Here is a 144,179-nt window from a genome sequence, read left to right as displayed (position 1 = left end):
TGTTGACATATGACATATGACACATAGACCCAGAAATACCCTATGTCATATTTTTTAAAGTATCTGTATCAATGTTGATTGAAGACACTAACCAATTTCCCTCATCTATGAGGAGAAGTTTCATGGAAATCTTAGCTAATATCCATTTAAAATCATTTGGTGCTACCAAGCAGCCATTTGAGAACACCAGAGATTATCTGAGTGAAGGGTACAACCAGACTTTTTTCCTAATCTTCCTTTTCAAAATCAGGGGCTACAGGTTGATATTTTATAATGGCCTCTTTGACTCCCTCAAGATATTTATCCTTTAAAGGTTTAGTTAGGATCATAATTTTGGTTAAAGCAGTTTACTTGGTATAGTGATCTTCTACTAGAACATTTCCATTAGATTCCATATTATCTTTTTACATGGGTTCCAACCTGTATAATTGCCACCTGTTCCATATCCCACCTGGAATATGGGAGTGCATCTTGCAGTTCTTTAACTTGCTGTTTGTAATAGGTATTCCTGCAGAGATGAGAAACCCTCTTTGTTTCCAAAACATCTCAAAGTCATGTAATACTACAACAGCATGCCTGCTATTAGTACATATGTTTGCTCTCTGATCTTTGGGTCGTTGACAAGCTCTAGTGAGTGCAGTAAATTCTTTCAGTCTGGGCCAATTTTACCTCGGGTCAAGGACTGTATTCTTAGATGAGTGATTGTATATCCCACTTGATAACTTCAAATTTCAGTTTGAAGTATGATTCATCAGCAAATGATATTAGGTTAGCACTGGGGCACCTGGGTGGCTAAGTTAGTTAAAACATCAGCCCTCAGCTCAGGGCATGATCCCAGGGTCCTAGGATCAAGCCCAGCATTGGGCTCCCTGCTCAACAAGAAGTCTGCCTCTCCCCCTCTTTCTCTCCCTCTGCCTGCTCATGCATGCTCACTCCCTCTCTCTCAAATAAATAAATAAAATCTTAAAAAAAAAGATTAGGTTAATTTTTTTTCAGTAAGAGTCTCTAATAAACCTTAGTGAGATATAGCAAGTTCCCCCCAAGGCAAGATGATCATGAGGCTCCCCTTCTTCTGGTAGGTGCAGGACAGGATTCAGGGTGTTTATGGTGGTGTAGAATTGTGAGGAGTAATAGAGTCCAAATGTTCCCCTGAGTCGCCAGTGGAGGCCCACATCGTTCTTGGTGAAGTTATGCCATTGAGAAAGACAGGCACGAGAATTAGGAGGTAATGAGAGTCTGGGTAAGATGCAGGCATTTTTCCTGGCAGAGGAGAGGATTTAGACTTAGACAACCCCAGGAGATGTGGCAATGGTTGGAAGGAAGGTAATGCTTGTGTGCGTTGTGTCATGGGTTCCCAGACTAAGACTGGGCCTCTGAAAGCAGACCTGATCATCTGCACTCCCACCCCATTCCAGGCAGAAAACCAAATAATGCTCTCTCAGCATGAAAGCCAAACCGAACTAACATGTAAGGAAAACCTCCTCCAGTTTTATTGGAGCTTGTCCAAATGGATGCTAGTCCACTCAGAACCATGAAGTCTGTGAGGCAGATTCAAACGGGCTTATAGGGCCTATGTCCTACGCTATGATTCTCCTTTTCTAAGGCTTTGAGACAGCATAACACAAAACAACAATGCAAAGGATTGCAAAAAGGGATGATGAAAAGGAATGGCTTGTCTCTACCAATGATGCCCCCAAAATGGGAACCAGTAACAAAACCTAGGACCAAACTGAGAATAGTCAAGGAACTCAACACAGTAGAGCAGACTCTGCATTGACTGACCATGTCATGTCATGGACTCAACAAGCCTCCAGCAGCAAGACAGAAGGGACCACTGGGCACTGCACTTGGTTGAAGGCTGGGGTCTATGACAGCAGGTCATACAAATCAGGTGTCTGTTGCCTCTCCACAATAACTGTGGAGTAAAGACCACCCAAATGGGAAGCAGAGGCTATTTTGTCAGATCTTGCTATGTATACCAAGGGAGTCAGCCCCTATCACTTGCATTTGGCAGAAACTTGAAGGCAGAGGAATAGGAAAGTTTCATAGTAGGAAAAGGGGACAGCCTCAAGTATGCCATGGCTGGAGGCTGTTGGCATGAGGAAGCTGTAGGAAAACTAACTGGGAGCAGGGATGTATTTGGCTTTTTCTTGTTGGTCCTAAGCTAGGAACAGACAAAAACAAGGGAAGCTGTCAGTTATTAATCAAGTCCTGGCTGTTTTCCACCAACTGCTATGAGGGTTATTGTCTGGATTCCTGCATTATTTGCTAGAAAGAGAGGTCTGATTCCCCACAAGTCTGACCTGTAGTTAGTAGGTGGCTTCCTGGGATGTTTCCTATAGAAAATGGGTCAGTTTCCTGGGCCTTTGGATCATGGGTCAGAGTTCTATTTTTATATATGATTTGGCCCCTGTTCATTTGTATATTCAGTCTCTCGCAACATAGGGTAAGTACTATTATTTTCATTTTACAAATGAGGGGAATGTGACATAGAGACACAGTAAATAGTAGAGCAAGAATTCAAACTAAGGCAATCTTTCTAGGGTGTGCCCTCAGCCCTAAAGGTAGCTGTCTCCAATGTTGCTATCTTGGTGTTGGGTCCATTCCAGAAATTTCTTTTTGGTGAAAAAGTTCAAATCTTTGTTCTTCTACCCAGTTGTTTGGAGTCCTCCTACCTACTTGCTTTTGTAGCCCAACTAAAGATGATGTATAAAGTATTGTTACATTAATAACTTTTGAGATAATTTTTGGTTTTTAGTTTTTGTTTGCAATTTTCTTCCCTTTTAAGACTGGAGAAGAAGAATTTTTGCAGTCGGGTTCCCTGAAGCAGAGATGAGTATACAGTAAGCTTATCAGTGAAAGCTCTTGGACTCAACCCTGAGGAAGTGGGGGAGAAGGGAGCAGAACAGAGCAGAGAGAAGCTGAGCTATGATACAGTCTCAACCAAGGTCTCAGCCGCACCCATGGGACTCAGTGGCATTGGGATGACCCTTCAGAGTCTTCACTGTCTCCCGGCAACACTCCCAGCATCTAGGAGAATAAGTGTATCCCCCATAAAGGGGAATCACTGTGCAGCATGTTTAGGTACTGGAAATATCATTCTAAGAGAGAAAAGCTCTAAGAAATTACTCCTCAGAAACCAGTAACAATTTTTTTTTAAAAGGTGGAGGGTGGTTTCGAGGGCTAATTCCTGGAGGTGCTATATTTGGCTGCACTAAGATGGAAACAGTTGAGCCAATAAAGGACAAATCCTGAAGGCTGATTGACAACCTTCTGGGTAAGTGAACTAATAGAAATACATACCCAGAAATGTCAGGGATGGCGGGGGTGACAGAGGAGCTTCTTCTAAAGATGCTTTGGGTCCCCGCCTGATCCTCATTCACACCACACACTTTGGGATTTCCTTATGACACCCATATAAGTACATGAAATTTGATTCCTGAACTGCAGTAAGACCAGAGCATGGGTCAATCCGTAAATTCCTTTGGACTTATTCCTACTTGCTGCAGGTAGAAATCTTACAACCTCCGAGCCAGGGGCCTCTCCCTTGAACTCAAGGGTGATCTGGAAAGAGATTGAAAAGTTCCATGAGGAGGTGGGGATGGGACAACAAAATGGAAGAAGAGAGTAGGCAGATGTCAATAAGGAGGAGAAAGGGGAAAAGGAAAAAAGAAGAAGCAAAAATAAGACTAAGAAGGGGGAGGCCACTTACATAGTGTCCTACCCAACCACTGGAGACAGATTAGGAGACACTTCAAGATTCTTTCATCCTCATGATTCTAAGATTAAGTTGGCATTGCAAGTAATTTCCTGGTAGAGATCATATGTCCATCTCCCCACCAACCAAGGCTGGTCTTATGTTTGGAGAATAAAACATTATTCTACCCACCGCACGTCCTAAAGGAGAACACAGTAAAGCTTTAGAACATTTGCTTCCTGTCGGTTTTAACAAATACTCTACAGAAAGACACAAATCATGCAATGAAACAAACCCTCCCCAAGAATAAGGAAAATGGGTGAGAGACAAAGCCAGGATAATACCTGAGTCGTGAGCGCCGGAAGCCATCTTTTCAATTCGCACTGAATGCGGGACTACAAAAAGGAATCATCTGTTTCCCAAGTGATTTGCTCTTTTATAACAAAGTGCTCAACGCAAAACAAAAATGCTTAACAGTTCAGAAAATAGCTTGAAAGTTCATATATAGGAACATTTTCTCAAAATGTTTCGCCTACACAAGACTATACCATTTGTGGGAGAAAACATGGCTTTCCAAAATGTTGAAGAGCAGAATAAATGCATCTCTTAGATTTTCTAAATACCCTAATAGAAAATCCTTCTCTGTGTTGCACTGAATGATCCCGTCAGTATGTTAAGCACAACTTTATTCTGAAAGTGTGCTGCTTTGAGATTTGGATCTTTCTTCTTTTTCACAGGTCTCTGACCAAACCATTCAGAACTCCAGATCTCCTACTGTCTCAGACAGCTCAACTCTTCACAGGCTAAGGCAGGTTTTGGAAACTTGGTTTCTTGACTTACAATATAGCTAATTCCCAAATTAATTTTTTAAAAAGTCATTCTTACACAGATTTAGCTAAAACTCAAGTAGCCTGAACCATATTCACATTAGAAGATGTTAGAAAGTACAACCCTTGTGTTATGCAATAAGATTATTTTTTCCCCTTAGTTTTATTGTTTGGCATTCAGCCTATAAAAGCCTAGAAAATGATTCAAAGTTACTAAGAGGGGATGCCTGGGTGGCTCAGTCAGTTAAGCCTCTGCCTTCAGTTCAGGTGATGATCCCAGGGTCCTGCTCTGCTTCTCCCTCTCCTTCTGCCCCCTCCCCTCTCCCTCTGCCCCCCTTCCTCTACCCCTTCCCCCTTCCTTCCCTCCCACCCCACCCTCTGCTTGTGCTCTCTCTCTCTCAAATAAACAAATAAAAAATCTTTTTTTTTTAAAGTACTAAGACATGTCATAGGTATTTTGCAATCACTTAACTATTACTTATTTAGTCAAACTGTCCACTGAGGTCACTTCTGGAGAGGTTCTTTTCATTTTGTCTTTGGTTTTGTTTTTTATTTTGGTATTAGAAGATCCTCCTTCCTTTTTGGAAGCTATTAGAATTTTTTTGCATTAGACCGGAAATTTCTTCGAAGAAATTCATAAGGTTGAACCATGGAGCCAAGAATATGCTCTAAGTTTTTACTGGGGGTGGGGAAGTTGCTGGGAGGAAACATTTCATGATTCCATAATTCCCTTTCCTTCTAACCAAACTCTGTTTCTAATGCCATCACCGAGTCAGTCTCAACCAGGGATGTTATCATCATCTCTAAACACGGCATATCCCACTTCTTTTTACTTAGTGTTAGATGATAGTATTGTTGCTAGTACCTGAGACATAAAAAATAGGCTCACTTAGACTGTCATTCTCCAGCCACCATAACACACTATACTAAGCACAACCCCAGTTTCATCAACACTCTGGGACCTTTGGATTTCAGAGTCACGGTGTCTCCATTGTAGGGACTTCTCCACTTCAACAAGGTTCTGAAATTTTATATGACCTGTTTCTATAACTCGTTCCATTTTGTGCGGTATTATGTATCCCCTGGCAGACACCACTCGGCAGGAAGGGGCTCTCAGAAGAGAGCAAAGTACCATATCACAGGAAGGCAAAGCTCCACAGAAAATGCAGAAAAAAGCTGATGCGTTGCAGTCTGTCACAGGAAGGAAGGGTAAATAAAAAATCGTCCCTTCAGCTCTGCTCCTGTTTCCTAAATGCCAGTCTTACAGAGTGTGGATCTTGCTGGGATGGAGATGACGGTGCACGATTTCAGAGGCCCCGGGGCCAAGAATTTAATTTTCTTTTCCATCAAGTTTTGAAGTGGTATTTTTCTATTTTTCCCAGGAGCACAGAGAGACTAACATAGATGCGAAAGAGAGAATTGGTTGGTGCTAGTGTTAGCCAATTACCCCAGTTTTGCTCAAAATAGACTTTGGTGAAATTCTACATAGGGTTTATGTTGTGCCAAACCAATTACATAACTGAGGTGCTAAGAGAGTATATAGAGGAGTCAGCAAAAGTTTCTGTTTGAGTAGATCCGTGAAGGCTTCATGGTGGAAGTGACATTGGAACTAGGCCTTGAAGGGACGGCAGAGTTTCACTCTTTGGAGAGCGTTCTGAAGCAAAGCAGCATGAAAGCCCTGGAACCCGTGGCAAGGCTGGCTGAGTGCAGGTGAAATGACTCTTCTGAACTCCTGGAAGAAAACAAAATATCCTGCAGTCACTTTCAGCCATAAAATAGCGCAAATCAAAAATTAAGATAACAAGTCCCACATAACAGGGAAAGTTCCAGAACTTAATTTAGTGTTACACTAACTTTGCTGGCTTCCATTCAGAAGTGGGGAAGTCAGGGGCACCTGGGTGGCTCAGTGGGTTAAAGCCTCTGCCTTCGGCTCGGGTCATGATCCCAGGGTCCTGGGATCGAGCCCCGCATCGGGCTCTCTGCTCGGCGGGGAGCCTGCTTCCTCCTCTCTCTGCCTGCCTCTCTGCCTGCTTGTGATCTCTGTCAAATAAATGGATAAAATCTTAAAAAAAAAAAAAAAAAAAAAAAAGAAGTGGGGAAGTCAGTGTGTGGTTCTTCGCCCTCTGCTCTCTTCAAGCTTCCCTCCTTCCCCAGGGGGAGGCTATAGTTTCAGAACCTTCCTGGGTCAAAGCAGGTGGCAGCAAGGGAGGAAATAAGGGCTTCTTACTTGACTGGTTAGTATTCCCAGATGGATCTGGCTGGTAACATCACATGGATTGTAGTAATGCTTTCCATGAGCTCTTAGAAGTTCCCTGAAGTTTCCATGACCCAACAGACTGTTAACAACTCATGGGCATCCAGATGGGTACTACCCTCTCAGTGCTGAGTTTCCCTAACTCTGCCAGTCAGCCCTCTGGGACAGGCTCTCAAAAGACCCCACACCAGGTCTCCCCTCCACTTGGTCCACATGTGTCCTGATCACACATGTGACACCCTGACAGACTCTAGGATACCAGGCTGCTCCCAGCACACCAAGTGCCTCTCCTGGCTCTGCCACCAGACCAGCTATCAGTCTCTCTCTCGTGCTCTGGATTCCTATACAGCTGTCAGACCTCAATCCTCCATGTCTCCCAGCTGTGGAGAACACGTTTCAAAGCTGTCCAACTGGCCCCATAGATGCCCTTGCAAGTTAAGTTTAGAAAAGAACCCTCTCAGGGCACCTGGGTGGCTCAGTCAGTTAACCATTGGACTCTTGATTTTGGCTCCGGTCATGATCTCAGGGTCTTGGGATCAAGCCCCAAAACAGGTTCCATGCCAAGCCCGGAGTTTGCTTGTCTCAGTCCCTCTGCTCCTTCACCCTCAGGTCCTGTGCTCTCTCCCTCTCTCTCTCTCTCAAATAAATAAATAAAATCTTTTAAAAAGGAGAGGAGAGTAGAGGAGAGGAGGGGAGGGAAGGGGAAAAGGGAAGGGAAGGGAAGGGATACACCAAAAGGTGTATTTGTGCACAGGTATCAATCGATGGACAAATGAATAGAGAGAGAGAAGACAGATAAATAGGTAGATAGAATAAATGACATCTACTTAAATGGGATACAATAAATAAAATATATTTATATATATATAATAAAATGTATTTTAGTATTATATAAAATAAAATGTATTAAATTTAATTTCACTTGAATTTAACTGAAGGAAAATTGTGAACATTGACTCAGTGTTCTTTCTTCACAGGAGATATCATTTCTTAAAATATCCTTCTAAGGATAAGAAAAAACATTGAAGAAAAGTTTTCAGTCATTAGTTTTTTTTTCTTACATGCTTCAATTGTAGACATAATTAACTAATGAAAGAACATGTTCTCCCATATCCCTTCTCCCAACTCCTTGATTTTTCTTAGTTATATTATTTTATGCTGTTCAGATTTATATCATTTACTTTATATGCTGTAACCATGATTCTCAAAAGCTTTAGTATGAGATCTATGTTTAAATGGATTAATGTATTTCACATTTTATCAATGTCTCTATTCTTATATTTTTATTTTAATTCAGCTCTTATTTTTCTAGATCCATTGGCTAAGAAATTTAAATGAGTATTATAACTCTTATGTGCTTTATATTAGGCAACAGAGACCAGCAGTCTTTAGCTGAAGGACATCTTCACTAGCTATAATATTCTTGGGTCAAAATTTCTTTCCCCCAGAATTCTGTGGACATTTTCCACTGTCCTCTGACTTTGAACACTGGGGAGTTGGGGGAAGGGCAGGGGCCAGTCTGATTTCCCCCATGTAGCTGATTTGCTTCTTCTGTTAGGATGTCCAAAGGTACAAATAGAGTTGAAGAAAGAGAATATCACAGGAGCCCGAAAGGACCAGTGTACCCATACAACAGCATAACCAAGGCAAGGCTGTTAGTTCTAGGCACAACCAAATGCTCTCTGCTTGTGTTTTAATCACTCTCCCTAACGAGGAGCAAAGGTCTACAGAAATATTCTCTCCCCCAGAGAAAAGCAATATTTTTCAGATCCTTGTGCCTGGTGGGAACAGCCCAGATAAAAGTCTGTATCTTCCCCAAAAGTTCTAACATAAACAATATTGTGAATAGAATTTTAAAAGAAAATGAATAAACCAAGGTCTGTCAAGTATTTCTCCATCATAAAATACAATTAGAACAGTACAGTCTAAAATATTTGGAATAAGTATGAATAGAACCAAAGCAAAACTTTCTTTGGTCCAGGCTTGATTTGAAGAAAATTACACATATATAGCAAATGGAACCTAAAGTTTACCAAATACATTTAAGGGGGGAAAAATGAGATCTAGGCACCAGTAATGTTTAACAAGATTTATAAGTTTAAATATTGTGATGAATTTATTGTAATGAATTTCTTAGAGTACAAAAGTCAGTTAAAATTCAATAAAAGTTTATTCAATGCATACAGTGACAACTTATCTTAGAATAATTCCAAATTACAGTAGTTCCCCTCTTACCTGTGGTTTTGCTTTTAACTTAAAACTCTGGATACAACCAAAAAGCATTAGGAAACCCTAAAAAATGGAAAGAAAAAGTGGAATGCCCAGGGATCTCAAGACTTAAGAAAAGACATTGGTAAGCCCCCTGGATGCATTATCAAGGCTCTACAGAGCAATAGAATGGAGGGTATATATACAGATATACACAGAAAGAGATTTATTATGAAGGGCTGTCTCATGTGATTATGGAAGTTGAGAAGTCACACAATATGCCATCTGCAAGCCACTGGCCCAGAAAGTCCAGTGGTGTAGTTCCAATCCAAACCAAAAGGCCTGAGAACCAGGGACCCAACGGTGTAAGTCCTACTTTGCAGAGTCTGAACCTGAGAGTCTGAGCCGGAGAACTAGGAGCACAAAGGTGCAAGCGAAGAGAAGATGGATGTTCCAGGTCAAGCAGAGAGCAAATTTACTCTTCCTCCTTTTTGTTCTATTCAGGCCCTTGGTGGATTGGATGGTGGTCCACCCACAATAGAGAGAGCAATCTACTTTACTCAATCTACCTGTTCAAATGCTAATCTCTCCCAGAAAAATTTAATAGACACACTCAGAAAAATTTTTTACCAGCTACCTGGGCATCCCTTGATCCAGCCAAGTTAGCACATAAAACTGACCACCACATTGGGTTTCTTTGTTGGCACACTTAAATCCCTGACACAGTGCTGAAAAGTTTCCAACCTGAGATCACCAGCAGGAACAGGTGAAGAAAGCTCAAGAAAGATGCTCCTAGCCAAAGGACTGAGGGAAAGGTGAGCTAACAGTAGAAAATCTTTTTGGTAACACCTGCTGTATTCCAGCCAAACACCAAAAGGAAAAAAACCTACAGCCATCCCTATCTCCCTGTGGTCTCAAAGGGATGGGCAGGGATTCCATCTTCCCTCCCACCACTACTCCACCTCTCCGAGCAGGCATGAAGTGGTGTTGGTGTCAGTTGGGCCAAATAAGGAGGTGATCTTCCATCAACCCCTGGATGAAGCACATGATGCCCTGACTCTCCCCCCAGGAGAGTGCCAGCCAGGTCCAGGGCAGTTTTGCCTTCAACCCCACCTGACAGTAATAAGACTTGAATGATGCCATGCAAAGTTCCTGCCCTCCAACACCCAGTATCTTTAGGACCCAGTCAGATCCATGGCCTCCATCCTTGTCCAGCAAACTAGAGAAACTGAAATCATGTCAGGTGGGTTAGTCAACACCACTCACCTTCTTCCTCTCCCAGGTGGCAGGAGGGCCCAGTAGGGAGTTGAAGTAAAACTCCCACTTGGAAACGATAGGGCGGTATAAGTCAGTGTCCCCCTTTGACCAGGAAGGTATCAGTGAGGGCCAAGGAGAAATCTGAACTTCCACCCTACCTTTCTGGAAGGAAGCAATGTAAATCAGTGCTTCACTCTTTCTGGAGTGGTATCAGGGGGGCCCCAGGAAGAAAGCTTAACACAACTACCTGGGTCTTCCAGCTACACTTCAATAGGGCGACTGCCTGGTAAAAAGATTTTATTTATTTATTTATTTATTTATCTATCTATCTATTTATTTGAGAGAGAGACTAAGATAGTGAGAGAGAGCACAAGCGGGAAAGAGAGGGGGAAGTGGGCTCACCACTGAGCAGGAAGCCTGATGTGGGGCTTGGTCCCAGGACCCTGGGATCATGATCTGAGCCTAAGACAGACGCTTAACCAGCTGAGCCACTCAGGTGCCCCAGATGATGACTTTTTAGTATAACACCAAAATTGCCATCCATGAAAAAAATAACTGCTAAGTTGTACTTCATCGAAATTTAAAAATTCTGTTCTGCAAAAGACATAGTCAAGAGAATGAGAAGATAAGCCCCAAACTTTGAGAAGTATTTGCAAAAGACATCTGACAAAGGACTGTTTTCCAAAATACACACAAAACTCATAAAATTCCACAATGTGAAAATGAACAATCCAATTTTAAAAAGAAGCCAATGATCTGCATGGAAAACTCACCAAAGAAGATATGCAACATATTTCTCCACTTCATTGCACCCATCAAAATTATGTATCTATTTGTTTGTTAGGAACTGGATTTTGCATATCCCTAAACTCCCAGTACCTGGTCCAGTCCAACAGCATATCCAATAAATACCTATTGAATGAATAAATAATTAAACGAGTAGATGAACATAGCAGAAATAAAAATGGATAGTTTCCCTTGTAAACGGAGGAAAAGTTGAAGAGAGCAGAGGAGAGGGAGAAGGGAAAGGTAAATGGAAAAGAAAAGGAAATGTAAACAAAAAAGGAAGAAATGCACATAAAACCAAACTCAGAACTTTTTGTTTCAAGTTGGTTTGGCTCAGGGTTTAAGAAGTTCTTATGAAGGTACAATTCAATTAATTATTCAGGAAAGTAATCTGACTGGTTCAAGTTTGGCATTCATGGTTGATTCATTTTGTCTCAGGAGTTGGATTTATAGGAATTTGTAGAGTCATGTAAATGAACATACATCCATATTCACACACACCTAGTAAGCACTGATCACAGGAAAAATATATATATAAAGATGACTCAACTTCGGAGCACCTGGGTGGCTTAGTGGATTAAAGCCTCTGCCTTAGGCTCAGGTCATGATCTCATGGTCCTGGGATCGAGCCCCACATCGGGCTCTCTGCTCAGTGGGGAGCCTGCTTCCCCCTCTCTCTCCACCTGCCTCTCTGCCTACTTGGGATCTCTGTCTGTCAAATAAATAAATAAAATCTTTAAAAAAAAAGATGACTCAACTTCTAATTATCATCCCAGATATTTACCCAGCTTAAGAAAATGCCCATTAAACTAGTGGCTTCTTAATATATCTAGGGCATTTTATCACAAAAAGTCAAGGTTAGAGCCATCTGAATTAAATAAGTTCTCTCCCATTAGAGGAATTGAACTTTTGGAAGGAAGCTAATTGGTAGGTTCTACAATCACTCATCTCTAAAATTGCGAAGCACTTTTCTTTATTATGTTATATTGAAATGACATACTCTTGAGAAATTAGTTAACTTTTTAATATCATCAAAGCCAGGCAGCACATTATTTTATTTTTAAATCAATATCCTGGCTCACTTGACAGAACTCTAAACAGACTTATTGATGGATCAGCAGTCTGGGATCCTGGCATAGGAATTCTAGAGGAGACCTGCCACAGTACAGAGCAGGATTAATTAGGCAGGCTATGATAATCTGATCATGCCATTTTTGAAGAGCAGAGTTCATCTCATTAATTAGAAAATTACAGTGGGAACCCAGGCATTTCTGGGAATTGATGGTCATGAGGGAAAACTAAAAACTTCAGATTTTGTTTACCCTTATTATGCTTAGCCCTTAATCACGAACCAGCCATTAGCTGCTCATTTATCTCCTGGGTCTCCATTTTGTTGATCTTGCTCTAGTGTCGACCTCGCTTCCCCCATCCTTCTCCAATCCTGCCACCATCACTACTGCAGCCACCATAATCTTGCCATTTGAAATTAATCTGGAGGAAAGTAGGTGGGAGGAGGGTGACCAACAAACACCTGGGATGTAGCATATGGGAGGAGGACTTTGAAAAAAAATGCAAAAAGCCTTTCCATTCTCAGAAGACTATACACTAACATAGTTTAATCATATTTAATACTGTTGTTTGATAAAACAGATGCTAAAATCTGGTGAAGTCCATGTGAATGCCTCAGCACTCATGAAAAACAAAATTGGACCAATATACTTCAGCTCAATAGTGGGAACTATCCTTCCTGCAGGTAGAGCCAAGTCCTGCTAATAAGAGAAATATTCTTTCCTTTTCTTTTCTTTCTCTCTTTCTTTTTGTTTTTTCCCCCTCTCTTTCTCCTTTTTTTTTTTTTTTTTGGGTTGTCTTATCCTCATACTGTACATGGTATCATTACATCATTACATCCCCAGGACTAATTTATTCTATAATTGGAAGTTTATACTTTTGACCACCTTTACCCATTTCACCCATGTTCTTTTATTTATAAAGGATTAGACCGTGTTGTATATTTTAAAAATTGCCTTCTAAACAGTTATTAGTTGATTGCCTAGCAGTTCCGTTGGTAGGAAAATCAGACTAGAGCTGAACCATTGTTCACCTTCCCACCTTCCCTGGACTCCAGCCCATTCTCCTGCCTGAAAATATGTGCAGAGGCAAAGAACAACATATCTTCTTGTAAATTCATTAGGTAGTCTTCTTTCCCCTTTTCCTGGGACTGAAAGATTAAAACAGAGACTCATAGCATTTCTGGATCTCCAATTCTAACACTGGAAATTAAAGGAAAATTTGCCTATGAGATTAAGCTATGAGAAATCACCAGACTCATCGAAAAGAAGTAAACATGGGACACCTGGGTGGCTCAGTCAGTTGAGCTTCTGACTCTTGGTTTCGGCTCAGGTCATAATCTCTAGGTTGTGGGATCAAGCCCAGGGAATCTATTTGGGGGTTCGATCCTTCTGCCTCTCCCCCCAGTCACACACATACTTTCTCCTTCTGTCTCTCTCTCTCTAACATAAAGAAGTAAATCTTTAGAAAAGTAAAAATAAAAGAAATGGACTAGCATGAGGAATGGGAAGTACATGTCCCTTTATGATATGATTTTCTTGCAAGAAACATACAGTAACCCTTGAAATATCATATTGTATTATCAGTATAATTCAGAAGGATGTTGTATCTAAGAAATGGGGGAAATCCAAGGTCAGGGAAGAATGGAGAAGATTGAAAGTCTAATTTGATAAACTCAGAGGAATGTGGAGATGAAAGAAGGAAGAGAATGTGGGGGACAGTATCACAAGGGTTTAGCCTAGTCTAGAAGTCCCTCAAGTCTGGATCCAAATCCCGGCTCTCCCTCAATTGGCAACCTACAGAATTATGTAGCCTTTCTAAGACTTTTTCCCCCATCTATAAAGTAGAATCAATAATAATAGTATCTGAGTCATAGGGTTGTTGTATGATTTAAATGAAAAAAATGTATGTAATGGGGGCACCTAGGAGGCTCAGTTGGTTAAGTGTCCAACTCTTAATCTCAGCTCAGGGCTTAATCCTGGGGTTATGAGTTTAAGTCCCATGAGAAAGAAAGAAAGAGAGACAGAGAAAGAAAAAGAAAGAAAGAAAGAGAAATAAGTAAATAAATAAATAATTTGTATGTAAAGAATGTGACTCAGGGCTTGGCACTTAGAAAACACCTAATAATATTACTGTGGATGTTGTTGCTGGTGCTGATGAAAATGATGTTGCTAATGGCAATAAAAGATTCAGAAACACGAACACAATTGTGAGAATTGCGGAACGAGAGAATGAAGTAGACAGACAGCAGCAATATGTCAGAAAGGATGTTTTGGCCACAAGCAATAGAAAACCCCACAAAAGTAGTATAAACAATAAGGAAGTTCACTGATTCACAAAAAAAGATATCCCAAGGTAGGGCAGCAAGATCCAAACTCTCTCCCTCTCTGTATTCCACTGTCTCAGAGGTTGTCAGCTAATCCCCTCAAGTCAACCAGACGGCTTCAACAGCTCTAGGCCTCACATCCCCACATACCAACGTCTGCACCAAAAAAAGGTGGGATGGGGGCTCTCTCCTTGCAATCCACTTTTTGAAGCAAAGAAACCTTGTCCCAAAACACTCCTAACCCAACAGACTTCCCCCATTGTCTCACTGGTCAGAACTAAGTTCCATGCTCATCCCTAAACAAGGACGATGGGACACTATGATTTCCATTAGGCCGTCTATCTGTCCTAGCAGTTAACATAGCAGAGTTACAGGAAAGTAGACTTCTGGCAAGCCATGTTCTCTGACTTAAGTTTGTGTGTCCATCAGCAGTGTGTCCAGGTGCTCATGACACCTGGACCATCACATGACACAACCATCACTGCCACAGGTTGTTATGGGAACTTAACCTACCCAGAAGTCCCAAGCTTGTGCAACTTGTCAGCAATGCCAGCAGGGACCCAGATTCTTTCTTCTCTGCCATTCTTAGCATGTGGGAGTTCCTTGTTAGGCTTGTCTTTTGCTGTACCGCCAGACATCAAATCTGCATTTCAGAGAGGAAATTTCGTGAGAAGGAAGGGAAAGGGGCAAAGAAGCAAAAGGGATTCTCCTGGTGAAGTCTGCCTGCTCGTTCCAGAAGCGACTCTGTCTCCAGGAACTTGGGCCAACCTCTTACTATGCCGGAACTAGCTGTCAGGTAGACCAAAAATTGAGTCATTTTAGCTGGATACATTGCTGCCCTCAGCAAAACCCAAGTTCAGTTTCTAGAGAAAAATGGAAGAAAACAGATATTAGGATACTAGCAGCACCGGTTATACTCATAAAATGAGAAATAAAGAAGATAGACATTTAAAAACATCAAACACCCTGCAAATTTAAAATCAGTCTCCTTAGTAATCCTTGGATATAAGAGGAAATAAGAATTATAATGCCATCCATACCAATTATAATTATTACCATATAATAATCTATTAAACTTTATATAACTTAATAAAGTAATTATATAATAATATATGCAAAAAGTATACAAAATAACCCCAAAGTGCTAGAGTTAAGATTTGGGATTTTTTTTTTAAGATTTTATTTATTTATTTGACAGAGAGAGATATCACAAGGCAGAAAGGCAGGCAGAGAGAGAGAGGGGGAAGCAGGCTGTCTGCTAAACAGAGAGCCTAATGTGGGGCTTGATCCCAAGACCCTGAGATCATGACCTGAGCCAAAGGCAGATAGATGCTCAACTGACTGAGCCACCCAGGTGCCCTTGGGATTTAGTTTTTATTATTACTTTTTTAATAAAAATAAGGAAATTAATTGAGGAAACTATTAAAAAAAGACCACAAAAATAACCAAATAAAAGAAGGAAATAGAACGAGTTATGGTAAATCAGAAATCAGTTAATTACAAAATTAAAAAGAATTACAATTGATAAATAAATACCAAGTCCGTTTTTTGAAAAGGCCAATTTAAAAAAAAATAAGAGACACAAACCATAGGCAAATCTAACCAAGAAAAAAGGGAGAAAATGAAAATATAATGCATTAGAATTTAAATACAGTCACGGATAAAGAAGAAAATATTTTACTTGTAAGGCATGTATAATTTTTCAGTGATAAATGTGATGACTTTGATCAAACTAATAATTTCTATACAGATATAAATTACTCCGATTGACTAAGAAATAAGTTAAACTTTTTTTTAAACATAAAAATGGTAAAAAAAATATATAACTAAAGAAAAACTCAATTTTTTAATGAAGCTGGGACAACCATATACTGAAACCTATTGAAGGAAAGACGAAAGGAAGGAAGGAAAGAAGGAGATGAGAAAGGGAAGGGAAAAAGGAAAGAAATAATGAATCACACTACAAACATAACACAAAGTAAGATATGAGTATATTAAATCTGGCTGTAATTTAAATAACTCATCACTACCAGAAAAATAAGAATTCTGAAATACTAGAAAAACCTGTATATAATTAATCATGTTTACAAACCCAATATAAAATAGAAAATATATAAATCATTTGGACAGATGTCAATAAAAGTGTCCAATAAATAAAATATGGATCCTGGAAAAAAATTAAAAGCTTATAAATAGAAGGAAATTTCCTGGAAATAGTAAAAATTATCAGAAATCACTATTAAATATGATCAATGATAAAACAAAATTATTATCAGAAACAAGACAAGAATAATTGATTTTACCACAATTACTCAACATTGTTGTCAATGTTCTTTCAATGCATTTAAAAAAAACAGAAGAATTAAGAGATATTCACAACACACAAGAAGATAAATCATTTTTTTGGCACATGAAATGCTCATCTGAGCAATGCTATGCTAATCTGTGGAAAGTCATAAACACCCAATGAAAAATTTATAAAACTAACAGTGCTCATTAAAAAAATATTATTAGTCCTCCCATAACAACTGGGAAAAGTTTCTATTCAGGACACCGAGGTGGCTCAGTCAGTTGAGCATCTGCCTTTGGCTCAGGTTATGATCCTAGGATTAAGCCCTGTGATGGGCTCCCTGCTCAGCAGGGAGTCTGCTTCTCCCTTTCTCTCTGCCCCTCTCACCACTTGTGCTCTCTCTCTGTTTCTCAAATAAATAAAATCTTTTTTTTTTAAGATTTTATTTATTTATTTGACAGAGATCACAAGCAGGCAGAGAGAGAGAAGGGGAAGCAGGCTCCCTGCCGAGCAGAGAGCCCAATGTGGGGCTCAATCCCAGGACCCTGAGATCATGACCTGAGCTGAAGGTAGAGGCTTTAACCCACTGAGCCACCCAGGCACCCCAAATAAAATCTTTTTTTAAAAAAGTTTCTATTCATGATACACAAACGAGAACAACAAAAATTACCTAGGTATAAACTCAAGATACATGATATATATAGAACCCAAACAAAGAAAACTGCAAAGTTTTGCTGAGAGGCATAAAAGAAATTTAAGAAAACCAAGAAATAAGCTGTATTCCTTATATGGAAATTTTGATAATGTTGTAGTTCGCTCCAAAATTATGAAATTAATGCAATAATAATCAAAACCCAAAGTAATTTTTTGGAACTTAAAGTAATTCTAAACTCATTTAGATGAACAAACTTAGAGTAGCCAAGAAATTTTTGAAAATGGTAAAGAAGGATTCCATAGCAGATATTAATTTATTAGAGTCATAATATTTAATATAGCATAGCATTGGCACAGGAATTGATAGAACAATGGAACATAATAGACCAAAAGATATCTAATTTTATAAGAATTTAGTAGGTATTACCATGAAAGCATTAGTTGTTCAATAATTGGTCACGGGGCAACTGGCTAAACATTGGAAAACTCTCTAATCTCACTCTCGTTACTCCAAAAGAAATTCTAAATAGAAATAATTCTAAATGGAGCTTAATAAAATTTTATAATACATATGTCTTTATTTTGTTTGTAAAAAATATATCGTGGATACAATTAAAAGGTAAATGACTCCCCCTGAAAAAGGTAAAGGACAACCTGGGAAAAATTATTAAATAAGTACAACAGAGAAAAAGTTAAATACTTCACTGATTAAAATGTTTTTATAATTCTATAAGTTGCTTTTTTTTTTTTTTTTTTTTAAGAGAGAGAGCATGTGAATGGGACAGGGAGGGACAGAGGGAGAGGGAGAGAGAGAGATTCTTAGCAGGCTCCACACTCGGGGGAGCCCAACTCGGGGCTCGATCTCACAACCCTGAGATCAGGACGTGAGCCAAAACCAAGAGATCAGATGCTTAACTGACTGAGCCACCCAGTCACCCCTATAAGATTTTTTTAAGGCAAAATTTTTATTGGATAAATAAAAAGTACAAATTGCCAAAGAAAACCCATGAAGTAATGTTTGATCTTCATTAATAATAAAAGAAATTCAAAACATATACAGTGGTGAAACAACTTTTGTCCTATCAGTTTGGCAGAAATACCAAAAAAAAAAAAAAAGTCCTGGAGAGGGTGAGAGAATGAGCACTTTCTGAAAGACAATTTGGTAATATGTATCAAAGCCCTAAAATGGGGAGTTTTGACCCTACAAGTCTATGTCCAGGAATTTATACCAAAGGATTTTCATTTTTTAAAAGTATTTAAAAAGATGTCCATTGAAGGATTGTTTATAACAGCAAAACTAAAAATATTCTAAGTATGGAAAAATAGGGGATTAGTTACATAAAGCATGGTAAATCATACACTAGAACTCCGTTAGCCACTAAAAATGATGGGCGCATGACAAAATGTCAAAACCTATTTCAAAGTGAATAAGAAAGCAAACCTCTAATGGAAACTGTGGTTAATTCTGAGTGGCTGGACTGTAAGAATTCATTTTCCTCATCGTATTTCTATTGTTTTTGATTGAACATATGCTATATATGCAACTTCACTGCTAAGTTTAACATAAGGGAAGTTAGTGCCAAGTGCAAAAGGCCTTGCATTTCCAGCTAAGTTTCTTAGAGCCGGAAAAATCCAGACAGGACATCTTCAAACGTCAAGGAGCTTACTTCTGGCTGATTCTCTTCCATTCTCCTCTCCATTGCTCAGGTAGCTCAGCAGCTCCCAAATGAGGTCTAAAAAGGGAAGAAATCGGCCGAGGCTTGCATTCCCACCCTGGAAAACCTCTGGCCCCCACAGGATGAGTGTGTGAGTGGAAAACATCGCTCAGAGAAAGCCTGTGTATCAGTCTGTTTTCTCAGAATGAGGTTGAGCGATCCAGGAACTCAGCGTGTTTTCATTTGCTAAGGCTCCATGACCAAATACCACAGCCTGGCGGGCTTCGACAGCAGAAACGTATTTTCTCACCCTTCTGGAGGCTGGAAGTCTCAGACGGAGGTGTTGGTCAGCAGGGTTGTCTTGCTGACGTCCTTCTCCCCGTGTGCCCACATGGTCTTCCCTCTCTGGGTGTCTCTTTGCCCAAATATCTGCTTCCCATAAGGACACCAGTCATATTGGATCGGGCCCCCCATAATGTCGTCCTTTACCTGAATTAACTCTTGAAAGACCCTACTTTGAAGTACAGTCACAGTCTGAGTTGCTGGGGGAGGGGAGGGGTAGGACTCCGACATACAAGTGTGGGGGGAGCACAACTCAGCCCACAACAGAGGATCATCCTGAGATTTCGGTTATCTCAGCTGGGAATGGGTGGCCCGAAGGTGGGTCTCATCTAGGATGATAAGTAGTACAGTACCTACCCTAGGCTTCTGAGATGCTCTTTACAGAAGTGCTATCCTATCTTCAAGACACTTAGGATCTAGGTTTGGAGATGAGATATCATCATCACATTTGTTAAATAAGGACTAAGCTTTGCTCTCGTTCTATGAGGCCAGGGGTTGAATTCTCTACATTGGTGTGGTACGATAGATGAGAAGAAAGTTTAAAAAGCCCCTTTCTGGGCTGTGGAGAGCCAAAGAATCTTCTGCATCCAGGTCCATGGAAGATTTCCAGTTGGGAGCAGAGAAGTAAATCCTATTATGTCCTGCACATAGGAACTGATGAACAGGCTTAATTCAAATTCCTGCTGCTCTATAAATGAATGAACAGAATCCAGCTTCTCTGTAGCTCATAAAAACTGGCCCAGAGTAAACTCCTCTCTCTTTCCTTCCAAATCTTGACACATTAGCCACGCATCTGAAGCCAAAACCAAAACAAACGATCGGACTTTACCGGCGCACCATATAATCTGAAATTACCGAAATTGACCAGTAGGTGGTGCTCTTGCACCAACAAGGCAAAGAGTCCTTCCCTCCCTCCCAGTGTGAAAATGATGAGCCACAGGAGCCAAAGAAAGAAAGAAACTGATGATTCTGGGTGGATGCTTCAACGGTAAGAAATTCAAGTGAGTCAATGAAAGTAATAAACTGCCCCTATTAGAACTTAAAACAAAGAGGCTCTGGGGCCTTATCAAGTCCCATATCTTCTCTAAGGCTTACTTGCATGTTCAGCAATCCCCAGCTTAACTATCTCTATCCTTAATCAGCTACAAGGAGCCATTGAGAAAATTAGAAGTAATTTATATTCAGAAATGTTGAGACTGGGTCTTAACAGAAAACCAGTTCATGAACCAGAATATCTCATCAACTTCCAAATGTTTTATTATTCCAGTTACTTTCTTAAAGGCTTCTGGAATGCCCATCCCGTCGTATCCTTTGTTAAATGCAAAATAACAATTACTTTAGTACATCAGGAAATCTACCTGGTGCCTTTAAATATCAAAATTACCTAACCTCTCTCTCTGACCAAAATACTAGGCAACCTTCTGATTATAATATGCTTCCCTGTAGCCTTCCCCTAGGTAAAGGATGAGATAGCATTATTCCCACAGTGTACTAAGAACTGTGCTAAATCCTGTACTTGTAATTCTCCAACTAAGCCTGTTTCTTCTTCTATAAAATGGTGTTAATAAATGAGACTTATGGAGGATTGATTTGCTCAAGGTCATGGTGAAAGCTGTCAAATCCATGCTAATTCCAGAGTTCATTTCTCAGCAAGTCCTTCTGTGACCCATTTTGCAACACTCCCCCCCACCACCTTCTCTGCTTTGTCCTCCTAATGCTTATCACCATGTAACATTTCACTTGTTCTGTTTTGTCATTGTTGTATCCCTAGCACCTGGGACAGTGCCAGGCACACAGTAGGTACTCCATAGAATTTGTTGAATATTTACTTCCATCTCTGTCAACTTGGAAAAAGAGAGCCCAAATCTACCCTTGAAAGAAGGATCCACTTTAGGGTGGGGACACCCCAAATTTCTGAGTGAGAACAATAAGGGGCACACACTGGACCATGGTGACTTCACAAGTAGTGACCAAGTAATGTCTAAGGAGATAGGTCACCTCCTTTGGACACCCAACCACAGAGTCTGTCTTTTCCCTTAGAAATTTCTACAGCTACAACTAGGTGAATGTCAGTCATGTGTGCCAGCCATTGTTCAATGATATACATGCACTGAGTTTAATCTCAGCTACTTCTCTTAGCATTACAAAATGTCTAAATGAGCTCAAAGTATCTAAGCAATTTATCCAAAGTCACACAGCTAGTAAATGGCAGAGCTATGGACTTTATTGAACTACTAACATTCAGAGGAAGTTATAAAGGGAAACTGGGCTATTGGTGCTCATGGACACACCCCATTCTATCTGCCCTTGGCTCTTTTCTGCACCACAAAGAACTCCCGTGCATACATGTGAACACTCAGCCTGGACATCCAAGCCTTGTCCATAGTCCCTACAAATAGCCATTTTTTGCCCACTCTTCAGGCCAAGGAAGGAGCATACCAGAGAGTGAACCAAGGCCAGAGGCCCCTGCGGGCTCAGGAATGTTTAGGCCAGACACTCTGGGGTCCTATGTACTGGGAATGTAGTTTAGAAAAGGGGAGAAGTTGTGGGCTCCTCCAGATAAGCATGACCCCGACCCCAAGGATTCCTCACCCACACAGAAAGGCAAGGGATGTCTTTTCATAAGGCTCAGCTGCCAAGGAGTCTAGCAGGAGGCAGGTCATCAGAAAGCTGTCAAAACAACAGGATAAGCCCCCTACCCCTCAATCTCGCAGAGTTCTCCCACTTGGGGAATGAAAAGAATTTGGTCTACTTGCTTAGCTTCTCCTGAGTTCTTTGGGAGTCCAAAAGATCTGACACATCCCAGAAAACCCAGACCAACGTTCCCCCTGAGGTCCAGGCATCTCCCTGGGATCCTCCACACTCCTATCTTTGTCCTAGCTTTCCCTGATCCAGGTACCAGTCACCGGCCAGCGCTCTAAGACCTTGTTAGCTTGCTGGTACTAGCCAGCAAGAGTGGCAGATGGATATTACAACTGGGACAGGGTGGAAGCAAACACACTGGTCTGCTGTCATCCTGGGATGCCCTCCTACTCTAGTTTCATTTATTTTTTTTTTTCCTGCATACTGGTCATTAACAATGATTATTACACCAAAAAGACATTTTCATTACACTTATGTGTGTGTTGATGTTTTGATAAAAGTGTTATTATTCTCATTTCCCATGGAGGTTTGGCATTATCTTACAAAATCTGTAAAATAAAGAAAAATGTAGACCTTGAATTTAATTGTGAAAGAGGCCTCAGCTGAGAAGGTCACTTCCCCTACTGAGGTGCAGAACAGCATTCATGGCATATAGTCTCACCTTCCCCCTTAGTCCCTTTGGAACAAAGGAAGCACGGCACCTTCCATCTTTTATATCAGCCCCAGACTGTCCAAGCGCCTTCTAAGATAGCCTTCCCTACTTTCTGCAGCAACGGTGCAAGTAGGGGTCTCTTTACCAGTTTCATTCCCTGCCCTGCAACTCTACTGCTGAAACAGGAGAGCCCCCTGCGTGATGATGCTCCCACCAAAGGCAGAAGCGGGAGAGCTGGTGGAGAGAGCTTTCTGGAACTTAGCAAAGATTATTACATCCCAAAGCTGACTATTGATAAGAAATCTAACTAGAGACCATCTTTCTACATAATCCTAGGCTCCCCCAGAGACTTGCTGAAGAAAAACCTACAGTTGACCTCATTTTAAAATTTCAGACCCTCAAGCCCCCACCAGACTCATGTCTCATACTGAGTGGCAACATTGGAAACAGTCACGTGTGACCTTGACATTCAGAGCACAGGGCCTCAACTGTGGATCTGCAAACAAGAAACAAGGAAAACAAAAAGGGGAGTAGGAGGGGGTGAGCAAAGTTAGGGTCTCCCTTTCCCGTCCTCGCCAGGAGCAATTTCCTGCCTCTAAACAGTGTTAAGAGCTCACAGTGGCAGCAGCAGCATCCCTTTGTCTGCTCAGTTCCCAATCCGCTGTTCTGAAGACGGCATCGTCCAGGCACTGCTTTCCGCAAGAGGCCTGTTACTGCTCACGAGGTTTCCCAGGGGTGACCCCACTTGAGTCGATGCTGGACTGTTTCAGTAGAGTATCACCATTCTCGCATCCTCATCGAGAGTCTGTGAACAACCAGTTTCGCTGACAGGTACACAATCAATTTTGCTTTAAAGAGAAACTGAACATGAATGTGTATTTACAAGATTCCCCAGTTTTTTAACATCAGTGGCCATTCCCTTCGACATTTTGCTCCCATGTTATATGTAACGGCAGTCTCTAAAGACCTATATATTGTCGAGTAATTTGGTGAAGCTCTAACAGTTTTCTGTATGTATTTTTCTTTGCAGATGAGGAGGAAATTTTTTTTTTTTTTAACCAAAATGCAACTGAAACCATAAGGATGATACTCTGAAGAGTTTGTAGTCTCTGATGTGATCTTAGGGACAGGAGTTCAGTTTTAATTTTTAAAGCAATATAGATTTAATTTAAAACAGAGGTTTTAAAAAATGGAAACATCTGGCCCTTCCACTCCCCCGAAATAATAAATGTTAATCATTAGGAGTGTCTCAGCCCACAACTTCTTTACGCTCCTACGACCACATAATGGGCGGACAGGCTGGGGTATAAGCATAAACTTCTTTTTCTAACTGCCACCGAGTGTCAAATCTCCTTCCCTTGATGTAGCGGCTCGCTTTATACTTCAGCCAAATTCCAGGGTTTTGCATCCCTTTGGGGATGTTGGACTGGTCTCAGTTTGGTTTTCCATCTTCAGTCACACGTACGATTCACTGTTCTCCTTCCTTTCACCCCAACCCCAACTCATGCTAGACGGATGGCCGCAGCTGTCTCCCCTAAATCACCTCCCTCTTCTGCATACTTACCCTTTGGAGTTAGGGGAGGGAGGAAGTGGAGGAAAAACACAATCCCATAACTGACTAGCAGAATTGCTCATTCCTTTCCGGTTCCGATTGCTTCTCTAATTGACAGGCAGTTGCTCAGCGCGTTGGCGGATACCCAAATGCCAGCTCTCTCCTAGGGTGCATTTGTTGGTGGTTTGTTGCCCTCCACAAGCTGTGTTCCCTTGCAAACTAAGTTCTCCCTCTCACCCAATACTTGCCTTTCACAGAGGGGAGGATGGAGAAGTAGTACCAGTGCCAGTTTTCCTTGGTTACATAGTCATATCTTGTGATCTTTTTTCCCCCCACTTTTATATTCTGTCTACACAAAGGTAAGCAAATACACGTAGGCAAATACAGGATTCTAACTCTTCATGTTCTGCTGAAGGGTAACTGCCCAGGGTGTGGTACACAGCAAATGCTTAATAAATGATTAGCTTAATGATTCCTTTATGGTCTCTTTTTTTTCTTTCACATTGGTCATTTTTTTCAATATCTTAAAAGAGTATGTGATGTATCTTCTTCAAAATGTTTTGTTTGCTGCAAGAAAATACTTTTGTGAGACGCTTTTTCGTTAATTCTTCACAGCGTAAATCTTCCTCTCTCTTAAGCATGGGATCCATGTTGTGTTTCCTTCTTCTATTTGTTACTTCTTTATGAGGCCAGTCTATTGACTTGCAGCCTATGAATGCAAACGTTTACTGAATGAAGAAGTATTGAATAAATGAGTACACACTTCTCATTAATCCTTTTAAATCGAGTTAGAAAATGAAGCTGGATGTAAAGCAGAAGTTTCATAAATTTTCTGAAAAATAATGAAAGCTCTGGATTTAATGGATACTAATATTAATATGAATCTTAGTAGTAATAGCAAGCATAATGTTAGATCTTTTTTCTTTCTCTCACAAATGAAATTTGTTGGTGATAGAATTCTATGCAATAACATGTTTTTTAATCCTTATTAGATATTCCAATAATGTTTCAAACTTGGTAGGATTTCAGCTTTAAAAGAACAAGCATATGCTAATTTTTCAATGATACATATTTAAATGGAACCACAAGAATAATCTGTTATTCTAAAAGCTAAATTATCCTGAGCATTTCAGATGCTTACACTATCAAATATAGACCTCTTATTCCTTAACCCTAAAATATTACCACCAAAGGTTTAATTTACTTCATATTCTGCTTATTCATAATTTCTTTCAACGTTTAAACACATTTACCTAAGGATGTCTGTATGTTATCCCAAATGATTTTTGGGTTGCCTTACCCCCCAAAAACTATGTGGCACCTTTTCAGGTAGCTGAGATCCTGAAGTTTGCAGCTCCCCTCATGACTGTAGTGAACACTCTTCAGTATTTTTGTTGGTTTTGCATTTTTTTTTTTGCTTCCCATAAGACAGATTAATGTCTAGTTAGCTCTAAAATGACTTTACCGTCATGCCATTGGATCTTTCATGTTCTTAGTTACTTCTATAGCAACGTCTCTGAACATGAAGAATCCTACATTCTTTTCTTACTCTATCTGGTAGCACCACAGACTTGTGGGTTTTGTGTTTTGTTTTTGTTTTTAAATTCTAAATAACTATCAGGCCATTGTCTGACTCCATAGTCAGAATTCTAAATGACAACACAAGAGATCATCATCAATACTTTGTGGAGGAGATAGCATAAGACAAAGACCTTAAGAGAAACTCCTTATTTTTGAGAACGAACCTGAGGCAAACTTGAGGCCTGACACAGCTGAAGAATGATGATACACCTGGGAAATTAAAGCTCAGTTCATCAGTTCTTAGTACTTTGTGCTGTACCGAGTGATTTGGTACTAGACACCTGCACCTGGTGACAAGGCCGATCACAGCAGAGCCTCCCCAACGCCCTCTGGTGGTAGACAGTGATAAGGAGCACGTCCTGGCGGAAGGGAGTGCTAGGGAGTTCACCCTCCTAGTAGGGAGCGGTTGGGAGCTGGACGGGGTGGGGAGAGCTGAAGGATATGGAAGTTCCACAGGGAATGCCGGCGAAATGGGGAACCTGGAGATTTAGGAAGTCTGTCCCTCCACCAAGGAGCAAGCTGCTTTGTCACCTACTTTGGGGAACTAGCTCTATGAGCTTCCACATCCTTCGCCATTTAAAAAACATCATTATCTTTTGTGTCTGTTGTTGGGGGTGTCTATCAATGACATGACTGTACTGTGGTGACAAGTGCACAACATTGTAAGTTAAAAACGAACAAAAACCCCTTATTCAAACAGGTTTAACCTAAGTAAGGGGAATGTAATGCCCGGGTATATGAAATATTCAAAGATATATCTGACTTCAGGAAAGGCATGAACTAGTATTAGGACAATATCACCAATAACCTGATTTCCTGCGGTTTCTACTCTGCCTACCTCAGCACTGGGCTTCACTAAACGATGACTCCTCAGGGTCCTAAAATTGCTCCAACATTCCCAAGGTTCATGCTTCCTCATTAGTATCAGCAAGGGAAAAGAGAACATCTTTGTGCCAGCATTACCATAAAAAGTCCCAGGATTCACTGTCATTGGAGTGATTTAGCCAGATCCAAATACTGCGGCCAAAGACCAGCTTACATGAAGTCATTGGTGCCAATTCCATATCGAGATTGGAATTTTTCTCCTTGGAGCTAACTCAAACATAAATCAAGAGCCATGTATGCTCAAAGGCCAAAAATCCATACAAAATTATAACCAAGACAAAATATAATAACTCTCTCCCTCTGGCTATTTGGCATGAGATTATAACATATTTCATTTTAAGACTGTTCAAAGCAGAGCTTTAAAAGAGCAGAAAACTGGATGTGATTTAATGTGCAACAATAGGAAATCAGCTAAATAATTCATAGTACATCTATATAATAAAATACTATGTCAGCAGTTCTCAATCTACTATATCTCAAGTTTCATTTATATTCTTAAAAATTATTAAGGACCCAAAAGAGATTTTTGCATTAATGTGCGTTAAATCTATAGTATTTAACATTTTAGAAATAAAACTGAGAAATGTTTAAGAAATGTTTATTAATTTTAAAAAAAACCAGCAGTAAATCCAGTATATGATAACATAAATAAATTTTACAAAAATATCCCCCACAAAATAGAAGAATGGCATTGTCTGGCTTCACAGAAGTGGCTGGAGTCTCAGATCTGCTTCTACATTCAATCTGCTCCTATATTCAATATATGTTCTTTTGGTTGATGTATATGAAGAAAGTGTGACCTTAATTAAGAGTATTTTAATAGCTTTTCCAGATAATTGTAGACACTCTTCTTTGAAACTATACCACATCTGGACACCTGTAGTTTCTTAAAGATTGGTTGCAGTGTACAATCTGAAACCATATAATTAAATGTTTTTTTTTCTTTTTTTTCTTTTTTTTTAAAGATTTTATTTATTTATTTGACAGAGAGATCACAAGTAGGCAGAGAGGCAGGCAGAGAGAGGAGGAAGCAGGCTCCCTGACGAGCAGAGAGCCCGATGCGGGGCTCGATCCCAGGACCCTGAGATCACGACCTGAGCCGAAGGCAGAGGCTTTAACCCACTGAGCTACCCAGGCGCCCCTAAATAAATGTTTTCATACTCTGCTACATTAAAATCCATTGGGCCACTATGTAGTTTGGATGACTCTTTTACTCATGCATGATTTTGTAAGATCATGTATTAGTCACCTAGAAAATATTAGAGTTCACTGAGTTGTGTAGATCTTCTGAAAATTTTGTTAATCATATGAATAATATCTCATTAGAAAAGCCTTTATATTATTGGAAGCTTTCAAACTCCTGGCAGCAGACACAAGTTTTCCAAAACTATAAATTCTGCCAGAAATCTCAAATTTTATCATTGCCAACAAATAACCATCAGTTTTCCTTGAAGTGACAGGATGACTTCATTCAATTTTGAGAAAATATCCACCAAATGCCCAAGTCTCAATAACCAATCATAGTTTTCTATCAGTCATTCTTTTCAGTAAGAAATGGTATTCCATGGAAAAAGAACTAATTCAATTCACAATTCAAACAAGAGTTTTTCCTGGAGACAACCATCACACTTTGGTACAGAGCAGAAGTGTTTTATACATACTTGCCATTTCATCACATAAAAGATTGAAAAGATGTGTTTAAGGACTGAGAATTAATAAAATCAGTAATCTGGTGTCATTGTCTTGATTTGCACTTAAGTACCAGTGGTTTTACTCATGACTGCTTTGCACCCTCAATGGAAAAAACATAGGACAAAAGGCAAATCACATCTTGGTATTATGAAAATAGTTTTCCTTTGCAAATTCCCTGAAGGAGTCTCAAAAACTCCTAAAAGTCTGCAGACCACACTTTGAGAATCACTGTACTATAAAAAGCCACCAAAAAAGATTCTGTGGAAAACAATTTAATGACATGGAAAAAAAATATTCATAATATATTCAGTGAAATATAAATTTCAGTCTCTAATTCTACTTCTAGAAATAATCTAAAGTAGAAAAAAAGACAAAAATCACCAATAGGAAAATGATTATATAAAATATAATATATTCACCATATAGAATGGTAGGTAGCTGTAAAAAAGAATGAGACAGACCAATATATATACTGACAAGGGAAGTTCTTCATGACATATTAAGTGAAAAGAGTTTGTTGCAGAAAGTTGCATACAGCATGATCTAACTCACTTTAAAAAACAGGAATGTATGTGTAGATATATATGCAAAGGCATGTAAATGCGTAAGGAATGACTAGAGAACTGTAAGTCACATACTTAATAGGAGCTACTTTCTGGAAAGGGAATGGTAATGAGATGTAGGAAAATGGGAATACAGGGATCTTTTGTGTTTTAACTTAAATGTTTTACAAAGAAAACACATTCATTTATTATTCATGTATCAAACTAAGAAAAGCAGTGAATACAGAGGCTTAGCAGGATACACAGAAGGGGTTAACTGATTATCCGCTGGGTATAACCACCAGTGATTTTTATTTTCTTCTTTTCATCTCTCCAGATTTTCTAGTTCTCCTACAATATTTCTTCTTTATTAACAGTAATTTTTAGTTACAAAAACATCAGTTAAAGGCCGTAAGGTGAACTGGTTAAAGTGGTATTAACCATGGTTTACCAAACTCAGCGTCAGAGTATGGGTTTCGATAGCGAAGTCGCATGTGCTACATGAAGAGGTATTACAATCAAACTCCAACATCCTCAGAAACTGAAAGTGCTCAAGGTAATTAAGTAAATAAAAGTTAAAAATATATACATATATACACACACACACATATATATATAATGCATATATAACATATATATTTTGTAATATTCAGTATGAAGGAATTTAGTACTTGAAAGATAATAGAAATAGCATACAAAATACAAAGTGCATGGTTGCCTAGGGAAGTTGGTCTCCTTTGCTACATTATTTTTCTCTACATGCATGGAACCCAGAATGTTTCATTTTCACTGGTCTGTTCCACTAATACCATTTATCAATGTGTGTAAGAGTTTCTTGTAGATAGTAAGGACAATTTGTAAAAATAACTATGCTTCCTTTGTTCACAAGAAAGAAAGCTAGTAATATATGAAGATTTTCTATCACACACGTAATCATCCTACAACCACCAGTCTGTTATTTATATCAAATCGGCACTTAAACATACTGCTGAAATAAAGAGATTAGGAAACAGAGCAGTAACAGTTTCTTAGAGTAAGCTTAAAGGAGATTAATATATTTATTCTATTCTATGATTACTCACTCAGGCTCTCAGAAGACTCAACTTTAGTAAACTGCACAAGGCTGTTTTAAGATGTTAGCTGTTCAACAAATGGGTTAGTCTTACTTTTGAGATTAGAATAATTTGTAAACTGAAGTACTCCTCGCCACTATTTTCAGAAATGAAACACAGCTCCCCTCTTATAATACAGTAAGACACACACAATTCCTCTGGCAATTGTCAGTTTAACTAAAAAGACCTTTCTTTTTTGTTCTGGCCATTGATTTCTTGCTGGTGTCAGCTGAAGTCTCACTGCCTTTGGCAAACCACTCAGGTAATTTTCTCTTTGAGGTTACAGAGGCAGGCTATAGGAAAGAAACAGAAAAAGAAATATGTTAATGTTAAAAATGTGTGTCATTTGTAAAAAGTAACATAGGTTACTGTATATACACACACTACCTTCCCTTGTAGAATAAGACAAAATAGTGAGAGCCACAGAATTTATTTCTAGATCAAAAAGTAAATAAAAGAGAGACAAAAATCGCTATATCATTTCTTCAGGCAATTTCCTGCCATCTTGTTATCTGTTCTCGGGCACTCAAGTGTACATACACATTTGAGAAGGAAAGAACTAGATATTATTTCAGATTTCTGTCTCATGTGTATTTGGTTTGGGCTGAACAAAATGGTTAATTTAATGTTCTAAGGAAGGCATCTGCTCAGGCGCACACACATGCACATATAGACACCCACACATACACACAAACACAGACACACACAGAATCACATTAGGTGTTTGAAAAAGCATGTACTTCTGTGTCTCCAAAGGCTGACTGACTAGCAGAGTGATTCAAACACTATCAGTGCCTTGCAGAATGCCTTGCAGAGTTGCTGGGACATAACAGATACTCAAAAAACAGTCACTGAAATAAATGAAAAAAATTTTTGTTTCAAAGAGTCTTTTGAAATCTGCTAAAAACTGGAGATTCACTTCTAAATGTACACATACGTAATACTTTGCACAATTTTAGGAGACTTGGGCACCAAATGAAGCCTCAGGACCCTAAGTTAAAAGTTCCTGAAAAAAAAAAAAAATTTAGGAACCCAAAGGCAGCGGTTGTGTATTACGTGATCTGCACTTGAAAAAGATAAAACAATTTTGAGTTATGTTCCATAAGCATAAACTGGTAGTAATCATTGTTATCTCAGTTTGACAAGAGCCTCAAACCAACATGACAGACAAATCATTCCAATGTAAGCACACCTTGGAATCCAGCAGTTAATTTAGTTATTGGAACTATCTAAAGGACTTTATGATAAGGTGACCTCAAAGTTACAATGTGTCTGTTAGCTTAAGGTAAAAAAGCATAATTTATTCAATTTCCAGAATGAAAACTATATATATGGTTCATCAATTACCTGCTATGTTTTGTTACATTTTCTATGTTTAAAAATCGTTTCAAAAGATTTAAGAGTGGGGGAAAAAAGTAAAAGATCCTTCACAGAAAACTGTGAAAATATATATTTAGGAAAGGTTTAAAAAAAAACCAAAAACCCTATTAGCTGTTTTGGCTTAATTAAAGAAATCCAACGAAGAAGAAAGAGCTACTCACACTTTAGTAAAAGCTAAAGAGAAAAAACAGGCTAAGGATAGCAAATTTCCTCACAGGGAAGAGAAGTCCAGGAGAACAGATTAGATTTATATAGACTGTATGAGACGATATTTGACTCAGAAATAATAAATACTGGTGATATATAATGCCACAGACAAAAGGCATTTGGGCAGAGATAAAATTGGTCCAGAAATATTTGTTCTTCCCTTAAGATCTTTTTTTTTTTTTAAGATTTTATTTATTTATTTGACAGATGAAGATCACAAGTAGGCAGAGAAGCAGGTAGAGAGGAGGAAGCAGGCTCCCTGCTGAGCAGAGAGCCCGATGGATGTGGGGCTCAATCCCAGGACCCTGGGAACATGACCTGAGCCGAAGGCAGAGGTTTAACCCACTGAGCCACCCAGGCACCCCTTCCCTTAAGATCTTACTAACACAATGCCTCGCAGCCTACAGTTGCTTGCAATTATAGTTGGAACACCTGTGTGCATCTGGATGAAGGAAAGAAGTTAACATGATAACAAAACCAAAAAGCAAAACAGAGCATGACATCTGCACAGGAACAGAGCAGAGGAAAAAACGCTAAGTCTTGTAGCTGAATACCATGGAGTAAATAGGGACTGCCAACCAAGACAGAATTAGGTTTGAGCTCCAAATGAGTCACTTGCTAAATGTATGGCCTTATGAATGTTATTTCAGTCTCAGTTTCTTCACACAGAAAATGAGAATAACAGTACATAACATCACTGGATTACCCGGAGGGTCAAATGAGAATATATGCAAGCTATCAAAACACATCCTGATTTAGTCTTGGCATTCATTAGTTAGTAGCCAATATCACTGAAAATGTTCTATCTTCTGTAATATTTCTACAGAATATGACCTTCAGTATTTACCACACTATTATAATAATGACCTTGTTTCACTGAGAAAGAGGGAAAGTGCTTACTTACACTGACTATATCTTTTGAGTCTCAACAATAAATTTTTGGAGAGACTTTAATTATGAGAACTGAGTCACCTAACAGAAACGATGCCTTTCAGTGACTACTTCCTTCTTTAGTAGTCAACCAAAATTCCCAGAAATCATGGTAAGATTTTCAGGGTGTTTTTCTGATACTCCAAATTCTATTAACAAATATCATTAAATTGAAAATACAAAACATTAACTCGTTTGTTGAGTATATGTGAGCATATATATGTATACAAATAGAGAAATATATATGTTATATTCACATTTAATTTCATCTACACTAAGACAAATCTAAAAATAGCAATTATCAAGTTGGATGTAGTTATCATGAAAACTACTTTATTAATTTAATCTTAATTGAAAATTAAATGAGAATCCGTAAATAAATCTGTTTTTGAATCGCTGGTTGGCTGATTCCAAGAAGTTAGTCTTAGGGAATTTCTGTGACTTTCATCTTTTGGTGAAAAATCACAAGGATGTTTTCGATCAACCTTTAACATTATTATAGAACACAAAATAGTTACAGCATGCACTATTTTCTTAGAGAACAACACAAAACAAAAACTATGCCTAAAAAAGCAAAGCTTAAGAAAATTCTAATTGTTCTGAAGTACTGAATTTTAATAATAATAATATTATTCGTAAGGCATTTTTTTCTGAGTATCTCACAACAATTTATAACTAATATTGTACATTTTAATTTATAATGAAACTTAGTGGCAGGGCAGAAAATATCACATACATTCTCTCTTAGACAGTGAAGAAAAATAAGGAGGAAAAAGGTGATTCGGGGGAGAGGGGTTCTGGGAAGATGGTGGAAGCATAGTGTTTTAATCTCTCTGAAGCCCACCATTAAAACAGAATTGACAGGAAAACTCTGAACTCATAATCTACATTTACACTAAAACTAAGTTTAAAGGTATCCCAAGGAAATCCAAACTCGGAGCATGCGAGGATAAACCACCACCAGCCGTAAGACCTGCAGAGTACCACTTACCTACAAGAGAAAGCAGAGGCAAGCAGTGGGGTGCCCAAGAACAGAAGAACCACAAAGTAGCCTACAGATAGACCTCAGAAACCATGACAGATTAATGGGAAAACAGCAACTGAAAATGAGAGGGCTTCTGCCTAACCCAACAGCAAATGACTTATAAATGGTGTCTTCAATGGCTAACGCAACCGGTTCCTGCGAACGCTCCTGACCAGCTACCACAATGCCTTCTGGGAGAACTATGGGGGTGAAATCGAATCAGCAGTTCAAGTAAAACAGAGACAAAGGGAAGAGTGACAAAGGAGTATATCTCATAAACTAAGTTTCCATACTTTGAAAAATTACACAAAATACCAGAAGAGAGAACTCTCTGAACTTGGGAAAAACTACCTTGAAAAACTACTTGCTTTCTTTTGAAAGTGCAGGAAAACTAATTTCACGTGAAAATGAACAACAGGAAAGTATTAAGATCAAATGGGACACCAGAAGAGTTGCTAAGATATAGAATAAAACTGTAACCTCTTAAATGAGTTGAAAAGCATTAAGAAAATTATTCAAAACATGAAAGAACATCATAAATCAAAATCAGAAAAATTCAAAATGGAGGAGAAAAGTTTAGTTAAGAATTAGAAGAAGGAAAAATGTAAAGAAGTGAATACTAAACTAGGAGGAACATATAGCAAGAAACATAACAGAGTCTGTCCAGAGAAATAGGAGGTGAAAAAGATGAAGAAGAAAATTTTAAAATAAGGAGAAATGGAAAACTAGAAAGAATTCATGGAAAGTGACAAATATTGCAGCTAGGCAAAGAAGATCCAACATAGAAATAGTCAAAGACCCTGAAGAAGAAATATAAAGCAATGGGACAAATTCTAAAAAGTAAAATTTAACAAGACTTTCCAGAAATTAAAAAAAAAAAAAAAAGATGTACTCAAAGAATCCACTGCATATTTTGAATCAGAACTACCAATATCAAGACAGAATCTTTCTTCATTAAGCAAAGGCAAGATGGAGCTTCTATCTTAAGAGTAATCACAATAGGCGTAAAACTAACAATGCACCAACAAATACAAAGACTTTGTTTTGACATTATTCTTTATCAGAAGCCTCATATTCATCCGATGAAACAAATTAAGAGATATAATCCAGGTCAGCAGAGATGAATGTTAACAGGAAAGATCTGAAACCAGCCCTCCAACAAACTCTACAGTATTCGAAGCAGCCTTCTGTACTTGGGAGTCAGATGAAAGGAAAATACTTAGGCTGGCTCACTCATCTCTTAATCTACTTCCTATCCCCAATATCTTTGTTCCCCTAAATGGGGCGGGGGGGGGGGGTAAATCCAGTAGGCTCAGCATGACTTCTACCCATCCACCCACCACCACCAAAATCTCCCCACTCTGTTGTCAGCATCTGATATTATTTCAATAAGGGAAAAGCCAAATGCTAATATGTGACTAAAATAATAATTCATGTAAATGTGCATCAATAATCAGGAAAAAATAAAAAGTTTCACCTTTTCCTTTACTGATAGGTAGAAGCTGGGAAAAAACAAGGTTTTAGGCATCTGGTATAGATTTCAGAAATAAAAGGCTGGGAATAGAGGCCAAATTTCACTACTACCACCCAACATTATTTTCTTTAATATCCTTCCCACAGCTACTTCAATTGACTAAATAATGTAAAGAATTCCAATTAATCAAATTTCATTAGGTTATCTCTGACATGTCTGTATACAAGCCTAACTTAAGTACAGAATATAAAAAGACCAGCTCCTCTTATTTTTAAGCTATTGAGAAAATGGGTTTAACTCTTGGAAATCTATAAAGACTATCTTGAAACTGGAATGGAATACCTAACACACTATATGAGAAAACACCTACTATGCTCAATTTATGATCTAGAAACTAAAATAGTTTTTTAGTAAATTACTCGTTTTCACAACTTTTATCACAGAATCATAAAATTTTAGACCTGGAAGATAACAAAGGTTAAATTTTCAAATTTATACAATCATTTAATAGAATCATCATCAAAGAATAGTTATCTCATACAACATATAGAGCAATAATTTCCAAAGCATTTTAATAAAACTAAAATAATACTAAATTCATGGTCTTTCTCAGAAATATATATGGTATATGCGCAGGACCATGGGCAACAATTTTCCTTGTACCTAAGAGATTCAGTATGACAAGAACAGAGCAGGAGGAATGACAGAATGATAGACAAACTAGTTTTGGGGGTATTTATAATGGAATTTGTTTTCATTTTCATAAACTACATAAACTGCCATATGTTCAAAGCCAATACTATGTCTATGAAAGAAAAAAGATTTCCACTATATATATATATACACACACATATATATATATATATATATAATCGGTATGAGGTAGAAGTAAAATTTCAGCTGACATTCCACACAAAAAGCTAAATAGATGGGCTACATTTCCCTTTTTCTGTTGTTTAAAAAAATCACTTTTCTCAGATAAGATTTATGAAAAACAAAGGAAATAGAGCACAGATTTTAAAAAGTAACCTTATATCAGAATTTATAACAGTTTAAAAAATACAGCATTGTAGTGTTAGAATATGTAAATCGAACCAACCGACAATGTATGAAAATTCTACATATAATTAACACCTTGGTATTAGCGCCTACTTCTTCCCTGCTTCTCTTAGAACTTGAACAGCTCTCTTCAGAGTTGGGGAAATATCTCTTTCTGTTGGAAGTACATGAAAGCTGGTCTAACAGTCTGTTGTCACAGTCTTTTCCCAGGATCTCAAGTGCCATGTGGATAAGGTACGTGTCAATGTTTTCAGGAACCAGCTTTCTAATTAGTTTAACTTTATTTATATCTGTAAAGGATGAAAAAAAACAAGAGGTGAAAATAAATTACACAGAACATTTTAGAAACCTATGAGCTGGAAAGAGTGAAATACTTTGTAGAAAGGAAGGAGGAAGGTGTCCGAAGAAAATGTTTCTCTGGGCGCCTGGGTGGCTTAGTGGGTTAAAGTCTCTGCCTTCGGCTCAGGTCATGGTCTCAGGGCTCTGGGATCAGGCTCTCTGCTCAGCAGGGAGCCTGCTTCCCCCGCCACTCCACCTCTCTGCCTATCTCTCTGCCTACTTGTGATCTCTATCAAATAAATAAATAAAATCTTTAAAAAAAAATGTTTCTCTTTAGAATGCCTGTAGCCCTACAAACCAAAATGAAGTAAAGCATGTTCTCCCCTCACCTCTTACCACCTGCAGCCTTGCTTCTAAGACTTAAAGTCAGGTCAATGCCACTGACTCTGTATAAATGATGTTTCAAACTGCTTCTTGTGAGGTGCCCTGAGAACCAAAACCAACCTTCACAGAATTGTTTCTAAAGGAATTACACTTCAAATTCCAAATATCTATTACAATTATTTTTTTTAAGTTTTCATTTATTTACTTGACAGAGACAGAGAGATCACAAGCAGGCAGACAGGCAGGCAGACATAGAGAAGGAAGCAGGTTCCCCACTGAGCAGAGAGCCCGACGCCGATGTCCATGCCCATGCCCATGCCCATGCCGGGCTGGAGCCCAGGACCCTGAGATCATGACCTGAGCGGAAGGCAGAGGCTTAAACCATTGAGCCACCCAGGTGTCCCTACAATTATTTTTCTAATAGAACTTATTCTTAAAATAGAAGCTAATCGTACTTGTAAATAAGATGCTAATAAAAAAAAGATCCTTTCAATGGCTATTGTAGCATAACAAAACATATCAATTATTTAAAATGCTTATAACGAAATGAGTTTTCTGGGAAAAAAATCACTTATTTTCACAATCAAGGAATTTTTACTTTTTGTAACTCAATAGAACCAATTCAGACTGTGTGTCTTCACACCTTTTACAAATTATTTAGCAATCTCCTACAGACCACTACTTATGTTTCAAACACTTTCAACAACACATTCATCTGGAATGCCCTAGAGTATCATAAAACTAAGCAGCTCAGTTTCACCCATCTTCATGCAATTATAAAACTGGTATCAAACATTTCTGACACCCAATTCAATTAACAATCAGAATCCAAGTATTTTTAAATGTCACCCCGAAAGGGCAGTCTTTCAATTATTCCATTTTTCAAGATTTATATTCTCCTTTCTTCCAAAGATCTTATCTTGCTACTCTTGAACTTCAAAAAAAACCTACAGTTAAGTTTAAAAAACAAAAACAAAAAAATCAACAGGTGGTGTCTGAGTGGCTCAGGGTCCTGGGATCAAGCCCCACTCGGGCCTTCCTCATTAGGGAGCCTGCTTCTCTCTTTCCCTCTGGCTCTCCCCGCCTGTGCTCTCTCCAATGCACTATCAAATAAATAAAAAAATTTTTTTAAGATTTTATTTGTTTGTCAGAGAGAGAAGGAGCAGCGGGAGCGGCAGGCAGAGGGAGAAGCAGGCTGAGCAAGGAGCCTGATATGGGGACTTGATCCCAGGACCTTGGGGTCATGACCTGAGCAAAAAAGACACTTATCAGACTGAGCCAGCCACTCAGACATTCCTACAAATAAAATCTTAAAAAACAACAACAACAACAACAACAACAAAAACATGCCAGCAAGAGATGGTTACCCAGCTAATAGAAACTAGGACCATGGGGTATATATTTAGCCTGTACTCTGTTACTTTAAAGTGTTAAGATACAAAACTGATCCTAATCAAAATCTTGGAAAATAAGATTTTACCTCTAAATGTAATAAAATTAGCAATATGACTACTATGTCTATTGACCAACTAAAATTCTATTTGTCCTTCAGTCATTATGCCATCCAAATACCACAGAAATTTGGCCAATTTTACTACTTCATTAATTTCTTAATGACTGAGGCATCTTCTTTTGTATTGTCTATCCAAACTTACTTTGAGTTCCCTTTGTCTTCAATTTTTCTTTGAAAACAAAATGTCCCAAAGAACATTATATTACACATTTTTTTTCCATATCTCTAGATTCTTAGAAGTGGGATTGCTAGATCAAAGGTTAAACACATTTTATGTTTTCATGGGTATTGCCAAACTACCTCTGTAATTGTGCTTCTGCTACAATGAGCACTAACAACATGTAGCTGACAAGCTCCTGAAATGTGGCTAGGATGGTTAAGAAACTCAATTCATCAATCTGAAATTAAATTTAAAAGGTGATACTTGAAAAAAAAACTGATATTTGATTCAATTATTGGAAAATTTTTAAGAATGTTTGGAATACAGAGTATCTACTTTATTCAATTGTAAAGTTTATGAAAGCTAAATGCAAATCAAGTATTTTCAATTAAAATTTAGCATCAGAATCGAGATATGCTATAAATGTAAAATACATTCCTGATTTCAAAGGCTTAGTACAAAAAACACACAAATATCTCATAATAATTCTATATTATTATATGTTAAAATGATAACATTTTTAATATACTGGGTTAATTAAATTATATCATTAGAATTAATTACATCTGTTTATTTTTGGTTTTTTAATTCAATTTTTTTACCTTTTTTTTTTAGATTTTCAAATTTATTTTTATTTAGGGAGAGAGAGCAATCAGGCACTTGAGATTAACGGAGGCAGGGGGAGAGGGAGAGAGAGAATCTTAAGCAGACTCCATACTTAGCGTGGGGCTGACACAGGGCTCAATCCCAGGGCCCTGAGCTCATGACTTGAGCCAAAACCAAGAGATGGAGGCTTAAACGACAGCTACCCAGGTGCCCCTATTTTTTTTTCAACTTTTTCACAGTGGCTAGTAGAAAACTTAAAATTACAAACTGTGGATAACATATAGACTTGCTGAATCTCTGCTGTACCACTGAAACTAATGTAATGTTGTATGTCAACTATATTTCAATAAAAGAATTTGTTTTAATTTAAAAATAAAATAAAATCACATATATGGTTTGTATCACATTTCTTCTTGGATAATGCTGCTTTAGAAAAACTATACAAAAAAAAAATAGATAAACCATACAAATTTTCCTGTACTTTAGCCAATTAACACAACTACATTATATTAAATTCATTTTCTTCTATGGGTATTTAAACATTGGATAAATAAACTATGCACCCTTCATTTCATCACACTGTAAATGTACATTTTATAAGACAATTTTTTGGAAACATAGTTCAATAATCCTGAACTATCATAGCATCATGGGTTCAATGGATTATTTTGAAAGGAAAAATGAGATATTTTATTCCATCAAAACAATCTGTTTCTAAAATTAGAGTCTTTTTTTCATAAAACTACGATGTATCATTTACTTATGGTTTTAAACCACTGTTAATGATTTAACAAATACACAAAGTTATTGTACTATCATCTGAATATAATTTCTAGAAATAACCAGAAAATCCATATATTCATTTACACATTTCTGTAAATCCTCTACCTTTGTACCTTAAAGTCATCCTATAATACGCTTATGCAAAAAAGGGGCATCTAGCATTAAAGATACATCTGATTCTGTCCTAACTTTCCAGGCAAGTAAGTGCTGAAAATTTCTATTGGGAGAATAACGAACACCGGCTGCACTCCTTCAGTGCTTTCAAAGAGATCATATTACTCCTATTTTTGTGGCAGGTCCCTTAGAAGCCACCCTTAATTTTCCAGTTACATGCACATAAAGAATGGAAGAATGAAATTATTCAAAATATTACCTAGACACCTCATTAAATGCCTTGCTTAATTTATTATTAAGCATGGTTAGAATTTCAACTCCATAAAAGAAGCTTAAAATTACATAAGTGTGGATAAACTAAAAGATTAAAATGTTATAGAATTCCTTTAAATACTAAATTACAAGGACAAAACGTACTTAGCAAATAAGACAGCATGAAATAATACATATGATTTCTCAACTCAGAATTACTCTATTTTCAGGTATAAGATTATGCCATAACAAAACATAGAGAATTCTCAATTCAGAATTTTGAAATTAAGTGCCAATCAAACTTGTTCATTTAAACACCAAATTATGAGATATAGCTACAATTAAATTAAAAAAAAATAACATACCTGAATCATTAATGTAGTAAGTCCAGCTGCATTTCTTTTTTTTATTTTTTATTTTATTTTTAATTTTTTTTGAAGATTTTATTTATTTGATATAGAGAGAGAGATCACAAGTAGGCAGAGAGGCAGGCCGAGAGAGAGGGGGAAGAAGACCCCTGCTGAGCAGAGAGCCTGATACAGGGCCCGATCCCAGAACCCCAAGATCATGACCTGAGCCGAAGGCAGAGGCTTAACCCACTGAGCCACCCAGGAGGCCCCATCTGCACAATGTTTTCTCGAATAGGAGAACAAATAGCATTTTATCAAGGAAAAACAAGAATTCAAAAGTAAAATTTCACATCAATAAATGTTGTCTTACACACCATAAATGTATAATTAAAAGAAAATTGAGTTCCCATAATCTTAACTTTCTCAATTTTTGCTTTGGAAGTAAACTACAATAATATATTTTTTCATATTGTATTGTATAACCTACAAACAGTGTACTGACAGAAAGATGAATTAAGTATTTAATAAGTATATTTAAAAGTATTCTCCCTTCTTTAGAATTCAATTTAGTATTTATCCCTAAATGAAAATTTATTTGCTATATTCAGTATATAATAGTAAAGATAAATGTTTTAAATACTGTTTTAGTCACTAATGATTACAGATGCTTCTCTTCTCTCAGATATTTGTTGAATCAGGCTGTGCAATTTTATATGCAATTTTATATTCACATTTATATATTGTTTGACTTTAATTTTTTTTAAAAGATTTTATTTATCTGAGAGAGAGAGAGCAGAAGTAGAGGGAGAAGCAGACTCCCTGCTGAGCAGACAGCCCTATGTGGGACTTGATCCCAGGACTCTGGGATCATGACCTGAGCTGAAGGCAGATGCTTAACGACTGAGCCACCCAGGTACCCTGGCTTTAATATTTTTTTAATTTAAAAAGTTGTCTAATGTCAGAAATTAAAATCGCTAAAATCAAAATTTAGAGGAAACTAGATAGAGAATATTTAAAGGTACTATACATACAAATATGTTAAACTGACTATAATTAAGTATATCTATTTTACCTGTCAATTAGAAGTTTATAAACCCAAATCTTATATCAGGATTAGAAACTGCATATTTCGGGGTGTCTGATGAACTCTCGATTTCAGCTCAGGTCATGATCTCAGGGTTCTGGGATTGAGCCCCACCTTGGGTTCCCCATGAGCTCAGAGTCAAACTGGAATTGTCTCTCTCCCTCTGCTCCCCAACCCCTGCCCTGCTCACTCGTGCACTCTCACTCTCACTCTCTTTCACTCTCTAAATAAATAAAACCTTAAACCAAAAAAGAACTTGCATATTTCTTCCTTTAAATAGTTGGCAGTACACTTTAACATGGTATAGTAAAAAGAAAAACTTGCTCAGTCATTAATCTTCACGAGATATTAAAACAATCTGCAACTCTCTAGGCCTCAAAATACTCTCTCTAAAACAGGGCAGGATTCGTAAAGTGAAAATTTAATGATTTCCAATTTCCTTCCCAAATCTAAAATCCCAACTTTACAACTATATGATTTGGAAAGCAACTTAGCGATACCTGGATTCTTCACCATAGCCAAATAAAATAGATGTTGTCAGTAACTGGTAAATAACAGAATCTTAAATCTTCCTCTACCATTTTCTCCTGCCAATAATGAACTGAAATTAGAAGATCTATTTTATGTCACTCAATAATATTTGCCCAAGAATTCTTCAGTACTTGAAAAAAAAAGGTAATTATAACCAGCCTGAATTATTAAAAGTCTTAAGGTTCTATAAAGTTCAGTTTTAGGGCACCTGGGTGGCTCAGTTGGTTAAGCATCTGCCTTCAGCTCAGGTCATGATCCCAGAGTCTTGGGATAAAGTCACATCGGGCTCCCAGCTCCACAGAGAGTCTGCTTCTCCCTCAGACCTTCTCCTCTCTCATGCTCTCTCTTGCTGTCTCTCTCTCAAATAAGTGAACAAAATCTTTAAAAAAAAAATAAAGTTCAGTTTTAAAATCTCCCTTCTTGTACACTTTTTTATTAGCTCATTTTCTTAATTAGCTACTAAAAAGGATAGAGTATAAAAGCAATCATATTTAGAGGGTTTTTGTTTTTTGTTTTTTTTAAAAGATTTTATTTATTTATTTGATAGGCAGAGATCACAAGTAGTCAGAGAGGCAGGCAGGGAGAGAGGAGGAAGCAGGCTCCCCACTGAGCAGAGAGCCCGATGCGAGGCTCAATATCAGGACCCTGAGACCATGACCTGAGCTGAAGGCAGAGGCTTTAACCCACTGAGCCACCCAGGCGCCCCGAGGGTTTTTTTTTTTAAACGATTTTATTTATTTATTTGACAGACATCACAGGTAGGCAAAGAGGCAGGCAGAGAGAGGAGGAAGCAGGTTCCCCACTGAGCAGAGTCCGATGTGGGGCTCGATCCCAGGATCCTGGGATCATCACCTGAGCTGAAGGCGGAGGCTTTAACCCACTGAGCCACCCAGGCCCCCTAAAGGGTATTTTTTTTTTTTTTAAGATTTTATTTATTTATTTATTTGACAGACAGAGACCACAAGTAGGCAGAGAGGCAGACAGAGAGAGAGAGGAGGAAGCAGGCTCCTTGCTGTGCAGAGAACCCGATGCAGGGCTCGATCCGAGGACCCTGGGATCCTGACCCGAGCCGAAGGCAAAGGCTTTAACCCACTGAGCCACCCAGGCCCCCTAAAGGGTATTTTTAAGAAGCTGTAAGATCTTACCATCTACTTCTTCATTCATATCATTATAATCACCATCACTGCCACCATCACCATCTACGAAATACTTACAGGTGCCAGAGTGTTCTGTCAGTCAGTATCTAATTATTTCTCACAGTTCTGTAAGAAGAGGCAACATTATCTTGCCCTATTTTAGAGATAAGGAAACTGAGGCTTAGGGACACTGGGCCATTCACCCAAAGTCACATGGCTTTGAAGGGGTGCAGCCTATGTCGAAGTAAATCAGCTGTTACCAGAGCCTTTGCTTTTACTGACCAGGCAAACACATCCATCAGGATTTACGACAGACAGCCAATAATAGTCACAAGGGGAAAACGAAAAAAGAAAAAAAGCTGCACAAACTCAGAGAATACTGCCTACTATCCAACAGCTCATCAAAAGACATACATTTCTTTAAGTCCTGAGAGATTATACATACATACATACATAAAGAAAAAAAACACCAAAAGTATTAAAATCAAGATGATATCTGAGTTTTTGACCTTCTCTAAAATACTATTTTACTTTGCATTGGAGAAAGAGAGGTTTTATATGATCACAATTCTAACTCTATAGAACAATTACTGCTTTCCTTTCTCTGCCTTAATTTCTAGTTAGGTGGCTGCTGGAGTTAGAAAGACTGGAATGGGACCAAGATAGCTGCTTAGCTTTCTCGTAAGAGGACTCACAGCTAAGTTACCTTGGATGTTTTTTTTTTTGTTTTTTGTTTTTTTTTTTTAAAGATTTTGTTTATTTATTTGACAGAGAGAGATCACAAGTAGGCAGAGAGAGGCAGAGAGAGAGGAAGGGAAGCAGGCTCCCTGCCCAAGCAGAGAGCCCGATGCGGGGCTTGATCCCAGGATCCTGGGATCATGACCTGAGCCGAAGGCAGAGGCTTTAACCCACTGAGCCACCCAGGTGCCCCTACCTTGGATGTTTTATCACAGTCCAGGATATGGCCCTAAGGTTTTCAGATTTAGAAACCTAACTTTACTTTAATAGATCCACATCAACCATGTTACAGATTGTCAATTCACTGATTTACAATTATGGGTTTATAATTTCACATAGATAAGTACCCAGATTAGCATGACTAGTGCATACCTTCACTATAGATAGACCTACATGAAAAATCAAATTGTAACCAGAAAGTGAGGAAGTGATATAGAAGCATAATTAGTTGTTATTTTCCTCAAATAAGATCTTGGCTTAACTTATCAACAGGCCCTTAGTATACTTGAAGTCTCATTGGCCAGGATTAGAAATTGCATATTTCCTTCTTGTAAATACTTAGCAGTACAACTTTAATATGGTATAATACAAAGAAAAAATTTTAGGGGACCTGGCTGGCTGAGTTAGGAGAGCACGGGACTCTTGAGTTGTGAGTTTGAGCCTCATAGAGAGATTGGGCAGAGAGATTACTTTAAAATAGTAATGATAATAATAATAATAATAATAATAACAGGGCATCTGGATGGCTCAATCTTTAGGCATCTGCCTTCAGCTCAGGTTATGATCTCAGGGTCCTGGGATCGAGCCCCACATTGGGCTCTCTGCTCAGCAGGAAGCCTGCTTCTCCCTCTCCCACTCCCCCTGCTTGTGTTCCCTCTCTCACTGTGTCTCTGTCTGTCAAAAAAATAAATAAAAATCTTAGAAAAAGAAAGAAAGAAAGAAAGAAGAAAGAAAGAAATTTGAATAAATAAGTAAATAATGTTTTAAGGGAAAAAAAGGAAGAAAAATTTTAGTTCCCTGAGAATAATTTAGATGACCACTGCCCAGATTTGTCCCTGTCTTTCTCCTGTGCTTCCACAGTTGACCAATGCAACACATGAAGGTGTTCTTTCTTTACACTTCAGTCAAGTCTTTCTGGAGTTCAGAATTAATGCTGTCTTTTTTAATATGTTTTTTAAAGAGTTTATTTATTTAGAGAGACAGTACAAGCAGGGGGAGGGGCAAAAGCAAAGGGAGAGAGAATCTCAAGCGGACTCTGTGCTGAGCGCAGAGCCCAACTTGGGGCTCAGGTTCAGGACCCTGAGATCAAGTCCTGAGCCAAAATCAAGTCAGTCACCTAAGGGATGACCCAGATCCCTGGGGAGCACCCAGGTGCCCAATGCTGTCTTTAAGGTGACTTTAATATTTTTGTTCTGACCAATTTAATACAGTATTGATTGTACTTTCAGAGGGTGATCGTATTTCCCTTATTTCTAGATTTCTGGGGGAACCACCTAGTTGTTCCCAAGTGGGAAAGAATTTGAGTTAATAAAAATTTAAGTATTTGCATTGCAGGTCCTGAGATAAGGCTTTCTGTATGTCTACTGTTCTGTCCTAAGAGTCTGAAAATTTACTGAGTTAAAACACATCTAGTTTGTACATTTATGGGGAAAAAAATCCTCTGAGGTACCTCATCCTTCATTCTGTAAAAAAGAGATCATCTAAAACTTTCTGCAGGGCAGGCGAAGGTGCTCGGTCTCCACGAGCACAGCTGACACTCTGCAGCAAAGGGACAGCAGGAAGCCCTTCTACAAGGGGCTGAGAGACCGAGGACCATCCCTTCAACAGCACAGCGACTGAGACCTCTGATTGCACTGCTTAGAAAGACAACTTACGTGGGCCAATGACAAGGAATCTGTAAGATTCAGGGGAAAATGAGAAATCAGTAAGCTATGGGAAATGAATATGGAAAAAAATGTGTTTTTTCCAAGAGGTAAGGTAGAAGTTAGAAAAGGATGAAAGCCCACTATTTGGGGATGGGAGTGGAAGTCATAATTTAAAGCTGCAAAGGAATACAGGAATTTCTCAGACTCAGATTCTCCTCTGATAATGGGAAGAAAGACTGTTTTTCAAAAACAACAGCAAAAGCATTACAAAAGTAAAGTTTCCCTTGTAGCATAAGGGGTTAATGCTGGTAAAATGAAAAATACGAGTGGATTGCTTGTTTACTTCCTCTGGGTTCAATGACTCAAGTCATTAAGGCTGCAGACTAGGGTCAGAGCGATCACCTGAGTTGATGGGAGGGTTTCGGATAACATCAGCAATAATCTTCTGAACCTCTGGAGTCAGGCCTGCTCGTTCCATATCAAGTGGGCAGCCAGCTTTCACTGCTTGGGTTAAGTGCATCCCAACCGTTGTGACAGGCATAACCCTCTCCTTGGCTATACTTATCTAGAGAAACAGGAGCAAAACCACCAGCGAGGTCTTAAAAGTTTGCAATGTACCATATGTAAATAAAATGTCCAAAACCTTCAGGTAGTCAATGTTCACTGAGAAATCATGCACTGAACCTTCGCTTAAAATTTTCATTTTTACTATTTCTTTAAAACTACCCATGTTATAGATCTCCACATGTTCTACCTTTTATACTTACTACAGTGAATAAAACAAAATCCTCCAGCATTAGCTAAGAACTCAATCCTCATCCCTCTGTAATTATTCACTTCAAAAACCTATTAGTGGCAGAGACTAATCATTCTGTGTAAATCTAATAACTGTCACAGCCTTTTGAAAATATCGTAAATTGTAATCCAATATTCTGTATAATTGAACTAACACATGGTACTTAAGTTATGTGAATGTCCAAGAAGACAAATCCTAAAATGCTTAGTGATAGGGTAAGGCTCCAGATGCATTCTATAAAAGGTTCTTGAGAAAACTTTAATAGGGTGTTTTATATTGGCTCTATTCATAAAATAATAACCACAATTTATCAAGAGCTGTCGTTTTTTGCCTAGCATTAAACTTAACATGAATTGTTTTAAATTTAGGATAGTGTTACATATTTTATGTAGCTTTTTAAACAAATGTAGCTCCAAATCCATTTAAGATGTACATTTGATAAAACATTCTTTTAAACACTCAAAGTTTACGCAGCTCTAGATTATTTCATGATACCTTCTTTTTTTTTTTTTTTTTTTTTTTTTTTAATTTTATTTATTTGTCAGAGAGAGAGTGGGAGAGAGAGTGAGCGAGCAGAGGCAGAGGGAGAAGCAGGCTCCCTGCCACGCAAGGAGCCCGATGTGGGACTCGATCCCAGGACACTGGGATCATGACCTGAGCCGAAGGCAGCTGCTTAACCAACTGAGCCACCCAGGCGTCCCATGATACCTTCTTTTAATGCATCTTGGAAGTCTGAATTTGGACTGTATTTATCTGAAGGCTGTACTTTCACAGAACGGAGCATTTAAAGCAGTTATTTTCAGCCTTCAAAGGTAGGTTTTAAGTTACCTTCATTAAATGTCTACCTTTTTCTACTACACAGTCTGCACCATGTGTGCATAATATCAGGGTTATTTGATACCAGGCATCAAATTACCTAGAACTAATTGTATTATTGCTCCTGATTAATTAGTCCTTAGGCATGTTTAATTTTGTGGTTAACTGGCACAGACCCTCTCAGACCCCTGGGAGGAACAGATAATTATACCATGATATTACACAATAATACACAAAAAAATAGCAAAAGATATCAATGAAAATATACCACTCCATATTTTTAATCATGAATATATAATGCAACACATGAAACCATGTATCAGGGCTGAGTATTAGAATGTACTAATTCAGAAAATTTGGAGGCTACACCAAATTTTCTTAGTACTGTATTCAGTTATACTTATATATATGGTCAAATTATGTATTTATAAGCATATTTCACACATACATGTAAGTTACTATTTAAATAAGAAACTGAACTTAAAATTTCTATTTATCATGCAATTCACTTCAAAAATAATACAATGGAATTGTTCGGTTTCTTCTGTAATGGCTTTTGTACTTTTAATTTCAGGAATCTGACTGTTTAATTAGAACATCTATTAAGTGATGAAGACAAGCTATAAACTGTTTTTCTTATTTATACTGGATTTTAACCAGAATAAGAAGTATAATATAGCCTAGTGAATACAGACACAGAGAACAGGAAAAGAAGGCACTGGACCATATAGCCTTTTCCAAATCAATTTAATGACAGAGAGGATAGGAATTCAAATTAGTTAAACCTAGCTGGAAGCCTAATTCTGTCCCTATTCCACTAAGTTATACTCTTCATTTTGTATATTTAAAAAAACCTCAACAGCCTTAAGGACTGAGGCCAGAACAGTGAAGAAATATTAAGTGCGGCCATTTTTCACAGTAATTAAGATTTTTTTCAAAGACCAATCAGGCATGGTTTAAAATAGAGAATAATAGTAGAGGATCTAGAGTGAAAAGCAAGCTGTTTTTTAAAAACGTATTTCCAGCTTCTTGTACATCCTACCAGAGACAGTTTATGCATTTTTGTATACATACACAAAAATATGTTAATATATAAGCATGCATATATACACACACTTACATTTATGCTTTTCACACAGCTCTCCATCTTCCTTTTCCTTAATGTATCTTGGAGATTATTTCTTATCAGTACATATGCTAAGAGTTTTTAAACTATTAATCCCAGTTAAAAAAAAAAAGTCTTAAAATACAACTGCTCTAATATCCCTAAGCTGTAAATATGTTCAGCAGAACCTCTGATACAACCTCTACAAAGTAACCAGGTCAGAGTACGCTTACTCTTTTTAATTAATTGACAAAGGTAGGTTTGGCAGAAAAAGAAAACGACATTCTAGTCTAAGATTAAATATAAAATGAAACAATATAAAATACTGCAAGATTAGAAGAAATTTATCCCAAGTCACAATTTTACTATTTGAAAAGCTGATAAAAATACATGTTTAGATAAATTTAAAAACCTGTTAACTTGAAAGTAAAACACTAACCAAAGACATCTTCTTTTCTTGGAATAAGTAGTATGTGACGGCCATAGGCTGTGAAAGGGAGCATGCTTCATTTTTTGCCACCACACTGTTCCTTTGTTCTTCCTGAGGTTTTGTCCTTGAAAAGAGGTCTGTCTACAAAATTTTAAATGTAACACAAATGATCAATAATAATATCAATATAATGATAAAGTATCAGTATGATCATTAGGCATGAGGGAAAAAAACACACAAAACTTCAAAGGAACAGTCAAAAATTCCCTTTTTATGAAGAGCTGAAAAAGGTTTTGTTTTTGTTTTCTTTTTGTTTTTGTTTTTTTACATATTGATCTAAAAAGGTAAAATAAGGATGGAGGGAATAAGTTTTTAAATAAGATATCTATAATAGCAAACATGGTTATAAAGCTAGAAATTTCTAGTCTCCCCTTTAGCCAACAAAGAGGGAATAAAAAATGAACTATAATGTTGACCACTCTGACTCTAAATTAGTCCCTTACTCTCTGGAAGTGAATACTGGATGAATGAATAAACCAAATTAATATTCAAATTTGATACCATAGTCACAAATTCTGCTAACATTTTGTAAGTAAATACATTACCACTATACACATATAGTTTAAGAAGATACATATAAACTGTGGCTCTAAACTTGAAGCATTATGTAAATTCTTAAATACGTTCCTTAGGAGACGTTTAAAAGAGAAAAAGCAGACAAAGGATTGAAAGATGAGATTAATACAGCAATAGTGGAATTTTTTAAGAGCCTGAAAAAAAGGTAAAGACCAGGTGAGAGTTATGATAGAATTATATGATGTATGATTCACACGGATTAAGAATAGTTTTCCCCAGGACCCCTGGGTGGCTCAGTTGGTTAAGCAGCTGCCTTCAGCTCAGGTCATGATCCCAGCGTCCTAGGATCGAGTCCCACATCGGGATCCTTGCTCGGCAGGGAGCCTGCTTCTCCCTCTGCCTCTGCCTACCACTCTGCCTGCCTGTGCTCGCTCGCCCTCTCTCTAACAAATAAACAAATTTAAAAAAAAAGAATAGTTTTCCCCATGCCAACTTTACTTTTCAAAACATTAAGTACCAATTTAAAAGAATTAAATCCAACAGAACTTGGCATATTGTAACCCACAGCAGTCCATTTCTACCCTAAATAAATAAGTGAGTCTGCAGATTAGTTCAGATACCTGGGACAACGCTGTTTGGGGAACAGAGAAGCTAGACAATACCACAAGTTGTTTCTAGGCACCTCTAGATTTTCAAGGAAGAATATTTTTTATTAAATGAGGTGTTTCTATCTGAGACCTTAACACTGTCAAATCTGGCCTTAAATTGCTAGGCATGCTTAATATCAGACTCCATTAGCCCAATTCCTCAGTCTGTCAGTATAGGCTGTAGCTGGAGGCAACAATGGGATATCCCGATACCAAGGTCTTAGAAATGTGACCACTGTGAATTATACTGGCAAATCCATGAAGATTTTATTACTTATAGGACAAAATCATGATGTCATCTGTAAATGTGAGACTAAAGGGTTTAGGAACATTCAAAACACTAAGCAAAGTACTATGAGGGCAGTAATCTCAAGAAGGAAGGGCTATTCTAATTAAGCAAAAGTCTAATCAAATCATGCTCTATGTAGATAAAAGACTATATGAACAGAGAGTGATCAATGGAAACGTAAGTAGGAAATCAGTGGAAACATAAACAGGAAAGGCAGAAGGACCAAAGCAGGCAATACCTACCCAAGCACTGTTCAGATGACAAGACATCTTGGCTAACTAGATTTAAATGTAACAGTTTCCCTGGCAAGTAATGTAGGACAATGCCTAAACTGCCTTGATGTGACAGACTACTCTGACACTATCAGAATTCCCCTTGTGATATTTCAGGCTTTCTAAGCGACTGTCAGGTAAGCTGGCTTCCCATATACCTTCTTATTCAATACGAGAGGAGAATACACGGGTTGGGTCAGGTGAAACTTCGCAGTTACATTTTCACGATAAATTAATGAATTTGCATTCCAATGTAACCACTTACATTCACATATGCACACATGTATACATAAAAACAAGCTCACAGAGAAGGATAATGCAAATCTACTCCCCCAAACACAACTATTCTGTGATGAGACATATCAGATGTTTAAAGGGGGATCCAAATGTGCGTGTCCAAAGCTTACAGGAGATTCTTAGAAGCGAAAACAACCTCTTAATACTGCCTTCCGTATTTTTAATGCTTCCAACCTTTTATACCCACCCCTTATCTTTTGTCTTTCTTTTTTTCTTAAGTTTTATTTATTTATTTGAGAGACAGTGTGTGTGTGAGCAGAGGAAGGGGCAAAAGGAGAGAGAGAGAGAGAGAGAGAGAGAGAGAGACAAGCAGACACCCTGCTGAGTGCAGAACCCAGGACTCCAAGATCATGACCAGAGCCAAAATCTTAAGAGTCAGATGCTTAAATGATTGATCCACCCAGGCATCCCTATCTTTTGTCTTTCTAATTAATCCATTGTTTCCTTAATATGGGGAAGGAAAGTATCCTTTCCATTGTGTAGTCAGGAAATGGAAACCTAAAGATGTTAAAGAACACATACAGAGTCAGGCTCCCTGCTCAATGGGGAGTCTGCTTGTCCTTCTCCCTCTGTCCCTCCCCTCCTCATTCTCTCTAATAAATAAACTCTTTAAAAAGAAAAGAGGGGGATGGTGCCTGGGTGGCTCAGTAAGTTAAGCATCTACCTTTAGCTCAGTTCAAGATCTCAGCATCCTGGGATGGAGCCCCGTACCACTCCCCCAGCCCCCGGCTGAGCAGGAAGTCTGCTTCTCCTTCTCCCTCTGTTCCTCCCCCAGCTTCTGTCAAATAAATCTTTTAAAAAAGAACACAATCAGCTTCAACAGGTAGACTATGGGAGAATTAAATTCCTAATTCCCTCATTCTGAGTCTAGTAGATTTTCTACCACCTCACAATGCCTTACCTTCTATGTTGGAGTACACAAAGTTAATAGAGTCTGCATGTGGTGTTTAAAGAAAGAAACCCAAAGGATCCTTGTGGAAATGGCCATTTATGGTGGAGCAAAGAGTAATAAAAGAATAGGAAGAAAATGCTATTAAGACTGAAGAGAAGAACATGGATTCTACTTAATATCAAAGGACAGCATGACTGGAAGGAGAGGGTAATTAGGGAATAAAATAAATAAAACAGAAAAGAAAGTGGCTGGGCTCCACACCAAGTGATAGCAAAGATAACTTTGCAGCTTTAATTTCTATCTCCATCTGAAAGTAAAATAATTTATCAACCTAAAACACAGTACTTTTTCAAATTTTAAAGCAAAATCACTCAACAGAACAGAGCGACATGAGCAGCCTGGACAACTACTTAAGCATCATCTTAAAAATTAGGTAACATGTTTTTGTAGGTGATTTACTACAGGAGTAATCTGAATCGATTTTCTAAGTGTCCAATGTGGAAATGAAAACACAGCTGACCCTTGAACAAGATAGTGTGAAGTGGCCAGGTCCACTTAGATGCAGATTCTTTTTTAAATAAATACAGTACAGTGCTAAAACATATTTTCTCTTCCCTATGATTTTGTCTTGTTTCAAGTTTTTATTTAAATTACAGTTACTTAACATATAGTGTAATATTGGTTTCAGGAGTAGAATTTAGTGATTCATCACTTACATACAACACCCAGTGCTCATCACAAAAGTGCCCTCCTTAATACCCGTCACCCATTTAACCCATCCCCTGCCCACCTTCCCTTCATCAACCCCTTATGATTTTTTTTTTTTTTAAGATTTACTTATTTATTTGAAAGAAAGAAAGAGAGTATGCACGAGCAGGGGAGAGAGGCAGAGTGAGAGGGAGAGAGAGATTCTCAAGCTGATTCCTGGCTGAGCGTAAAGTCCAACGCAGGGCTTGATCTCATGACCCTGAGATGATGACTGGAGCGGACACTTAACCAACTGACCCGCCCAGGCATTCCTCCCTTATGATTTTCTTAATAACTTTTTTTTTCTCTACCTTACTTTATTATAAGAAAATAGTATTTGGGGCACCTGTGTGGCTCAGTCTTTTAAGCATCTGCCTTCGGCTCAGGTGATGATCTCAGGGTCCTGGGATTGAGCCCAGAGTCGGGCTGTCAGCTAAGTAGAAAGTCGGCTTCTCCTCTCTCTGCCCTTCCCCCCATCCCTGCTTGTGCTCTCTGGCTCTCTCTCTCTCTCACATAAATAAATAAAATCTTAAAAAACAACAACAAAAAAAGAATACAGTAAATAAGACATATAACATACAAAATATGTGTTAATCAACTGTATGTGTTCTCAGTAAGGCTTCTAGTCAATAGTAAACCATTAATGGTTATGTTTTGGGGGAGTCAAAAATTATACATGGATTTTTGATGGTGTGGGGGTCGGCACCCCTAACCTCCCACATTGTTCAAGGGTCAACTGTAAAGGGAGAAAATGTTGCTTTTGAAAGGTGTTTTTTAAGTCATCAAAAAATGTTTATTCTCTCACAGTTCCTGCAAATCACAGTATTTTACCTGAATGCTATTTATTTGACAGAAATCTTTGATGACTTCCAACAGAGGGGTCAACGTATTAGCTTTGCCTTCAGACACACCATCGATCCTTTTCACATTATCAAATGTAGTAGGTCTGTCATTTAAAAAAATTAAAAAGTCAAGAAACCACTAAAACATTATCACTCCAGCAACAGAGCTGATGTTTAGCTTCATACTAATACTCAATAAACATATATTTTTCCATTAACCAAAAACAATGTGTAATACAAGTAATGATGTTTCTCTTCACTTTCCACCATTTAAAGATTTATTATTCTAGCAATTTATGAATGAAAACACCACCACCATTATCACCACGAAAACACAGTACTAATTGATAAAAAGGCCATTAGCATGAAGAAACAGGCTAATGCTCTACTCTATTACTGATCTTATCACTATTGCTATTTTTACAGATATTTAAAAAACTATGAGGCTCTGAGGATAACCAAGAGGCTAAGAAATACAAAAGAAAATCTCATTCATTATATACAAAGTATTTACCCATAATAATCAACTTGCTAACTACTTTAGGCTTTTAACTCAGTATTTCTTATTGTGTCCAAAATCCAAGACTGTATGATGTCTACTTTCTAAAAATCTGCCAATCTAATTATTACTCATTTTCCTTTAAATTATATTCACTAAATATTAAAATATGGTTTTTGAATATTTACTTTTAATAAAATAATTATTTTAAAATATAAGCACTATATTATTAAAATTTCTACACTAAAGTAACATCTTTTGGATGAAACTTAATGACAAAAACAGTTTTTAAAAAGAAAGTATAAAAGATGAATACAATTAGAACGCCTGGGTGACTCAGTTGGTTAAGCATCTGCCTTCGGCCCAGGTCATGATCCTAGGATCCAGGGATGGAGTCCCATATCAGGCTCCTTGCTCAGCAGGGAGCCTGCTTCTCCCTCTGTCTGCTGCTCCCCCTGCTTGTGCTTGTGTGCTCTCTCTCTCTGACAAATAAATAAATAAAATCTTTAAAAAAAAAAAAAGGGTAAATATAATTATCAGACAACTGCTTTTTTTCTTTTAAAGATAGAAATTTTTTTTTTTTTTAAAGATTTTATTTATTTATTTGACAGACAGAGATCACAAGTAGACAGAGAGGCAGGCGGAGAGAGAGGGAAGCAGGCTCCCTGCCGAGCAGAGAGCCCGATGCGGGACTCGATCCCAGGACCCTGAGATCATGACCTGAGCCGAAGGCAGCGGCTTAACCCACTGAGCCACCCAGGCGCCCTAGAAATTTTTTTGAAAGATTTTATTTATTTGTTTATTTGTCAGAGAGAAAGAGAGGGAGAGAGCACAAGCAGGGGGAGCAGCAGGCAGAAGCTTAACCCACTGAGCCACTCAGGTGTCCTTCAAAAACTGTTCTTTGGAAATAATTTCTTCTAAATACTTATTGACCACCTCATCTTTATTAGGCATTGTGCCAGGTGCTTTGGAAGACACAAAATAATGAGGAAAACAGTGTCTTTATTCAGAGTTTAAAATCTGGAAGATACAAGCACATATACCAATAATAACAAAAAATAAAGCATTATGTGAGATGTGTCACAGAAGCATCTTCTAAATTTACATTTTAAAGTCCTTTATGAATTCAGGGGAAAGGAATTACTTTGTTGCTAAGAGCATGAAAGACTTCATGGAGAAAATCTTGAAAGATTTCCTAGCAGGAGTTTTGGGGAATCAAGAAAATGACAAGGCAGAAGCAACACTATAAACAAATACATGGAATTTGAAAGGGGATCTTCAACATGTGGTCGGATAAACCACTCAAAATTCTGTGACATGGATGTAAAAGCATGTTTAAGTCCATAAATGGAGGGCCCTGAATTATAAGCTAAAGAAGTTAAGACAGTTAGGAACGAGTTAGGCAGAAGTAGGACATGAGAAAGAAAGACTGATTTGGTCTCATGTATCAGATGAAACAGAGACGGAGAGACGAAGGAAAGATTTACTAGTTAAGAGGCTTCCGCAACAGCCCAGGGGCAATGGTCTGAACTAACAGGGTGTCACAAAGAAGAGAGAGGACAGCATACACAGACACACGAGGAAAGCTTTAATGAAAAAGTCTCACAACTATTTAAGTAGGACTAAGACGGGGATCCATGTTAGAGGAGTGAAAATAACACCAGGCATTTTAAACATGTGTCATTGAGAACATAAAGGTATGAACTGAGAAAAAAAAGAGAGAGAAGAGCTTTGGTAGTTGCACAAAATGCATGCATGGAGGGTTTGTGGATAATGAGTTAGATTTCACATACACTGAATGTGATGGCTGAAAACAGTCGGTTTTCATTCATGTAGAAACTTAAGACTACAGCTCAGTGGAGAGATGGTGGGCAGCATAGGAGACTGGGGAGTCACCTCACAGACAAGACAGCTGGACCCCAAGTCGTACTGTCACTAAACAATCTACATTACAAATCTATTATGTTAGAAGAAAATAAGTTAGAACACATGCCGACAGACAGCTCACCTCATTTTGGCCATATCCAGTAGTATCTTATTTGTTGCCAGAATGGCTGGAGGGACATCCATTTTACTGGCTTGTTTCTGTCTGGCTTCAACCAATTTGCGATACAACACAGTCTGAATGAAGAACAAAGAAACAACTGAACATTTGTTGTTGTTTTTTAATGTACTTAGAAAAATCCAGTCCTTTATTTTTAGAGCTTCAGTTATTACATTTTCCCTCAGGATGAAGAATTAACTATATCTCAGACTCATAGCTAAAGAACAACTTTTAAAATGCTGGCAACAAAATTTCAAGCATGCATATAATCCTTTCAGGCACTGCCTTTTCACAAAAGCCATACCTCAGTCTCCTGCTCTTGAGCTGAAATAACAGGTTCTGAGGACTTGTGAGGTTTTCCTGGTGAATGCACCATGATGCTAAAATATGTAAAAGAAAATAAATAGTAAAGGCTTTTCTTTCTCCATGTTCACTTTTTATTTCACCCCCAAAATGAGAATATTGTTGCAAGTCAACAGTAACATTTATTTTTCATAATACCAGTAAAATAATTGTGATGTATATGGCAGCCTAGATTTTAAGCAATTTCAATCAAATGCATTCATTATAATGGTAAAGTTAAAACTGTAATTTGAATTCATCAAAATGTAGTATACTTAAAAACAGCCTTTGCCCCATCCTCATCCTCAACCAAATTCTTTAAAATAGTCCGTCCTTATCTATACTGAATATAGCTTTTTTTGTCCAAGAGAGATACAATCTATGATTCTTTACCATGACATCACTAATTTTTGGTTGGTTAAGGAACATTAGCATGGGATTAATCAAACTGTTCACAATTTTCTTCAAAATCAAACAAAAATAAGCCAAAGGGGATTTCTCTTTTGACTCCACAAAAGAAAGATAAAAAGCATGCAATTAGCAAACAACATGGAAGGAGCGAGGCAGCAAACTAGACAGAAAACCAATTTCTACAAAGAACATTTCCCATTGATAAATTAATTCTAAAGACAAAAAGATATAAAAATGAAATTGGATGGAATAGCCTATATAAAAGATGTCAAATTTAAATAAAGCCCTTTTTTGGTAAGGAAAGGGGGAACATGTTTGATATTTAACAAATGTTTATAGTAAGATTTTCACAATTATCAAATCCTATCACTAAAATAAGCAGATTTAAACTAGAGGAAAAAAAAACACCAGTTCAAAGAATTAGTAATATCAGGTTACTCAAGATAATTATAAATTTGTTTTAAATAATAAAATTATATTACCCTTTATATTAGTATTTATAAAAGTCTTTATACTAACATGCTGCTTGCAAAACGGTATTTTAAATTATTTCACAAGTAAATTTTATTATCATATATACTGGCAAAATATGGGCAATATAGCCCTGAAGCAGAAATATACATGGAAAACAATAATAAATGTTTTGTCTATGAATGCTAATACAAGTGCACCGAAGAAAAGCCCAAAATAACTATAATGAATATCATGAAAAAGTGGAGATGGGGGCACCTGGGTGACACAGTCGGTTAAGTGTCCGACTCTTGGTTTTGGCTCAGGTCGTGATCTCAGGGTGGTGGGATCGAGCCCTACATGGGGCTCTGCCCTGAGCACAGAAATCTGCTAGTTTCTCTCTCCCTCTCCTCTGCCCCTCCCTGCCTCATGCTCTCTCTGTAATCAATCAATCAATCTATCTTTGGGTGGGGAATAAAAAGTGGAGATGTTCTACCCATGAAACAAGAAAAGACTACCATGTTAAAGAAGAAACAGAACAAGAAATAGTTCTTAGAAATTAAGATTTTAATAACTAAAATTAGAATCTTACTAGATGGAAGGGAATATAAAGTCAAGGAATCCAAGAGAGTAAACAAACAAAAAGAAATTGAAAACAAGGGGGAAAAAATGAGTAATAAAAACACTAAAAACCAAGCCAAGAAAACAAAAAAGACAATACTAACAACAGGGAAAATTAAAGTAGTCATGCCATAGCCACAGAGACTGGCTTAGTAGTATACAATATTTGTGTAAGTATCATAACGTAAAAACAAATTGTTAATATGGCCAAAACTTGAAATATAATTCTGTTTTGGTCAAGGGAGGAACTTAAGGAAGGGAAATGAGGGAAGGGCATATGGAAGATAAGCCACAATCTACCATTATAGGTCAATAAAAAAACTTCTAAAACTGATAGGTCCAAAAATAGTAATCTAAGCATGTCACTTAGAAATATGGAGGCAGGGGAACCTGGGTGGCTCAGTTTGTTAGGCATCTGACTCTTGATTTTGGCTCAGGTCATGATCTGAGGGTCATGAGGTCGAGCACCAGGACAGGCTCCATGCTCAGCAGGAAGTCTGCTTGAGATTCTCTCTCCCTCTCCCCTTACCCCTCCCCCACCTTTAAAAAATGGAGGCAAATATCTGCAAGCCCAGCTGAAAGATTAGAGGATAACTACTTACAGAACAGAGCAAAGTGGATTTGGGAAGGATGTGAACTGGCTTGCTTTGTTATATGCCATTAAGTACCAATTGACTTTTAAAACCATGTACATGAATTATTTTAATGAAAATTCAAATGAACTTTAAAATAATAGTGATTGATATGTAAGCATCTTTCTCGCTCCTATACACTAAGCCCATATATTAAAATTAATTTCTGGGCCACTCCACAGGTATGTCAAACCCAGTATGTCTATCACTAAACTCCTCATCCCCTAAATACCCAACCTCTCAAAACCTATGTTCCTCTTATGTTACCAGCGAAGGGAATGACAACACTCTCACCTGCAATCAGACACAAACCTAAGTGTCATGTTCAAGTTCTCCACTTTCCTTAGCCCACCTCTGTTTTCAGTCACTGAGTCCTAACAATTCTAACTCCTAAATATCTTACAGTCCTTTCTCTTTCCATGCCCACTGCCACTTCCGTTGTCTAAGTTCCCACCCTCTCTTGCAATAGCCTCCTTATTGTGTCTCTACACTCTGATCCTCCTGCCTTCCATTCCCTCCACAGTCAGAGTCATGGATCAAGGGTCGGCACACTAGGGTGCACGGAACAAACCCATCTGTTCTGATAAGGCTTGTAAGCTAAGAATGGTTTCTTACATTTTTAAACAGTCAAAAAAAAAATCAAAAGAACATTTTGTGACATGTGGAAATTATATGAAATTCAAATTTCACGGTCCATAAATAAAGTTTTATTGGAATACAAGCCACACTTTCTTTACATATCAACTATGGCTGCTTTAGGCTACAAGAGTAAAGTTAGACAGAGACCACACAGCCCTCAGAGCCTAAATTGTTTACTATCTGATCCTTGATGGAAATGTCTACCTCTGTTCTCAATCATAAATTTGATGTCACTGTCCTACTGAAAAATCAATCCTTCCTTAGCTCCTAACAACTTCTCTGCCTTTATGATCAAGTTGAGGGCTGGACAGGAACTGGATATTTTGGGCCCTATTGAATTCTTCAGTCTTAAATTTTCACCACCCCTCTGCTTCCCTCTACTAGGTAACTGCTAGGACCGTTGAGTTCCTTGATCATATCACACCCTCTCTTGCTTTCAGGTTTTAAAAAGTGGGCCATTCCCCTGCTCAGAGAACTTACCCTCATGTCACTTAACTTCTACCTAAAGTCTCAAGTGTCATTTCCAAGTGTGTTTCCAAAGTATTACAACTCTGGATTGTAATTTCATGTTCCCCTACCTGTATATTCCACTAGAGTATAAACCCTGGGAAGGCCAGTGACTATGTTTCTATTTTCCCCACCAAATCCCAATGCAGAGAGTAACACCCGGCACAAAGATGTTTAGCAAAAATGAAATAAATGTTTAAATGAAGAAATATTTCAGCATACTGAATGGATATCTTGTTTTATATACTCCTTAACCCTTTTGTTTACACACTGTAATTAATTAGCCCGTATCTAAACAAAAAGAAATTGTTTTGAGTGAGAGACTGGTATTATGGTAAATGTTTCTGTCAGATCCAAAGTAGTATTATCTAAGTGAGAAATCCACTAGAAAGTAACAGCATCAGAGCACGTTAACTTCCATTCACCTGATATGTATATAAACAAAGTCCATTCAATAATCTGTATATAAGTCCTGACAAGGTTTTCAAACTCTCCATCTTTAGACCTTCTCTAATTCTGTACATTCTCCACACTTTCATTAAGTTAGCAAGTCAAATATTAAGCTCCAAAGTATAATACATCCATTCACTATTTCTACCAACTCTAATATCTACCATTTTATGTTCCCATAACATATATTTTATATGGCCTTGGAATATATATTTTATACATATGTAGTGAGTGTTTAGATGCTCGAGGTTGACAAATACAGATTTGAAAGTCAGATCTGCCATACATGACTGAACAAAGTTAACTTCTTAACCCTTGGTATCTTCAAACTTTAAAATGGGAATAAATAATAGTAGCCAACTTACAGATTGTTGTAACAATTAAATGAGATGTTACAAATAAAATACTTAGCATGTAGCGTATGGCTTGGCAAATAATACCCAAGAAGTATTAGATATTAAATTAATATTAATACTATCATTTTATAGGTCTTATCTAAAAATTATAATTTATATATTATATATAATAATTTTATCTACATAATAATTATAATAGGCTTATGCTTTAACTTTAACTTCCTTTTACCAATGAAACAGTCCAACATCTGACAGACCTTTCTCTTTAGGAAAGAAAGAAAAAAGGTGTCGATACAGTTAACATAGAAAATAAACATTTTGAACTCTGTACCTTTTTTTAGGAATGTTTCTCCCAGAAGAAATTTTATCAGGTGCTTTATAAGAATACATCTTCTCCAAGTTAGGCTGCTTTTAAACATATAAAGATCCATTACAAAAAATCAGAAGTTTCAAAACTTTCAAATACAAAAAAAATAAATAAATAAGATACAAAAATCTCACAATGACAACTTTTCCTCTGATTAACCAAGTCATCAAGTAAAAGTCATCACCTGAAAATAGCTCTTGGATTATCAATTTCTAGGATCCTAAAGGCAGTTGGAAATGTAATGTCCTATTTCTCCCAAATTTATAGAGAATACATAATCAGAATAATCATTTGAGGCACAGCAGAGGCCCAACTTATAAAATGATTCAGTTAAATTCTGCATACTTTAATAAAACAGAAAAACTCTAACAAAAAATTAACTCAGCACATTTTCCTATTACTCCAGTGTTCCAATTAGTTTAAGTCTGCCTGTGGTTCTTTAACCTGTAACTGTTATCTAGGATCCAAAAACAAAGCAAGAAAGTATGTGTGCATGTGTGTGTGAGTATGCATATAGCTTTCATGAGAACACTTAGGAATCATGCTTATTTTTTCTCTTAGTTTTAAGTATCGTACTTTGTAAAACAAGCAAACAAACCAACAAACAAAAAACAAAAAAACTCCAGGCCAAATGAGTTATAAAACAGGTTTTAAAAAAAATTAAAATAAGTCACTTTCTCAAGTATTTTTAACTATTCTATTAGCCCTTCTGTTCACATCACTACTCTTTCCAAAGTTTATGTTTTATTACATATGGCATTTTGAAGTAAATCAGTAGGAATCACCTCTAACAAACCAACCTTCTTATCTGTGGTTGACTCAGCTGGTACTTGATTATAGGAACCCTGTTCAACGCCGGGTGGTACAGTTTTAGAACTGAAAAAATAATAAAATCAAATTAGCTCAAATGCTGAAATATGATTATTCAATTACCTAATATAATGCATCCAGTCTCAGAAAGACAGATGAAAGTCTACTGTTTTGGAACTGAAATTTTTTTATTTTTATTTATTTTTTAATTTTTTTAAAAGATTTTATTATTTGTCAGCGAGAGAGAGAGAGAGAGTCAGAGAGGGCACAAGCAAGGGGAGTGGCAGGCAGAGGGAGAAGCTGAGCAGAAGCTGAGCCCAATGTGGGACCCAATTCCAGGACCCTGGGATCATGACCTGAGCCAAAGGCAGAGGCTTAAATAACTGAGCCACCCAGGAGTCCCCAAACTGAGATTTCTTTAAATTAATTTTTTTTTAGGACAAGCTCCAAAAGTGCTTTTTAAGCCCTTTAAAATTTAAGTTTAAGCTCTTTAGAGTTTTTTGACTTTAAAAGAAAAATTGATAATATAATGCACACTATAGGGATTACCATCAACAATATTATATTATAAACTTCAAAGTTGTGAAGAGAGTTGTTCTCAACACAGAAATGATAATTATGTCACATGATAGAGGTATTAGCTAACCCACTGTAGTAATCATATTACAATATAAAAATCTATCACACTAACACGTTGTATACTTCAAACTTACAAAATGTTATATGTCAATCATATCTCAATTTTTTTTTCTTTTTTTTTTTTAATTTTTTATTTTAATAAACATATAATGTATTTTTATCCCCAGGGGTACAGGTCTGTGAATCATCTGGTTTACACATTTCACAGCACTCCTCATAGCCCATACCCTCCCCAATGTCCATTTCCCCACCACCCTCTCCCGTCCCCCTTCCCCCCCGCAACCCTCAGTCTGTTTCTTGAGATTGAGTCTTTTATGGTTTGTCTCCCTCCCAATCCCATCTTTTCATTTTTTCTTTTCCTACCTCCCCCCAAACCCCCCCACCTTGCATCTCCCCTTCCTCATATCAAAGAGATCATATGATAGTTATATTTCTCCGATTGACTTATTTCGCTAAGCATGATACCCTCTAGTTCCATCCACGTCATCGCAAATGGCAAGATTTCATGTCTTTTGATGGCTGCATAGTATTCCATTGTGTATATATACCACATCTTCTTTATCCATTCATCTGTTGATGGACATCTAGGCGCTTTCCACAGTTTGGCTATTGTGGACATTGCTGCTATAAACATTCGGGTGCACGTGCCCCTTCGGAGCACCACGTTTGTATCTTTAGGATATATACCCAGGAGTGCAATTGCTGGGTCGTAGGGTAGCTCTATTTTCAGTTTTTTGAGGAACCTCCACACTGTTTTCCAGAGTGGTTGCACCAGCTTGCATTCCCACCAACAGTGTAGGAGGGTTCCCCTCTCTCCGCATCCTCGCCAGCATCTGTCATTTCTTGACTTGTTAATTTTAGCCATTCTGACTGGTGTGAGGTGGTATCTCATTGTGGTTTTGATTTGTATTTCCCTGATGCCGAGTGATGTGGAGCATTTTTTCATGTGTCTGTTGGCCATCTGGATGTCTTCCTTGCAGAAATGTCTGTTCATGTCCTCTGCCCATTTCTTGACTGGATTATTTGTTCTTTGGGTATTGAGTTTGATAAGCTCTTTATAGATTTTGGATACGAGCCCTTTATCTGATATGTCGTTTGCAAATATCTTCTCCCATTCTGTCAGTTGTCTTTTGGTTTTGTTTACTGTTTCCTTTGCTGTGCAAAAGCTTTTGATCTTGATGAAATCCCAATAGTTCATTTTTGCCCTTGCTTCTGTTGCCTTTGGCGATGTTCCTAGGAAGAAGTTGCTGCGGTTGAGGTCAAAGAGGTTGCTGCCTGCATTGTCCTCAAGGATTTTGATAGATTCCTTTCGCACATTGAGGTCCTTCATCCACTTTGAGTCTATTTTCGTGTGTGGTGTAAGGAAATAGTCCAATTTCATTTTTCTGCATGTGGCTGTCCAATTTTCCCAGCACCATTTGTTGAAGAGGCTGTCTTTTTTCCATTGGATATTCTTTCCTGCTTTGTCGAAGATTAGTTGACCATAGAGTTGAGGGTCTATTTCTGGGCTCTCTATTCTGTTCCATTGATCTATATGTCTGTTTTTGTGCCAGTACCATACTGTCTTGATGATGACAGCTTTGTAATAGAGCTTGAAGTCTGGAATTGTGATGCCACCGACTTTGGCTTTCTTTTTCAATATTCCTTTGGCTATTCGAGGTCTTTTCTGGTTCCATATAAATTTTAGGATTATTTGTTCTATTTCTTTAAAAAAAATGGATGGGATTTTGATAGGGATTGCATTAAATGTGTAGATTGCTTTAGGTAGAATAGACATTTTCACAATATTTGTTCTTCCAATCCATGAGCATGGAATATTTTTCCATTTCTTTGTGTCTTCCTCAATTTCTTTCATGAGTACTTTATAGTTTTCTGAGTATAGATTCTTTGCCTCTTTGGTTAGATTTATTCCTAGGTATCTTATGGTTTTTGGTACGATTGTAAATGGGACTGACTCCTCAATTTCTCTTTCTTCTGTCTTGTTGTTAGTGTAAAGAAATGCGACTGATTTCTGTGCATTGACTTCATATCTCAATTTTTTAAAAAAGGAAAAACCCATAAATGATCAACAACATGTAAAGATACAAAAAAGAAGGCAACAAGTATATTCCCTTCCCACCTCCTAACATAAGAAGAAAATCTGAGGGGCGCCTGGGTGGCTCAGTGGGTTAAGCCTCTGTCTTCAGAGGCTTAGATCATGATCTCAGGGTCCTGGGATTAAGCCCCACATCAGGCTCCCTCAGGGAGCCTGCTTCACCCTCTCTCTCTGCCTGCCTTTCTGCCTACTTGTGATCTCTCTCTCTCTGCCAAAAAAATAAATAAAATCTTAAAAAAAAAAAAGAAGACAATTTGATATATGGATGCTTCAACATTGATCTCAGTGCTGCTTCTTTGATCAATGGAAAAGTAGCTTTCTAAATACTATAATACTCAACTACTTCTTATCAATCAAGAAAATGTTCTATGATTTATCTTTCACCCACTAACTCCCAATTTCAAACTAGCTAAAAGACGTATGCAAAGCAATCTTTACTCACTTTATCTTTGTGGTGCCTGTTAATTGGTATAATTTGACATTTCAACAACAAAAATACAGAAGTTAAAAAAAAAAGAAAAATGAACCTTGGTAGAAGAAACACTCTTGGACACAATTCTTCACTAGCTTGGAGGATAAGTTTCTTAGGAGACTCTGTACCAGTTTCATGAAGCCAACATCTGCCCTATTGAACACAAGAAGAATCTTTTAATACATAGTGAGAAAAATTAAATCAAACAGGTAGTCTTCTACATTGCTTACCTTTTCTGTAAGAGTGCAAATCCTTACAAATCTGCGTTTCCCAGGAACTTCTACCAAGAATCCCTCAGCCATGAGCTGGTGGGACAAAGCCTTCCACCAACTCTCTGTCTGATTCTTGCCACTGCCAAATAAATTGTGTCTGCGATACTGATCGGGAAGACGCTGGGAACTCTGAAATTAGGAATAAAATCAGTATCTAAAAATGCTTTTTTTACTTAAACAGGATAAGTAAAATGGAATTGCCTATTCATTTTTTGGATTTAACACTAAATTTCAGCTTTAAATACCTACAAAATTTGATGCCCATCCTGCTTGTTCTGAGCACTTAAGTCATAAATAAATATATAATCAAAATAGTGTTCCTTTCCTGTGTGAAATAATGGCAGGTAATTTGATACACATGTTTTCCAATGCACAGGGTTGGATATGTTTGGCATATTTAACCTAGGCCTTTTATCAACACACATTATTGTCTGAAAACAGTAATCATAAGCTGTAGCTCAAGACGAGAAGCAGGGGTGTTAAAAGGCAGTGTGACCCCACAGCTAGTCATCAGTGAGTGCACTGCAACGATTCAGTCCCCACAGCGTGGCTGCATTCACCATACTTTTGTTCACAAGGTACTACAAAGTTTACTTAATCATTTCTGATTTAGCTACTTTACGGAGAAACCCCAGGGAAAACAAGTGCATGCTACACAGGAACTGTTTTTGAGATTCTTTTTTTTTCCTAAGTGAAGGGAGGATTCCAATAGGAGACTCTGCACAGGCCATCACATTCTGGCAATGTTGGGGAAGATAGTCTGTCATGTACAGAGTCTCCTATATAACTCTCTTGTCCTCTAACGGAGGGGACTCCCCCCACCTTCACTCTCTGTAAAGTACTTTTCCATTCACTGTGCCTTCTTACTACCTCCTCTACTTACCCTACACATTCAAGAACTGCCTTTACCTGTCTATAGTATTTTATGAACATAATACTTTATGGAAAGTTGCTCCTGTCTAATGTACTTGTGGTGAATACGTCAGATGGTCATTCAAGGATCATTCTAACCTTCAGCCACTGTACCCTCTTTCACTGCAGAATCTGCGAAGTTATAAATACTGTTTCTCAAAATCCCTTTCCGCCAGAGTTCTGGCTATGATTTAAGAGGCATTTTTGCATGACATCTCTAAGCAGGAGAAGAGGTAGGGCGTCTCTGTAGCTATTCCTGCAGGGACGCGTGATTGTGGAGGTGTTCGCTTTTTATGAGAAAGTGTTAGCCAAGAACCCAGCATACAACTACTAGCATCCTAAGTCTCAAGAGGCATCTGCTTTTTGGATACAGATTATAGCAAGTACAGGTGGTCACCAGAACAAGGAGAACCTCCCTGGCTGTTACAGCTCCCTGTTCGGTGCACTGTGGGGTCTGGTGCTGTAGCGGCAGCTTCCCAGACTGACAGCTTCTTGTCACAGAACGGGCAGCAGGTCTCATAATCGATTATTTTACAGTACGATCTGTAAGTTTTTTAATGCCCAGTAATACATAGCTTTCTGTTTAAATTATTTAGAGTGGTTATGAGCAAGTATAAATTCTGTATTTTAGGTTATATTTAGATTTCAAAAAGAGTCATCCCTTGACTATGTCAAGAGGTTATTCTAAAAATTTCAATATTAAATGCAATCTAAAATTTTTGAAACAGGCACAGCCCGTCATTCAACATTTTTACATTTTACCTATATTCCATGAAGGCTTAATAATCAATGCATATAAAAATCCAGGGGTCAAAGTCAAAACAATTCATAGACAGCAGACATAACTCAAGTACTAGAAGGTTCTTTATTATGAATGTATTGGTTTTATTCAACTGATGAAAATTGTTACAGCTACCAGGTTATCATTTTGGAACATTAAAACATGTGAATAAAAGTGAAAGTACCTTGGGAGGCCTGGGTGGCTCAGTCAGTTAAATGTCTGTCTTTGGCTCAGATCATGATCCCAGAGTCCTGGGACTAAGACCCGCATCGGGTTCCCTGCTCAGCTGGGACCCTGCTTCTCCCTCTCCCACTCCCCCTACTTGTGCTTGCCCTCGCTGTCTCTCTCTCTCTCTGTCAACAAATGAAGGAAACCTAGGCTGACGTTAGATTAAAGTGGAACAAATGGGAATTTGTTCCACTTTAATCTAACGTCAGCCTAGGTTTCCTTCATTTGTTGACAGAGAGAGAGATAGACACTTCAGTGCCTAGAAACTGAGCTTAACACCCATAGGCTTCTGATAGGTTAAAGAGTCTATAACATGCCTTCTACTTACCTTAAAAATAGAAATAGAATTCTTTTTATTACAATAGATAAGTAACGAGCTTTAGTATCATGGTGATTATATTTACCAAAATTTTATCAGATCAAGATTTAGAGAAATAGAAATACCCAGGTACAACATGGTACCTTTTTCCCTACCTAAGCTAAATGACTTGAAAAGAATGCTTAAAATCAAACTTCAGAGAATTTCAGAGCTAGAAGAACACTGGAGTTCTTTGATCCACATGGTTATTTTTTACTCATATTGCTAACAAATAATTAGAGGCTCAAAGAGTTAAGTGGTAGCCTAAGGTCCTAGAACTAGGAGTAGATCACGGGACTCCAGAGTACTAGTTTTAAACTTTCATTACTATATCATGCGAATACACACACAAATATACATATGCAATACAAACATATACAACAGAGATACCACATATCCACATACACACACACACACACACACACACACACACACACATACGCACACACACATACACATTGTTTGTAGTTAGTACAGCAAGACTACCTGGATTCAAGTCCCAGGAATGGTACTTTCTACCTTTTTGACCAGGCAAGTTACTTAACTTACCTGGGCTTCTAGTTCCTCAGCTGCTACCCAAGTATTAACAACACCTTCTATCTCTTGGACATATTGAAAAGACTGAGTAACCAAGACAGAGCCTGACTCAGTAACATTAACTTTCTTCTTATTAGTTAAGAGTTGATCCTTTAACTCAACCTAAATTCCCTAATCTAAAAGAAAAACCATTATAGGGGCACCTACGTGGCTCAGTCGGCTAAGTATTGACTCCTGATTTCTGCTCAGGTCATGATCTCAGGGTCATGAGACTGAGCCTTGGAGCTGCGTGTGGAGCCTGCTTAAGAATCTCTCCTTCTCCCTCTGCCCTTCCCTCCCACATAAGCACATGCATGCGTGCACTCTCTCTCTCTAATAAATAAGTAAATCTCTCTAAAAAAAAAAAAAAAAGAAAAGAAAAAAGAAAAATCACTACCTAGTATCTAGTCAGATTGCCTTGTAACACTGGTAATGGGACTCTACATCTACTAGGGGCTTATCCTTGTAGCAGGAGATTCTACTGCTTGCAAACTAGTAACACCAAAGGTATTAAATTGCCTAACTAGTACTTACTAGCAATCTCAACACTAAAATTATTCTTCTAGCCTTTCCTTTCATTAGGAAAAAAAAAAAAACAAAAAAAACGACAAAACCTGAAGGGAATGAACACATTCACCAGTATGAAGCAATAAGACTTTTTCCTAATCAGCAGGGAGTAATTGTCCTTCCCCTCATGATCAATAATTGCAAATACTGTTACTGTGTGAATAAATTCACAGTCTTGTTTCCATGGCAATCACCAGGCCCAGAAAGCTGCTATAGAGAACACAGGGATTTGGGCATTGATTTTAAGGAAGGCACATTTTACAGATACATCCCGTACCAACTGCATTCATTCTAGTATCTCCAGATCATTCAATCTAAAAATAAAAATGTAAAACTGCATGTGAACAGCATAATGAACAGAAAAGGCACTAGAACAGTAGTCAGGAAAGCTGCTTGCTCATCCTGATTCTGGCACAAAATAATGTGACTCAGGCAGGTCCTCTAACTTTCAGGGATTCAGTATCAACCACTGTCAAATAAGGCAAGAGGAATAAATAGTTTTTTTGCTCTAGGAGTCTACACTTCTATGGGACACACTCAAAAAGGGAAATTATCTCATTCTTTTCTTTTAAAAATCAGGTTGGGAAAATAAGGAGCACCAAACTGGTATCAAGGAATATGGAAACCCACTATGGATAGGTGTTTGAATAAAAAGAGCAGACTGGCTAGAATCCATGACCCAAAGTATCACTTTCTGATAAAAGCAAAGTCTTTGAACCTTTATCTGATAGAGGAAAAAAACAAAACAAAACACATAAATCTGCCACTTGTCCGAAGTAACTTCTTTAAAGATCACAATCGTTTTGTAAGGTAATTCTTTCTGCTGGAAATGCCACACTCCCCTCCATCTTTCTTTCCTCATCTCATGTCTGAATGCCAAAATCTACTATTATCTCCCACAAAAAGAAAGCCCCAGCAATACTGACAGCATCACAAAGACTTCTCTAACTTGCCCGCTATGAACAAGCGCTCTCTCCAGAACCCATGTCTATTCCTGTGTCTTTTATCTCTTTCAATGCTACACTGTACTATTTCTTCCCAAGTAACACCTTTCATACTAGAGGATGAATTTTGGTTTTTGGATTCCCTACAAAACACAGTGCCTTACACACACACACACACACACACACACACACACAAAAGATGTTTAATAATGAGTGGGAAAAAATAGGTATGAGCTCTCTCAAGTTTTAAATCTCTAAGTTCTTAAAGCGTGAAACAAGCCCACAGTTTCTGTCTACATTTTAACTTCTTTTGCCTCTTTCCCAACTCCTACAAGCCAAGGAAGCTTGGAGCTGCCACTTCAGGGCTTAACAAAGTCACTTCCAGGGCTTTTATTCTAAATGCAAAACAAAATCAAAAGATTAAAAAAAATTATCTCTAGGAATATATTTCAATCAGACAAAATAGCTTATCCAGAAAATTAAATTGATAACCCTCTCCTGTTCAATACTTTGAAAATTATAAAGGATGTTTAAAACCACCAGTAGTTTTCTCGTGGCTGCCTGTAGTCAAAGCATCTTTTATCAAAAGTATTACCTAATTCTGGAGCCATGACAAGGCTCAGCACTTTGATAATATGATCAGGAATGAGGTTTCACTTAATGTCCTGGTTAAGTACTGGTTAAGTAAATTAAGTACTGTGTTTCTGTTTTTGAATCTATACGGTTATTATTATATAGATTCGAAAACAGAAACTTATTCATACAGGGTGTTTAAAAATATTTATGTGGTGAGCTATTTAGACAGCTAAAACAAAGTTTCTTAGGCAACATTTCTAGTATTTAATTTCTAATTAAACTTGTACTATTTAAAAACAAAGTTTTAAACTCCATTTACAAATACCTGGATGGGCTGTATAACTGTTTATACTATTTAGAAAACTCTTGTGTAAGAAAGGAGAATCACATGCTGCTTAAATTATATTTCTTATATATATGTACAAATATTATCTCTTTAAAGCTCTAAAGGTTTTCAGTTTAATATATTTATCATCTTACAGATCAAAATTATCTACAAAGCTATAAATTTTACCTAAATTAGTTAAGGTGGACGATTTACTAAATTCCTAAAGGAATCATAATTATAATTTTTAAAACAATATCCCAATAGATACCAAGATCACTGAAAGGAAGGGGAAAAAAAATTACCTTATTTTCCTCGTAGTTAATGTCTACAAATTTTTGTTAAGTGGTACTTTTTTGAAAAGTTTTATACCTTTATCTAGCAAGGGTAGTATAAAATTTCACAAAGAATAAACTTCTTAATTTGAAGACTCCCAGAAGAGACTGTCAGTATAAGCAGTCTGACTTGGTTTTCAAATAATAGGTGAAATCCGATCCCTCTTGTGGCCAGTTCAAGTTTGTGTAGGAGCCCACTTACACTTATTTGTTGATACTGGATACTGCTGGCTTAAACCAAATTAAAACAAGGATAATTTTTATAAATTACACATTCAACTGGGATACACAGGTTTTGAAGATGGCAGAGACAGAAGAAACTTTCATAGATCCCAATTAAGCTTAATCTATCTCTTGTAACTTAAATTCGTTAATAAAAAAGATAACAGCAAAAAAAAAAAAAATAGTAGCACTCATAGCAGCTAAAACCAAGTTCCTTAACTTGGAAAACTACTTTAATAATAAACAGTGATAACACTTATTAAATTTCTAATCAAACTGGTGATTTAAAAACAAAATTATAGCGGGGCTGGGGAAAAAATAACAAAAAATAAAAACATAATATTTTAAACTCCACGCAGAATCTAAAACCATCACTATCTGAAAGTTAACATGTTTTCAATATTTCGTTAAAAATATTTCACAAATAATTTAACATGTCCCTTTCTAAACAAGATAAAAACTCAGAAAATAAACATTTACATGAAGCATTCAAGTATTTAACAAATAAATGCTTAAATTATTTTTTAAAATTTTACATGCAAACTGAGAATATTAATCTCTACTTTTAAGTATATTTTTAATAAATATACATATTTGTGAAGGATTCTACCTCCCACTTTGGTTTATTCAACTAATAGCAATGCATGACACTTGGCTTTGCTTTACAGACTTCTAAACCAGGAATAAAATCATATGATCAAAAGGACTACTGACTGTTAAGGGTCATGACTTACTCATAGTGTACTTGCAAATGTTAGCATAATTCTGGCATGGCATGCTAATCACTAAAACAAAAAAAAGTAGCTGAATTGACTATCGCCATTTATTCAATGGTAAAGCCAAAAATGAAACAAACAAAAAAAAACCTTGGAATTTTAAATACCTGAGATGAGAAACAGAAAAGATGTAAAAAGAAAAAGTATACTGCCAAATATTGTTATTGAACTTAGACATTTACAAATAATCACTGAAATTAAAGTTTTGCTCAAAGAATTTACTACTTTTCAGGGCACCAAAAGAGACACTTTTGTTCTACCTGTCTCCTGATACAATGAAAGCTAACTTTTCTTGATTATCCTAAGAAAGACCAGTTTAGGGATTTATCCAACTGTAATCTAATAAGCTAATACAATGCTTTTAGAATGAGCTGCAGAGCTGAAGATCAACTTGAAATATGAAAACAGCAGTACATGTGGTAACATGCAGGTTTTGTCAAAAGTAACGAATGCAGTGCTTGACTGGAGCTTCATATGGCTGACTTCCAATAACTCATCTAAAGCCAAAGCTGCCATCCCATGACAAACTTCTGAAGAAAAGTGTAACAGGAGTGCAAGAAGAACTATGAAGGTGATTCACAGGTATACTTACAGATCCTTGGAGAAATAAAATTGGAAGTCCAATTCCAAACTTTTCTCCTAAGATTTCCACAGCAGATAATAGCTGGAATGCTTGTGGACCAAAGTCCTTTGATGTCTCATCTGAGTCATCAATGGCACAGCAAAGATCCAATCTAAGTAACAGTATAATAGAAAGCTTAGCTAAGGCATGTACCTTTAGAAAGAAAAAGATTCCGTGTAACAATTAGCTAAGTAAAAAAAAAAAAAATCTCAAATATGCCAACTGATTCATAAGCTAACAAAGTTCATTACAGCCAAGACCATGTGAAGTATGTAAACCATGAAATATAAACCATTATTATAGCTTTGTATGTTATGCTGATGGTTCTCAACCTTAGTACCTTGGAACCCAAATTTCACAGGAGGTACCTTAGACCATAAACAGAAGATTAGCGAGGTTCAAGCAAGCAGAATTCAGAAGTATAGCTTGAAAAGTTCCACTCGAATGATTATATAAATACTGGGCTTTTGGGTTAGGTTGTAATGGGAGAAAAACGGTTTTGCAAAAAAAAAAAAAGTTGTTAACTTAAAAACCAAATCTCCTATGCAATAAATTATTAGCTTAAACTCCGATGTCTGTAAAATATGACACAAAGATAAAGTGCACCTCATTTAAGTCCACTTGGAAGTTACATTCCTAAGCCATCCTTCAGGTAGATTTAGAATTATCATTAATACAAATGAGAATTTTTTTTTAAAGATTTTATTTATTCATTTGACAGAGATCACAAGTAGGCAGAGAGGCAGGTCGGGGTGGGGGGGAGCAGGCTCCCTGGTGAGCAGGGAGCCTGATGCGGGGCTCCATCCCAGGACCCTGAGATCATGACCTGAGCTGAAGGCAGAGGCTTGACCCACCAAGCCACTCAGGAGCCCCAAGAATTCTTTAAAGCTGGTTGAGAACAAAAGGACTCCTTAGAGAAAATCAACTAATACAGCTCAACTACCTAATTCAATAGCTTTCTTTAGAACAAATAGCTTTGAAACAGCAGTAGGAATACAGTCAATATTCCAGCTATAATAGGTTTTGGGGGAAAGACTACATTTAGGTTTATTCTCCTATTCTAACTTCTTTAGTAGGATACTTAGCTCATTATTTTTCTTTTCTAGTATGAATATTTAAAGCTATCAGATTCTCACAAAGTACCAAATCTGCTATATCTTCCCAGTTTTAATGTATAATATTGTAATCATTACTAAGGTTCTAAAAATGTTTTCATTTCCAGTCTGATTCTTTCTTTGATTTATGAGTAAGTTAAAAGTGTTATTTATTTTTAATGTCCAAGTGAATGAGAATTTTGTTTATCCTCTTATTTTCTTTTAATCCAATTGCATTCTGATTAGATAAAGTGGTGTGTTTAATACCAATACATTGAAAACTTTTGAGACAACACTACAATCTAGTGTAAGGGACAGAAAGCTTTTTATAAAGGGCCAGATAGTAAACAGTTTAGGTTTTGTGGGCCATACTGTCTTTGTGTCACAGCTACTGGGCATTCAAGTCTGCAAAAACAGCCACAGACAACATATAAACAAAAGGGTATGTTGTATTCCAAGAAAACTTCATCCATAAAAACAGGCAGCAAAGTGGGTTTGGTCTACAAGCCATAGTTTCCCAGCCCCCTGCTCTAACACGGAGTCAAATTTTTATCAATGTTCCATGTATGTCTGAGAAGTGCAGTCTCTAATTCAGGGCTCCCCAGCTAGTGTGCTGTAAATGGATTATAGGGATGCTGTAGAGTTAATCACAGTTCTGGACAGAATCTGGACCGTAGTAGTAAATAGCCTAGTGTGCTATAATGGTATTATCATTAGTTTTGTGGATCATGAAGTGAAAATGTTTGCAATACATTGTTCTAAATGCTTAGTATAGAGCTCTAAATAGCAAGTGTGTGATAAATCAAACTTGTTACTATGTTGACCAAATTTTCTATAGCTTACTCATTTCTGGGTTGTTTAACCTACCAATAACCAAAAATTATATCAAACTCTTCTACTTTAATGGTGGATTTGTTGATTTCTTCCGGCTGTCGGTTTGTGCTTTATGTATTTGTAGGGTTTTGGGGTTTGGTGCATAGAACAACTCTGTCCTTTTGCAGAAGAAACTTTTTGTCACCACAGAGATCATCTTCATCCCTAATAATTACTTTTTTGTCTAACAGTTACACAGCTACCATGCCTAGGTATCTATGGTTAACTCAACTAGTTATACAATTTGTTTTTATTTTTTCAACTAATATACAGTTAAATTGACTGTGCATCTGTGCATATGTAAAGTTCTACGAATTTAAATACATCTATTGATACATATGCATAGATTCATCCAACAACCATAATCAGCTACTATCACAATGAGGACACACAACAAATACCAGAGTAAACACTCCCTTGTGCTAGCCCTTTGTAATCATACCCTCCACCTCCCTCTGACCTCTTGCAACCACTGATCTTTTCTCCATCCCAACAATATAGTCTTACTTTTGCGAAACTACCATATAAATGGGACCATACTGTAAAACTGTATTATTTCTTCCTTTAAAAGTTTGGTAAAATTTGCCATTCAAAGCATTTGGGCTAGGGAATTTTATTCCAGAGGTTTTTAACAGCTCTAATTTCTTTAACAGTCGTACAACTATCCAGGTTATCTATTTCGTTGTAGGTGAATTTTGTCAGTTTGAAGTTATCAAGGAATTGGGTCTGTTTCCTCTAAATTACTGAATGTACATGCACTGAGTTATTCACGGTGTTTCTTTATGATTCTTTTAATGTCAGTTGGGGCTGTAGTGAAATTCCTTTCATTCCTCGTATTGGTAATCTCTGTATTCCCTTTTTTTTCTTGTGAGAAGTTTCTATCCATTTTATTGACCTTTCAAAAAATTTATCCATTTTATTGACCTTTTGAATTCTTTGGTTATTCTCTTTTGTTTTTGTTTTCTATTTCATTTCACTTATGCTCTTATCTTTATTTCCTTCCTTCTGCTTCCTTTTAGTTTATTTTGCTCTTATTTGCTTCCTCAGGTGGAAGCCTAATTACAGCTTTGAAACTTTTCTTTCATTCTAAGTACTTAATGCTCTAAATTTCCCTCAGTATTGCTTTAGCTGCATCCCATACATTTTATATGTTCATTTCATTCAGTTCAAAATATCTTCCAGTTGACCTTGAGTCCTCCTCTTTGGCTCATGGGTTACTTAGTACTGTGTTATTTAATCTTGGAGTGTTTGGAGGCTTTCCAGGTATCTTTCTGTTATTGGTTTCTAGTTTAATTCCTTTAAGGTCAGAAAACACATTCCATACGAGACGAATTCTTTTAAATGTATTAAGGTTTGTTTTATGACCCAAAATATAATCCACATTTGTGAACATTCCATCAGTACCTGGGAAGAATGTTTACTCCACCGTTGTTGGGTGGAGTTTCTATGAAAGTTAATTAGATCCAGTTTGTTGGCAGTCCTGTTCATTTCTATCTTCTTACTGATTTCTGTCTATTAGTTCCATTAATTACTGAGATGTTGAAATCACTAACTATAATTATGGATTTCTGTATTTCTCCTTTCAATTCTGTCAGTTCTTTTGTTAAGTATATACACATTTAGGATTACGTGCTCTTGAATATGATGGTTAACTAGATGTGTCAACTTGGCTAAGCTATGGTGCTAAGTTGTTTGGTCAAACACTAATCTAGATGATGTTATAAATATTTTGTAGATAGGATTACCACTTCCAATCAGTTGACTTTAAGAAAAGGAGACTACCTGATAATGTTAAGTCTCATCCAATCAAATGAAGCCTTAAAGAGCAAAGACTGAGGTTTGCTGCACAACAAGGAACTGTGACTCAAAAATATTAACACAGAAATTCTGCCTGACTTTCCATCCTGCCAGCTTATCCTACAAATTTCAGCCTTGCCAACCCCCACAACTGCCATCAGCCAATTCCTCAAAATCAATCTCTGTGTGTATGTATGTGTGTGTGTATCTCTGGAGAACTATGATTCATTGGTAAACTGACCCTTTTACCATCATGTAATGTCTTTCCTTATCCCTGGTAATATTCTTTCTCCAAAGTCTCCACTGTCTGATATTAAAATAACAACCCAGCTTTCTTTTGACTAGTGTTTTCATGGTATATAGTTGTTATCCTTTTATTTTTAATCTATCTATATAATTACACTTGCGGATTTCTTATGGACAGCAAATAGTTGGGTCATTTTTTTCCCCCAAGTTTACTTATTTATTTTTAAATAATCTCTACACCCAATCTGGGCTCAAACTCATGACGCCAAGACCAAGAGTTGCATGTTCCTCTGACTGAGCCAGCCAGTCTCAGTCATATTTTTAAACCAATTCTAACAATGTCTGCCTTTAAATGGTGATTTTGGACCATTTACACTTAATATAATTATTGATATATTTAGATTTAGGTCCACCATTTATCTATTTGTTGATCTATTTTGTTTGCCTATTATCTATTTGTTTATCTATTTGTAAAGCAAAATAATATTGCTGGCTTTGTCTTACATTTAAATAAATTATTTTGTTTTTTAAAACTGTAATACATATCATTCAACAAAAACTCAATTAAAAATTATTTGAGGGGCCCCTGGGTGGCTCAGTCAGTGGAGCATCTGACCCTTGATCTCAGGGTCTTGATCTCAGGGTCATGAGTTTAAGCCACCTGTTGGGCATGAAGCCTACTTAAAAATATATATATTTGAAAATGAAGAGAAACAAAGACTTTTAGAATCTCCATCTAGAAGAAAAAAATCTTTACCTGGACCTGCAATTATCACAGCATTTTTCAGTTCCCATAATACCCACGGAGGCCTTTCGTAGTTGTTTGTCTTCAAAATGAGACAAGATGAGTCTACCCAAGAGAAAATTTAAAATTAAATAAAAGAACAAAACCATATATGTTAAAATCATTGCTTAAAATAATGAGGTGAAATCATCACTAATTGATTCACCTGGGATCTCATTATCTGGCTTCAGTTTACTGAGGCACAAAGAAAGTTACCTTAAAAATTCAGCACATATGTAATACCAAAAAAATACTGTTTCTAAATATTTCTAATTATTTTGCAAAACTTTTTCTTAAAAGAGCATCATTTTTTTTATAGAGCACCATTCTTAAATCTGTTATTAATTAATATAAAACAAATAATACCTACTTTCGCCTACACCTTCTGGAATGAAGATATTTTTCCATCTTTGCCATCATCTTTAATTTGTATAATCGAAACTTTTCATTGGGAATCTGACTAAGGCGATGCCTGTCAATTACAAATATCACAGGAATATATAAAATTGCATTAGTGATTTTGTTATTTTTACATTTATTACTGTCTACTTTTCACAACCTATACCACCTACACCTCTATCAAGATAAAAAAAATTTCTATCATCCCAGAAAGTTATATGTCCCTTTCTAGTTAAGTCAATGCCCCTATGAGGCAAGCATTTTTCTAACTTCTATGAAAATTACTTTTGAAAGAATTCTATATCTATATTCAAGCATCAATTTTTTAGCTGCCTTTGAAAAAATTATTATAAACCCTAAAGTTTTTCATTTTGATTTATATGCTACATGCTTTTTGGCAATATTCCCACTATATATGAATTTTTACATTTTCCCAGTAAAAGGTTATTGTTTATTTTATTTTATCTGAGAAACTAAAACATACTGAAAGAGGTTCAAATCCAAATATGAGCCTTAATCCCTATTTGCTCTTCAGAGGGTTTCTCATCCCCCCTAAAACTATCCCTTTTACTATAGTCTATTTTGGGACACCAATAAAACATCAGAATTAAATTCTTACTTGAACAATTATAACTAATTTTTTCTATAGTACTAAATTTATTTTAAAGTTGTTAGCACTAGACATGTTTGTCTTTAAAAAGTTAATTCTAGTTTACTGTGAAGAAATTCCATGAATATCAGATATCAGAAGATGATGCATGTCTTTCCAAGAATTCTTTCAAGAATAAATAGAAGTCTGGGTTGAGTAGATTTCAGATATTTCAAAAGAAAACAATGTTTGCATGTAAGCTCTAATTGATAATGCTGATCCTCATCAAAATGGACCTCACTAATATTATGACTATTCAAACTTCTGACTGATAAAAATACCTCCGTACAATTCTCAAAGATGACACCAACAGGGAATCCACTTAAATGACTTCTGGAAAGTCTGAACATACAAATGATCGCTTATTCAAAAACATTCTTATGATTTGACACCACCAACCACCATGCCTTTCTGTATAATTTACCCCAAAATCTCTTCCAACTATTGACTCTAGTTCCCCATAATCTCATTCTTCCTAGCCCATGCCCTAAAAATTATAGTTGACCATTAAACAACACAAGTTTAAACTGCATCGGTCCACTTACATGTGAATTTTTTAATAAATACAGTATAGTACTGTAAATGCATTTTCTCTTATGATTTTTTGAAATAGCATTTTCTTTTCTCTAGTTTATTTATGGTAAGAATACAGTATATAATAGATACAGCATATGAAATAAGTGCTAATCTACTGTTTATGTTATCCATAAGGCTTCAAGTCAACAGTAGGGTATGGTAGTTAAGTTTTGGAAGAGTCAAAAGTTATATGTAGATTTTTGACTACCTGGGGGAGTCAGCACTCCTAACCCTCATGTTGTTCAAGGACCAACTATAGTTCTTTTTTTGTTTTATTTATTTGTTTAGCTCACCTCTTTCTCCTCAGGAAGGACAAAGAAAACAAACACCTACATTCTAAGTACTATAGCCTCCCTTGTATTTGGTTCAGATGACCTACATTTAACTTCTCATTATCAGTGTCAGTAACAAATCTGAAAAAATAAAATTACAAGTCTCTAAAAAATAAAATTACAAGTCTCTAGAAATTTATAAATCTAGTAAATATTTATTTTACTTTTGGGACTATTAAAGTAAAATATTACACAGAATAAAAATAAGTTGAAAAGGAAAAAAAATTCTAAAAGCAACCCATAAATACAAATCAGATGGAACCAAATGGAAGAATTATTAAATTGAAATTAACCTGCAAATTATTCCCTTTTTAAAAAGTTTACAATAACATTGGGTTTGACTGTTTAATAGCAAATGCAGATATTGAGATGTTGCCAATGGTACTGCTTCTGCAATAAGAAATAAAAAATTACATATTTACTCTGATGACTGGACAAGTCTCTTTTCTCAATCATAGCATTCTAGTATAAGATACACTCTAAAAGTTTTATGAATTACAGTAATCTTTCAACTGAGAACAAGTAACTCCATTTATTCTCAAACTTTGTTTCTTCCAATAGAAGAGATCTGTCCCAAGGATGACACAGATCTGTCCTAAATCCTCACTGAATTCTCTTTTATCATGATTAACCCTGTAGGTTTAGTATTTCCCTTAGGATGGATGCAAAAAACAACCTGTCTTTACTAAAATTCAAGTGTGGGTTTTCTGGAACCATTATTTGATTACTAACCACTATTACTTCCTGTGAAATCTTAAAGAGATAACCATTTAAAGTATCTTTTGAAACCAAGATGCCTTCAACAGACGGATGGATAATGAAGATGTGATCCATATATACGATGGAGTATTATGGCTCCATCAGAAAGGATGAATACCCAACTTTTGTATCAACATGGGTGAGACTGGAAGAGATTATGCTGACTGAAATAAGTCAAGCAGAGAAAGTCAATTACCGTATGGGTTCGCTTATTTGTGGAGCATAAGGAATAACATGAAGGACATGGGAGATGGAGAGGAGAAGTGAGTTGGGGGAAATTGGAGCGGGAGACAAACCATGAGAGACTGTGGACTCTGAGGAACTAACTGAAGGTTTTGGAAGGGAGGGGAGTGGGAAGTTGGGTGAGCCTGGTGGTGGGTATTGTGGAGGGCACGTATTGCATGGAGCACTGGGTGTGGTGCATAAATAATGAATTCTGGAACACTGAAAATAAATTTAAAAAATAAATTTAAAAAAATAATAAAAAAAATAAAGTATCTTTTGAGACCCAAATGAATAGCAACTATATCTACTGACGAACCTGCATAGTCATAGTATAAAACTCCGGCTGTTAAGTGTTCAGCACCTCTAGTACAATATATAAATTAGGAATTATAAAATTATAAAATTATAAAAAAGGAATCAACATATGTTTGATACAACCCCAAATTTAATAGTATCAGATAGACCTGTTCTCTATCCCAGTTATTTTAGTGTATAAAAAGCTTTTACATAGGTGACTGTCAAAAGAAAAACAGTAATTGTTCTGTTTAAGGGGATGGTTTTATCAACTCTGTGTTAAGAAACAAAAGCTATCACTGTTCTTTAAAGAGCTTAAAACTTACACCAAACATTTTTATCTCATTAATCCCTGTTCTTCTTTCATAACTCACCCCATCACTTCTTGAAGGAAGACTTAACCTGAACTTTTTAACTTGGTAAATACGCAATCTAGTATATTCTTACTTACAATTCAACTGTCCTTCAAAGTACTTAACACAGCTGTAATTTTTACACAGATTTGCATAATCCCTTTTAAAAACTCTTTTGGTTATTGAAATTGTCAAACACAATGAATCCTATGTATCTAGAGTTGTGGGTACATACTCTGTATGTATGTACATACAGAATCACAGAATCTGGATTAAGATCTGCCATTTCCATTGTACTCTCTGAGAGCTCTCTGAGAGGAGGCAACATATCTGTTTTTATTTATCACTGTATCCCCAGCATAGATCATCATGCTTAAAACATAGCAGGCACTCAGAACAAAACATTGCTGAATGATGAATAAAAATAAAAACTGTATTGGATAGGTACTCTCATCATTTTAATAATATGAGCTAATATGTCCACGCAAGAGCTCAATTTATTCAGCAACATGGATGTGCACTTTGAAAATACCTCATCTTAACAGCTGCATCAATTACCATATATAGGGGTTTTTTTCCTGAGATTTTATCTTCCTATGGATGAGGGCATCAGTTGCTAAACCCTGCCCCTGAAATTTTTGCAAAATGAAGTTTTCCATTCCAATATAAATCTCATAGAACTCAAGTACCAATAAAAGACTTGCTTCATGTTTAAGTAGAATGATCTTCCTACATTTAAACACTGAACACTTCATGTTTTTCATGGTAGTCAATCAGTACAGTGAATGGCTAGCTATACTGCAACACGAGTATTCACACACAATCAAGGAGAGCTGGCATGCTTTCACAGAACTAACAAAAGAAACAAATGGTAAAGAGAGTCAAATAGAAAAATTCACTTGGAATAAGCACCATTGTAGCGCAGGAAAAAAGAACCAATAACAAAATAAATGCTATCTGAAGAAAACTATGGCTGCAGACATACCAAAACTCGAGAAGACCTGGGGAGAAAAAGAGTTTGTCCATGCACAATATTAGGAAAGCACCCATAGGATCCATGTTCCATTCCCAGTATAGTCCTGATTGAGTTAATTCTTCACACTAGATGAGGTATAGCTGAAATCAGGTCATCTCTGGGTGGCAACACTTAACCACAAAGGTTCTTACATGTCCTCCATTTTGTTGGTTTTAAATGCACTTATACACATTACTTGGAATTTTGGATGCAGCTTCAAAATACTTTCAAAACTTATACGGAAAGAAAGAAATCTGCAAAAGTAAAAGCAATAAATGTTTTTACCTGTTTAAGTTAATGTCTGCTGGAGCCCACAATACGTGACAAGAACTCTGAAGTCCATCGCGGCCAGCTCTCCCAATCTCCTGGTAATACGATTCCATTTCTTTAGGAGCACCGTAATGAATGACTTTGCGAATGTCGGCTTTATTAATGCCCATTCCAAAAGCTATGGTAGCTATGACACACTGAGAATAAATAACAACATAGTTTGACAAATATGCAGCAGAACCAAAAACTGACATCTTTACCTTTTGGCAAGAGTAATAATTAGCTCATTAACTTAAAGTCCCTGGCATGAAACTGAATTTAATATAATTTTAACCAACACTTACAGATCAAAAGATTATCTGCCCAATTTATGAATTAGAGATTGGTAACCCTAAAATAGGATTTCTATTTCCTCCCTATAAAAAGTAGCAACTAAAGTGGTCTCCCTGAACACCTCTGAGTGAGTATAAGACACAAAATAGATTCTTAAAATACTTACTATATTAAAAGGGACTTCATGTTATTATGAAGTTTCAAGAGTCCTTACCTGATTACCAAGTATCTAAATATTTTCTAGCATTATTCCAAGATGGAAGGAAACTTCTCATTAAAGATGGTAAAGTGGAACATGAATTTATCTCTGCAACTTTAAAAGATACCTAACATATATGAGCATACTGAAATGATATTTACATCATTGGGAGAAATTTTAGGGAAGAATGAGTGATAAGAACATAAAAAAAACTAAAAAATTTTTTAAAGTATTAACAGTAAAAGAAGATGTGCAATAAAAGTAACTATAATGTACTGCATGGGTTAGAGATAAAAAGCATCACAGAGAAATATATATATTGATTTAACCAAATTATGTTAATGTTGGGAGGAATGGGGGTTAGAAATACATGAACAGTGTAAGCAGAAGGGCAGGAAGGGGTATGAAAGGGAGCTAAACTCTCACTCCTCATAGTGGGAAGTCAATAGACAATGCCTACATCTAATAAATAAAAACTAATAATAAATTTTAAAAATCTAATAAATAAAAACTAAGTAGTAACAGTAAAAGCAAATCACTGCACAATCTAGTGGTAAACACCAAAAGAATAAACTAAGAGAGATGAAAATAGGAGACAGAAGCGGGGAAGGAAGGAGGGGCTGATGTTCTCATTGTAAGCACTGCAGAAGTAGCTAGTATTTTAAACTGTGCGTGTATAACCAATAAAAGTTAAAGTGCTATTACAAAAATCAATTAAGATGGACCAAGAATAGAAGAAAGATAGAAAGAAGGTGGCAGAGAGGAAGAAAGAAAAAGAAAATGCTAAACAGATAAAAGGAAGTATAAGAAAAATGAAAGAAAAAAAACATCGAAATAGAAATTTATTAAGAAAAAGCTTTAAGGGGTGCCTGGCTGGCTCAGTCGGTAGAGCACTGACTCTTGATCTTGGGGTTGTGAGTTCAAGCCTGAAATTGGATGTAGAGATTACTTAAAAATAAAATCTTAAAAGAAAAAGCTTTGAGTGAATAAATCTGGGCCATTTTGCTATATTTGAAAGTGAATAAGCAACATAATAATTTTAAGGTCTTTAAAAATGCATTTGATTCAATTTTCTTCCAGCTTAGTTGACATGTAACACTGTGTAAGTTTAAAATGCATAATCTGATAATTTGATATACGTATACACTGTGAAATGATTACCACGATAAAGTTACTTATCACATCCATTACCTCCCATAGTTACCATTTGCAAGTGTGTATGTATGTGTGTGTGTATGGTGAGAACTTTGAAGATCTAATTTTCACCATATGATCCTGGTTGTTTTTTGTTTTTTTTTAAGATTTTATTTTTAAGTAATCTCTACACCTGACATGGGGCTTGGAATCTAAAACTCCGAAATCAAGAGTCGCATGCTCTACTGACTGAGCCAGCCAGGCACCTTTGTGACACTGTTTTCACCCTCTTCTACAGACACGATATTCAAAATACCATTATAAACTCTCCAGTGAAAATAAAGTATTTTATCAAGTAATTTATTCAAAGACTCATCTCAGAAAGTAAAGAATTTGAGACCTTAAGAAAGCAAATAAAATAAAAAAGAACACATAACAAAATCAGGACTGAAAGAAAGAATGAATGGTCACAGTCTAAAAATGCAAATCTACATCTGAATATGGTTAGATTTGGTTAAGAATAGTAAGAAAAAATTTTTTTTTCTAAAATTATAAGATAGAAAATAGTAAGATTCTAAGCATCAGTCAATTCAAGACATGAAGAGCTAGGGAGGTGAGCTGGGAAGTGAGTTCTACTTTCAGGCCCACACCAAAGTATAAATCAACTTCAGAAAGACAGGAGAGTGAACATCTAGAATTCTGTGCATGTATGCATTCAGTAGGCACTCAGTAAATACTCAATAGCAAGTAATCAATTCCATGAGCACCAGACTACTCTATATAGATGAGGAAATGTATTTTTATCATCTTGAGGAGGTGTCTGAGAACTCTTGATGCAAATGTGAAGCTTACAAATTATTATAATAGCAGAGAAGGAGTACATTGAGGCCAGTGGTCAGATACAACAGGACCCCTAATGTCGCTAAGGTGACAGCATCAATACTAATTTATTAATTTTCCTAATGTGCATAAAACTTTTTGGCATCCTGCCACAGAAAGGGAAAATACAGTGGCACATACATATAACACCTTTCTAGATATTAGGTAAAATTGGTGATCACTGTGAGGTTTTTAAAGCCGTATTTCAAAGCATCAATGTTTCACTGAAGCTGAACGTGGGTAGCAAACCAGATGCATCCAACGAAGTCTCCCCTCACCATATAACAGGGAAAGTTTATAATCTCTCATATCTGTAAGAGATGCTTCAACCTAAATGAGTAATTAATAATAAATCAAGATGAAAGAAATCACTGATCAGTTAATGGCTCAAACATCAATTGTTAAGATTCAGTAAGGAACAGCCAATAAATTTTATCTGATAATTTTCAAACTCCTAGGAGAACAGAATAAAACTATAAACATTTTAGAATTTAGGTAACTCTATTCTAAGCAGTTGTGATAACTGTTCCTATCTTTAGAAAGAAGAGAAAGAAAAAGAATGCTTTTAGGTTAGTATGCATTATAGCATGACAGTGCATAGTGAACTTTATAGTGTATATGAACCATACTTGAGGTAAGTTGTTTGAACAAAGTTGGTTTGAGGATCATTACCAACTACAGAACTGGACAGAAAGGAAATGGAAGACCTTCTGAGTAGAAAATGCAAAGCAGAAGTTAAGATCATGTCTTAACTTCAGAGGAGGCCTAGTCCACAGGCTAGCATTAACAGACTTTGGATAGGATACTGACAGCATGAAGCTGTAAACCTTCCAACATGGTCTGAATTTAAGTCCTCCTAAATATTCTGCATGACACCCACTAAACCAGGATTCCAATCACTTCAGATTGGAATTATTACATTATTTCAATCATTACAGGAATCTCAGCTGGAACACTTCACAGTAACTTCATTGATACCCTTTCTTCCTTCAGTCTTTCCTCTTCGAATCAACCCTGCTTAGGGCTGCTAATCTAATGTTTCTATGATACTATGATCTTGCTCAAAAACACACATTAGTCTGTCATAATGGTTTTCAAACGCTATTCTGTGGAGCTCCGAGAATTATAGAACACCCCCAGGGGCTGTCTTGGGAGAATGGAAGTCTCTTGGATCTCTTTCTCCCTCACATCAACTTCGACAAGAATTAATCCACTTCAATTTGTTTTACCTATTAGATAAAAATGAATTAAAAAATTAAATGAAAATTTAAATTAAAAATTCTAAGGCTAAAGTGGTCTAGAAAAACTACAGGTACATTACATCAATCCCAGCCTGCCTCTTTGCAAGTTTTAAGGCCCTTCTCCATAACCTGGCCAAACCAACCCATTCAACTTTTTTCCTGTGAGTCTCTAACAGTTCTTCCCTGCCTTTTCAACCTATACTTTGTACCAATCCTACTCCACACTCTCTTTCTCTCCAACCATTCCAAACTATTCCCAGTTTCCTAAACCCAGTATGCACTCTCCTACCACAGTGTCTTTGCAAACGCTAGTCCCTTTCCTGGGAATTCCATAACCAAGCCCTTTGCCCTCATCACACACTGGCCTCACATACCTGACAAATGTCCACTTACTTGTTCAGATTCTGTGCTCAATCTGCTTCTTCCTGGTTGGATCATCACAACAGAAGCTATCTTAACAGCGAGCATTCCTTCCTCTATGTTCCTAAGCACAATGTGCAGCCTGCTCTTTGTACTCACCTGCAATAGTTTGTTCACCTGTCACCCATATTATACATTAATTCCCTTTGAGAGAAACTTTATACTCAACACAAACAAGATAGAAGATAAAGATATGGGAAATAAATATTAGAGAAACATAGGTTTCCATGGGGAATAGAGAGTAATGATGATGGATCTTCACACCTGAATTTCATCTCTCATGAAACTATGATGAACCTCTCTCCTTGATTTAACACTCAGGCCTGCATGGTATGTTCCACAGGCTAGGTTCAGTTTCTTAAGTTCAGCTGTAACTTGTTCTGTCATTTTTCTGGAAGGACAATAGATGATAGTGGGACCCTCAAATTCCCAGGTGGTACTAAAATCAAATAAACAAACAAACACACACAAACGAAAGAACAAAAACATATAAATATATAAATATATATACATAAATAAATAATCTCAGTTTGAGATTATCTTATTTAATTTCCCCTTTCTTTTTAAAACTTTAAATTTCATTTGTTAAATTTTAATTAATTTTCTTTTTAGTAAAACACTATAAAAAGAAAGCATATAGAAAACAATGATACATTTAATTACATAAAAATGTGGAAAGTCAAATGTGGAAATGAATTATATTAAATCCCAAACACCTTCGACTCATCTTTTGTTCAAATTAAACTTAAAACCAGAGACAAGTTTATTTAAGCAAAAGCCTTGATAAAAACTTAACAAGCTACTAGAAATGCAATTTCCATACTTTTAGAATGCAAAGCACTAGATGAAGGATTAGTCTTCATTTACATAAGAAAGGTAAGTGAATATTTACAGAGGAGAACAGTCTTACTCTTTCTCATGATCAAAAAATTGAGTTTCTATGTATGTTTACTAGAAAAACAGTAACTTTTTTGTAATATTAAAGATCATTTTTATAGTTCAAAGAAGTATTTACTAGTAATCTTAGGACTACTACAGAAAACATCTGTTCGAAAGTCTATTTTAGAATCCTGTGCTTATGTATTAAAAATGCAAAGGATGGTTTCCAAAGAACATTTATTTAATGCCTCAATATATTCATTTACATGAATATATTCATTTATGCCAACTTAATCAATATTAAAAATGTATTATTTTAGATTTGAGAAAAATTTTAATTTTTAATGCATATATTCTGAAACAATTTCAACTTTAGGAATTTATTTTACAAATATCTGTTAAAAGACACATATACACAAATATTCACAACAGAACTATATTAGTGAAAAGTAAATGTTCATCATTATGTACACTCATACTATGAAATATTAAGCAAACAATAAAAAATTACTGTATCTAAAAACCTTTAAGAAGGACTATGGTCAAAGTCATTGAAAACTTAAATAGAGGGAGAAAAAATAGGCAATAATTTGACTCCACAAGTTTTATGAATAATCTACTCAAAGCCATTTTTTACAGTGACCAAATGGGCTTCCATAACAAAATGTCCCAGCAGATAAAGAAAAGAGAAAAAATACAAAGTTTTTTTAATACACAAAACTATCATTTTTTTTAAGATTTATGTATTTGAGTGAGAGAAAAAGAGAGCACGAGTGGTGGGAGGGACAGAGGGAGAGAATCCCAAGCGGACTCCCTGCTGAGCCCGGAGGCTGACAGAGGGCTAGACACCACAACCTATGAGATCATGACCACAGCCAAAACCAAGAGTCAGAGCTTAAACTGACGGAGCCCCCCAGGCGCCCCTCACAAAACTATCATCATTTTAAAAACATTTCTCAAAGAAGAAAAATTTTTCGCCAAAATGTGTACATTGTAAAATCCTACATATTAGGGCCCTAATTTTTAAAAATCACATTATGCAGAAAGATAGCAAAAATGCTTTTTCTTAATAATGATAAAAGTTTCCATTTATTGAAGATATAAAAATCCTAAAAGTGTCTGTACCAATTAACAGAGCTTTAACACATGAAACAAAAATTGATAGAACTAAAGGGAAAAACAGAAACACATCTATCTCTCATAACTGGAGATTTTAACCTGTATTTTAGCAAAGACATTTCAAATCAAAGGAAAATATTGCCTAAAATATGGAAATACTCCGTAACTACTCCTGCATAAAGTTAACAACAAAAACTGGAAGTGCATATCTGCACAGTACAGTTAGAGAAAAGAAGGGTATAAAGCTCAATGCCCAAACAGTGATCATTTATGAACAGTGATAAATGAAGAACAGAACCAGAAGATCTAAGTATTCTTACCTGACCTGTATCTGTAGTGTTCAAATTGATACTAAGACTGCGTATCAAGTTTTACATTCAAAAAAAGTAGAAAATACAAACATTTGAACTTAGTAGAAAAATCAGAGGAATAAAATTTTATCTCTATTACAAAAGGATTCATTACTTCGCCAAGTGGTTTACTAAACATTGTTATTTCCTCACAACAATTTCCTGCAAGGAAAGAAATCTATCTTCATCTAACCACCAAATTAGACGGATGAGAGAGGCTTATCTATTCAATTTCAATGTATCCTGACTATAGAAAACAAATAAGGTCAGAATTTAACAAACAAGTTAGCCCAATGAATAGGGAAAAAATGGCAAAATTAAATAAAGAGAAGAAATAGAAATAAAAGGCAACACTCTGAAGTCTTAATTACCCTTCATCTAATTATTGCTTGTTAAGAGGAAAATTCCTATTTGCCTAAAGTCTACAGGAAGCATTCTGACTCCCAGTGGTTGGTGCTACCATAACTCTTAGAGGACTGAAAATGGGTGCAAAATCTTTCTTACTTTGCTCTCAGAAAAACCACTGTCACAAATATAAAAATCTCAGATGGTCTTGGATGTTAGGCTAAGGAGTCTTGTTGTTAGTCCAAAGGAAAAAGGGAGGCACCAGTGAGGAATGCCAAGACTCAGGGATGTGCTTTCAGATGATGAATCTGACAACTGTGTCTAGAATGCAAGGAACACTGAGGAGGAGGGAGGTCTATTAAGGGAGATGATAACAATCTAGGCTAAGAAACCCCCACTAGTATAATTAACATGAAAGATGGTGAGAAGAAAACATAAAAGGACAATATAGTCAGAAAGATAAAATGTCACAATGTCACACACACAAAAAGGTAAACAGTTTCAAAAAGGAGAAGGTTATTAGGGGAAGGCCACAGAGATTGAAAATAATATGGACGGAAAAGGATCAAAGATTAGGATAAAGGGAAGTGAAGTACAATGAGTACTCACTTCAGAGAGATCACCAGAACTGTGCAAATACTCAATATAGCCATTACCTTCTTGTTTTATTTTTTATTTTTTTTAAGATTTTGTTTTTAAGTAGTCTTTACACCCGATGAGGGACTCAAACTCACAATCCCAAGATCAAGAGTCACATGCTCTATCGTCAGAGTCAGCCAGGCACCCCCATTACTTTCTTGTTTTAATCTGAATATAGTACAACTATGCCAATAGAAAATCCTACACTTAAATTCATCCTAAAGAACCCAAGGAGTCCTTCAGGAAAATACTATTGATGTTATTTAAACTATTTGCCCAGACTTGTTTTGTGTTTGTGCTGGTAGGTTAAACGTTATTCATATATATTCATTTTTTTAAAAGACTTTATTTATTTATTTATTTGAGAAAGAGAAATGAGAGAGAGAGAGCACAAGAGTGGGGAGGGTCAGCGGGAGAAGCACTCTCCCCACTGAGAAGGGAGACTGATGTGGGACTCGATCCTGGGACTCCAGGACCATGCCCTGAGTCGAAGGCAGTCACTTAAACCAACTGAGCCACCCAAGCACCCTATTTTCATGTACTCTGATTTAAAAACACATTTCATAACATGACAGTTATAAGCTTTTCACCAAGAAGACAGATCAGGGAAATAAAACAAAGGAAAGCTTCTTAGTATACATATAAAATGCCTCCAAACAAAAGAAACAGGAAAAAGTACCAGTGACCGCTTCTTCTTCAGTAAAATGAAAATAGTATGTAGCGTACTAAGCAGTTATAAGAATTACCAGATCATTTATATAAAGCACCTAGGATAGTCCCTGGAACATAACAAGGGCTCAAAAATGTTTATTATTAAGATGACTTTTAAAATTCCCTAATACTCAATTAGTCATATAATTAGTGAGCTAAAGAGAATTCAGTTATAAGACTCAGTTGTTTCTACTGTTTACTTGCCAACTGTTTTTTTTTTTTTTAAAGATTTTATCTATGTATTTGACAGAGATCACAAGTAGGCAGAGAGGCAGGCAGAGAGAAAGAGGAAGCAGGCTCCCCGCTGAGCAGAGAGCCCGACTAGGGGATCAATCCCAGAACCCTGGGACCATGACCTGAGCCAAAGGCAGAGGCTTTAACCCACTGAGCCACCCAGGCGCCCCATACTTGTCAATTATTAAGAGTGTAGGGGTGCCTGGCTGGCTCAGTAGGTAGGGTATGCGACTCTTGATCTCAGGATTGTGAGTTCAAGCCCCATGTTGGGCGTAAAGCTTACTTTAAAAAAAAAAAAAAAAAAAAGGTGTACACCCTGTTTAAGCAACGATATGAAGTACCAAAATACCAGAATTATTTTCTGCCTTCAAAATTAAGCTATTTTCTCAGTTGTTGTCTTGATTATATAACATCACACTTGACTTGAACCAAAGCTAAGCAGAATGTGAAATATGTTAAATATGCATTAGAAAGAAATAATCAATAAATAAACAAATACAAACATAAAGCAAACAAAGAAAAAATAAGGAAATAGTTAACCAAAATTTATCAACATGACATCCTCACTTTGTCTTTCGGATAAGAAATTGGACAAGATCCTGAAGGATGTTTCCTGTTTTTCGCCCAACTTCTAAATACAAGTTTGGTCGATCAAAACCAGTACAGGTAATCTGAGGATTCTTCAGGTTTAAGCAGCGCACAATGTCTTCCCGGATTGAAGAACTTGCAGTGGCAGTAACTGCAACAATCGGAACCTGAATGAAATGAAACTGATTTTTTAAAAAGTAGAGCGCTCATTAATTTCCGACATTCCTACTGCCTTCTTACAAACAGACTGGATGACAATTATAAAAGGAATAATGTTTAAAATGCAACTTTAAAATTACTCTTTTTCAAAGAAGAAAAAGAAAACTTCCTACTTACTTGTTTCTCACCTTTGGAATACTTTTTTTTTATTTGAGAAAGAGAGAAAGCGAACACGCCAGAAGGGGCTGGGCAGAGGGACACTGGGAGAGAGAACCTCAAGCAGGCTCCTTGCCCAGCGCAAATGCAAGGCAGGGTTTGATCTAGGGACCCTAAGATCATGACCTGGGCCAAAATCAGGAGTCAGATGCTTAACCAGTTGAGCCACCCATGCACCCTGGAATACATTTACTTTTTAAAAACCAGAAAGAGTTTAAATAAAACACTAAATACATAAGATTTCTAAATACAATCTATCTACTTATTAGCGATCTAACTCTCCACTATTTTTTATTTTTAACATTTATCACATTAGTAATAGTGCTAATATAAATGAGGGATATGGTATATCTTATTTTTTTATTTTTTTATACCTTATTTTTTATTAATCTATAATTCACAAATTATAAACCCTTTCATTCACTGAAAATCAAACAATACAAAGCAGTTAAGTCTTTTTTGTCTTCTGTATTAAAGATCCTGGTTTATGGTTTCTCAGATGTAGAAGCAAAGCTCTTAATAACCTGATAACCTCTGTCCAGTTTACTAAGTTAATCATGGCATACTATACATAACACAAAACATCCATTATTAACTGATTCCTTGAGCAACCAAGTCATGTTCTATTTTCAGTCTAGCAAAGACTTCTTAACTGGATTAGCAGACAAATCAGGAGACACGGCAGTTACTAGGAAAAACAGGAATATGTAATCATTCAGAAATTCTAAACTAGGATAATGACATACCTCCCATGAAACTTGATTCATTATTTTTGCTCCTATTATCATGGGGAGTTATAATAAATTATGTTATTATCTTATATTCAGAAAAAAAGGGACTAAGTCTTCAAGTTGTTCCTAAATCATTAGCTATTCTATGTCCAAGAATACACTTTCTTAAAATACTTTTTGTGGTCTATTACAAGGAAAGTAAATGACATCCTCATAAAATAGCTCTTCAGATGCCCTGTATCTACCTCATAAATCAGTTTAAGCAATTATCTTCCATGGAAGTGAAAATTTAGGTGCAACTACACAAAAAGCAATTATAGAATTTGGAAAACAAAATACAATTTGCTAACACTATAAACTAGTTTTACAATCAATATGGCTTTACTGAATTAAAAATTATCTCAAAGCTCATGTGAAAAAGTTAGGTTTGCAGTAGGTTTTTTTAAATGAGAAAAAAAAAGGTATCAGAACCAATGTGACCAGGTAATTGGCATTTTTGCATTCTCTATCCTTTTATATTCTGTGCAATTACTTAAATTGTTAAATATTATTTAAATACTTTATTTTTTTTTAAAGATTTTTTATTTATTTACTTGACAGAGAGCGAGACAGCGAGAGAGGGAACATAAGCAGGGGGAGTGGGAGAGGGAGAAGCAGGCTTCCCACCAAGCAGGGAGCCCTATGTGGGGCTAGAACCCAGGACCTTGGGATCATGACCTGAGTTGAAGGCAGATGCTTAACAACTGAGCCACCGAGGCGCCCCTACTTTTTTTTTAAAGATTTTGTTTATTTATATAACAGAGAGAGTGACACAGTGAGAGAGGGAATACAAGCAGGGGGAGTGGGAGAGGGAAAGAAGCAGGCTCCCCGCCAAGCAGAGAGCCCGATGCAGGGCTCAATCCCAAGCCGAAGGCAGACATCCAAGCCTGAGCCAGCCAGGCGCCCCAATTTAAATAAATTTATTTAAAAATTTTAATTTCATTATTTAAAAATGAAACTCCCAAATTAACTTCATTGATTTCTAGCTTTCAATCAGACTGTTCTCTGAATTTAGAGAATGCCTACCTAACAACTTATAAATAGACCAATTAATAGAGAAGTTAGTTTATCTAAACAAGCTTATACATATATATATACATACACACACATACACACACATGTATATATATACATACGTACACACGGAAAGTTTAAACATTAGAAGCTCATAGGACATGCACATACTCACCCTTGCAAAAACAAAGCATTTTTTTTTTAACAACTCTAAGTGCTTTACTCAAACAATTTATAAATGTAGTAACAACATCCTCGTTTAACTGCATATGCAGAGAAAGACCAAGGTTTTCAGGATACAAAAAGCAAGAGGGTTTGGTTTGTTTTTCTAAGCAGTATAATGTATGAGTGGATATGCAATGTACTTACAAAAATAAAATAAACATGAAACAGGATACCTCTTAAAGAAATTAATTTTAAAAATCAGGCAATGCTGTAAAGTGTGTAAACCTGGCGATTCACAGACCTGTACCCCTGGGGCTAATAATACATTATATGTTAATAAAAAGTAAAAAAATTTTTAAAAATCAGGCAAAATAGCAGCATGGTAGTGAAAAGTCTGGCTTAAAGTCAGATGCCTGAGTTCAAAACCCACCTTTGTCACTAAGTAGATGTGAGACTTTGAGCTGGTGATTTCACTCTCTAAGCTTTGGTTTCCTCATATATAAAGTGATAACGATTACAGCAATCTCATAAAGTCATTGTGAAGACCAAATGATGACACAATGTGTAACATGCTGAGCATGATGCATGGTACACCGTAAGCACTCGAAAAGTTTCAACTATTGGGGTGCCTGGGGGGCTCGATCAGTTAAGCATGGGACTCTTGTTTTTGGCTCAGGTCATGATCTCAGCATTGTGAGATGAAGCCCCCCACCGGATGGACTACTTCAGATTCTCTCTCCCTCTCCCCTGCCCCTCCCCGCCTGTACACTCTCTCTTTCTCAAATAAATATATAAAATCTTTAAATTAAAAAAGCATTAACTATTATTGATGTTGTTATCACAACAACTGAGAAGAATTCTATACAAGAATTCCAGAGGCATGGGCATGACTCCCAGATTTGCCACTGACTTTGGCAAGGGCTTCTTTTAGCCTCAGTTTTCTTCGCTAAAATATGAGATGTAGAGGGTTATGTGATGTTAGACTCTAACTTAAAAATTCCCACCTTGCCATTAGAAACTCCCTAAGCCAATGACCTGTAAGCGATGAAAAATCAACATAAATGCAATCTTTCACCCTCAACATTCTAGAAGGTTGCAGTTAAGAATGCTGCTTCCAGGGCGCCTAGGTGGCTCAGTGGGTTGGGGCCTCTGCCTTCAGCTCGGGTCATGGTCCCAGGGTCCTGGGATCGAGCCCCGCATCGGGCTCTCTGCTCAGCGGGGAGCCTGCTTCCTCCTCTCTCTCTCTCTGCCTGCCTCTCTGCCTACTTGTGATCTCTATCTGTCAAATACTTAAATAAAATCTTGAAAAAAAAAAAAAAAGAATGCTGCTTCCACAACTAGAAAACAGAATAAAGGGGCGCCTGGGTGGCTCAGTGGGTTAAAGCCTCTGCCTTCGGCTCAGGTTATGATCCCAGGGTCCTGGGATCAAGCCCCGCATCGGGCTCTCTGCTCAGTGGGGAGCCTGCTTCCTCCTCTCTCTCTGCCTACTGCTCTGCCTACTTGTGATCTCTGTCTGTCAAATAAATAAATAAAATCTTTAAAAAAAGAAAACAGAATAAAGTAAGGGCTTATATTAAACTTAAAGGAATGATGGTTATTTATATTCACTTCAGAAATGAAGAGAATCTTTTATAAGTTTGTGGTGCCTTATGACGTTTAAAACTTATAAACTAGAGTGAAGCCTGGATATAACGTACAGGCTGGCTAGGAGAAAGATGATCACACATCCTGGTTTCCAGGGACACTCCTGGTTTATCCTGTCCTCACAGCATAAATACTGACACCTCGCAATCTCTAACTTTCAAGAGCAAACTGATTTGGACAATAAACTTAGAGCATCACTTAGTTACATCAAGTTCTTAATTCATGAAACTCTTACTCTTTAAGTTGGAAAATTCAGTTTCTTTGGAAATAAGTACCAAGTTTTGTTAAAAGAAGCAAAAACTATAAATTAACCTTGTGACTATAAATTTAGGAATGGTTTAATCACAGGCTTCAATGGTGCAGCATCTACACATGCAGAGAACTGTAACTGTTCCATCTGTTTCTAAATTTGGGTCATGTTGCTAATTCTAACTTCATACTACATAATATCATGCTTCATTCATTCGTTCACTCATTTCAAGAAGTTATCATTCACATTATTCAAGTAGTGTCTACATATGCTATCTTTGGGAAAGGACTGGGGAGGGAGGAATGGAAAGAATCAACATGTCTCCTGGATATCACAGTACGTTTTACTATAATTTTACAGAATCCTAAGACTGATACAGAGCTTTCTGCATCGCTGCTCTTTCTGAAACTCACTTTGTCTGATTCTCTCCAAATGTGAATCTTTATGCCAAGTGGTTTAGTGATTGCTTTGTTATTTTTAAACTTAACTGAAATCATATGGTATGAAGCTGCAACAGTTGTCCCAGTGTAATCGCAACTGGAAAGAGGAGAAAAGCACTGAGAACAGTGAGGAAAATAAGAGTCCTACAACCACCAGGTGGCATTTCTCACCACTTAGCTAATCAACAGGACTCATGAAAACACTAGGGGAAAAGGTTTTCTCAGTCATTGCTTGACAAACACCCTGGGCTATACTGAGTCATTGCAAGAAATGAAAATGATCCAGTAGAGTCCAAAGCCAGACATAATAAAAGATTTAATTCACCCCTGAAAAGTGTTTAAGAGCTGCATAAAATATTTAAAACTCCTCTAACACAATCCTCTTAGAATCAAAGGCCTCAGAAAGGATTACAGAAAGCAATCTTCCTATTTTCCAAAAGCTTACTTTAAAACCATTCTAAATTAATGGAAAGCAGTCCTTGAGGCACACTGAGCCTCCTAACTTTCACCATACAAATATCTCGTTTCTCTATTACGTGTACTATTAACACGGTTAACCCTTCTTTATTATTTGTACTGTTTCACACACCATTTACTGTGTTCCACACACCATTTATTGTTTGATACTTTTGCTTCTACCTTTACAGGTATGAATCTAAATTCCTTTACTGCACCATGAGCTACTTCAGGGCAGAAACTATGTTTTATACTTATTTCTCATCACTTGCTTGAGATACCAACACAGTGTCCCAGTGCGAAGCTATGGCCCAACTCTACCACTCCCCGCTGGGAAAGTGACGTCTCTGATTCTCTGCTTTCTCGTCGGAATTCATTTATTCATTTACCCAAGTACTTACGGAGCACCCATTATGTGCCGGGTCCTGTTCTAGATTATATGAACAAAACCATCAAAAGCCTGTCCCCCATAGAGAATATCCTAGTAGGGACCCACAGACAAAAGACAAAATTTGATATGGTAAGTTAAAACAGTGATAAGTGCTATTAAAAAAAAAGCAAAGGAATATGAGGAATGTCGAATGTTGGAGGGGGAAATTAATATGAAATTTTTAATATGGTGGCCCAGGAGGCATAAATGAAAAAGTAATACTTTAGTAAAAACTTGAGAGAAGTAAGGGATCATCCCATGTAAAAAGTATTCAGGGAAGGGCACCTGGGTGGCTCAGTTAGGTAAGCAGCCAACTTCTTGCTTCAGGCTCAGGTCATGATCTCATGGGTCCTGAGACTGAGCCCCATGTCACTGGGCTCCACACTCAGCAGGGAATATGCTTGAAGATTTTCTCCCTCTGCCTTTCCCTCAGATTTGCACACAGGCACATGCACATGCGCCCTCTCTCTCTCTCACTTTCCAATAAATAAATCTTTTTAAAAAATAAGTATTCAGGATGCCTGTCAGTTAAGACTTTGCCTTCGGCTCAGGTCATGATCCCACAGTCCTGGGATCGAGTCCCACATCAGGCTCCCTGCTCAACAGACAGCATGCTTCTCCCTTTGCCTGCTGTTCCCTCTGCTTGTGCTCTCTCACATACACTCTCTCTTTCTCTGAAAAATAAATAAAAACTTTTTTTTAAATTTAAAAAAATAAAAGTAAGTATTCAGAGAGATGGAAGAGTGGGAACAAAGCCCTACCATAGGAGCATGCTCCATGTCAGAAGAATATCAAGGAGAACAGTGTGGCTAGAACCCAGTGAATGAGGAGACAAGCAGTAGAGAATGGAGTCAAAGACAAAACTGAAGACCAGATCACATAAGACCTTTGTCATGACTGTTGTCATTATTTAGAGTGAAATGGTCACTGCTAGAGGATTTTCAGCAGAAGACATGACCTATCTGGCTTATTATTCCAAAGGATCACTCTGAATGCTGTACTGAGACTGAAGGAGGGCAAGAGTGAGAACAGGGAGACCAATGAGGAGGCTGCTTCAATAACGTACCCCCAAGGGCATGATGGCTTGTACCAGGGCAGTGACAGGGATCGAGAGAGAAAGTATTAGATTCGGTATATATTCTGAAGACCTCAAAAGAGTTCCTCACTGTTTAAATGTAGGATGGAGTGTGAGAAAAAGAGAAGAATTGAACATATTTGGCCTGAGCACCAGAAGGATGATCTGTTATTAAATGACATGGGGGAAACTGAGGAAAGAGCAGGTTTGGGATGGAGAAAAAATCAGAAAGCCACAGGGCTAGGTTAAGTTTGAATTGCCTAGTAAGCATTTAAGTAGAAAGATGCCGAGTAGTCAGTTACATTTATGTGTGTGTGTGTGTGTGTGTGTGTGTGTGTGTGTGTGTGTGTGTGTATTCTATAAAATAGTGATAATACCAAATGCTAGCAAGGAGGCAGAGAAACTGGATCACTCATACATTGCTGATATCAACTGAGGGTGGGGATATAAATTTGGGAGTTGTCAACAACATCTGTCAACAGATGGTATTCAAACCAAATGTTAGACAAAATGACCAGGGGCTTAAGTGCAGATAGGAAAGAGAACAGGTCAAAAGACTACAGTTTCAGACATCCTAATGTTAAAAGTACGGAGATGAGATGAAACAAGCAGAGGAATCTCAGAATGAAGTTGACAGGAAGGAAGGAGGAGAACCAAGATAATGTGCTATCCTAGTGAAGGTAACAGAGATATTAATCTTGCTGGCTTGTTGTGAGGCTTAAACAAGATGAAAGCATTGAACAGGGTCAGTCCCATAACTGGTGTTCAATTCAGTCTAGTTTGATTCAGTATATACTTGTTAATTGGTACATTCAAGTTTTTTGTGTTGGTTTGTTTTATTTAGTTTAATTTAGTCTGCTCTAACCACATCTTTATGAGAAGAGCTACAAAAAAAAAAAAACTCTCAGTTTTGCTACCTATAAGCATAATTAATATGCAATGGAAATGAACTAGATAATTCACCCAAAGAATAACAAACAATCTCTAATGCTTTTTCTTAGTTTACTCGTACAACTGTTAAATCTTGAGCTCAGAGGAAATGATAGCTTCACTACTAACAGGAAAACCTAAACATAAATCAACCTTGTTTATTCATTCAAAATTAATACAGTACACTAGAGAACTGAGAAACAGATTCACCCACAAAAACCCAAGTGATTTTTAACAAAGTGTCAAAAGCAATTCAACAGAATTGCTAGGAGTAATTGGACATCTATAGGCAAAAAAAAAAAAAAAAAAAAAAAAAAAAACCCTCAATATAAACCTCACACCTTAAACAAAATTTAATTCAAAATGAATCCTGGACTTAAGTGTAAAACATAAAACTATTAACATTTTGGGAAAAATCGTAAAAGAAAATCTTCAGGACCTAGAGTTAGGTGAAGAGCACAACAAAAGTTAAAAGTGATATACTGGACTTCATAAAATTAAAAATGTCTGCCATGCGAAAGACACTGTAAAGACAATGAAAAGGCAGCTACAAATTGAAAGAAAAATATATAAACCACATATCTGACTAAAGATTCATAGTTACAATAAAACACTTTCAATAGTTTTAAAAAAATTCTGATTAGATCAGGCATTTCACATAAGAGGTAATTACTACATGAAAGATGTCATCATTAGCCATTAGAGAAATGCAAAGTAAAAACAACAAGATGGGGCACCTGAGTAGCTCAGTTTGCTAAACCTCTGTTTTCATCTCAGGGTCCTGGGATCCAGCCAGATGTTGGGCTCCCTGCTCAGTGGGGAGCCTGCATCTCCCTCTCATCCCCACTTGTGCTCTCTCTCACTATCTGTCTCTGTCTCTCTCAAATAAGTAAATAAAATCTTAAAAACAAAAACAAAAACAGGATATAGGCACTTGGGTGGTTCAGTCAGTGGAGCATCCAACTCTTGGTTTCGGCTCAGGTGTCGGGCTCCTCACTCAACAGAGTCTGCTTGAGATTCTTTCCCCCACCCCCTTCCCCTCTCCTCTTCCCTTTGCTCATGCTCTCTCTTGAATAAATAAATAAAATCTTAAACACACACACACACACACACACACACACACACACACAACAGGATAACACTCCACACTTAATCAAAATGGCTAACATAAAAAATACTGGTAACATCAAATGTTGGCAAGGATGAAGAGAAACGGAGTCATTCAGACATTGCTGGCAGGAATGTAAAATGGTATAGCCACTCTAGAAAACAGTTTGGCAGTTCCTTAAAAAATTAAACATGCACTAACTATAGCACCAGCAAATGTATTCCTGGGCATCTAAACTAGAGAAATTAAAACTTACGGTCACGTTGACTCATCAACTGAAGGACCTTTGGGCTGTACACAAATATCACAGCAGTACTGTTCATAATAGCCCCAAAGTAGAAACAACACAAAAGTTCCTCAACAGGTAAATGGTTAAACAAACTGTGGTATAATACAATACTATGCAGCAATACAAAGCAACAAACTTGACTCACGCTCCAACTTGGATGGATCTCAAGGGAATTATGCTGAGTGAAAAAAAAGCCAATTCCAAAAAGTGACACACTGTATGATTCCATTTATACAATATTCTCAAAATAAAATTATAAAGATAGAGATCAGTGGTCACCAAAAGTTAGGGTGAAGGGTGGAAGAGAGGTGGGTGTGTCTGGAAAAGGACAGCTCCAGGAGCCTGGTGCTCATGGAGCAATTCTGTACCTTGAATGCAGTGGTAGTTGCACAAATCTACATAGGGGATAAAACTATAGATAACACAAACACACGTACTTATAAAACCAGAAAAATAAGGGTAATCTGTGAAGGGGTGCCTGAATGGCCCAGTCAGTTAAGCATCTGGCTCTCGATTTCGGCTCAGGTCGTGATCTCAGGGTTGAGAATCAAGCCCCTCGTAGGGCTCCATGCTCAGCGGGGAGTCTGTTTGGGATTCTTTTCCTCTCCCATCCCCCCACTCATGACCTCTCTTTCTCTCTCAAATAAATAAACAAACTTTTAATTAAAAAAAAAAGAACTATAGACCATATCAAGTCATATTCCTAGTTTTGATATTGTACATTGGGGAAACTAAAAGGTACACAGAGTCTCTCTGTACATTTTTTTTTATAACTGCCTGTGACTCCATAGTTTTTCAAAAAATAAAATGGTTGCCATTATTGTGAATTTTCAAGGTGCTCATATAAAACATGCCATTCATGTAGAATACTCATGTAGAAATCTGCTGTTCTTTATGATTAGGGAAGAAAGTAGAATTCTGATACTAAAAACTTTACTAAAACCTCTCCAGAATAGTTCATTTCTCATGTTTTCAATATGATGTAAGAAGAGGTAACCATGCTTTCACAGCATCCGAGAGTAAAAGGACACACGCATAAGAGCTCAAATAAGAAGGCATGGGATCTAAACATGGTTCTAAAGTCGAGTCTGTGTTCTACAGGTCAAACTTGGTCCACAGACGGTTTTGTTATTGCCCACAAGCCAACAGTTTTTACATTTTTAAAAGGTGGTGAGAAAAAAACAAAGAAAAATGTGACAGAGACCATTCGTGGCCTATAAAGCCTAAAATATTTATTACCTGGTTCTTTCAGAAAAAGTTTTCCAACCCCTATTTTATAGTATTCCTCAATAAATTACATGCCAACCTTAGAAGAAAGCCAAAATTAGAGTTTTTTAAAAATCCTTCCCCTGCTTTCACAACCTGTTTGCCCTTTCATAGAGAAGTCTTCAGCCTTCTGGCAATTCCCCAATCCCGGACTCCCCTTTGATAAGAACATCATTTCAAGATGTTGCACTTGACAAGCTTACCGATGGGAGTATTGCCTTTAGGGAGCCCAAAGTCCGGAACGAAATTCTAAAGTCATGTCCCCATTCAGAAATACAGTGAGCCTCATCCACAGCAATCAGGGTGATACCTACAAAAGTGAAAAACATAAAAATGGGGGAAATAAAGTTCAAAAAGAACTCATAAATTCATCTAAATCAATATCACCTCCACTTAGAATATATAAATACTACAGGAAGGAGAAAAAATAACTCCAATCAAAGTATATGCTTCATATAAAAATATAAGCATAAATGACATCAGGTAACACCAAAATAATCATCATGAGAACAGAGGATGGGAGATATATGGGTAAAGGCGTATGGATAAAAGGAAATATTTATATATTATTCAAACAACATTATTTATTAGATTTCAGCTTTCATCATTATTCCTCAAAGAAATGAATTACTTACTATTACTATGCTATCTATACTAAAACTATCACTCATGAACCATTTGCAATGGCAATGCCTTAAAAAAGAAGAGCTGGTTTTCTTTTTCCTCTTTGGTAATACTTTCAATTTTATCTCATCAATTAGCTACCAAAAGAGATTAAAGAGCACATTTCTACTGAGATGAGGTGCATCATCACTGTCCATGACCGATCACATATTAGACGGCAGAGAGTTCCTCTGGAATGCCAGTATTGGAAGACAGGATGATAGCTGCATTATCTAATGTAAAATGGTAAGAACTAAAACTTGGTATGTACAAGCAGGTAAGAAGGAACAGAACTCATTCTTTCTTCCTCTATCAACCCCCCTACTCTGCCCCCATACCATACACCCACACTGAAACAGAATCAATAGTGTATAGTAATGCATTTCAGAAAAGGGCTTTATTGTATAACTGTCCATTAAAATGTCCAAAGTAATGACAGTAGCACTTTTGCCCTGTATTATCAAATTAATACTTAAGACAAAAATAATTTTTCCATTAATGGAGATGATCATTACTTGATAATTGAATATTAATGATTTTCTGCCATTAGGGGGGTGATGACGAATATGTGCTCTAGAGTCAGACAACCTGGCTCCACCGCCAACATTGTATTACCTTAAGCAAGTTACTTAAGCTTCCAAGTGTCAGTTTCCCACAAATAAAAGGTAAATATAGAAGTACCTAACATTTTTTAGTCACTCTGAAGATTAAGTTAGGTATCAAATACACATAAAATACTAAGATAGGACCTGGCAAAAAAGGCAGCTCAATAAAAACAAAACAAAACACCAAACAATTATTATTAGAGTCATTAAATGCCTACTATGATCCAAACAATTCTCTATAGGAAAACATTAATAAGATGTACTCTATAACCTTGAGAAGCTCCGAATTCCAAAAGAGGAGACAGACAAGCAAACAAACAATTATAATTCACTGAGATTACAAAATACAATAGAGATGAAAGAGAAAGCAAAAAAAAATAAGCCTACTAAATATGAATACAGGCTGATTAGCATCAAAATTCTCTGGCTGCTGCTGCATAGCTGGGAAAAATTCAATGTTACCACTAATTTTGGCTTTAGAAACTAAATGACCCAAATTTTAAATCAGGTTAAAACAAACATGATGGCTTCTCTTTTATTTTAAAACCCTGCTTAAAATTACAGGTTTAACTACCTATCTCTTAATGAAGCTGAACTTTGTCCCTTAGCATTAGTTTATGGAGCTTTTACTAACTTTTACTTTAAATTTGCAAGTCCAAGTGTCTGCCCAAGTCCTATGCATATTTCATTTTGGCATATCTGCCACTCAAGCCTTATTTCTAAAGTCAAAAGACAATTATAAGTGTCTTTGCTTTTAAGGAGTCTCCATATAAAATTATGTTTGCTGCTTCTGTTATATACTCATACTACTTAAATAATGTAACATAAAAAGCATAAATCTGATTAGCTAAATGTCAGACTACCATACAAATAGAATTCTGAGTAGATTCATTTTTGCAAGCATTTTACAATTTCCTACAAACAAAAGCCAAAGAAAAAAATATTTCAAAAAGAATTTATCCTTTTTTGTTCAACATTGAGAGTCAACCCAAAAAAAAAGGATGTTCATCCATCCTATGCAGAGTATTCTGCTCTAATGATGGCAGTGTTCATAATTTAGTCCATTACAAAAAATAAAAATAGAGAATTAGAACTGGCTGTCAAAGGATCTAAGTAAATACTTAAGCTACAATTAATTAACCCCACCCCAGAAACAAAGCAAGTATTAAAATGGAACAAAACATATCCAGCTTACCGTGGACACAAATCCTAGCTTTTGATATAAAGCCATAAAATACATATATCTAGGGTATTTAGGCATAATCCAAAGTGAAATATCCTTATGAACTTCATACAATCTTATAAGAGACACACCAAATTTGTCTTCCATTAAGACAAAAATATAATATGCCAATAAGGGATAAGAAATTGATAACCCATCACTGATAATGTACTTAATCAAATGTTAACTTCTGCTCTGACTCTTTTGTTCATATTTAATATATATCAAAAAGAAACAAATTTGTTTTCATTTTATTGTTACAAAAATTATTAAATGCATTCTTAGAGTTATATGCTACTAAGCAACAATTAAATGAGATGTTGCCATGTTGAAAATTAACCTATCCAGAATATTGTAACACATAACTATACAATGAGATCATATAATATTAGGAAACTAAAACTGGTTGGTTCAACTGAATGTTTCAAATAACAGTACCCATGACTGCAATTTGTGGGTAGCTTATTCTAGCCATCAAGAAGGAAAAAAAGACAAAAATTTTTGAAGTACAAAAAGGGAACCAGCTATGGATTAATTCTGTATTCACATATTCTAGGAAATAAGCTCTGACTTACTATCTAACTTTTAAAAACCATACTCAATAGTGGGAAATAATCAAAGGTAGTATGTTTTTCCAACCCTAACTACACATCAGAATCACTCATGAAAAACTATAGGTGCCAGAGGCCCACCCAGGCATGATGAATCAGAATTTTCAAGGTTGGAGGACACTATATTTTTCTAAAGTTGGAAAAATGATTATCATGAACAAAGGTGGAGAACCACTACTGTGATTTAATTTAGATTCAGAATACAGAAAAAAAAATTATCATTTCACAGAATCTAAGATTCAACATTTATTCAATAATACATGTAAATCCCTACTATGTGCCAGGTACTACATTAGGGCATTTTTTTTTCCCAAAAAGTTTATAGTCTAGTAAAAGAAAAGAGATATATAAACACGCAATTTATAATACAGGAACCTGATTTCTACAGCAGAAGGACTTTTAGGTACTAGGGGATAAGACTGGAAAGACATCAAGTTGGAAAGTCAGAGACTTCCTGGAGGAAACATTGTTTGAAATCAACTTTAAAAGAAGTGAAATCCAATATCCAACCACATATTTAACTTTAAAGGATAACTCAATTAAGTAAGTACTTATAAAAAGATCCTATGGTACCACTTACCAATATTAGCCTGAAGTTGCTGGAGTAGGCTCAAGTTACCTGAACAGAATTCTGGAGTTAGGTATACAATGCGGTATTTGCCTCTGTAAAAATAAGCAAACAAAAAAGAAACAGGAAAGGAAATATGCTACACTAAAGGAAACAATCATCCAGTGAACTACAACTTAAAACCATAACACCTGACAAATTTCTAAATGATAAATTACACCACTTAAAACTAAACAAATGTTATATGTATGTATATATTCACACATATTAGTCCTCTGACTCTACTTCAACGAAGCAAAATGAAAAGTGGCTCTCAGGGGGTACTCAGCATTAAGGTGACATTAGAAGCCATGTTCTGATTTCAAACAGTCTAGCCCCAAAACCATAGTGTTTGAGTTAAACAATCACACCTATGGTAAGCCTTTTATGTGCTGGCAAACCACCCACATACCACCCTCCTTCTTGGAGAACTACAACCCATCACCCTCCCTCTGACTCCCTCCCCATGATTAAGCCCACAGCACCCATGTTTCTCCTATGTATTTTGTTCTCTTGCCTAAATGCATCTTCTTGGGACAGGGTTAGCAACTGTATCGATGTCAAATCAACTGGTCTCTGTCCTAGATTTTGGGGGTCTGACCAAGAAACAACCAATCAGTCCCTGCCAATGACAAGACCTGTAATATTTGAAAAAAGTTGCTGCAGAGTAGTCTTCTCTATCTTGTGACTAGAAAAGCGGAAAATGCTCATTTCCTCAGAAGAATAAGGAAGACACACAGAGGCTATAAATAAAAGAAAGCCTTATTGTATTCTTGATACCCAATTCCAAGTCTCTTCCTAAGGGGTGGATAACTTGTGTTCACTGTGATCCATGAGACATTCCTATATCCTTAATACAAAATTCAGTATTTGCTTAAGCTAGCTTGACTTTTTTCTGTTCTGGGCAGACAGAATCCTAACTAAGACAATGTTTATAATAAAGGTTAGTAGGGCATTAAAAATATATAGTCTCCTTTTCATTCCACCAAGTGAAAACATAAAGTTAAATAGAATGAAAATTAATTTCCCTTATAAAAAGACTTTAAAATATTTCATCTACTGTATGCTAGGCATGGCGCTTTCATTAGGAATTAGGAACATAATAGATATGCTTTTAATCTCATGAAATTATTCAATATTCTAATTCACATTAGAAAACAGTATAAATAACAAGCTCTGATGTCAAATTGCCCAAGATTTGAGTCTCAATTCTACTTCTTATAAGCTAAGTGATCTTAGCTAAGTACTTAATTTTAGTATGCCTCAGTTTCTTCAGTGTAATATAGTAATAATAATTATAAGGACAGGGGCACCTGGGTGGCTCGGTGGGTTAAAGCCTCTGCCTCCATATGATGTAATGTATTCACCAATAAAAAAAAGGAATGAACTATTGATACATGTAACAAGATGGATGAATCTCAAAGTAATTATGCTGTGTGATCTACACCAGACAAAACAAGAGCACATATTATAGGACTAATTCTGTTTATGTACAATTTTAGGAAATGTAAGCTAATCTAGAGGGACAGAAAACAGATTCATAGTTACCTGGTGAGTGGGGTAAAGAAGGTAGGAAAAAGAGAGGGGGATGGATTACAAAAGGTATGAGTATACTTTGAGGATGACAGATATATGTTCATCATCTGGACTGTGAGGATGGTTTTGTGGGTGTTTATATGCCAAACTCACCAAATTAGATATATTAAGTATGTAAAAATTATTGTATGTTAATTATACCTCAATAAAGGTGATTTAAGATGTTTAAAGAGAAAGAAAACATACATTCAAAAAAACTTATAGGAATGTTCATAGCAGCTTTATCAGTAATAGCCCTAAACTACAAACAGCTTAGGCATCTACTGATAAGGAAATGAAAAAACAAACTATGGTATTTTCATACAATGACACAGCACTCTGACATATTTTTTTAAAAAACCACGGACACATACAACATGAAGTATTCTCAAAACCTTTTGCTGAATGAAAGAAGTCTTACAGAAAAGTTCATATTGTATGACTGCATTTACATGAAGTTCTAAAACAGACAAAAGTATGGTAGAAAAAAAAGACAGTAGTCTGCCTTAAAACGGAGAAAGAAGGACAGACTGGGAAGGGACATGTAGAAGCTTTCTGGAGCGACAGTAATACTCTATACCTTGATAGGGGTTTGGGTGATATATTTGTATGCATTTATCAAAACAATAAATACATGTACATATGTGTTTATTAATAAAATACATACATGTTAATCTATATAAATACACACAAATTTTTGTATGTGTTTGAAATTTCATTGTTATTAGGAATTAAGCCATTTAGGACTGATGGGGCAAGAGATCTAGAATCCTGTCCCTGCTTAGCCATTAACTCATCGAATGACTTTAAGCAAATTATTTTCTCTGGGCCTCAATTTGCTCCTTTGTAAAAGGAGATACGTACTCTCCTAATTCTTGTTCAAAACCAAAATTTTAAAACAATATGACAACAATGCTAACTTCACAGTCCAAGAACTAAAAATAATAGATTTAAGTTTGAAAGATTTTTTAATTGAACAATTCTATAAATGTACTATAAAAACAAAGTACATTTTTAAATCATGAACATTTTGTCCATAAATTAAATAAAAATTTTTATATAAATTTTTAAATAAATTATATATTTTTATATACAATTTTGTATAAAATTCTCTCAAATACATCCAAAACCATATAAATTACTCACGATTTAATATCTTCTAGAACATTTTTTGACTGTGCTGATCCCAAAAAACAAGCTGGGATGTTGGACATTCTGTAAGAAGAAAAACAAGTATTCTGGAGCCATGTACATACTACATAGATCAACTTCATTCTGAAGGACTAAGGAAATACAATGAACAGTCCTCTTCTTTGTAATCCTCACTCTTTTTGTAACTCACTAATTTGATAAACAAATTCCTCCAAAGGCAGTATTAGAAAGCAGGTTGTTGGGGCGCCTGGGTGGCTCACTTGGTTAAGTGTCTGCCTTTGGCTCAGGTCATGATCCCAGATTCCTGGGATCGAGCCCCACTTCGGGCTTCCTGCTCAGTGGGGAGCCTACTTCTGCCTCTCCCTCTGCTCCTCCCCCTGCTTGTGCTCACTCTCTCTCTCTCTCTCTCTGTCAAATAAATAAATAAATAAAATCTTTTAAAAAAAGGGAAAAGAAAGCAAGTTGTTAGGGCAGGTTTTTCAGAAAAATTGCAAGCTCACGTTAAAGAGGTTTAAAATTTTTCTGTAACTAAAAATTATACTTCCATGTATATACTTCATACCAAGCTAAAGAGCAAGGGTAACCAAAAGAGAAAAGAATTTTGAGATATGGATGTAAACTGGCTTCGAGTTTGCTGTTACAAAAATTTTTATTGAGACCATCTGGTAGCCTTGGATTATAAAGAACTCAAGAAAGAAGATAAGTTCTTCCACCAAAGAGTCATTTATCACTAAAAAAGACAGAGCAACATTCACAGAAACGTGTTACTAGGAACTAGATTTTAACATACATGATAGGTCACATGTTTCCTTCATGAAAGAAAAAAAAGGGTGATAGTGTAGCAATGAAAACATTACTAGGGCACCTGGTTGGCTGGGTGGACAGAGCCTGCAACTCTTCATCTTGGGGTTGTAAGCTCAGGCTCCACACTGGGTGAGCAATGACATAAAAATGAAAGGAAGGAAGGGAGGGAGGGAGGAAGAAAACATTACTTACTTAAGCTGGAGGACTTGGTCTTCCATCAGAGAAATAAGAGGAGAGATGACAAGGCCAATCCTGCCTGAATACACAGCGGGGTACTGGAAGCACAAACTCTTTCCATATCCTTGAAATAAAAATAATGCACAGATAGAAATAACAATAACGCGTTGGTACTTTGATTTCTTCTTACAATGTACTTGTGTGAGATGAACGGTCCCTACTAACATGCTATGCTCCTAAGAGCTAATTTCTGCATAAATTTGAGCATCTAATCTCAGGCCACTCTCTTCTGTATTTTATACCATTTGCATTTGTATTTATATTTTGAGAGTGTAATAAAAGATCACACATTTAAAAACCTTTAAGTTTTATATTTTAGAGGACTAAGTTATTGCTTATGTACAACTTACCAGTTGCCATCACAACAACATTATCTCTCCTTTCTTCCAAAACAGAATGAATCACCTTCCACTGAACCCTGGAGGGTAAAAAGCAAAAAGGCTATTTTGTTTTACTAACAAGAAACCCAAGGACAAGTGGAAAAACGTTTAATTTTTTCACTACCTCTAATAGAATTTCTTTTTCTTAAAGACTGTATGTATTTATTTTACTTTATTTTTTAAAGATTTTTTATTTATTTATTTGACAGACAGAGATCACAAGTAGGCAGAGAGGCAGGCAGAGAAAGAGGAGGAAGCAGGCTCTCCGCGAAGCAGAGAGCCCGATGTAGGGCTCGATCCCAGGACCCTGGGACCACGACCCGAGCTGAAGGCAGAGGCCCCAACCCACTGAGCCACCCAGGCACCCCTATTTATTTTATTTTAGATTGTATTTATTTGTCTTGTTTTAGAGAGAGCATGCACATGTGTAAGTAGAGAGAGAGGGAGAGAATCTCAAGCACACTCCATGCTGAGCACAGGCCATCAAGGGGCTCGAGCTCACCACTTGAGGAGATCACAAGTGGAGCCAAAACCAAGAGTCAGAAGCTTAACAGAATGACCCACCCAGGCACCCCTCTAATAGGATTTCTTTTATATTTTTGAGCTTCAATATATGGATATAAATTTATTGATTAAAATAAAAGAGCGACAACTGAGTGGCTCAGTCAGTTAAGCATCTAACTCTTGATTTTGACTCAGGTCATGATCTCAGGGTTGTGAAATGGAGCCCCATATTGGGCTCTATGCTGGGCACGGAACCTGTTTAACATTCTCTCTCTCCCTCTCCCTCTGCCCCTCCCTGCACTTGCATGCGCAAGAAGGTACATACACCCTCTTTCTCTCGCATGCGTGTGCACATGCTTTCTCTCTCTAATTAATTAATTAATTAATTAAAGAAATGCTCCAGAGGCCAGGATTGCCTGAGAAGGGACATGAGGGAACCTTCTGCAGTTACTGTAATGTTCCATATTCGACTAAAGGGTTAGGCTACATGGGTGCATGCATGTCCTTTAATATGTGCAAATGCACATTTAAGGTTTGACCATTTTCTTGCATGTAAATTTTACATCAAAAGAATAAACCATAAATATTTAACTAGTTAATGATTTATACACTGAAGTACTTAGGGAGATAAATAGTGATGTCCAGTCTACCCTGAGATGCATTTTTTAAATTAGGTAGATTAAGGAATGGATAGAGAGGTGATAGATGGATATTATGATAAAGCAAGTATACTAAAATGTTGAATATACAGGTATTCATAGTAAAAAAAATTCTTTCAGCTTTCCTGTATCTTTGAAAATTTTTTTAATAAAATGTTGAGGGAAAAATCAATAGGAAAGGTGATCTTCTGATGTGCTGATAATGACCTATTTTTTCCTTATGTGAGTCCTGGTTACACTGGGTGTTTGTAAAAATTCATTGATCTGTACATTTATGTGCACTTTTTTGTATGTAGGACATAGTTTAATTAAAAAAAAAATTAAGATCAAAGAAGAAGAAAGAAATGTTTCCACGGGTTAAATTTTAAATTTGCAGAATAGGAAAAATGCAGTCTAGGTTTTTACATTCTTATTAGTTTTATTCAAAATTACTTGTTCCTCACCTCATTTTTATTCACCTTATTTTAATACTTATAAATGTGCCCCTTTAGCATAAATACATTTGAATATATTAAAACTGATAAGATTATCATTATTCTTCAAACTGTTATCTTATGAATTTCTATTATATCAGCATGCTTTGGACAGTAAGTTGTATGAAATAGACAACACAGATACTTACTTAATGAAAAACAAGTCAACATTAAATTAAGATTAGTTTATTAATGTGTTTAAACTAGTATCTACACAGAACTCTCTATGGTAAAGAAAATCACTTTCCTCTCATAAATACAATTTGTAGATATAAATTTTAAATAAATATTATTTTAAAATAACTTTGTAGTTATTTTAGTCACTTACAGGAAATGCGGTGTAGAATGTATAAACTATAGTGAAGTTTTACTATTACTATTAAACAGATGGATTATTTGCCATTTTCCCTTTGTGAAGAAAACTGTTAATATGCAATTTAATTAACTGAGATTATACTCACGGCTTAAAACTGGAATGGCCAAAATAGATCTTGAGGAAATTAATTTGGCTTGCATTAGGTCCTGGTAATGAATGGTCTTAAAATAAAATAAAATAGTCATTTATGTTAAAATACAAGTGATAGGGAATGAAAGTTTTATTTCATCAACTTCTTTTAAAGAATACAGTGATAAGTACCAGACATCACTGTTTCTTGTCTTTTAAATCCAACTAATTCAGTCCTCTGGATACCAGTCATGATTTTAGTTACTTTGATTATTACCTAATACTAAGGATTAGAACTTTGTGCTTCTACTACAAAATGGTTCACACTTTGTCAACACTGTAAGAGAACAATGTTTTGGAATTTGCTAGTTTGCTATAGCGCTAAAACCTAACATTTAAACCCAACCATGGCAAGCGACATACCAATGCGAATTTCACAATACAACCAACTTTAAATTAATAGTAATCAGAAATTACATTACTACCACAAAGAAATCCACAGATAAAATTAAATCTTCATTTTAGTTAGCTGTCTACCAAATCCTTGACCACAATTCTAAAGGCATAGCACAATGGAGTTACGTTGATTTTATTCAACTAATTTTTATTTTCTACGCAGGTTGAACAGTTCATGAGTGGCCAAGGCAGAGCAAAGCAAAGAATCAAGACCACTCATCTATAAACAAATGAAAATTCATTATTAGATTTCTCAGCTTTTAACAATTCTAAATAGAGAACTAAATTGATTTGGAGATGTTATGCCTTCATTTATATACAAGAAAACAAAGAGAGTAACATTTTCTTTAACATTTTCACGTACTTTCTACCTACAATATGTATTTTAATTTTCCCTCACTGTAACATTGACAAATATAGCTCGAGGAGTGGTCTACTTTATGAGAAGACACCGTGGTTTGCCATAACAAATACTGTCACTTACACTTAAATAATAAGAGGTTCATTTCATGGATTCCTAACTATAGCTGGCATACACAGTATGAAAATCAGTCCATTTTGCTGCCTGACATTGTGCCACTTGTTTGAAGGAATAAGTTCCTAAAGAACAAACACCATGTATCTATGCTTTTAACAATAATGTTTACTTTAAGTAATTAATGATTCTTAATAATGATTTTCTATTATTTTGACAAAACACAAAATTCAGGATGAAAAGTTTCGTGTCACCAAATGCACCAAATACCACAATGCTTCTATCCCTCTACTTTCATAAGTGGTAAGATTGTTGCTTTATAAAGACCAAACACCAAAGGAGTTAATGACAAGTTTTAGGACCCCATTAATTACACGCCAAAAAATCCTTGCCTCCAAAATGTTTAAAAACTGGATCCTAAATTAGAGTCAGCAGTAGGTATGAGAGGTGAGTCGTTTCAAACATGTTACAGTGCTTACCTGCAGCCTCCTCTTCTTCTTCTTCAATAGCTTCAATCTCATCTTCGTCATCTTCAAAAGGAACATCCGGATTTCTTTCCATGTCTCTGCATTTTGAATGAACTGGATTTGCAGTGCCAGTATTGAGGTTTTCTAAAGACTGAAAGTTTAAAAGCAATCTTAAAAGCAAAACCATTGATAGTGTCGTATCTTTTTCACCCAACACCAAAGAAGAATTATTAACAGAACCTACAATTTTGTTCAAAGCTGGCAGATGTGCAACCAATACCACAAAAGAACATGTGTGCTCTAGTTTAAATATGTGTTCAAGAATGGTTTCTAAAGCATAAGGCCAAAGATGGAATACTTCCAGCATAAACAGGGCTCGTTAATAGCATATCATGAACTGCCTGTGGGGAAAGTTATCAAAATTTTGAATAAAATTTGAATTTAGAACTTTTTTTCCTTTATCATACATCAGTGTTTTCAATTGCCAAGAGGTAAATGTGAATTTTACTGATATTTTTGTAATGAGTTTCTCCTATCATGTGTCAGCATAAGATTTAAACAGTAAGCAAACAATAAATGTGTTTCTGTGAATTATATGAATACGTTTATGTGAATTATGAAAACAATAAAAGATGCAAATTTTAAGAATGGAATATTACAAATGTGAATAAAGTTGCTCTTTATTTTGGCTTGACAATATTGGATTTTCTCCCCTAAATGAAGATTATCTGTTTAAAGAACATTAGGATATTTCAAAATTGTTTCATCTGAACAGTTTTTTACTGAAAAGAGACAAAAGGATTATTAAACCACAGTTCTCATTTTCTCTTTTTATTAAACCTTCCATTTAATAAACTTGACTTTCATAGTTTTCTAAAAAGTGTATTCATTTTAGGCCTGGAAAAGAAAAAGAGTGATTCTGTTTCTGATTTTTTATTCAAGTCAACAAATATACTTAGAAAAGCATTTTGAAAATAAAGTTCTCTCATATGGGCATCCAGATTGCCTTCTAAGAGGTTCAATATACAATTTAAGTTTGTGGAAGTCTGTAAGTGTCCTGTACATGTGCTACTTGAACAGCACTCCTCAGAGAAATGGCTAATCAATCATGGAATATGATTTAGTATTTATGTCCTATTATTACTATTAGCTAATATTTATTAAACACTTAAGAAATGCCAGGCTCTGGACAAGCTCTTCACAAAGAACACCTTAAATAATAACAGCTATTAACTGAGTATCGAAAAGACTAAGAAACTTGCCCAAAGTCACAGAGCAAATAAATGGAGAAGCTGGGATTTAAACCCACATCTAAATTCAGGCTCATATTCCTAATCACTACTTAGGGACTCCTAATCACTATAGTCCTAATCATATTAGGACTATGATTCCTAATCACTACCTACTACTCCAGTTCATAACAAAGAATAAGGAACCTAATCTCATTTCATTAAAAAAAGAACAAAAATTTCACATCAATCTAAAGATGAGGAATAAAAAGCATGAATAACGATGAACTTCTGTGTTTTTCTTCATCTTCAATTATTAATCTGATATTTAAGATTTTCTTATTGTCCATCCCTGGTTCATCCCTGGTTCATTCCTGACAAAGAAACTGGAGGTTGGGTGTAGTGGTAGAAAATTTATAATTATAAAATAGTATTTTCAACTTTGATAATAAAATAGTGGAAAATGAAATAATTTAAAACATTAGAAAATGATATATAATATATCCATAGTAACTAAAACCAAAAGAAGTAAAGAAGAATATTGAACGTATATCAACAGAACTCCCAAATAAAAGGGGATACACATGGATGGGAAGAGAAAGAAACCTATTTCAACAGAGGAGGGCAAAATCACTACCAACGTTCCAGGAAAAGATTAAAAGAAGTGACCTGACAAGAATATGTTTTATAATATGTAAGAATTAGTATACTACTACTAAAACATTATTCATAAGCCATATAAAGATGTAAACAAATATGAAACGGAAAATAAAATTTAATGGCTATATAAATGATAGTAATCTCATTGTGGGGGGGACATTTAGAACTAGGTAATATTTTACATAATTGTCCTTTTTGAAAGAACTGGAAGTAAATTTCCATAATTTCAAACATACCTTAATCATCTCCATTTCTAAATCTTCATCACTTTCAATTACATAAGATAGATCCTCTTCTTTATCCTTAGAAGATAAATGCTTTAAAAAATATTTTGAACATTAATTTTCCAATATAATTGACCCCATACCCTGTTTTCTACAAAATAAAGTTCCTATACACTAGATATCTATAGACAACTTTCTCTTCTTGCCTAATAGATAAATTTATAATACCTATTTATGTGGTTATATGAGGCATAGATAGGAAGAAAGGGTAGTAAGAAGAAAAAGAAGGAGAATAAACAGAAACAAAGAATCAAAGAAAAAGAGAAAGAAAGAAATATAATTGGAAAGATAGACAAGAGAGACAGACTTGATATAAAGCCCAAAATCTAAGAGAGAGTACAAGTGACAAGTTCAACAATAGTTAAACAACATCAAATTGTGTGTCCCAACTTGAGTACAAGAACCTCTTTACTGTGTTGAAAATGTCTATTCTATTGTAAGACAGTTGGTTCTTTTATATCCACTAATTTTAAAAAGATCACAAAAAGCTCCTATGACTGTAACAATACCTTTAAATAAATCATTATTTTACAAACGGCTTCTCCAAATACTTGAAAAACAGTGTCAGATAAGTTATTTATACAGCTGTTGTCAATGTTTGGATATGATAAAACTTTATAATAATTTCGGAATCCCCAGGAAGCAAGTATCCAACAGCATGGGACCCCAGAATAAAAGAAATGTAGAAGGACCCCAAAAGTCTGATATTTAAATAGAAAGTAGGAAAAGGAAGCATAGTCATAATTAACCTTCAAAAACCAGTCTTAAAAAAGGATTTTATTTTTATTTATTTATTTATTTATTTGAGGGGCGGGAAGGGCAGAGGGAGAAAGAATCTTAAGAAGGCTCCATGCCCCAATGAGGGGCCTGATCTCACAACACTGAGATCATGACCTGAGCCGAAATCAAGAGTCAGACACTTAACTGACTGAGCAACCCAGGTGCCCCTTAAAAAAGGATGTTAAAATAAGCTTTATAAAAAGAGAAAAAAATTCTTTTACTTTTAAAATAGGATCTTTAATAAGTAAAGAAAAAAACCTGCTAATTATCACACAATAAAAATGGCAATAATTGGGATAAAAGATGACAAATCATGAAATCCTGATCATAATTCTATATTATAATATGAAAAATACTGTCTTAAAATATATACCTAATAGGGGCGCCTGGGTGGCTCAGTGGATTGAGCCGCTGCCTTCGGCTCAGGTCATGATCTCAGGGTCCTGGGATCGAGCCCCGCATCGGGCTCTCTGCTCAGCGGGGAGCCTGCTTCCCCTTCTCTCTCTGCCTGCCTCTCTGCCTACTTGTGATCTCTCTATCTGTCAAATAAATAAATAAAATCTTTAAAAAAAAAAAAAAAAAAAAAAAAAAAAAAAAAAAAAAAAAATATATACCTAATAAGAAATTTTCAAAAAGCTAAAGGGTGATGCAGACATTAGCAAATGATATTTCCTAAAAGGGGAATCTGTTTTACAAGTGGTTGGTATGAGAATAGTCTGAAAATCATTTTTTTAAAAAATGCATTTATATATTGGTAGACATGATTTCTAATATAGTTATTAGAGAATTTCTCAACTACTGAGACGTTTGACTAACATTAGAAAACTGAAGAGGAAAATAGCCCTATTACATGACTTTCAAATTTAATTTTAAAAACTATAAACTTAGTTATTACAAAATAAAATGTATAAAGTTCTACCAAATGTGGTCATCATAGGTAATTTCCTAAACTAACGAAAAACAAATGAGATAAAAAAATACAGCTATATGATGTCTCATTTTATGATTCGTCTTTACAATTAAAAAAAACACATAGATTTCTTCTCTAATACAACTTCAGTATTTCAAAAAATATCCTTAACTTAGCCAGGAGAAAAACAACCTCACAAATTAAGATACTCAGAACATATTAGAAATCTAAACATGAAGTTGACAGATAATATAAAATGTTTCACAACAATCTATTAAGAAAAAAACGTAGGTCACTGACTCTCCAGATAACAGTAAAGGTTAGTGTCGAGTAAAAACACTAGTTTATTAGAAACTCTCTCACAATAGTAAGCAAAGAAAATCTTGTATAGGGAATTATAACTACTCCCAAAAATCAAGTTTGGAAGAGTTAACACTAGTAGGAATATGGGAAATCCAAAAAAGCCAAGGTACTTATCACATAAAAATAAGGAGAAATACTAAAATACAACAAATGTGTACTGGCATTTTAAATCCTTCCATTACAAGACCATTAAGTTGTGCTTATTATACTAAGTCAAAAGCAGCAAACTGTAACTCAGAAGCCAAATTCAGCCCACTTTTTGTTTTTGTTAATAAAGTTTCATCAAAATACAAACAAGCTCATTTGTTTGCACTTGTCTATAGTTCTTTCACACTAAATTTTTAGACAGAATTGAACAGTAACACCAGAAAACGTGTAATTGATATGCATAGTCTAAATGTTTACTAACTGCCCTCTCACAGAAAAAAATCAGCCAACCCCTACTAATGAATAAAAATTGTTTTCTATTTTTTTAGTACCTCAGGAGATTTGCAAGTTGCATCATTATGAAATTTTTCCTGAGCCTGCTGTTCCAAAATTTGGAGGTCACGTTCTGTAATATCTAACGACGTCAAACAAATTCTTCCTGTGTTCTCTTTCAACTTATTGCCTTCTTCTAATCCAGCTTCAAGCCCATCATCTTCTTGTTTCACTTCATTTCGAAGTACATTTCCTTCATCATGTATAATTAAATTATCAAGTGTTGTGTCCCATAGCTCATCTTCAACTTCAGTAAAAATTTTCTGTTTTCTAATTTGTTCCTGTTGTACTCTGTCAGCAGTTGGATCTTCCAATGGTAATAACTGAACGGTCTCAGCAGAACCAAGTATCATCTTCCTCAGTGAATACAGATTTTCTGAAATATCACGTAATAATATAGAAATCCTAAAAAAATTAAGAAAGGGTAATTCAACTTTAACTTCAATAACTACCAGCACAGTTGTAATGCTTTTTTATAAGTACAAGCTTTCTAAATTGACCTTCATTTAAAGGACACACTGGATTACAGTCATTCTTCATTCCCTAATAACCAAAATATGCTTACAGCTGTTGGCTACTCCCTAGTACAGCAAGGTACTTCTGCATTCAACTTGTACACTTACTAAGCATATATGCTTATAAGCTTGTTGACTTGTATGCTTCTGAAGTGTCAGTAGTGTTTGGTCCCAAACTAATTCTTTATACCAGATATACTTTTTATGGTAATTAGTTTAATTAAATATGTCAAATCAATGACACATGACCACCCAAAAAAGGTTTACATTGAACATGTTAAAAGACACAGCAATTTCCTTTTTTAAATTTTATTTTATTTTATTTATTTATTTGACAAAGACAGAGAGAGATCACAAGTAGGCAGAGAGGCAGGCAGAGAGAGAGGGGAAAGCAGGCTCCCCGCTGAGCACAGAGCCCGATGCGGGGCTTGATCCCAGGACCCTGAGATCATGACCCGAGCCGAAGGCAGAGGCTTAACCCACTGAGCCACCCAGGCACCTCAGCAATTTCCTTTTTTTAAAAAAAGTTCTGTCTGACTAACTATAGTCAAAACAACTATAAAAGGAGAAAAAAATCTTAAATACTCCTAAGACTATGCCATGAGATTCTTTCAAGTGTCTTGTTTGCACTCCATTTTAAAGAAACTAAAACTAGAAATTACAGATGATACATAATGAGTGTGCTTTAAACGAGAACCACTCTGCAGAATTCCAAAGAGTAGTCCTATATTTAATGAAGAAACCATGATGAATATCAAAACATCAGGAAACAAATAAACACTAATATATTAAGTTAGAAAAAAATTTTCACGATTCCATGTTTTAACTAAATGACTCAATTTGCTAATCAATTACTAGTTCCAACTGTAACATATAAGGGTGTTTATGTTATAATTCGAAAATGATGCTGTTGTGGATGTTCAATAATCACAAAACCCGACACATATTCTTTGGAACAGAAAATAAAACGAACAAAAAACTTCCCATCAGTGCAAAACTGTAAAAGGTAAGAAAATATGGAAAAGTTGTATAACGATAAATACGAATTTCTTAACTCTTTAGTTATAGTTGCTAATATAACATCTTAACTAAGTGACTTTATTTTTTTTTTAAGATTTATTTATTTATTTATTTATTTGAGAGAGAGAGCATGAGCAAGAGAGACAAGCAGGAGCCGGGGGCAGGGCAAAGGAAGAGGGAGAAGCAGACTCCCTGCTGAGCAGGGAGCCTGATGCAGGGCTGGATCCCAGGACCCTGAAATCATGACCTGAGCCAAAAGCAGATGCTTATCTGACTGAGCTACCCAGGCACCTCTAAATAAGTGACTTTAAACAGCTATTTATAACAAACCTGGTTAACTGCAAAGGAAAACCACTGCTAGAGTGTAAAATAAGGCATACTATCTGCTGGTTATAGGGTTTATTAAAGTAATTTTTAATTACTTCATAAAAGTATAAGTTCGAGGGAGAAGAGGGAATATAAGAAAAGAGACATTTTTCCTATTTAATTAACACTTTTGATTAGCTTTTCTAATTCTTCTGTATTGAAAATAATACTTAATAAAATCCAATATGACTTATAAAGTTTTATATTGACGATTCAAATAAAAATTTGATCATTTATGGGACTAGATTATCAAAAATGTTGAGTTGTTTCATGATTTTTTTCCATGCTAAAAATAGCACCAAAGCTGGGCTCAAGCTTAAAGTGACAAGTCTACATCAATATAAATAAAATCAAAATCAAAATTAAATTCAAAATCTAAAAACTCACTAATTCTAACATCCTAAAATTTTCAAATCTTATAAAGAATAGTCAGTATTATACACAGTTATTCAAATATAAGAACTGTAAATAAATACTTTAGTAGGAACAGATATGTGACACTACTTAATCATTAAATGCATGGGAATGTTGTAATACATAAACATAGAGACAGTGATATACAGATTGATAAAGACTGTTAAGGGCTTATTTATTCTGTGCTAACATCAGAGAATGCATGTCCCATATAAGAAAACTACTTACTCCAACAAATATCAAACGATGTCTTCAGTAAGACATAATATACATTTCCTTCTTTCCTAGGATTGTTATTATGCATATTAGTAGCCTACAGAAAGCCTCAACACACAACAGTATGTTAAGCACATGACAGCAATACAACAGATGTGTAATGAATTTAAATCAGTGAGTAAGTAGTACTGTACAATCCAATAGCTTCCAGGGCCACTGAAGCATAAAGCTGTTCCCTTCTGTAACAAAACTCAAACTACTCTATTTTAAAGTTCTCAGTTGTAATTTTATACTTTTGTCTACTCCTTCACAGATTGCCAGCTGTAACTTCCAGCTATGGTCATGTGCATAACATTCCTTATCAATACCTTGTTTTCATTTTAACTGGATAGCTAAGCTTGTCAAACTGTATCTATAAATGAGAAGAAAATAAGCTCTGAATGTGCCCTCATGCACTCCACTGGAAATACAGTTAAATATGAGTTTGAATTCATGATTATGACATGTATTTTAGCATGCAGAGGTCTTTTTTGTTCCTCTCTGGTTCTGAGGTGTAATTTGGTAAGTTAGGCATTACTGTAGACTTCTTACAAAGAACCTGAAATACGAAATTTAACTAGTTCTTCATTGACACAAACTTGACAAGATCTTTCTTTACTAAAATGAATCTAGTATTTCCCACTCTCAAGTTTTAAGAAAACCTATTTTAGCTTTGTTATTACAAAGCAAAGCATTAAGCAGATATAATTTACATTCAATAGATAGTTTAAGTGCTAGAACAAATTCTGAAATACATGTAAACATCACGTAAACAGTGATTATTTTTCTTTCATAGAGGAAAAATGTGAAATTGAATACAAAATGGCTTAATTGTTACCTATCCCCATTTGACAGTTATGTCTTTCAGAAATTCTCAGTTACATTAAAACTACTAAAACAAATTGCTAGGCCGAAAAGGGACTTTGAAAAAGAGCTAAATCTCTCTATCATATTTTGAAATATCAGAATCAAAATTTATCACAAATCTCATCCAAAAAAATACACTAACATTGCATTTTGTCAGAATCAGAATTCTATTTCAACTAATCGCTTCACATTCTACAAAGTATTTTTGCCTCAATATATAACTACATTGTAATCATTCACTGTTCAAGAGCATTCCTGGTATTGGAAGAAGTCATTCAGCAATTAAGGCTAGGGAAAGTCCCAGTTCCAGAAAGAGTTAGCTACAAGGCACTGATAATCCAATGTCTATTAATCCAAATATCTCAAATTATGTAGGGCTTTAGACATAAAATGGCATTTAAAATCTGAATCCCCCTTGTTCTAACAGCCTAGTGATTATATAAAATTCCTATTTAATAATCACATAAAAACATGAAAAAAGAAGCTATTCAATATAAAAATTATTTTTATGTATACATTTTAGGTGACCAAACTATGAATATAATTAAATGAGAGATGCCTGTAAACAAAAGAAAAAGACAACTTTGAATCTAAAGTACTTTCCTTTCTGTGGACATCTGAATTTTATTTTGCCTTGTTTCATGAAACATCCTACAAAGCAGATAGAAAAGCCTTAAACTTCTTGATGGGCAATTTAACACACTGGAAAGATATTTCTCAAATTTATAGATCAGGCTGTGGGCATGTGTTGAAGCAAATTTCTGTCAACCCACATGAGGCTGACAGCAGACTTGTCCACACAGACCTGGCAGGCCAGAAAGGACTGGCATAACATATTCTATGTGCTAAATGGGAAGAATATGCAGCCAAGAATACTTCATCCAGCAAGGCTGTCATTCAGAATAGAAGGAGAGATAAAGAGTTTCCAGGACAAACAAAAACTAAAGGAATTTGTGAACACTAAACCAGCCCTGCAAGAAAAATTAAAGGGGATCCTTTGAGCAGAGAGAGAGCCCAAAAGTAACAAAAACCAAAAGGTACAGAGACAATAATAGGAACAACAACTTTACAGGTAATACAATGGCACCAAATTTATATCTTTTAGGCACCTGGGTGGCTCAGTCGGTTAAGCAGCTGCCATCAGTTCAGGTCATAATCCCAGGGTCCTGGGATAGAGCCCCACATCGGGCTCCCTGCTCAGCAGAGAGCCTGCTTCTCCCTCTCCCTCTGCCTTCCACTCTGCCTACTTGTGCTCTATCTCTCTATCAAATAAATAAATAAAATCTTCTTTTAAAAAATTAATTAATTAAATAAATTTATATCTTTTGATAATTATTCTGAATGTAAATGGACTAAATGCTCCTATCAAAAGATACGGGGTATCAGAATGAATAAAAAAATAAGTTCCATCAATATGCTGCCTATAAGAAATTCATTTTAGACCCCAAAACACCACTAGAATGAAAATGAGGGGGTACAGAAAAAAAAAAGGAAGTAAGGGGGTGGAGAACCATTTATCATGCTAATGGAAATCAAAAGAAAGCTGGAAGGCTATTCTTATATCACAAAAACTAGATTTTGAACTAAAGACTATAATAAGAGATGAAGAAGGGCACTACATCATAATAAAGGGGTCCATTCAACAAGAAGATCTAATAATTGTAAATATTTATGCCCCTAACTTGGGAGCATCCAATTATATAAACCAATTAACAAAATTAAAGAAACTCATTGATAATTATACAATAATAGTAGGGAACATTAATAATATACTCACAGCAAAGGACAAATCATCAAAGCAAAAGATCAACAAGGAAACAAGAGCTTTGAATGACACACTGGACGAGATGGACTTAACAGATATATATAGTACATTTCATGCTAAAGCACCAGAACACACATTCTTTTCCAGTGTACATTGAACATTCTCCAGAAGAGATCACATCCTGGGTCACAAATCAGATCTCAACCAGTACAAAAACACTGAGATCATATCATGCATATTTTTAGACCACAAGCTATGAAACTTGAAGTCAGCTACAAAAAGAAATTTGGAAGGACCACAAATACATGGAGGTTAAAGAACATCCTACTAAAGAATGAATGGGTCAACCAGCAAATTAAAGAATTTTAAAAATACATGGAAGCAAATGAAAATGAAAACACAATAGTTCAAAACCTTTAGGATGCAGCAAAGGCAGCCCTAAGAGGGAAAAATATAGCAATATAGACCTTTTTCAAGAAACAAAGTCTCAAATACACAACCTAACCTTACACCTTACACTTTAAATCCAGCAGGAGAACAGAAATAATAAAGATCAGAGCAGAAATCAATGATAGAGAAATCAAAAACATAGTAGACCACATGAACAAAACTAGGAGCTTGTTCTTTAAAAGAATTAATAAGATTGATAAACCCCTAGCCAGACTTATCAAATATAAAAGAGGAAGGACCCAAATTAAAATTATGAATAAAAGGAGGAGAGCTCACAACCAACACCGAAGAAATACAAACAATTATAAGAGAATATTATGAGCAATTATATGCCAATAAATTAAACAATCTGGAAGATATGGATAAATTCCTAGAAACTTATAAACTACTAAGACTGACATAGAAGAAATAGAAAACCTGAATAAACCTACAACCAGAAAGAAAATTGAATCAGTAATCAAAAATCTCTGAACAAACAAGAGTCCAGGGCCAAATGACTTCCCAAAGGAGATCTACCAAACATTTAAAGAAGAATTAATACCTATTTTTCTGAAACTGTTTCAAAAAAAAAAAAAGAAAGAAATGGACAAAAACTTCCAAACTCATTCCGTAAGGCCAGCACTACCATGATCCCAAAACCAGACAGAGACCCCACTAGAAAGGAGATTTGCAGCCAATATCCATGATGAACACAGATGCAAAAATTCTCACCAAGATATTAGCCAATAGGTCCAACAGTACATTAACAGGATTTAACCACGATCAAGTGGAATTTACTCCTGGGCTGCAAGGGTGGTTGAACATCTGCAAATCAATTGATGTGATACACCACATTGATGAAAGAAAGTAGAACTATATGATTCTCTCAATAGATGCAGAAAAAGCATTTGACAAAATACAACATCCTTTCTTGATTTAAAAACCTCCTCCATGTAGAGATAGAGGGAACATACCTCAATATCATGAAAGTCATATATAGAAAACCCACAGCACATATCATCCACAATGGGGGAAAAACAGAGCTTTTCCGCTAAGGTCAGGCACATGACAGGGATGTCTACTCTCACTACTGTTATTTAACGTAATACTGCAAGTCCCAGCTTCAGCAATCAGACAACAAAAAGAAATAAAAGGGATCCAAATCAGCAAAGAAGAAGTCAAACTTTCACTCTCTACAGACAAAATGATACCCTATGTAGAAAACTCTAAAGACTCCACCCAAAAATTGCTAGAACTGATAGAAAATTCAGCGAAGTCACAGGATATAGAATCAATCCATAGAACTCAGTTGCATTTCTATACACTAACAATGAGGCAGAAGAAAGAGAAAGCAAGGAATCAATCCCACTTACAATTACCAAAAACCATAGGATATCTAGAAAGAAACCTAACCAAAGAGCTAAAAGATCTGTACTCTGAAAACTATACAATGCTTGTGAAAGAAACTGAGGAAGACAAAAAGAAATGGAAAAACGTTCCAGCTCATGGATTAAAAGAACAAATATTGTTAAATGTCTACACCACCCAAAACAATTGACACATTTAATGCAATCCCTATCAAAAGGCCATCAACATTTTTCAGAGCTGGAACAAACAATTCTAAAATTTATATGGAACCAGAAAAGACCCTAAACAGCCAAAGTAATGATGGAAAAGAAAACCAAGGCTGGAGGCATCACAATTCTGGACTTTAAGCTCTATTACAAAGCTGTAATCATTAAGACAGTATGACACTGGCACAAAAACAGACATGTAGATCAGGAGAACAGAATAGAGAACCCAGAAATGGACCCAAAACTATATGGTCAACTAATCTTCGACAAAACAGGAAAGAACATTCAATGGAAAAAAGACAGTCTCTTCAATAAATGGTGTTGGGGAAATTGCAGAAGAATAAAACTGGACCACTTTCTTATACCACACACAAAAATAAACTCAAAATGGATGAAAAACCTAAATGTGACATAGGAATCCATCATAGGACATAGGACATAGAAATCCTAAAGGAGAATTCAGGCAACAACCTCTTCGACCTTGGCCACAGCAACTTCTTGCTAGACAGGTCTCCAAATGTAAGGGAAACAAAAGCAAATATGAACTATTAGGACTTCATCAGGGTAAAAAGCTTTTGTACATCAAAGGAAACAGTCAAAACTAAAAGGCAATCTGGAATGGGAAAAGATATTGACTTATCAGATAAAGGGCTAATATCCAAAATATATAAAGAACTTATCAGTCCCAACATCCAAAAAAAAAAAAAAAAAATCCAGGCAAGAAATGGGCAGAAGACATGAACAGACATGTCTCCAAAGAAGACATACAAATGGCCAAGAGACACATGAAAAGATGCGCAACAGCACTTGGCATCAGGGAAATACAAATCAAAACCACACTGAGATAGCATTTCACACCTGACAGAATGGCTAAAACGAACAACTCAGGAGATGACAGATGTTGGCAAGGTTGTGGAGAAAGGGGAACCCTCTTACACTATTGGCAGAAATGCAAACTGGTGCAGCCATTCTGAAAACAATATGGAGATTCCTCAAAAAGTTAAAAATAGAAGTACCCTACGACCAAGCAGTTGCACTACTAGGATACAAACATAGTGATTCAAAGGGGCATCTGCACCCCAATGTTTATAGCAGCAATGTCCACAATAACCAAAATATGGAAATAGCCCAGATGTCCACTGATTTCTGAGTAGATAAAGATGTGGTATATATCCACACATATATCTATGAATGGATAAAGATGTGGTACACACACACACACACACACACACACACACGAGATGTGGTATATATCCACATACTTACGTATGAATGGATAAAGATATGGTGTACACACACACACACACACACACACACACACACACACACTGGAATATTACTCAGCCATCAAAAAGAATGAAATCTTCAGGAGCACCTGGGTGGCTCAGTGGAGTAGGGGGTCTGTCTTCGTCTCAGGTCATGATCCTAGTGTCCTGGGATCAAGTCCCAAGTTGGGCTCCCTGTTCTGCAGGAAAACTACTTCTCCCTCTCCCTCTGCCTGTCGTTCCCCCTGTTCATTCCCTCTCTCTCAAATAAAAAGTTTTAAAAATCTTAAAAAAAAATGAATGAAATCTTGCCACTTGCAACGACCTGGATGGAACTAGAGGGTATTATGCTAAGCAAAATAATTCAGTCAAAGAAAGACAAATACCAGGTGATTTTACCCATCTATGGAATTTAAGAAACAAAACAGATGAACATAGGGGAAGGAAAGAAAAATAAAATAAGACAAATACAGAGAGGGAAGCAAACCATAAGAGACTCTTAACTACAGGAAACAAACTGAGGGTTGCTGGAAGGGACGTTCAGTTGGGGGATGGAGTGGTTTGGTGATGGGCATTAAGGAGGGAACATGATGTAATGAGCACTGAGTGTTATATGCAACTGATGAATCACTAAATTCTACCCCTGAAACTAATACTATAGTATACGTTAACTAGATGGAATTTAAATAAAAAATTTCTATGAGTCTACCTTAACAAACAGTAATTCTTTATAAATAGAAATGTGAAGTAAGAACAAACAGAATTGATAAAAACAGGTAATATTTAACCTCTGTGGATCTTCCACTTTTTTCCAAGTGTCAGGGAGATGCTTAGCCAGATCCATCATATTCTCAGAGATTGATGTCAGTTGTTTCTTCACATCACTAGGTAGCATTTCCTCCTCTGGACAAAAAGAATCAATGTTAATTTTCAAACCACAAAGCAGAGAGATTTATTTAGTCATTTATTTAAACAGTGTTAGGGTTCCCATTTTCATTTTCTTTCCTTAAGCAAATTCCAGCAAAAAGACTTCTTTATTCTACCTCCATGTCACCTCAGTCACTTTACTTCCCTTTCACATTTTTGTTACTTTATTTTAGAATAAATTCCAAATGATCTACATTCATACACATTACAACCAGCGGTTAGCGATCTAGGCTGAAGAAGGCAGAAATGAGAATCTGAACCCATCTACACTATCTCAAAATCAGAACAGATTTCTGCGGGCTCTTACTTATGAAACATAGTTCAGTAAACATAACCTGAGCCAACAGCCAAGCCTCACTTCCCTTCTCATCAATCATGACCAAAATAAAATGCAAACCTTTCTAATCAGCGATCATCTTCCAAACTCTCAACTTCATTCTGTCTGGCACATCCTTCTCCATCAACACCACGCCTGCCTGCCTTCCTCGAGCCCTTCTTCTGCTTAGAGTTTCTTAGAGCTCATCACCATTTTCTCTTGTCCTCAAAAGTCCAGCTCTGCTGAAGCATGTGACATGTCCCATCTGCTATTCCTGATTGCTGCATACTTCGACCTCAAAATCACATTCTTTCATTCATTGAAGATTTCACTGCCTGGTTCACAGTCGTTCCCTTCACTGCTACTCCTGTGATAATTCCACCTAAAATCATGGGCTTTTCAGTGCTTTGATCCTTCCATTTCCAACAATCTTTTCCTCAGCTGACCTCAGCCACCCATTCCTAGACATTTGACCTTATAATTGCCAATAAAGTCACTACTTCCAAACTTCAATGGTAAGCATTCCACCCGCCCTCGGAACACCAGCATGCTGGCTTGCCTTCCAGGATGACCTCCCCAACACAACTATTCTTTCACACTTTCAGAATTGAATCCACTGATCCCAGCACCTTTTCCATACACCTTATTCTTCCCACTCCCACTCTCCACCATGTCTTTTTTTCCTTTCTTGCCCATATTATAATAATCATTCCCTTGTAGGACTCTGACCTCTTTTGCTCCTTCCTCCCTCCATGGTACTTTTTATCTAGGAAAATCCCTACTCTAATTAAACCCAGCTCTTTTACCTACTTGATGCCTATATTCACAGAGCTGACTATAACTGAAGATAAAACACAGCCAAGATGACTCAGCTTGCTTTAAATTCATGACACAGATCTCAAAGGAACCCTCGGTAGACTGTTAAATATTCTGTATTTCCCACTTCTCTACTATCAAGATGACTATTTCATACCTCTTTCTTTCTCTCCAAGCCTCTAACATCTGCTTGCTCCTCCTTTTACTCAAGGAACAACTTCACCCCTCATAACACTAAGAAAATAGAAAAAGAAAACTATCTCATCTTCCCAACCCCCCCCCAATCTGCTAATTAGTCTGCACTCACAGAACTACTCTTATTTACAGCAAAATTCCATGAAAGAGTTGTCCACATGCACGGTCTCAAATTTTCTACTCCCATTTTCCCCTAAGCCTTCGCCCCCACCAGCACAGCATGGCTGCTATGGGAAAGGTTATCCCGTGACCTCCACGCTGTCAAATCAAATTGTCAGGTCTAGATCCTCATCTCCCTCAGATTCTCAGCTATTTGAAAGCGCTGATAATTCCTTCCTCCTTAAAACACATTCTTCCTGTGGCTTCTGGACACAACACCTCTCGACAAGCCGTCTTCCACCACCACCCCTTCTTGGACCTTCTCCACTGCACTTTCCTCCTCTCCCTGATCTCTAAATGTCAGTATGCCCTTGACATCAATCCTTGGACCTCCTCTGTTCTTTATTCCAGTCACTGCCTCTTTCATCTCATCTCCTTTCACTGCTTTAACTGCCATCTGTATCTTGATGTTTCCCCTAATCTTGATGTTTCCCAATGTTACATCTCCAATCTCAACCTTTCCCCTGAACTCCAGAATCACATTTCCAACTGTGATATCTGCCTGGATATCAATAAGCCCCTAAAATTCAGCATATCCAAAACTGAAATCTAGATTTTTCTCACCCAAACTCCCCTTTCCCATAACCTATCCACCATAACTGATCCTTCCATTAACTCAGCTGATCCAACCAAAATATGTTTATTGTCCTCTCAGTCTCTAGATCTTACCCCTACGGAGAATTCATTGGCAAATCCTTCACAACTTATACCTTCAAAACATATACACATTCCACCACTTCTTACCATCTCTACTGCTACCAGCCTAATCCAAACAACTGTCATCTCCTGCTGGGACTACTAGAGTAGCCTAATAGACTTCCCTGCCTAAACACTTGCTCTTTTATAGCAGTCAAAAAAAAAAAAAAAATCCTTTTAAATTAAAATTTAATCATGTCATTTTCCTGCTCCAAACTCTCTAAGGGTTTCCCATCACTCTACTTTGTATTTATTGTGATTAATAAAATATGAAGCCATAGTCACCACCTCTAAGGCCCTAAATGATCCATCTGGCCCAAGCTCCTTCTCTAACCTCATTTCTTCCCACTCTGACCCTTACTCATTTCGGCTCAGTTCTCCTCACTGTTCCTCAAATAAGGCAAGCAATCACCCTCAGACACTTAGTTTTTTCCCCGATGCCTGTTACATTCTTCCCTCAGATATTCACGTGGCTCCTTCGCTCATTCTATGAAATGAAGTGAAGGTGCTTGGTCTCCTGTGTTCAGTGCACTTTCCCCCACAACTGAAACTGTGTTTGATTCATAATAAACATCCAACAAATATGACATATGCATGAATGAATATCCCCTTACAAACCAATCTTCTAAAAAAGAAGTTGTTTATACATGCTTTCTCACGTTCCTTGGATCTAGTAACTTCTCCAGTCATGTTAGTATGACTTCTACTCACACCACTCCACTACTTCCCTCTTGCTCTGCTTATAGCACCTCCATGTTCCCAAAGCCTGTGACCCTTCTTTTTTTTTTTTTTTAAAGATTTTATTTATTTGATAGAAAGAGACACAGCAAGAGAGGGAACACAAAGCATGCCAAGCAGAGAGCCCAATGTGGACTCTAACCCAGGATCCTGGGATCATGACCTGAGTTGAAGGCAGACGCTTAACCACTGAGCCACCCAGGTGCCCCAACCCTTTTCCATTTTAATAGCACATGCCCCAAATAACCACTCTCCCCCCGAGAACACTCTTTTGTCACCCAGTACACCAAAGCTGCTGGAGTCAAAGGTTACAAATGGTTGTCACATTGCCAAAAATGATGATTAATTCTAAATCCTCAGTTTCTCAAACTCAGCAGGACTTAAAACAGGTTGATAACTCCTACGTAAAGCATGCCTCTTCACTTGGCTTTCTGCACACCATATCTCCTAATTTCCTTCTATGCCAGTGGTAGACAACTCCTTTGTCATCCCTTCCACCATATAAGACAAAATACTAAGAGTTCCTCAAAATTCTTAGTCCCAGTTCTTTACCTCTAACTAAAGCTGTTCTCTGAGCTACCGCCTGGATATCTGAGACCCACCTGGCCCCCTCCACCTTGCTGACAGCCCTCCTTCCTTTAACATGTCTAAAATCACAGTGACCCCTCAGCTCCAAAGCTTGCTCCTTTTCGTCAATGGTTTCACCTGTTGTTTGTGGCAGCAACACAGGAATGACCCTTGACACATGGCTCTCATCATCACTCCAAATTCTGCTGACTCTACTGCTCTATTAAATGTATTTTGAATCTATCCCCTTCTCTCCATTCTCAATACAACCATCCAAGCCGGGTCACCACCGCTTCTCCCTTGGGTCGCTCTCACCACCTCCTAACAAACCTTCCCACTGTGACCTTTGCCCTGTTATAATCCATTTTCTACTCTACAGCCCAAGTTATTCCTTTTTTCTTTTTCTTTTAATATAATTCATGTCACTCCTGTGTTTAAACCCCCTAATACCTCTTAGGAGGAAATTAAACTCCTCACGTAAACATGGCCTATCTGCTTTCCTTGTTCTGCGTCTCTGTCCTGCACTCCATCATATTTAACAGTTCACCACACTGAACTACTTTCAGTTGCCTATCGATTCTATGATCTCTTTTTGTGCCGGCTGCTTCCTGCGCCTATGACACTTTTCCTTTATTCTTCTGCTACCTAACTCTTGTTCCTATTTCAGGTCTCGCCTTAAACATCACTTTCTCCAGGAAATACTGCAATACTTCCAAATATGCATCAGATGGCTCTCCTATGTGCTAACCACAGCGCCTTGTTTTCCCACATCATGAGACTCATCTTCCTGCAGCCATGCCTCCTTTGTTCATCTCTATATCCCCTACAAACCTGTAGATTTCCTTCTCGGGAAGCAGATCATGAGTATCTTGTTCATTACTGTATCCCCATATCATAAAGTCCTCAACAATTTTTAATAAATGAGTAAGTGTATTTTTATCTACTATATTGTTTAGTGTTTATTAGCTACCATCCTGGAGTAAGCTAATATTTTAACCAGAAGAAACAATGTGTGAATATCCTTTTATTTCCTGATGTTATAATCGACTTTAATTCTTTAGGAAGAAGAAAAAACACAATTTTATAACTAAAAGTGGACATTTGAATACATCATGTATAAATACACCAGGGAAATTAAACAATAGTGAGGCTGATACCTCTGGCTTCCTAACAGGAAGGGAGGGGGGAAAAAAAGAAGAGTGGTAATCTTTGTTACAATTCACTAGGATCCTAGTCAATGTACCTCACTTCAGATGTCAAAATATATTCACACATATAATGCAATAAAGAATAAAAGTGAGTGTCAAACAATGCAGTACTGAAATGACAGGTACACAGATATCAGGATTTCTAGTAGCGACTTATAAACATATGGTCCTTTAGTGAGAAATATCTTAAACATTTCCTTAGAAGCATTTTAATCACAGACAAAATTGTAAGTATAGCCCTAGAAGTAATTCTGAAAACCACAGATTCCAAAAACCATGAATCCCTCTGTTGAGTTTAATTCTGTTATGACTTAAGTAAGTTCTATATTGTTCTCCAGATTAGCTTCAAAAACATATCATCTGCTCAATTTAAGCAAGATAATTTCTAGCCACAGTATCTTTGGCTATAGAGAGTCAGCAAGCTCTCATCAGAAGTGACTTTCCAGGGAAAGAAAGAAAGCCTAAGGAGTCTTCTACCTTACTAGGTAAAGAAGGAGGGTCTATTACAAAGGACATGGATCCCTTCTTAATGATAATCAAAAAGGGTACAACATAATTTTATATGAGGAGGTCACGCCTTATCTTCAAGCTTATTTAGCAAAATCGCCAATTTAATTAACATCTTTTTTTTTTTTTTTTTTTTTTTTTTTTTTTTAAAGATTTTATTTATTTATTTGACAGACAGATCACAAGTAGGCAGAGAGGCAGGCAGAGAGAGAAGGGAGGAAGCAGGCTCCCTGCTGAGCAGAGAGCCCGATGCGGGGCTCGATCCCAGGACGCTGGGATCATGACCTGAGCCGAAGGCAGCGGCTTTAACCACTGAGCCACCCAGGCGCCCCTTAATTAACATCTTAAGGAACACAATTATTTAAAATCTTCAAAACAAGCTAAAAGAATAGGAATGACAACTCTATATAGATCAATACAGGTGCTTATAATAGTCTGTTCCTTAGTGCTCACTATTCTATGCACTAGATATGGGGCTATCATCTATGTTCCAAGCATGGGGAAACACGTAAATCTCAAGTCACATGGCAGGGATTCCCCTTTGATTTCTGTCACAGGAAGAGCCCATGCTCTTTCTCTCTACTGTGTAGAGTGTGTAGCTATCACTGACCTATTGAGGCATATGAAAAAAGCATGGAAGTGGAACAAAGTGGCCATACTTTTTGGAGAAAAACAGCAATTATCTTACCCTAGAAAAAATTTAGAAATTTAAACCAGGACACTATAAAGTAACTTGTAAATTTTAAATATTTATAGCAAGGATGTAATAATCTCCAGACTGGGAAATAACTGGTTGTGTCACTGATGTTATCAAACCCACAAAGCTCCAACCAAAGAAGCCTAATGAAAAGCTATGTGACAAAGCAATAATAAGTCCTCCTCTGCCACGAGTAACGTGCCTGAAACTCCAATCTTGGGCCACAGAGATCTCACACCCTAATGTCAACATGGTTCAGACACTCAAGGAGTTGTAATACTAAACAGTTTGCACATGCGTGAAAACTGACTTTTGGAGATCAACCTCACAAGAGAGTAAATTCAAATTTTACCTTTTATTTTTAGAGCACCACATACCTTTTTTATTTATAGCAAACCTTTGCACAGCATCACCTAAAATCTCTAATTTTTGATAAATGATGAGACCAGCCTATTAAAAAAAAAAAAGCAGAAAAGTGAAAAGAGTATGCTAAAGGTAACCAAAATAAGGCTTTATGTCCCATCTTTAGAAAAATCAACAGTGACTCCCAAAGCACCCAAAAGGCTGCATTCAACTTATTATGTTACACAGAGATCTATGTCTTCACTAAATCACCATACCAATTTTGAGAGTGGGTAAAATAAACTACTTGTGCCTTAAAAGTTTTACATTTTTATCTTTTAATATTCAATATTCTAAGGAGTTATCCAAATCAAATAACTTGTAAGTGGGACTCCAACAAAATACAATCAAGTACAAGAAGTCTGTTTTGGCGACACATATCTACTCCCCTGTATCTCATTAAATCAGCTGTGAATGTCGGCTTAATGAACAGCCCTCCTTTCAGGCACTGTTAACAGGAACAACCAAATCACACTGATTTTTCATGAATAAAAATATTACAGAACTTGCACAAGTTCTCAACAAGTTCTACGATTTTTTTTTAACAGAATGCAAAGGAAAATTATCACCCTATTTCCTGACAAGATTGAATTTTTTTGTTTTGAAAAAAAGGAGTTTCCAAGCCTAAAAATAGATGTGAAAAGGGAAACAGCAAGATATTCATTTACAAATGAAAGTATAAATTAAGGAAAAAGAAATCCACAGGGATATAAAATGTATCTCCTAGCAAAAAACAAAACCGAGAAACAAATAATGCTATACATTAAGCCCAAATTTCAGTATGTATGAATATGTAAATATGAAAATACAACTGACTAACAGCAGTGGAAAGCTAAATTTGGAGGTAATTTTCCTAAATTTTTAGCATATTTTAAATGTAAATATAAGAAATAATGCCAGTCTCAATATAGAAACTATAATTATTTTTATTCTGAAGTTGCTTATAAATCAAATACATCATCAATACCATTTGTGTTTGCTCAGCCTGTCTTTATTAGCTATCCATGTTTTTAGAGAGATTACATTGATTACATAGAAATTAGACATTATTTTGGCTTCATGACAATAAAAACTACTAGCAGTGAACAATCCATTGATTGGTACTTGCCAATTAATATTGAGAATTATCAGTTTCACTGTCTTCTTAAGCATTTTTAATGCCAACCTGATTTAAAATATTTGAGTTTGTACAATTACAACAAAGTTTTTCTAAAGTAATTTATTATAAGTTTAAAAAACACATAATAGTTTAAAGATCTTTGATACATACATATGCATCAGTGGCTGCATATAGTTGCTGATCCTCAGTGAGAGGAAAGTCATTCCAATTGCTACAGCGGATAGACCTGTCTTTCAGAAGCTGTTTGCCGAAGAGATGTTTAACCAAACCATTCAGGCTCCACATCTCTGTACATTTCAGCTGGAAGTAAAGAAAAATCAATACTGCAGATATTTCTAAACACCAGCAAATGCCCATGCCACAAATAAAGCTAGAAATGTTATACCAAAATATATGGCAGAGTTAGTCCTTAATAAATTTTCCAAATAGTGTAATATTAGTTTCGGGTGTCCCGACATGGTGATTCAACACTTCACACAATACCCAGGGCTCATCACAACAAGTACATGCCTTATGTCTACCTTTTCATTGGCAACATCTGTCAGCTCCACAAAATTCTTCAAATCGATGTCAAAGTCACATAGAAGCTTCCGCTGATCTCCTTTGATTCCTACACCTGCTTTTTTAATTGCTTCATTTTCAAGCAACATTTTTAATCCCTGAGGAAAAACTGTAACATTTTATTATTTCCATAGGTTCTATCAAGTATTACTGATTTATTTTCTACTTCTTACACATGCTATGTTTTTTTTTTTATTTATTTATTTGACAGAGAGAGACCACAAATAGGCAGAGAGTCAGGCAGAGATAGAGGGGAAGCAGGCTCCCTGCTGAGCAGAGAGCCCGATGCGGGGCTCGATCACAGGACCCTGAGATCATGACCTGAGCCGAAGGCAGTGGCTTAATCCACTGAGCCACCCAGGCGCCCCACATGCTATGTTTATATTTAAATTTATGTTTATGTTAAGATTAAATTCAGAAACAAATTCACCTTGAGTATTTCTTTTTTTTTTAAGATTTTATTTATTTATTTGAGAGAGTACAGAGGGAGGAGAAGCAGACTCCCTGCTGATCAGGGAGCCCGATGTGGGGTTCAATCCCAGATCCCTGAGATCATGACCTAAGCCAAAGGCAGAAGTTTAACCAACTGAGCCACCCAGGCACTGCCACCCTGAGCATTTCTTTTCTTACCTAAAGCAAAGTCCTGACTGATAAATGACAAGAAAAACAACTGGTTTGACTACCTCCTCTGCTAACATTAACAGTATATTCCTGATCATTTAGCCCCTCTAAACTTCACTTCTCTACTGTCTAAACCAGGAATAATAACAATACCTGATGGAGACGTTGTAAAAATAAATAAAACAGGGATATGAATGAATCAGGTGAAACATGAATACTTCAATAAATGTAGGGTGATGAGAAAAGCACCAGCTAATTCAAAAGCTTAATTTTGTAGGGATAAGGTTGACATAATACAACCATATAAAAATGAAACAAAGAGATACTAACCTGACATAGAAGAAATATGAAACAAATAACATTTGCTCTCTGACACACATAACTGAATCAGTGCAACTCTGCTCTGTTTCCCTTTATTGTACGTCGGTGGCCATTCCATGTCAAATCCTACCACACCTCCAGTACACAGATCCATGCTAAAGGGGAAAAATATAATGCAGATGAACTACATTAGTATTTTAACTTCTGTGTAACTTCTGCATTCCAAAAATTAAAAGACAAGTCATATATGGTAGAAGATATCTATGATACAAATACCTGATAATGAAGAGCCAGAAAATATTAAAAATTCCTTGAAAAGTTTTGTAAGAAAAAAAAAACAGATAATCCAGTAAAAAGGAGGAGGAGGAGGAGGAGGAGCGGAAGAGGAGGAAAAGGAGCACAATATCAAGTACTGAGAAAGATACCTACCTGCTCAAACACTGGTGAATGTAAATTGGTAAAATCCTTTTAGAAAAGGCTTTGATAATATTTAGCTGAAGGTGTATAAACACTATGACCCACAAGTTTTTTCTCGTAAATATATCAAACTCTCAGATGTGCACAGCCAGACAGATGTTTAAGAATGTTCACTGCAGGGGCACCTGGGTGGCCCAGCTGGTTAGGCATCCAACTCTCGATTTCACTTCAGGTCATGATCTCAGCATCCTGGGTCTGGCCCTGCATCAGGCTCTGTGCTCATCAGGGAGTCTGCCTGAGGTTTCTCTCTCCTCTCCCTTTGCCCCTTCTCCCACTCACACTTGCTCCCATGTATGCTCTCTCACGTTCTCTCACTCTGTCCAAATCTTTAAAAAAATAATAATTTGCTTAAAAAAAAAAAGAATGTTCATTGTAATACTGTTCTTTCTGGCAAAAGTGGAAACAAACTGTATTTCCATCAACAAAAGAATGGGCAAATTGTGGCATATGGAAACAATTAAATATTATATAAAAATTAAAATAGAACTACATATACCAAAAAGAAAAAATTCTCAAAAAAACATAAAATGTTGAGTGGAAAACACAAGTGGCAGAATATACATATAGTTTGACAGCATTTTTTTGAGTTTTTAAATGGGCAATATAACAGCATATGGTATTTGAGGATATAAAAGTATAGATATAATAAAAAACATGTGAGGGAATGTTAAACACTGAACTCATGCTAAAAGTTACCTCAGAGGGCTGCAGAGGGGAGAATCAGAATGGACATACCTGGGGATTCAGTTGTATTTTACCATACCACTTCTTAATAAAGTTTTAAAGAAAATGGATATTAAGATTTGCTAAAGTGAGGGTTTTGTTACATTATTTTCTATTTTTGTTTATTTTTGCCTATTTTATAATTTTTAAAAATTAAAAATGTATATCACAAAAGAATCTCAACTTCTGTTTTGGGCCAAGATGATAAGACATATCTTTCCTCTATGAACAAAAAGAAAACTGGACAAAATAGGTACAGACACTGAACAATAGGCAATTGTGCTCTCTGAGGGAAAGAAAACCATGGGGGAGCCCTACCGCTGCCCCCACTTTCTACCTGGAACACTTTCCAGACAACAGAACAGGGAGAAGTCAAAGCAGAGCACTGAGTTAGGGAGTCAGGGTTCCCAGCCAGAGACGCTGAGGGAGCTAGAAGAAGTTTCTGGAGAGGTGGGAGCTAGGCAAGAAGAGGCTGAACAAAGACCAACCAGGGAACCAACGGATGAACAATTCCTAGGGCTTACTTACATGTAGGAAAGAGGCATTAAAGTTCTGAAAAGTGGCCTTAGAGAGTCTTGTTGATCGCCTGGGGCAGTCAGCAAAGACTCCATGAGGGCCACACCTTATTATTATAGGGCTAAATTACTCCCAGAGTAAAGACTCCTATCAACCTGCCCTAATAAATCTTAAAAATAATGGCTCAAAAGGTAAAAGCTGATCTTCAGGTAACTTAACTTCCTGACAGAGCGAAGCTCTTTTCTTTGAAGAGAAACAAGCAAACCCAACATTCAGCAAGGTAAAATCACAATGTCCAATCAAAACTGCTGGCATTAGGTAAAAAACAGAAAATGTGACCCCTAACCAGGATAAACATCATTTCATAGAAAAAATAAGTAAAATAATGGAATTAATAGACAAGCACACTGAAACAACCACTATAAATATGCTGAATATGTTCAAATATTTAAAAGAAAATATGAATATGAGAGCCAAACTGGAAGATACTTCCTAAAAAGAAACAAATACAACTTCTAGAGACAAAAAATACAATAAAATTAAAAATTCATGGAATGGGATGACAGACACTACAGAAGGGAATAGTGAACCTGCAAACAGCAAAAGAAATGACTCAAACCAAGACACAGAGAGAAAAAGAATTAAAGAAAAACAATATAAGACTGAAAGGGAAAAGAATCCCATAACCAAAGACACAGTATTAAGCAATTCAAATGGTGTGTACAGAAGCTACCAGAAGGAGAAAAGAGTAACAGGATAGCGGTGGGGCGGGGGAGGCTAAAGAAATTTTTTAAATCTGTTGAGACTAGAAACCCACAGGTCTGAAAAAGTCAATGGACCTCCAAGCAGGATGAAGACAAATCACACTACACAAAGAAACATCATAATCAAATTGCTGAAAACCTGTGATAGCAAAAATCTTTAAGCCAGCCAGTGGGGAGTAAGAAAAAAAAAGGCTGCCTATCATAATGCACACAGAATTCATCGGAACTACATTCCTCAAATCACTTATGCTTATTACCTTTACATATGACATGCTATAGCCCTGACAAAGGTAAGATGGTAGAGTTAATATATAATCATAACTGACAGAGTTTACCTTCTCTATGAGACAAATTTTGTTCTATATAAAAAGACCCAACAGTGGGGCCAGTTAACTAGGAGTGAGGACACTTGAATACTATTTCTAGAATTCATCTACCACCAGGAGATCATAATAGCTTAACTTACCTCTGTATCTTTTAACCATTGCAATGTACAACAGTTTAAAAAAAACAAACAGGTATAATAACTTCAAAGAAGATCTGAATGAATTCCTTCCTTCTTCTCCTTGTAAAATGCTTTAAGAGCCTTGGATTGCATTATTGCATAATCCTAATTTAACAGGGCAATTTTAAAAAATACTAACAGTCATTTCTAACGTTCTTCTTAGGAATGATTTGCTATAACTGTTGCAAACTAAACGCAACAGAGCTGATCACAACCATTATTCACTACTAATGTGCTATTTTTAATGAAATATAAAAGGGACATTTGGAGGTTGAATAATTCTTAATTTTTTTTTTGCCATACATTGGTGAAATAAACAATGTGTTTAAGTATTTAAGTACTGAAAGTAACAAAAAATTAGCTAATAGAAAGGATTATGAACAATATGTACATTATACATTTAATCTAGTGATTTTAAGATTTTTTAATGTAAAATTAGAACTTGTCAAATGATATTCTACATGTAGAAATGATTATCTGTAGAACACATATTAACTGTAAAATTCAATCTACTTACAAATATTGTCATAATAGTTATCTTCTAAGGGTTCAAATTCAAATGAAACTAGAAAATTCAAATCTCTTACCTAATATCTCCTTTTTTTTTTTTTTTAAGATTTTATTTATTTATTTGACAGACAGAGATCACAAGTAGGCAGAGGCAGGGAGAGCGGGAGGAAGGGAAGCAGGCTCCTCACCGAGCAGAGAGCCTGACGAGGGGCTCGATCCCAGGACCCTGAGATCATGACCCGAGCCGAAGGCAGAGGCTTTAACCCACCGAACCACCCAGGTGCCCTCTTACCTAATATCTTCTGATAGAAAAGAACAATCACTAGCTTCATAACTATAAACAATTGATCCAGTGAATTCTAAGAAAGGGAGGTCATCTTCAAAAACACTCTTCTGAATAGATGCCTGGAGTTAAATAAAATTTCAAAAAGGCACAAATAAAGTTCACATTAAATAAGAGATATTCATGGAAAAAATACAGTTCAATGGAGCATTCAAATTATGGTTCCAGGTTTTATCAACTAACGTTTTACAGACTAATGAAGTCATAAGGACAATGTAGCAAAAATAAAGCTATCCACTATAAAATTATTTTTCTAAAAAGTTATTTACAAACTTCTACTCCTATTTTCATAAGAGCACTTATAGTATTAATTTTTTTCTGTAATTATATTAGCATTCTAGATGTAATAATGTTGCCTTAAGTTGCTGAAGAATGGCTGGTAGATCTTGTATCTATGAAAACTTAAACATGCTCACCCACAAAAATTCAACAAAGTAAATACCTTTCTAAATTGCCTAAATTAGAACAAACTAATAAGGTCAACCCTACACAATAAGAAAAAAGGTAAAATACAGAGTAAGAATTCCCATTTTGTAAACCCCATTAAAATTTAGTCCCATTCACCCAATAAATGACTAAGTTGTGGTTCAATCACACAACAGCTATTCTAACTTAAATGGTGACGTGAAGTTTACAAGTGAAGACTGACTGATTTTATAGTCAAATGTACACTAAATTTCCCATTAACGAATAACTGGTGAACTGCATACCTTTCCTAATACTGCAGGACAGGTCTCATTCTGCCCAGACATCCATTCAGGAAGTTTCCGCTGCTGTGGAGTTGTTTCCAACTTTTTTTCATTCATCTTTAATAGGCTCCAGTTGCAAAATCCAAAAAACAATTACTCTGTGAATAAATACAGTGCAATCTTTGGAGAAAAAAAAAAAAAAACTCAGAAAGAGGCCTGTGGATATGACTGAGGAACCAAACATGCAAATTTAAAGTTATAGCATTTGGCCCACATATAGGTTTTAAGAGCTAGAATTGCAAAACAAAAGGAAACATATAATATGCTAGATCTAATAATTATAAACTCAGTAGTATTTCTTCTTTTTAAAATAAGTGAGCCAATTTAATCGAGTTCTAAGGTTCTAGTAGTTTCAAAATCCTATCATTTTATGACTTTGATCCTTTCAAAGAATAATCTTTATCTCATCACCAATGACAATCCTTGGGTGTGTAAATTCTTACAGATTTTGACATCTTTAATTTTCTTATCATCTGTCCTAAGATCTAAGTAAACTCAGCAAACTGTTGGACTTGTTCACAAGACTACTTGAAAAATGAATTTTTAGACAGAGAACAGCTTTTCTATATTAAGGGTTTTTTTTTTTATTAAGCTCTTGGCCTAGTAAGTGAACAAGTTTCCCTAAGAATAAGAGTTTCGCAGAGGATATTTTAAAAAATCTGTTACTAGCTGTGAGGGCTCTTCTCAATGTAAACCACACGTAAAAAATGGTTATAGAAAACACAATGAATAGGAGAACCGTGACAAACTCTTTTCGTTAATGGCAAATGGATCCATACCCTAGCGTGACCTAACACATTAAATTGAAGTAGCTTTAATTTCTTAATAAAATCTTCCCAACTCCAACCTTAGTTCCTACTATCTCAAATTGCTAGTAAAGGAGCAGCAGTTTTAAATATATACCTGAAGATTCTTATGATGAAACATGTTAATATGAAATAATCACAGCAACTACTTATGATTCAGGATAATCTGTTATCCCTATTGATACTTAGCAATATAAACCCAAAAGAAATCACACAGTATCAGCAAGTATCCATTTTAATTGCTCATTTTCTCAAGCATAAAGCCCCCAAACTGAGAATACTGATAATTTATAAAGGAAATTTTTTTAAGGAAATTTTTAAAAGATTACTCTAGCAAAATTTTCTATATAAAACCAACTCCACCACTCTTATGCATTGGGAAGGAAAGGGTTAAAAATGGGCTAGTAATTTACTCACCTTACTAGGGGAGAGGAAATGAAAGACCTCAACCAGGGATCCCAGTAATAACATTCATGATCTCAAACCAGATGGTAGCCTTGTAAAAACTATCAATGATATTTACTAGCAGAAAAATACCAAAGAGTACCTATCTAGAAACTGCTATTCACAAGATACAGATACAGCTCAACTATCTTGACTGCTCATCACAAATGAGCCTGGAATTCAGGATTTATTAATTTATGGCTGAAAAATGGGGAGTAGTCAAGTAAGCTGTGTAATTAAAACAATATAAAATAGAGGCATTCCAAACCAACACAACTTCCTTTGTGTAATTTTTTTTTTTTTTTTTTTTTTTTTGCCCACATTGCTCAAAACTATTCTGTTAATCTAAAACCATAACATGTCCTATTGCAAAAGAAAAGGACATTTTTGGAATCCGTGTCTGACAGTCTGGGGATTCTCCAAAAAAAGAATATGCCATCTGCACTTGGTGCTTGCTTGTATTCTTTGAATCATTAGCAAAGTTTGGCGTTGGGTAAGATCTATGATTCACTGAATCAGAATGGACAACTCAAGTTTGGGTGTTACCATTTACATTTTATTGGTAAGATAATATATGTAAAATATATGTTTTTATAGTCATCTTATAAAACATTTTACAAATGTTAGTAGTTATTAATACATTTATATGTGTCACAAATTCAAAACTCTTAACAGGAGAGTTAAAAATTGATCCCAAAGTGTACTTTTTATATATGCTCTGTTCTGGATCTTAAAATATTATTTTTATGAAGCTGGAAAACAAGTTTTGGCTATACACAGAGTAGATAATTTGCAAAACTGCCAGAAAATTGTGGTTTCTGCAAATAATAGACAACTCTATAAAAACACTATAAAATCTTAGAATTTTTTTACGTAATTCATTCACACTGCCAAAACAGAAATAAACTTCAGTAACTCTTCCCTGAAGCCACCTATAACACTAAAATCATTTTAATTTGAAATGCTCAGTTTTCAGATGTAAAATACTCTCTTTTGCACACAAAATTCTGTCTAGATGCTTCCAGGCGAAGAATTTGAAAGTAAACTTGTTTACGGACCTAACATCTTCATCAAATTTACTTAGGTCTCAGGACAGATAAAAAGCACACAGAAAATTAAGGTTGTAGAGTAATTTGCAACAAGGAAATTCTTCAAGACACATGAGGATTTGATCAGATAAAGGTTACTCTCAGAAGGGATCCAAGTCATTGAATGATAGAATTTTTCATTTATATATTTAGCTGTTGTGTTGTTAATTATAAACAACTTTGACATGTCTTTTCTAAAATCAAGACTCTTAACATTTCGTAACACTTCATCTTATACCATTAAAAGATCTTAAATTCCTCTTTGAAATAAATACAGATGGTCCCTGACTAACAATGGTTTGACTTGGGATTTTTCAACATTACAATAGTGCAAAAGCAATACACATTCACTAGCAACCACAGATTTTGAACTTGGATCTTTTCTTGTGCTAGTCGTATGTGGTACGACCTTCTATGGTGATGCTGGGCATCAGCCTGGAGCCACAGCTCCTGGCAACCGTTCTGTAACCATGCAACCATTCTGGTTTTCACTTTCAGTATAACATCTAATAAATTACATGAGATGCTCAATACTTCATTATAAAATAGTCTTTCTGTCAGATGATTTTAGCCAATTGTAGACTAACTTAAGTGTTCTGGGGACATTCTGAGGTCAGGTAGGCTAAGCTATGATGTTCGGGAGGCTAGGTATGAAATACATTTTCAACTTTCGATGGTCTATCTGGGAAGTCCTAAGTCAAATAAGATCTGTAATATACTTTGATTTGCATTGGTTTGGACTTTCCTGGAATCATCCTGCCTATCTACCCACCATTATCTGCTACTTTTCAGTCTTGATCACTCTTTTAAAGGCTACCTTTAAACATTATACACCTGGGATTTTTATCATATTTTTATTTTTCAATTTTTTGTTTTGAATAGTGCCATTGAACATGTCTCTCACTAGAGTAATTCATCTCATTTGCATTTAGTGTAAGAACATGAGTTTTCTCTCTCATTTTCCTTTGATTAGTATTTAGCTTACTTTCTTCAGTTTTCTTACTTTCTTTCATTTTTCCTGATTGACTGAAATTACCATCCATTCTCTTTTTTCATTATCAATTATCAATGACAAAATGTCAATTTTTTTCCATCTAACTATTACCACACTATCTCAGCAAAATAATACAATAATATCCCTTCCCCACCATGACCCTACATTTGCACTGTCCTGTTTTTTACTTCCCACCCTTCTAATTACTGTTTTTTGCTGATACGGTTTTGGCTACAGCCTGTCAGTCTTCTACTGCTCTTCTATTTCAACAATCCTTACTATTTTTCAAATATTTATTTTATAAATTTCATCATCTATTTTAATATAAATGTATTTATAAATTTAAATAAGTAAATATATTGTTTACTATAGTTTCCTCTTCCCTTCATCTTACCCCTTTTGAATCTTTGTTCTGACTCAACTGTTTGTTTAGAGAACTCTAAATTATTTTCATCAGGTAGAATACAAAGGTAATAAACTCTGATTCCCTGCATATGTGAAAATGTATTTCTTCAATAGA

The 144,179-nt window shown here is 36.3% G+C and overlaps 1 protein-coding gene across 1 annotated transcript; it reads right to left on the bottom strand.

Annotated features, from left to right (window-relative positions):
- Positions 1 to 29,243: 29,243 nt before the first annotated feature.
- On the bottom strand, positions 29,244 to 140,390 carry WRN (WRN RecQ like helicase). The gene is made up of 34 exons (XM_080795344.1): positions 140,289 to 140,390; positions 139,528 to 139,640; positions 135,750 to 135,895; positions 134,759 to 134,907; positions 134,388 to 134,537; positions 133,093 to 133,165; positions 126,678 to 126,792; positions 117,419 to 117,824; positions 114,839 to 114,919; positions 112,726 to 112,864; positions 111,332 to 111,407; positions 109,205 to 109,272; positions 108,810 to 108,918; positions 107,808 to 107,876; positions 105,060 to 105,142; positions 101,582 to 101,688; positions 91,146 to 91,333; positions 86,566 to 86,740; positions 82,111 to 82,292; positions 77,594 to 77,695; positions 77,197 to 77,289; positions 72,400 to 72,541; positions 65,166 to 65,336; positions 64,991 to 65,088; positions 61,720 to 61,795; positions 60,884 to 60,957; positions 56,449 to 56,524; positions 56,109 to 56,221; positions 53,591 to 53,705; positions 49,049 to 49,180; positions 46,295 to 46,457; positions 36,173 to 36,387; positions 32,900 to 33,025; positions 29,244 to 30,316 (listed from the first exon to the last, which is right to left on the bottom strand). Exons 1-34 carry the CDS (start codon positions 140,382 to 140,384, stop codon positions 30,197 to 30,199), a joined length of 4,341 nt encoding a protein of 1,446 aa, XP_080651470.1. The 5' UTR covers positions 140,385 to 140,390; the 3' UTR covers positions 29,244 to 30,196.
- Between the last annotated feature and the right edge of the window lie 3,789 nt (positions 140,391 to 144,179).

Source organism: Martes martes (assembly GCF_963455335.1).
Source record: "Martes martes genome assembly, chromosome: 2".
NCBI lineage: Eukaryota > Metazoa > Chordata > Mammalia > Carnivora > Mustelidae > Martes > Martes martes.
This window is presented reverse-complemented; position numbering and strand designations above follow the sequence as displayed.

What these genes read in the sequence shown, in the direction of transcription:
- WRN (XM_080795344.1), bottom strand. Translation starts at nt 140,384, where the DNA reads ATGAATGAAAAAAAGTTGGAAACAACTCCACAGCAGCGGAAACTTCCT. An exon ending in CAACTTGCAAATCTCCTGAG is followed by an intron (nt 114,920 to 117,418) that starts GTACTAAAAAAA and finishes TATTTTTTAAAG; the next exon opens with CATTTATCTTCTAAGGATAA. An exon ending in TTTTATTTCTCCAAGGATCT is followed by an intron (nt 65,337 to 72,399) that starts GTAAGTATACCT and finishes TCCTAATTTCAG; the next exon opens with AGTTCCCAGCGTCTTCCCGA.